The sequence below is a fragment of the Poecile atricapillus genome, chromosome 14 (genome assembly GCF_030490865.1).
Source record: "Poecile atricapillus isolate bPoeAtr1 chromosome 14, bPoeAtr1.hap1, whole genome shotgun sequence".
Classification (NCBI taxonomy): Eukaryota; Metazoa; Chordata; class Aves; order Passeriformes; family Paridae; genus Poecile; species Poecile atricapillus.
The window spans coordinates 9863302-9993382 of record NC_081262.1 but is presented as its reverse complement, the minus strand read 5'-3'; the positions used below and the strand labels follow the sequence as shown (position 1 = coordinate 9993382).

The window sequence follows — 130081 nt, the reverse complement described above, 5'->3', positions numbered from 1 at the left end:
GAGGGTCCAGCGGAGGCCATGAAGGCGATGAGGGGTCTGGAGCGTCTCTCTTAGGAGAGACTGCGAGGGCTGGGCCTTGGTAGTCTGGAGAAGACTGAGAGGGATCTAATCAATACATATAAATATCTCAAAGGTGGGTGCCAAGAGGGTCACAGAATCATGGAATCACAGAATGGTTTGGGTGGACAGGGGTGCCACTCTCTGGACCAGGGTCCTTAGGATCCCATTCAGCCTGACCTGGAACACTTCCAGGCATGGAGCAGCAACAGCTTCTCTGGGCCTGTGCCAGGATGGTGCCAGACTCTTCCGTGGTGCCCAGTGACAGGACAAGGAGCAATGGCCATAAACTGAAACACAACAAGTTTCACCTCAACACGAGGAAGAACTTTTTTACATTGAGTGTTGTAGAACACTGTGACAGACTCCTCAGATTCTCCCTCCCTGGAGACATTCCAAACACACCTGGACATGTTCCTGTGTCACTACTCCAGGTGACCCTGCCTTGGCAGGAGGGTTGGACTGGGTGATCTCCAGCTGTCCCTTCCAACACTAACAATTCCGGGATTCTGTGTAAACTTCCAAGAAAAAGAAAAAAAGCAATAATTTCTTCAATAATCATGCATGCTGCCTCTTCAGCGTCCTTTATCCCTAAAACAGGACATGATGAGCAAAGGTTAGGTGGGCAGTTTAAAAGAGGCCCTTTCCAATAACTTTCCAATGTTCTCTGTAAAAAAACCCAACAATCCAAACAGTAGCAAAGAAAAATAGGAATAGCTGCTCAGGAATAGGATTTCCAGTAGCTGTAGAAAATGGGTAACAGCTTATTCCAGGTAAACAGTCGTGCTTTGCTGGGCAGCTCATTTCTTCAAAATCTCTTTGTTTACATTGTTTCACACCCTGTTTGAGGAAATAGTATAATGTTACAGAATGATACACTGAAAAGTTTCCACAGCAGAAGGTTATGGATTGTTCGAAATTTATGAAAAGGATCCATCCTAACTAAAATATTTTAATTTTTCTGTTTAAAATGTGGTAGAAACATTGAACTCTTTAAAGAGTTTGCATAATCCTGAGAAAAGAGAACTGATTAGTACCTACTATTGAGTTTTTTAGTAAGTACCCACAGTGTGACAAAATCAAATTTACTTATTTTCAGAGATTACAAATCAAAGCCTGTCCTTTTACAGCACTGTGTTTACAAGCACAGCAGTACAACTCCTTGACAAGCTCCATGGTATCTTGTGTCAATTCCTAAGAGAAGAGGTTGTATGTTGCATTTGAAAAGTTTTATAGATCTGAACTCTAATAGAATAAATATTTTAAACAGATATTGAATAATTTTTGGCATCAAATAATGTTTGATGAAACCACCAGTGAGTTGCCTACTTGAGGGTACATCTTAAAAACCCAAATATAGTACTTGGAGAATCTGTACTGAAAATGACAGCATTTGGCAGAACTCCCCAAATCTGTGGTTCCAACTGCAACAGGAGGGGAGAAAGTGAAAATTCATAACTATAACATCAGCACCTGCAGTGCTGAGGCACGTCTATCACTACACACATGTGTGAGGTCTGAAAACAGACATGACTCGGAGTGGCTGGACCAGCTTGTTTGACACAGACTTGATTGAAATGTGTACATTTAATACGTCAGATCTCTGAAAGGGTGAATACTGAAATAAAAGTAGCTATTAAAAACCAGATGCATATGTGGAATCTATTTAACAGATACATTAAAAGCAGAGAGCTGACATCCATTCTCTCAACCCCCTTTCTCAGTTCATGCAGCATATATTCAGAACTTGTTTGTGATCTAAGTTGTTTTCTGACATCTGATTTAATGTTGCAACATGTCAGGCCCCAGTTAAAGATGGCCTAAGGCAGTTTCAGCTTGTGCATCAAACTAATGGGATTTTAACTATAGCAATGGCTATTCTTTGATAAGTCAATACAGTTCACTTCCATATGCAATGGTTAAAAATTATTGAGGAAAGCTGTACCAGAAAATATTCCCCTGCTGTATCTGTGTCAGATTAGCATTTTCCACTGTTTTCATATTTCTCTTACAGGAATTTACTTTTGGCTTCTCTCCTTTTCTCTTTGTCCCTCAAAGAGAAGTTTACAGATATTAAGAGATATGCTGTTAAGTATTTCTAAGGCTAATTATACCAGCTAAAACATTAGAAGATAATTGCTATGCTGTTGCCAGCAAAACAAGAAATACATCAATCACAATTCCTCCAGTTAATACTTCAATGTTCAGTCACTTGGGCTGTGAGCTCTGAACATGCCTGTGTTCCTGCATCATGTGAGGGCAAGAAAATCCTCTCATTAATCCGGATTGGAAAAGCAGACTGATGCTGAACAGAAAGGGGCAGGAAGAGACAGATGGACATTGGCTGCTTTCTACTCATTTCGGAAAAAATATAATACATTTTGTGGCTATCTATTTTTGGACACAAATAAAGAACCAGATGTGAATTTTGATAAAAATATCCTATGGTGCAAAACTCTTACATGTCCTCATGCCAGGCAAGGTCCACTGGGGTCTTTGAGGTAGTCTCATAATTTCTCTAAGGACTGAGTAGATAGATAAGGAAAGATGGTCTGATTATGGATCACAGTCTTAACTAAAATATGGAATTATGGATACCTGGATAGTACACAGGTCTGTTTTGCTCTCTGATAAGTTTGTTGTATATCTGCACTTTTAACAGCATGCTGTATAACTATGCACAAAATACCCTTTCTGAGGAGCAATTCCAAATGTTCTGGGGTACCAATAAAAGAAATTTAACTTACACTGGACCTTTGGTTTATTCTTTGCAGAACTGTCATTTCTATCTAGTTTACCTCCTGCCTTACTGGAAAAGTAAGTCAGATTCCTTCCCTCCAACAGCACTGGAGTAAACAGTCCCCAAGGCTGTCCCACATCATATGGCACAGATGAGAATATTTTACTAATCAGGACTATAAGGTTCTTAGCTTTCCTTATCCCATGCCTAAAGATCTTGCTTTAAAAAAAAAAAAAAAAGAAGTCAAAAACAAAACCCAAAACACACAACAGAAAACCCCACAAACTTATCTAAAATATGCAAACATTTTTACTGAATTAAAGAGACCCTATTGCTTTATGTACCAGCCTAGAATATCAACCTTTTTTGAGAAAAGAAGAAAAAAAAGACAAAGAGATAATTTGAAATTTGATTTTTACTTCTAAGGAGGACAATATATGACAGGGAAACGAGGTACTGCAGTTTGACGGCTGTTCCTCAGCTGCCATGGGGAAACTGGCAGTGTCCCACTGGGAAGCAGTGTGTGGTATCTATAACCACAACACAGCATGAGCCAAAACACCAGCACTGCACTGTGGCCAGTTACCTGCTCAGGTGACACATTCCAGGTGACTGCTGAGTCCTTGCTTCTTTCTGAGCCTCATTTGAGTGAGTGAGGCCTCTCCCTTAGCCCCAAGAGTGTTTGGCTGGCACACCTTCAACAATATCTCACATCTGCTCCAAGGTGGAAGCCAGTGGGACTCTGATAAGATCCCAGCCTAGTATGATGGGGCTGCAATTGGTGTCACTGGAAAGTAAATGAGGGGGTGATGATCCCTAGGCACAGCAGTGATAAGCTAAATCTGCCATAATGCAGTATGTAATTGCCTCTGGTATATTTGAGCAGATTATACAGAGGCATAAAGGGCTTCTTAAAATTAAGGAAGGATGCCTTTTTTGTTGTTTTAACAGTATCTTTAGAGGCTCACACTGAGGAGCTGGTTAGCTCTGATGTGACAGATTGAGATCACTGGGAGTCAAACTGTACAAAACCTGACAACAGCCATAATACCAGCTTTAACAGGGACACTTTTCAGACACTGTGGAGGGGTAGCTGTTTTCTGTCTTTTGGGGATTTAGAGACACCACAGATGTGGCATTTATCTCAGTACCAGGTCACAGGGATATTTCCTCTCCTGCTGATCCAGAATCAGTAGCCCTTTTTTCTAAACACAATTCTGAACATAAAGGTATCAGGCACTGAAATAATAAGCCAACAATAATATTTCTTACCATCTGTTAACTCCTGCAGGATCTTACATTCAATCACAGGAATGAAATGAAATGCCTCCTCTCACACACTGCTGGACAGGGTCACCTGTCACAGGGCTCAGAGTACTCAGAGGAGCCAGGCCTACACCAGAGTTGTGACTGTCAGCAGTTGGATGGTTGGATGTTCATCCCACAGGATGTATGGCACTGCCCAGAAACCATCAGAGCAGTCACAAGTGGAGAGGAGAGCTGCAGTTCTCACCATAAGCAGATAAAATTATTATCATGATATATATTCAATAGCAGGTTTATGCACAATCCTATTTTTTTTTTCTTTCTCAAAGATCTAAAAGAACTAAAAAGAATATAGGAGAAATTAAGCTTGGTTTAAACAAATGTTACCCACATGTACAAACAGGAACATTTCTTTAAGAATCCAATCTTTATACCACATTTCTCTGTAGTATATTCTTCCCCAAAATCCTGATCCTGCAAAAAGAGAGGCACTGTGAGACATCTTTCCCATGAATTCCAGTGAAAGGGATCACATGCATGTTGTATGCAATACACATCTGCAGAGGGGACAGATGCCTGCACTGAGGGGTTCTGTGGTTTGTTTCACAGAAGTGAAGGGTACATGTTTTCCTCTGGCAGTGTGCAGGATTGTGAATGGATGGCAGGTCACACACACAGATTACATACCGTCCATATTTCTGCTCTCCATGCCTTTCTCCCCTTTCCATCTATTCTTCCCACAGAAATTCAGTTTCAACAGTTTTGATGGAGGTGTCTCATGAATCCCAGATTTTGTAGAATGGGCTTTTCCATCAGTGACCTTTACAAGAGGTACACTGTCACGACTAGCATTGCTTTTATACAATACTTGCCATACAAAATGCTCACACCATCTCATGAAGCAAACAGGATTTGGAATCTCACTGTGAAATCAGTACAACATTAAGTCAGTGCTCCACATTTACCCCTCTTACACTACTCTCGTAAGAAATAGATAAGCCCTTGACCAAATGTAAATGCAATGCCAAAGTTCTTAACATAATTATTAATTTAATAAAATATATAAATAATCAAGCAGTTGAGCTATTTAAAAGCACTTGTGTTTGAACAAAATTACAGCACAGATGGCACAAAACAAAGAGCTCACTCCTGCTCCAATTAAAAGCTAAACTCTGACTCACATAATTGCAAACGGAATCACTCCCAGGTATATTGACAGAAGATGATCACTTTCAACTCATATAGATTTTTGGAGGGCTTGGTAGAGCTAAGTCACGTATCTGACCTAAGCAGCTGAACTGGAAATGCTGACTGTCTTCTTGACGTGAAAACACTCTCCTGCATCTTCAGAAGTGCACAAAGAATTCAAGTCAGGCAATTTCTAGAAATCAAAAAACCTTTTAGTACTTTCACATCTGAGTGAGGCAGAACTTTCTAGTATGAAAACACTGATAAATCTTTATAATGCATTTGAACCACTGAAGCATTTCTTGGTTTTAGTGGACACTTGCATGTATTTCCTGGGATTAATAAAACAAACTTCTTTCTATTTAAATATATGTCTCAATCTCCTGTTCACATGCAGAACAGGAAACACAGCTGGAGAAGTTGGAATCTTACCATGAGGATTAGAGAAAAAAGTGCCAGGCAGTTTGCAGAAATCATAATTCTTTACTTATAAAATGCATAGAATTAAAGCATGTAGTATTATCTATAACATCATGTCACACTTGCCAGGGTTAGTTATAGGCAAAGGCAGTTCCCAAAGCAGCAGATTGCTGAAGGGGGAAGAGGAAAAGGAGGGGGTGAGAAAACAGCTCTCATTGCCTACTTTGCCAATAACAGAGCCCTGAGCATCAAGTTAGCCCCTGCTGCTGCAGGAATTACAGACTGTATGGGACTGTGGTGGGAACTCCCAACTGCAGCAAGAGCTCACATTCACCTTGCCCCAGCAGTAGCTGGGCTCTTCCCTCCAGTTCTCCCTCCCTCCCACTTCTATTGCTTCCCCACCTAAGAAAAATTTCAATTCTACTTTCAGGGCTGAGAAGCCAGATATAATGTTCATCATAAAGACATACAAAGTACAGTTTGAAGGGCATTTACTACAGTACAGCCCTGAATGAAAAAGCTAAACTTTTCAGTCCATGCATTGCCTTTTTTAGTCTAGAAAAAAATAAGACTTTTGCAATGGCAAAATGGAAAACTGTGCTATTTTTTTGTGGTCTAAAATCATGTTGATCAACATCAGAATGTATGTTCACAGGCAGAGTGTTTTTAATATATCTTTTTTCCCCATTGTTTAAAATATTGAGGTGTGGCATGAGAGGCTAATATTAAAGACTTAAGTCATATGCTGATAAAACACAGGAAAAAATCTGTGGTTTATAATTATGAGAAATTCCTTATTCTAGGTCTTGTGGAAAATACTGGACTGATAGTCCTAGCAGTGCATAGGCACAGTGAACAGTTTCCCCTCAGGATTCCCAGGTGTACACTTCAACCCCATCTAGAGTGAAAGGACTGTCTCTTGATGAACATAAGCAGGTTTCCATGGTGCACTTTGTCACATGAAATACTCAAAGTATTGCCAATGCCCTCAGTGTCAACAGTTTGGTACTGAGTACAAACAGCCATGGGGAAACTACGTTTTGTAGAGGTGCTTAAATTCTAAGAGCCTGTTATCACTTCTTGTCTGAGCGGGATTTAAACCAGCAGCCCGGAGATGAAGCTATTTTATTGCAACAGCAGTAACTTTTAGTGCAGTTTCTACTACACCACACAAAAGGATAGTGCCTCTCCAGGGAATGTACACTTGAAGTAAAAGAAAACCCAACAAAAGGACACAACAGTGTGACCAAATTAGCCCATGTAAAAAGCACTGGGTAACAGACATCAGCCTCCAAATAACAGTCCCCTGCTACCTGTCCCCCCTATAATTCAAGTTCCTACCTAACACACAATTCTATATTTCAGTGATTTTCCCATGAGACAGATAAGCCATTTCCAGTTTTTAAACTTGAAGTATTTGCAGGGATACTGTGTAACTTGTTAATGGTAAAGCTATGGAAAGGAGATAGTTCTCATCGTGATGGCAGATGGAGACCTTGCTTGTAAGAATTTAACCACTCTGTGCTTAGAAATCTCAGAGCCTCTTGATTCTACTGTTCATGCTGAGCTGATGCTCTTTTATCTCTAGCATCACAGGTGTAAGCTCCAGGACACTGAAAATCAAAGCAAAGAAAAATTTTAAGTCTTTTGACATGCCTTGCTTTGCAATCTTAAAGACTAAGTAGAATAATTATGCATTTAGTTTGCCTAATTGGTATCTAAATGTCAAGCCTACCAGTGCTCTTCTTAAATATTAGTCTGTCAAAATGTTTAAATCCAATGAAAGTTAATGGCAATACTCTACTAAATAGAAGTGTTTGTAAAATAAAATCTTATAAATAACCTGGAACAAGCAAAACACAGAGTAAAACCAAGAACATGCTCCAAATAGCAATGCAGTAATTGATTGGAGTTTTAAATATAACTTTGTTATGTTTGGCTTTACAATCAAGATAAGATAAAGTGTTCTCCCCTTGATTAGTTTCAGACAGAGCCTAACCAAGGTACAAGACACCTTTGTAATACACAAAAATTATTCAATAATTGTTTGTGTTCAAAGCAGGAAGAGGGTCCTGCAGTCCTCTGTTACAGGTGATCTGTGCTTCTGTTGTGAAGTTACCTCTAACTGAAAATATAACTTACCTCAAACTCAAACTTTGAGGGTTCAGAAGAGCAGGTGCAGTGTAAACACAGCACACAGCCAGATGCCAAAGCCACTCAAACAAGGAGCACCTGGAAAGCAGAAGGCTTTATTTCTCAGAGTCACGCTACAGCTCAGGCCTAGAAGTCTTATCTACACCTCCCCAAAGAGGTGCAGCAAATTCCAACAGCTGAATCCTAGTCACATTCAGGTCTCAAGAGATGTCACTTCCAGTTTAACATACACAGCTCCAAAGAAAAGCATTTCATAGGGAGATGGGAACAATGGACAAGAAGCTCAAGAACTCAGGTGATCCTTACCCAGAAAACTCCTCCCTTTGGCAGACCTCCAGAAGGAACAGGTCATACCTGAGAGGGCTAAGACCACTTCCCAGGGACTTCTGGAAAGGTCTGGTCTAATTCTAGCAAGAACATCATAGCAATTTAGTTCCCCTTATTCCTATTTCAGCACTTCAGCTTCCCTCTCCTCCAACAACTAGCATCTCACTGATGTCCCTGGAAGCAACAATATTTGCTGTCTGATAGGGATAAGTTCTCAACATTGTCTCGACTATGTGCAAACTCTCTCATCATAACACATCCATTGACATCACCAGTGTGACTTCCATATTTCAGTATAAACTGAAATACGAAAAAGATTAAACAACTGAAGTATAAGCTTTAATTCCAAACAGGATGGGAATGGCAGGAAAAACTATTCAGTGGTCCTGCAGTCTGGATGATGATAATCCACCCCAGTACTTCCTCCTTTCCCAGCTCTGCAAACAACGTTCTGGTGCACATAAAGGCTCTGACCTGAAGGTCCAGAGATGGAGATCCCCACCTTAAATTTAGGCAAAGAATATGGGATAGAAGGAGAGGGAAAAGCTCGCTGTTTCAGACTATCTTTTACACAAGTTAGTGCTTAGCACAGTGTAATGCTACTAGACAGCTGCTAATACCATCTGACTGTCTTCCTCCATTACCTTGTGTTGTGGGTAAATCAAACATCCTCCTGGCTGTTTGTCTTGGTCAGGCATGTGATTTGAGGCATGACTGTAGAAGTTGATTAGTAAATTCACTATAACCCACCCTCAGAATAGAGGCCTGATCCTGATGCATGCTGTGAGACCTCACACCCCACTGGTGTGTGCCCTTCCCCTAGGCAGGAGCAGGGAGGACTCCACTCACCGCTGGGAGCTGGGGTTTGCCCCTCCTGGGGAGATCCTACAGTGCTCTGTGTCCCTGGGCTGCTGGTCCTGGCTCCATCCAGTGCCAGCCCCAGGCTCTGGAGCTGTGATGCATCCAGACGCTCCCGCTGAGATCCTGTAACCATGGCGGCGTTCTCAGGGCCCAGGTTTGCTATTTGTTCTGGGGACAAAGCCTGGGAGAAACAAAAGACAGAAAAATTGGTTTAGGCTGTCAATTATAGAAAGCAGGTAAGGAATTAGAAGTCAGCACTGCCTTGCATTTGGAATGAGGGACAGTAGATATCAACACTGTGTTGCTATAAAAGAACTCAATAGAGCTTAAAAGAATCCTCTGTATTCATTTACTTCCCTGACCACTCATCTATCTGTCACCTTTCTCTTTGATGCTGGGAGCTGACAGCTTGAGAAGCTGTCACTTCAAAATATTGTTGGAGTTAAATTTTCCAGACGTTTATTTTCTGATTTGTTCAAAGACTGATGGTGTTGTGCAACCTCTTGTGTTTTAATTTATTTCCTCTTATATCTGTTCCCAAGCAACCTCATTTGGACTTACATTTGACCTTTGATTATAGTTAGCAGTAGAGCAATGAGATTAAAAGACCCCATGCTTTAATCTTATTATTCAATTTTCTCTTTTAGATTGAAAATCTTCCCAGTTTGTTCAATTAAGTTTAAAAATTAAACATGGCAATCATAATCCTACAGTAATTATCTTATATCACATAGCAATTAACCAGTTTGTAAAGCCTGCATTATTGGGCAGGCTGGATTGCTTTAGTTCTAGTTAACATTCTGCAGTCACAAGCATTTTAACCCTCCTACACAACAAGCTTTTTTTCTTGTAATAATTCTGCATCCAGGTTCTAGTTTGGAAAGACAAAATTCCCCTTGCAAGTAGGTCAGATGATGGAGCAAACCCTTGCCCATTTTTCATTGTCTACCAAATGGTGTGCTGGTTTAAACTGAGGAAACTCACAGAAATGCCTACAGGTTCAGACGTTTTGAATTGAGCATCTTCTTAACTCACTTGAAGTACATAACACTGTGTAACTTTTCATAAATCAAAATCTGAATAATTTATACAGCTGCAAAATGAGGCCATGAAAAACCCATGTAAAACCAAAATCTTATTTGAATCTTTCAAATACAGAAAACTCTTCCAAAGAGGTACCCTGCTTTTTGTTAAACGCCTTTTGTATCATTACTACTCTTACTAACAAATATACTGTTTGATGGAAATTCTACAAGATGATATAGAGCTGTTTTGCAAAGAAATAGTTTCTGTAAGGACATTTCATGCTTATCTGAACTGTCAGTGGTACGGTGCACAAACAGCTAGTACTCAAGGAGTTTTTCTTTTTTATGGGAGCTGACACAGTTAACTCTCTGTTTAGCTCATCTGTCCATTGCTTGCCTGAACATCTGAAAGAGACCAGTCCAGGCAGAATATTAATCTTGTCACTAAGTCAAAGAAAGTCAGGGGCAATGATCTCAGGATCCCTGTTCTAATTTCTGGTCCACATTCAGTACTGCTGTAATTAGATGTAATTCCTTTCAGATCAGTGTCTGCCTGCACAATCTGTTTTTCAGAGCTAACTCAGGAGAACGGTGCCAGATTTTAGGTTAATAAAACAGCTCTTGCACAATCAGCAGAGAAATCTGTAGCTATTACAGCAAGTGTTAATAAACAGAGACAAAAATTCAGATCTGAATAAAACTTTGGAAAATACAGTGTGCATTCCCTGTTTTGTGATACTTGTTTTTTCTTTGGGATGCATTCTGAAGGATGAATAAAGCTTGTCTAGCATATTTCATGGGCATCACAAATACAGATGATACAGCTGAAAGTTAATGTTCCAGACCCTTGATGGTCTCTCACTTAACAGACCACAGAAAATTTTTTGCCCAAACCCAAAACCTATAAATCAGTACCGTTTATTTATACTAGAGTAAAAACAATAGAAATTTAGTAACTTCTTCAGTAATCAAGCTCTTACTTGGAAAATTTCAGGAGGTATATGTCTTACTGCTGATGGCTGGAAATATGGCATCAAGCTTTCATCAAAAGCTTTTAATTCATCCTCATTCAAACCACCTAAAAAACCCACATAATAGAAACAAAACTCGGTTAATGTTCTTTTTATTAAATTTATTTTTAAGGTAATATAATCTTTAAGCATTTATAAAAAATACATGATAAGTGGTTTATTCTAGGGTGTTATATAAAGAGATGCTGTTTCTTTCTATGATTTGTTTCTTTCATTATAATTCAGCATTACAAATCATCTGACCTTAGCCATTAACATGGAATGTACTCTTCCTGAATTGCCTTATCTTGGAAAAGAGAATTATAAAAACCTATAAAATCATAAGCAATGTTATCAGAGAATGCTCATTGACAGTCTCTTCTGATCCATGGTTAGCGAGCACAATCCTGCAGTGGGAGTGACTTTTCCACAACTTCGGTGGTTACGGTCGGGAATCATTGCCACAGGCACTGGGGATGCTAAAAATTATGAGAGTTCAATGTGCAGTTAAATGATAACAGGGAAAGCAATCCAGGAACAAAACTGGGAGTGACCTCTGGCTCAGGAGATCTCCGAGGCCACAGGAGCACTCTGGAGAAGTATCACTCCAGGCCAATCCTTGTGCCCTTGTGCTCTTCCCTTGGCAGCCCATTCTTTCCAGGCAGGATGCTTGGGCAGCCAGAGCACAGCTCCTCCCAGTACAGCCTGGTTCACAAAGAGTGACTGGAATCCTGCTTGGTTTTGCCCTCCTTGATTCACCCTTTCCAGCTCAGAGGACCCAAGTAACTTCAGACTGTGCTTCCCAAGGTCAGTTGGATCAGATTTACAGAACCTTACAGAGAATACCACAACTTTTCTTAGTGCTTCTGAAATTGCTGGATGTCTGTCCCCACAGGTGAGCCCCCTCTGGAAGAAATGTCTTTTGCCAGTCTAGAAAAATCCCTAGCTAGGTGAAACTGTCTCTTAATAGCAATGCTTCACAACCATCACCATCTGAAGGTAGTTTTGTTACCTGCTATAGTACCAATTTCCTGTAAAACGGAGCCATTCCAGCTGGTAGCAGCACCAAACACGGATTCTGTCATCTTCTTAAACTGCCTCAGAACAGGGGTGCTACAAAACAGCAGGCCAATTCTTGCAATTGCAGCACTGCAAAAGGCAACAAGGTCATCATTACAGGCTGCAATTACATGCAGTACTAAATAGGCCTGAAATATACTTAGCCTGCTATAAGAAGACTGTAAAACCCACTTTCAATTTAAAATATATGTATACAAATAGCATACAAACATTTCAGGTTTTGAGCAAAAACCTGCATTTCTCAATGTAATACTTAAATGGTGGGATATAAATGGCAGAGGAAGACTAAAAGAACATGTTTTAAACTGCTGCACACCTTTTTTCTAAAAGCATTTAAAATGTAAAAAGGTGCCCTTTAGGCTCTGAAAATTTTGATGGAACAAAAATGGCACAATAAATTTTATCAATAGAGTTACTAATAAATATTTCATTAGATATAAAACGCAGTACCTGAATTCAGAAGTCCTAATGGATGTGATTTCTGTGGAGTTCAAAGCACAGAGAACAGCTCCTAATCCAACTAAATCAAAACTTTTTAGTGTGCTGATGGTCTGTCCAGAGTCGTCTAGAAAACCTTCCAAAATAGTTCTTGCCTACAAAAGCAGTAAGATAGTATGCATGAACAGGGTAAATATAATTGAAGGGTTTGTTACTAGATGCTTAAAATCTTAACAGAAGCTATGGAGCATAAATATATATCCTGAGCCTCCCCAGTGTATGGCCATGGCCTTCAGGAGGAGCACTGTCACCACCTACGTGTCACACTAAAACAGGGCACTGTTACACAACCACTTGCTAAACGCAAACGGTGTGAAAACACTGTACTTCTTCTGCCAGGTCACAAGGAAAGCCTTTACAAGAAGAAATGGTGCTGGATTGCTTCACAGAATCAGTTAAATTGCTACAAGAAAACATAAAATACCAAAGGGGATCAATACGTGATTTTTATTATTTTTAATGCTCAGGATGACTTGTCTTATTTAAGTGCCATATAAGAGTGGTGACCTGTGTTTAGGATTAATTTTCAGATATGAATGGGATATTGGTACCAAAGTGCCTTTGCAAGCTAAAGTAATTTAGGATGGTTCTCATTTTAAATTAACCCTTTAAAAACTTTGAGTCCATCTTAAGCCTTAAGACATCCTCCAAAGCCAGTGAAAGAAACAACCCAAGCCATCTTCCAAGATTTCCTAATCTATCCACAATGTTGACTTTCAAATAACTAGCTTAACTAGCTGCCTAAGTTTTAGACAACTGAAATTCAGCAGAATTAATCTCTTTTAACTAACTAATCTTATTGACAGCAGGAAACCTCAAAAGCGAACCAGTCCTGTATAAATCCTCCCAAGTGCTTCCTTCTTATGGCACCCTTCAGAACATGAATCTATTAAACAAATCTGTGATATTCTGCCAGAACTGCCACCATGTCAGCATCTGTGCAGCCACAGAGTGTGGCAAGCCCTGATGGTATGGGCCACAAAGTCAGAAATATGCTGCCAGTTGCATATATAAATGTAAGTTTTAATCTCTTACTATGAAAGTCCCATTGACATAACTAGAAGTGATTCAAGGAAAGGAACATGAGAGGAGTGTATTTGCTAATAAAGGACTTCTAGGGCAATGGATCTTAATTGTGGCATGCTACCTACTCTGTGATTGTCCTTATCTAGGAAGGACTAATACTCCTAGCAGTAGTGTCTATTCCAGGGACAGTGTGAGGACACCTGCTGATCTCTTTCCACTGCTTAGTGGGCAAGTGCTAAAGAACACACTCATCTCCATCCCAATTAACAGTGATTGATGCTGTCTTGGCCACTTCCCCAGGGAAGCCCCATCCAGGCAGACACCAGTGCTGACCTGCCTGGCCACTTTCACTGGGGTCACAGCTGCACAAAAGCAGCAGGGAGTAGTGTGGATCTCTGGATCTGTTTTCTAGGCAATTCCAGGACTTGAGTCCCCAAGGCCATGAATCCAGAGCCTTTTGCCAGGAGTACATTCAGTAACTCACTCACCTGGGTAAGAGTCCATTCTGTTTGCTGACTAAGAACAGAAACGGTGTCGATGGAGCGCAGGTCCAGCTCTATGATTTCCTGCTCAGTGAGAGCCAGAGCAATGCGGCCCAGGGAGATGATTTGGTAACTCCTCCAGTCTGGCAGCAACCCCCAAACCTTTGGACAAGAGCCATTAATATCTGTTAGATCATTATGACTCTTCCTCTATATACACCATTCTCAAACCCCTTGGTTTTATAGTCCTAAAACCCGAATATTCGTCTTTGCACACAAAAGGCAGACCTTAGGAATTGTGAAGGTTTTTGAGGTTCTACACCAATAATGATTAGTTAATCTAAAAATGCTGCAATTTTTACAACTTGGACTTGTTGATGAGTCAGAATAGGAACTGCTGGAAACGTGGCTGTAGGAGCAAAACCACTAAGAACAATAAAAATGGGAATCTGTGCCTAGGTCCACACTGTTATACTGCCAAGAAAGCAGCACCTGCACTACCCAGGCTTCTACCCAGCTGAAATCACTCCAGGGGACTGACTTTAAGTTGCTTTTGTGACCAGTCACCCTGGCTCAGTCACTGACAAGGAAAGACAGAGAATCAAGTAATACAGACAAAGAACCAGTTCCTAAAGTTCTGATTACTAGATTGTGTTCCTACAATGTTAAAATAAAATTAATTTTAAAGTGTTTTTACAGATACAGTTAAATTTTTAAAGTGTTGTGAGAAACCCAAAGAAATAAGCTGGGGCTCTTCTAAACCAGTACCAATGTATTTAAAATTCCCTGCTTTTTACTTTATTTGTAATAAAGTTATAGTGATTGAAAAGCTGTCACTGAGCAGCACAAAATAAATTTTTTTATCAGGAAAAGTTCTGCCTGAGTAAAGAATAATAAAAGTCCATCAAGAGCTGAATTTTCAGAGGCCAGAACTATCAATTACGTTTAGTTGACAGTAGTAGAAGACTGTAGACAGTGGGCAGTATCTGCCCGGATGTGGTCAATTGCCTTTACAGAAAAAGACACTGGGTTTTGGCCGGAGGAAGTGACTGGAACAAGACAGACACACATTAAAAAAAATGCTCACTTTAAAGCTCTCATGTACTTCAGCAACTCTGCTTTGCGTCAGTGAGTACACGACAGATTTCTAGTATAACATTGTGCTGCTAATTCCACCTAGAAAATTAAAACTAAAAGCCCAGGGCTGGGCTACTCTCTGAGTCAGAAAAATATTTACTCCATTTCAGGACAGCTACCATTTAAGTTTTGTTCAAGAAGTTAGAAAGGACAAAGCTAATGGGGACTTGCTGAAGAGCATGTCTGCAGTTGCCTACTAAATAAGTGTTTTTCACTGTCAGATAGACATGGAGCTGTACAATCTCCAGAAAATATAAAAGTAGAGCTCAGGAATCTGGATCTCTAAAATTAAATACTCCTTACATAGAGCTGCAGGCTCTCTGCTGTTCATACCAACATGCATATCCAACACAGAGCAGTCCTGGAACTGCCAGGGTGCTTTTCCCAGTGATGACCCTCGGGTTAAGGATTTGTTTAAGAGATGCATTGCTGGACTTGTACCTCCCAACTGAGTTTCCACCAGACTTTTTATGTTGGTTTTACAATGTCATAAATGGTCTAAGTCTGGGAAACTTCAATCCTTTCTAAAGAAAATAGATAGTAAAAAGCATTAGCATAATTTTAAAGCTTTTAATTCTCTAGCTTAAGAGATACATTAAACACATGCAGGCAAAAATGCCAAGTGTCTGTTTCCTGATCTAGGCCACAAACTACAGAATTTGAAGTACTTCATAAACAGTATTATCTGACAGTGCTGGGTAAAATCTCAGGCAGAATGATATAAATAACACAACACATGAAACTGAAACACTCCTTTGTCCTCATTTACCTAGAAACTACAGATCCATGCAGCTGTCACTGCTGCAGAGATGGGAGACCTTCCACTTACAAGTGAGCTAAGCTTCTTACTTTCATTAAGACACAATCTGATAACTAGACTTTTTGAATTAGTTTGGAACAATGAGTAGTTCAGGCTTAATGAACCTTTAATCAAAGATGTTAATAACATAACAGCATCTATGCACATAATTTCAAAGAGCTTTGCCTGTCCTGTCTCATTTCTCATGCTCAGAGTAACACCACATTGCATTTTGAAATTAATATATAGGAAGTCTGGTTTTGTCTAGCAGAAATCTGTACAAACACTCATAGACAGTATATACTGCTTTTCAGTGCACTACAGATCTGTGTGTCTTTGAATATAGCCAGAAATGTGAAAGTATCAACCTTGTTGGCAGTTTCCCTACAACTGGTATCACTCTATAAGTACACCAATATGTTGCACTGCTGTAAAGAATAGTAATTTCCACTACGTAAGGGGAGCATTGTTTTTATTTTCTTCTAGGACTACATTTTTTCCCCTTTTCCTACCCACCTGTGCCCCTGCTGACAGAGGGAAGCTGGCTTGGGAAGAATACTTTTGCTGCACTTATCTTCCTGCAACAAGGCAGCAGAGACACAACTGCAGAGAGTCACCATCTGTTTTCTGAAATCTGGGCAGTGCCACTTCTCTTCAAGCACCTGCAGTTCCACTGTTTTAAAAGCTGAGCTTCACTGCTAAAAATTGCACAGTTGGCCTTATTTACCCAAAATCCATGGTCAGCTCTACTAATGGCTGCAGCTGCTGGTTTAAGGAGATGCTGGGCAGGCCCACATTGCCCCCTGCTCCTGCTTTCCTCCAGTGGTCACAGCCCTCAGGTCTCTGAGCCTCTTGCACTCTGTACTACTTGCAGTCAACTACAACTTGTAGATGTTTCCCAACCTCATTCTGTCAGAATGATCTGATAGAACCTAAAAAGGACTTTTACATGTTGGATCATTTTGACAGAAGGGGATTACAGAGTAACCATGCAGAGATGAAAGCAGAGGACAGATAACCTCCAGCAGATGCTGTTGACAGGAGGCTGAACCCAGGCTGGGGCCAGTACCCTCTTCACCTTCGAGTTTTCTGCAACCAAAACAATTTGTCTTACTGCACTGTAAGGCTTTTTTTCCTTGCTGAACCAAAAGTATGTTTGGGAATTAGTCTGTTCCCTGGCAGTGCAGGCAATCACAAAGCAGCAAGAGGAGGTCACCCCCAGGGAGAAGTGAAATGGCAACAACAGGGATGGAGCAAAGTCTGACTTCTCTGCCAGCCCACACTGGCTCAGGCAGGGCTGCTCAGAGCTCTGTTAATGCCCCAGACCCAGCCAGAGTGCTGAGCTGCCCCCAGCACAGTCCTCTGTCTGACTGTACTTCTGGTAAAGACAAAATGTAGGTGGGTTTTTTCCTCCCTAAAATTTCCCACTGATGGGTGTGTCCCTGCCTCTGAGAAGGTGGAAGAAGGAACTTTATTCAGTCAATAACTGCCTTTCAGTCCGTTTGGGTTTACCCCACTGTAAGCTATATTTAACATCCATGTAGACAATTTAACATGCCAAGCTTAATTCTCAGCAGGGCAATCAACAGCCCCTAGTACTGCTTGCTGATTTTTCATTTATGAAAGAAAAGTAAGAAGCAAGCAGAAAAGCAATTCAAAAGCTAAAACACTTAATTATTTCAGCTGCCAATAACTCAGAACTACTTGCCTGTTGACTCTAACGCAAGGGCAATAGTCTTCTATCACCACCTCACATTATATTTCCAATAAACCATAGATATTCTCATGACAGTAGTGATATTGACATAGCACAGTTATTTTAGAACTGCATAGTTCAATAACACCAAATCAAATTACAGATTTAATTTTCCTTCACAGACAGGATAGTTACCTGCTTGGCTTTTTCCTTCAAGGCAGTCAGCTGGGAGCTGTTAAAACCTGAGACAGCCCCAAGAAGCTCCACATTTTTGTCAAAAGTCCCTGGGTCCATGCATTTCAGTTCCTGAACTGACCAAAAGACATTTGCTTCTCCTAATTTAATTATTTCATTTGAAGAAGGGGCTCTGGATCTCAGGCAATCTGAAAAAGGTCAAATAGCAAGAGTTTTCATTAAATAGATGACAAAATAAATCAAAGCAATATTGATATTTAAGAGAGCAACAGACTATGAAAATTAACTGCTGCTGCTATGATATTGATAAATTAATTATTTTGTAATTGAAGAATTTAAAAAACATTTATATTACTAATGTTCTGGATATAAAACTAGAATTTGCCTAATTTGCAAGACATTGGTTATATTTTTTGTACTCCAAAAGCAGTGCACGCTGGACAACAGCAGACATGCATTTCAGAACAATTACAATGCAGGATGCCACAATAAAAGTAAAATATGGATGTGTGCAATACGAACTACCAGTATCTTGCAAGTTTCTTTCAAGTCTAATTCTCTGAAGCCATCAAAACCCAGGCAAGGGCTTGCTCTGAGGTAAAGACACCATTTGCTAGGAACCTTGATTCAACAGGAGTGAAATGCAAATGTTTGGGATGACCCTGGTGGAAGTTCACCAAGAAGAGTTTCAGCTGAATAAACATCACATTCAAACAGTGAATCCAACTCAACAGGAATGTAACAGACCTGAGAGGTCCTTGCACTCTGAAATGCCTGATAGAGATATATCTTGTAAGACTTGTCTGACATTTAAACAAGATGAAGACAGAAGCTGGATGTGTCAGAGAAGCACCGTGCTTGTTCGTTATGTCAAGCCTGTTGTTAAAATGTCAGGATCTAGAGAGGGCTGTTCACTTACACAGCACTGTTTGGACAGACAAACTGCCTTTAGAAAATCTTATTTACAGTCAGGCTCTGGGCCTATGCATTATAAACCAGACAGTTTCCATTGTGTGTTTTAACAAATCCTAGTCTTTGTTGGCATAATCTACCTCTGATGTTGATGGAAAGCAGAAATAAGAATACTAATGTGGTTGTTTACTGCTCCCTCTCCTGTCACTAATTTAGGAAAACCTTATTAAATAATTATCTAAACCAAATAATCCCTACATGTCTTTGGATATGGTCATTACCAGTAAAAAGCATGAATTTCACAGATGCTGTGCCTCAGCTAAGCTCCTCCAGATAAATAAATTAAAGTGAGGATGTACAAAGTAGATTTGTACATTGAAAGGAGGCAGAGGATGGATTTATTTGCATCAAAGGAAGCTGCAGTTGTGGGTAGAACACTGAAAAGATTGAATCTGTTGAGCAAATGAAAATGCTGTTCAGCTTCCACTGTACCAGCTGATCTTCTGCTCTCCCTTTACCTCCCTCTTGTGTAGCTGCATTGTTTCCCTTTCCCCTGCTGCAGAAGGTCAGCTTTTCTCATGTAAATGCTCCTCATCCAGACACAGTGCAGCTCCCTTCCCCAAGCCATGAAAACCTAAGACTTTGTGTCCTTGAAAAAAACCACTGATTTTATAATTTTTAACACACCAGATACACTGATGAAATTAAAGAGGGAAATACTAATTAGATATTTGGCCTGACACCACTTTCCTCTTCCTTTTGCTATACATTTAGTTTGACAAAAACCATATATTTACATTATAATATCTCAGTGCTTGTGGTGAAAAATTAAATTTTCTCCAGCACTGCCACTGCTGTCTGGTAGCATCTCAGACACAGTTCCCAAGGTTTGTTTTTCATGTTCCATCTTGCCTTAAGCACCTTAAAACCTTTGTTTTTAATTTTGATATAGATATAGAAGCAAGAACTCTGTAATTGGTAATTGGTACTGTTATTAACATTAGTTCACAACTGGTCTGTGAGAAACACAACATAGCATTGGTGACATGAAATGCATCGATGTTATTCTGCATCAATGTTATTCATCAATGTAATTTTCATAATACCAAATTTTTTTGTGTGATTTACAAATCAGTAATTAAACTTCATTCCTTACTGTGTGAGCTGTATGGAGCAGATAAAATTATGTCTGGTAACATAAGTTCAATACCAGGAGCATTTCCTGGAGTAGCACAAAAAATCCTTCAACTTCTCATCTCCCAGATTCCCTCCAGCTCAGCTTGTGCACCCCAAGTGAAGACTGAGGAGCCTCCATAGCCTTGGAGCCAAGTTATCCTTTGACAAAGACTATGAGCTTTGCTGGCAGGTTTGCACTGGCCTTTCATTGCAGATGAGAGAGCTCTGCACCTGCACTGGACATGAGCTGGGCTGATTAGAGAAGTCTCTGGGATTCATGCAGATCCAGAGGCTTAAAAAAGAACACATAAGGACACAGGCAGACTGAAATACCTGCTGCTGAACCTTTAGTCCTGTGGTCCATGTCTAAAGAAATATGGCTTATGATCTGCTGATCTACTTGTTGAAGAAAGAGTGAATTTCACGCATATAGGTTAACTGACACCCTGCTATTTCACCAGCTCAGTCCTGCTTTTTTTAGAGCCTGATGATCATGTAATCACTCCTCTGATCAACTGAGGTCATGTTTTGTTTCAGGCTATGAAAAAACTCAACCCGTAGAACTCCCTGCACCTCTCTCTGCCTATGAATACAGCATTGTAAGAGGCAAAATCATTCCCAGAGACACACAGTCATCATACAGAGTTCCTGCTACACAAGCAGATGGATTTCCATGGTGGCCCAGAGGTTGCGGAGAGCTTGGAACCTCTATTCTGTTAGACAGAGAACCAAGGAGGAGATTTTCAAAGACAAAGGCAGACAATATCAAACTCCTTGAATATGTTTGGGTCTAAATTCCCATTGGTGCTTTTCAAAACTTCCCCCACAGCAGGATTGTTTTCCATGGCACAGGATGGCACAGCTTAAAAATTCTGCCTGGGTGAATTTCAGATAAGAGAAAGAATAGTTGTTATTATAATAATAGAATATAGTCAGAGTATCTATCTTATATAAAGAAAATGATGCATTTGTCACCAGATATTCTAATAGATTAGTTTGGTTACTAATTAAAATACCTTTTAGACAATTACAAACTCTGTCCATTTGGACAGAAAAAATGCAGTGCCACCACTGTCAGATTTAAGAACAGATCAGTCACCATATGCTCATGTCTGGCAAAGGATTAACTATGTGCAATCTTTTGGCACAACAGTAACTTGTCACCTTCACAGGTTTTTAATTCAAGGGGTTTCAATTAGATTACAAAGTAAAAAAAAAAAAAAAAAATTAACAACCCCTCTAATTCAAATCATTCATCTTTTTCCTTTGTGCACTCAGAAAGATCCCAGGAAATGCTTAATTATGCAATCCTGTAATTAAAGTGTTTCAGCAACTAGTGCATTATACAACTCTGATGAGCAACAGAATGAAGATTCTCACTGTTTTTTGCTGAAAGTCTCAATACTTCACTTTTTTTGTTTGGTTCTCAGAATGCATACGATGACAAAGTGAGACAAAATCTGTTTGAATTGCACCATCTCAGCCCCAAATGGCAGCACTTTGCAGAGGCCCCGGTACAATACTGACCAGCTCTGCTGAGAGACGAGTGGATGCTGCCAGTGCTGTTGGAGACTGACTCGAACACAGCTGATAGAAGCTCTTCAGCTGAAGAAACTGGTCCAATTGTCTTTGCTATTTGTAAAATTATATCTGGGAACTTCAAAGGGAAAGAAAAAATAAATAAGGCTTCTCTTCCTTTTAAAACCAATCAATTTGTGAAGAAACACTTGTGCAGACTTTAGCAAAGCAGGGGTTAGTAACAGTTCGGTCTCGTCTCATTGTCCAGATGTTTCAGAAAGAGTAATTGGCTGCTACTGAAAGGGTCATCAGCACATATTTGAGGGGGAAAAAATGAGGAACAAAGCAAATTCTGAGTGATTTTCCCTCCTGTATGCCCTCTCAGCTTCTGGCAACACCTGAGCACTGCCTGATTGGCATCTGTGTCCAGCCCCTCCTGGAGCAATGAGTTCCACCATTTCAGGCTTCATTTCTCTTATTTTAAATTTGCCAGATAAGTATATGAATTGAGGATAGGGACCCAATTAAATGATGAGAAATAACTTTGACCTGTTTGCCCTCTTTAGGCTTTTCTGACCTCTTTCCTCCACCCTGCTAGACACCTTCCTTTCCTTTGAAGAGTCCTATTCTATCTGGTCAATTATAAGCACTATCTTCAGTGGAAAAGCTACTGACTGTGTTCACATATTTCTGCTGAAGATTGAATCCCTCATTTCAGTATAGTTTACTCCTAAGCATAAAATAATTAAGATTATATGAACTAAAGAGGGCAAGGATACTACAAAGTGCAATGCTGAGGCCATCAGTTATTGGTACTTGTGCTACACTGGCCTCAGGGCAAAGGGCCACATGAGTAAATGCTAATTGGATCAGTATTATCCCACTAATAACAGGATAAGAAACACAACTTTTATGGTTGGAAGGCAGGAGGATAGAGTAAAGAGCACTGCAAGGTGTAAAGTACCAAAAAGGAGTCTGCATCACTATAAATGCCCCTTTTTTCCTATGTGACAATGTACAATTGTCATTGTACACATGCAAGTAATTGTTTATGGTAACATTACTCAAGAAGAAATCTCTCTGATGGAATCAAGAATATGTGAAACATTAACACAGGGTTCCTTGACAAAAGAATTATTTACCTAGTTCAGCATTCAGATTACAAAATTTAGACTGCATTATGACATTCATAAATCCAAGTTCTAAAATATCTGTTACAAATTTAAAGTTTTTAATAAAAGCATACCTTTTCAGCAAGGACATTTAATTCCTCTTTTGACAGCAGAGCTATGAATGGTCCAACATCTAATGTTGTTTCTGCTGTCCAGTTGTTTGAGGAGCTGAAAAATATTTGAAAAAAGAATGTTACAATAATAATACTAAAACTTCAGTGTTTTTATGATACTTTATCATACAGAAAACACAGACAGTTCTATACCAATGTGATGATTCATTGTTATAAACATCAGATTGCATTTTCTCATCTCTCTGGACATGGGGCATTAGTGGAATTCACAATATAATCTGAAAAACCCTTCAAATATGGTGGTGATGGAGCTCTCCTTCAATAGTCAAGTGTTCTTAGCATTACAGTCTTTGAACAGGGAGAAATAATTCTTTCTTTGAAAGAAAATTTACCATTTTCCGTCAGTTCATATTGCAATAGTAGTCTGCAAAATGGTTATCAAAAGAGAAGTAGAAACATCATCCAAATCTGACAAATGTTAGTCAACCCATTTGGTGGGAGACTTAATAAAGCACTTAGATCTAAGTTATTTTCAGCCTGACAGAGCCTACAGAAGAGGATAGTAACAAATTTGTTACTAGCTCATGTTCCTACAAACAACTTTATTTGCTTTGTTGCTCCACTATGAGGATGTTTAAATATCTTCAAAATTAAATGATATAAAATAAAGTTAAATCTTATTTAGCACAGTGTGCCAAGATTCAATAACATTAATCTGTACCAAGATCAATGCAGGGGTACAATCTGCTGGAAAATACAGCTATTCTATCACAGAAAAATGCTGACTAGCAGGAAGCTGAACAGCATCTAACGTGATTAGGTAGATTAAGTCATGGACTTTGGGGTGAAGGGGTGGTTAGAAACTGCACATCCAGTCTCCCTTTTCAAATGCAAGATTCTTCTAAGGGAATATGCAAGAGAGAAACAGTATATTCTTGCCAGATAGAGGATGGCTTTGTTCTTTACATGACTGATAACCAGTGAGGTTCCATTCACCCTCCTATTCTGAGTCCTTAGTGACACCCAAAATGCCGCCTAGTCTGCTGCTTTAGATGCTCAAACTTTATATCCCTCTGCTTCTTCTCTACTCTCTCCTATTGCCACAGGTGCCTGCAGTCTTCTTTACTTGTCTTCTCATACCAGCACACCAAGTATCCCACTTCTATTTTCCCAGTCTTTGCATTCTTGCACCATTCTCTGCTTGTAACCCCTTTCTCTTGCCAGGCCAGTGAGTCTATTTGCCTGCCCTCCCAAACATTACACTTTCTCTCCTTTTCTTCTGGGACTTAACTCATGCAGGGTGCCCCTGGGGTTGTATTTTGTTCCACAGTTATCACATTACACACAAAAATAGAAATGTCATTCTAGTGGAAAAGACCCCAAGCTTGGGCAGTGACAGAAGGTGCTTTGTGCTGTTTCCACTGCAGTTCATCTGGGCAAAGTAAATGCTTGGTGTTTGCATGGCCTAACCATCAGCATGACCAAGGTGGTGTATCCAATACCTTACCCATATAACTGAAGGAGTTTGTATTTAATTTCAGTCTTCTGCTCATGGCTGAGCTGTTGGCAAAGTTTGAATTGATGCAGGGCTGCTGCCATTGCCTTCAGGAACATTCTGTCATGTAGAAAGGCTGGAGGTAAGTGGCAGATTAGATTTCCAAGGAGGTCAACATCATATTCATCAGCAATGGAGCTGTTCTGAAACAAGAAGCATTTGCCCTGTTGGCAGAGCTAACCTTGGCTCTTACCCTGTACCATTCAGCTGCATCACAACTCATTTAAGCTCTAAGGAACAAAGACACAACAGTTTGCACTGGCAACTTAATCTACAATTTCTGCTGAGACTGCCTTACATTTTGTTTTACCAATCCAACTGGTGATATTTCATAAGCACTCCTCAGAGCTTTCAGTATTCTTTATTCCATACTGAATCACACATAAAGAATGTGACCACCCAGCACCTGCATAGCTGGGGCAGTTCTGTCTGGCAGCACAGCCCTCACCCGGCCCCTTGCAGCAGAGGGGCCCCAAACTCTTGCTGTTAGAAGGCTGAGCTCTGAGGGGTTTCTCAAGCAGCTGCCAAAACACTGGGGATTATACAGCTGGTACTGTGTGTAAGGACAGGAATAGCCACAGCTACATCAAAGAACTAGTTTCCCCTAAAAACTGGGGAGTGCTGCAGCTTCCAGACAGTAGAAGTCACAAAATCCTCCTGGTACCACCACCTCTCCCATGAAGCTCTCTGTGCCACAATAGCTCTGCTTGGACTGGCACTTGGAGCCAGGGGAGCAGCTCCAGGTGCAAACTGGTCAGCTCCAGGCTCTCCTGGCCAGCAATTACATTTTATGAGAACACTTTGTAACATGCATGGAGCCAAAGAAAATTGCTAAGCAAGCTATAAAAAGGTTTCCTTAAGGAACAAACAATAAAATTGATACAGCACATAAACCCCTAAAAGAATACTGATGGATGGGTGAAGAACTCATGTAGGTGGTGACTCTCTCCCCTCCATGGTGTCTCCTCCTCTGCTGACCCCTCTCAGCCATACCCACCAAGCACTCCTGTACTTTTTGCAGAACAGCATCCCTTTTGTGATGGCTTGGGTTCAGAAGGTCCATTCCAGTCTTCCCCAGACGTTCAAGGAAAGGGACACACAAAGGGCCTGTAACGTACTCCAGGTACTCAGAACTGCAGAAAGAATTCAAAAGGTCTCAGAATGCAAACCTGACCTTCATGCACCCACAACCATACCCATGAAATCTGTGATGACAGAAATATTTAGAGACAAGGCTGGACTTGAAAAATCATAAACCAGGCCAAAGAAATTGCAATTAACCCTTGCCTTACTTCAACACCCATCTTCTTCCAGTCCATCAGGACTTGAACTGAACTTCAAAAAATGGCTAACAATTATAAATAGATTCAAGTGGATGAAAGTGCTCTGAGATGCTTTAACACCACATGAAACAAGACTGTCTACAGGTCAGCTTTTCCCTTTCTCTGTTTTACTAGGAATAATTCTCAGATGAATGAAGATGTGGTGGGTGGCCTAAGGACCACAAGTAGTCTTCGAATAGGTTTCCCTTTTATCAAAATCCAAAAATCCTGCCAAATTAAACAAAATTATGCTCCTCTCCACACAGAATGGCAGACAACCTTTGCAAACAAAGCCACAGCCCACATCTGCACAGCCCAGGCTTGCCAGGCTCTGTAGGCAACAGCACCAGTAAATACTGATAGCCCTGAACAAGCAACATAAAATTGTTGCCAAATAATTGAGTGCTGCAGTTTGTAGGTAGCCTTGCATTAAAGTCTTTCTATTATTGTTTTGTAGTTGTTAAACAAAGTAAAGCCTTTACAAATGGAATACTTTTCTTACTTTTTTCAGTTAAGAAATATTCCACAAAAAGAAGGGTTCTCAGTCTCTTAGGCACACAGAAAGAAAGAGAGAAAGGGCAGAAGAAACAGAAAGTGAGAAAGAGATAAGGAATGAAAGGAAGGAATTAACAGGTTTTACAATTCAGGAGTTCTCATCAATACACAAGTTGTTTTTTTTTTCCAAAGGAGAAAAGCTGTCACTGATAAGTTTTGCTAACTTACACAAATGTCTTGAAACACACTGGAATGTTTCTAACCATACAGAGCAATATGCTTCAGCAGTACCCAGTGGTTTTGTCTTCTATATCCACTCTCAAAAAGACCCCTAAACAAATAAGCAAACCTAAACCAAATAAACCTACCTAGGGGGAAAAAATCCACAGTGGTGACAAAAATGTGCTGTACTAAAAGGTACAAAGTATAACCAACTTTCACTTGAGACATACTTTGCCTACATTCAGTGACCACTTTGATAAATTACCATATATTTGAATCATCAGTTTTTTCAGGACTGTGGAGATTATTTGAAAAGTGCTCAGAAGGTAAGATGGACTAAGACGTAACTCACGGAAGGGCCAGTAAGAGGAAGGGAGGAATGGATGCATTGGAGACTTTCCAATATTTCCAGGCCAAACAATTAACCTAAAAGCAACAAAAATTTAGGATCTTAAACCCTTTTATCTGGCTTTTATTTACCTTTCTTTTTGTAGACGTCAGAGACGAAATATTCTATATTTGGGAACATGAGAAGATTTGTATGCTTCTGAAACTTCAATGTATTTCCAAACAGATTACTCATGAATTAACAAGTGAGAAGGACTGTAGGAATTTCTTGCATTTGTAAGTGACAAATGAAATTGTCAAAATGAAGTATGATAACAGACAAATTCACACATAAAAGATTTAAATAAAATATGCTAACAGACAAGTTGAGACATACAGGATTCTGAAAAAAAAAAACCCAAAAAGCCAAAGAAGAAATAGAAGGAACCAAGTCCTAATCTATCTAATTTGGATATTGTGTAGTAGGTTTATGTACATAAAATATTTTTTAAATTTTTTGTTTTGTTTTACCTGATATGGAGAAAGCAGATGAAGATTCATTTCAAAGAATTTAAAATTGTTTAAAAATATGTCTGTGTCCATCATTTCAATGAGTTGACAAGTTAGTCCTTTCACAAGCTGTCCTGTGCTGATAGGAAAGGCAAATTTTAATCTTTTGAATATTTAAGCAGGATCTAGTCCTTACTCCCCACAATCCCATCCTAAGACACAGTTTCTTCACCTCTCCTATTTCTTGTAATTAAAAGGCTCTTGAAAGTAAAAATGCTAACAAATTGAAAAATATCAACTAAGCCTTAAAACACCCAAACCTCTGCAATGCTTCGATCCTGATTTTGGTTTTGAATACCCTTTTTAATAAGGAAGGTGAATTATCCTGTGGTATCCAAGAATGAATAAACGTAAGGTAATACTTAGTAACCACATATTGTTTACCTCAAAGTTGCTCTCATCAAAAAAATAGTCTTAAGCCCCATTTCAAAAGAGATATAGTGCATACCTTAGAAGATCAACAGGATAGTTTTCCTTGGACACTATTTCATACAGATACAAAGCCTGAAAAGAAACCCACCATAATTAAAGGTAATTTTAGTGAATCCAGTTTTAAGAGACAGTAACTACTGCATGGTTTTTGTACTCTGAGCTCTTCCATGTACTCTAAAGCTACTTTTATGGTCCAGCTTAAGCAACCAAAAGGTTTGGCATCCAGTTTGGCTGAATTTTTTCTTCACAAGACAAGACATCACTGACTGGCATTATGGGATGATGTTAAACCTGTACAAGGCTCACATGCACTGTAAAACTTAGGTCTGAAGGGAGCTCTGGAGATCATCTGATCCAACCTTTCATCTCTCAGGACCAAGTCAAAGACTTTACATGGAAATGTCTAATATCCAATACTGGAAAGAGAAAATTTACATGGCTGAAACCTGTGGGTTTAAATTCAGCATATTAATGCTTCCTTTTCCATAGCATTGTCTCATAGTGCTGCCTGGGTTCTAAATGCCCTTTGGTGTTTATGTTGAGATATAATTGGGGCAGTTCCTTCCTTTTACCTGTGTTCCTTGAACACAAATATATTACACCACTTTTCCAATTCTCCCATCACACTAAATTGCAGTGGAATGGAAACTGCATAACAATTTTTACCTGGCTGCTTCTTAGTTCTTTTTCTTTCAGCATTAAAGAATTAAATCCAGTTTGCTTCCATAAACCAGAAAGAGAAACTTCTTTAAAGAAAGATCCTTGTATATCTTTGACTGATGAAGAAAAATCTACAGATGCAGCTACCTAAAAAGAGGAATACAGAGATACATGGCATTTCTGAAGTGATGCTTAGATTTATAGGAATTTGCCCTTCTATCTACTCTGTGTAATATTTCTCTTAAGAGGATAAAGGAAAAACACAACAGTATTAAGAACACAACAGAAATAAGCAAGAGGAGAGCCTTCAAAATACACTTGGTGATCAGAAAAAAAGCAGTGCAACCATTAACCATTGAGCTAAAGGACACATCTTGGTTTAATTCATGCTCTACAGCTCTGGTTACTGTGCTCTTGTACAGACAGAACCTGCCACACACTGGAGTTTGTAATCACCTTCCTGAGGATGCCCTGCTGCTGTGCAGGAGATAAGTCAGACAAGTACTGGGACGTTGTGCCTCGAATAATCTGAGCCAGCTCCCTGGGGCTCATGCTGTGGAGTGACCGGGTGCCAATTCCTGTCACCAAGGCGCCCATTTGGCTAACGTTATAAAATGATAAAACCTGCAGGGAGAGCAGCACAAGCAAAGAGGAAGTTTTCTTGAGAACAGCAGATACATCTAAAAGCAAAAATCAGTAAATAAAGCAAAACTATTCTTGTTAAATACTTAACACATTTATTGTCTGGGAATGCATTTTCCATGTCTGCCCACAGAACAAATGCCTGAAGTTTCTCAGAAGTTCCTTTTCCTGAAACTTCAACCAGGACCTGATTCCTTGCATTACAATATATTTGAGTATACATCCTGGTATCTCTGATCATGCAAATTCTGCTTAGACCAGTGAAACAGACAAAATAATATATACAAATTCCAAATCCAAATAGCCATTCTGTAACTAGAAAATTTCTTTGGGATGTACAATCTTGGATGCTTTCATTTCATTTAAACACATTTTTCAGGCCACTAACTAAGCAGAATTCTTGCACTAAACTTTTCAAAATCTACAGTTATTATTGAGAAGAAGCCATTTCACTTTCAAAAGCAGAAAGTAGGAAAGCTGTTATCAGAGGTACCTTTTCATAAGAGAGATATTTACTGGATAAAATCATAACTTGGCTTTTTGCCCACCCAGAGACTTGGTTTAATGTTGCAACAGCATTATGCACTGCTTCAGGTGACAGAGATTCCAGCTGACTTGAAGTTAGTCCAACCACAGCATCTGACAGAGATCCAAGGGTATCATTCAATGTCTGGTTTTGCATGGCAATGTTCAGGAGTTGAGATTTGAGCTAAATCAAACAAAAAGAGCAGATCAGAAGTAAAAATCTGCCAAGAACCAATTTCCATTACCACCCAAAACATTAACTGGAATCTCTGGAATAGGCATTGGCAAATATTCACACACTTCATAAGATTTCAAAAATAGAACCACAGTTGTGAAAGGAATATGGAACAGGAATATGAAACAGAATGAGAATAGAATGAGCACTCAAAATGGGTTTCTATTCTTTGCATTCTCAAGAACTATTTTCCCTTATTTCTTAAGTCCAAATAATTTTTCACTCATTTCTTTCCTTATTTAAGAAGAACACCCTTCCTCCTCTGTTTACAGGATTATGTTAGGCAAGAAGAACAAGTGTTGTACACACCTCATGAACCTCAGCCTGGAAACCTCTCAGCTGATTGCATTTAATCATTTGATGAAGTAGAGCCCGGGCCACAACTGCATCCATCTGTTCCAGGTCATCATAAAAGCAAACCAACAAACCCAGCCTACAGAACAGAAATACATTAGCTCCCTTCTGACATAAAAGGTGTCACTGTTGGGAAATGGAAACACAGCTTGGTACTCTCTCCTTATGATCACAGCTTTAACCATTTCTGTTTGTCATGAGTGCTTCAAACTGCAGTCTTTAAAACTCAGCCTGTAACAGGGGTATGAGAACATGCACTGGCCTTTGTATTCAGCTGAATTCTGTCTGGATTGTGCTTGAGAATTTACCTGTTCTGGTTCCATTTGTCCATGGCTGGATTGTCCCAGTTAATGACTCCACTTCCCTTGACAGGATAATCTTGAAAATGATGGAGGGCTATTACTAAGTCTCTAGAAGTGTCTTGCTGGGTTCTTATCTGGTTTGATTGGATGTTTTGAACTCTAAGTCCTGCTTAGATTTTACATGCAATACAACTCATTTGTGTTTCAGAGCAGCAGCTGGGGCACAACATGGCCTCTTTATCATTTTAGGATTAAACAAAGCCTGCTATATTTCACATCAAACACAGGACTGGCCAGTGGATGGAGACCTGTCCAGTTCAACACTGGTTAGGAGAAACCACACCGAGGCTCAGTTGTGCCAGCACAACTTGCAGTCTGCAAGGCAGGGTTTTGAACTGAGATAATTTTCCTTCATAGTTCCCATGCTGTAATATTTAAGTCAACATGTCCATTAACCTCTGTAAAGTGCAACCACAGCCATAATTTTTGGAGAGGAGGAGTCACACCACCATAGGGAAGTGCCTGCTGTAGGTGTCCTTCTGGCTTACACCTTGTGCTTATTTACTACCTTGACCTGCAGCCTTGCAAAGAAAGAGCTCTGAATTGTGCATCACTGTGTCTGGACTTTGAATTTTATAGTGATGGGGATGAACTGGTTTGTAGGAAGCTACTTTGTTTGAGTCAATTCTGTGTCCCTGTAAACTCTCAGCTTTTGCTTTTATAATTTACTCAGAATAAGAACCTCAAAGATATGGCCAAAGACTGGATTTCCTGCTACAGTCCCTGTTTTTCCACAATTCAGTGAGACAGGCACAGGCAGAGTCTGAGAAGTAATGTCCAGATGTGAATCAAATCAACAGTGGACAATGCTGCAGCACAACCAGAAACTCAGTCAAATTCTGTAGCACATGAAGGCTTTTAGTTCCTCTACTCCCTCAACAACAACCTGCCAGTGATACAACAAAACACTGCTTCAGCAACACACCAATTCAAGTGAATTCATCAAACCAACATACAAATCAAAGAAACATCTATAAGAGCATTTTTATAACAAATAATTATATTCTGATGCATTATTGCATAGCCACCAAAAGCTCTTCATCTCCTTTGGGATTAGCAGAAATGAGTAACTACTTCTTAAAAGTAAAAGCACATTTAAATCAACTGTATAGTTAAAATGAGTAACATAAATTAAGTGTGTTGTAAAAATGGAATATATTAAGGATTATGGAGCATGACATTTCTCTCATCTGTGAGAATACGGCAGCTCTTGTGAGTGACAAAATCATTTTTAAGATTTCTGACATTGAAATTTAGAGCGTGGGCATAACTCTTCTCTCGCTTACTCCTCCGACAATGAGCAATGCTTCATGGAAGTCAGCAAGCTGCACTGCAGTAAAGACAGGAGCTCTGAAGCCATAAAGCATATTCTCCATTAGTTTAAAACTCCAAGGTATCCCCCGAGGAGACTACAAATCATTTCAGACAGTATTGTCTAGGGACTAAATACATCCATTGATATGACAATGTAAATGTAAATGTGGAGTGCAGAGCTTTCTCATGCTTGCTGCAGTTTATTTTGATTTTTTATTATTGTTAAAGTTAGTTCAGTGCAGGTTTGACAGCCCTGAAAATTCAGTTTCCTGCTTACACATTTAATATTCAAACATTTAAGCATGGCTTATCTCTACCCTGCAGAACAAAGAGGACAGTAGGGCAGGCTTTACACCACTTTGTGGCTTCAGTGGTGACACTCATGTCAGTTAAAACCCACTTGCAGTCCTGGCTGGCAGGAGTTGAGATTTCTTCCTTCAGTCCTAACTGTAACATGATTTCCATGAAACACCTCCATGTTCTGTGATTCAAGCAGCCAAGACAACTCATGTCCTGCTGTCCCAGATTATTTTATTGCTCTACAATGCAATGGAGCTCTGTCTGGGTCCCCCAGATACTTCTGCAGACTTCCTACAAATGCTGCAGGCATCTCCTCACTGAGGAGCAGGAGACAAAGCATTAGCTAATTAGGCACACCTCCAAAAATTCATAAAGTAGCAATTCTTCACTGTTGCTAAACAAGGCTGGATTTCAGCCTAGATTTTTCTGCTGGAACAAAAAAGCTGTGCCACACTATCAATTTCTATTTCCTCCTTAGCTGTTCCATCCATACACAGCCATAACAGAAAAAGCAAAGCAGCCTTGCCTGTAGATAGTTGAAGTGTTCCTCATATCAAATCCTGATGAGTTTATCCTTTCCAGGAGGGCCTGTGCAAGCTCTGGTGTGATATCATACACTGTGTCCAACTGCTTTGTTGCATTGTCGTAGCTAATGAACAGTCTGATCTGACCAGCACAAACAAAACCATGCATCAGCACTGTGAGACAATGAATCCTATAAAGTGTGTTTCTGACACTCAAAATTAATTGAGCCTTTTCATGTTATAGAGAAAGGAAGAAGATTTGGATAAATCAGTATTTCCAAGTGAGTGATTCTCTGCCAAAATGTCATATAATTTGAGGGTCTTCTATCATTGATTCCCCTCAGTAGGAGCCACAGAAGTCTAATACTGATAAATAATTACATATTAACAACAGGCATTTTAAAAATAAAAATATAGACCTTTATAAAGAATACATTTATATTTCCCTGCTATATTTTCTCTTTAATTAATAAAATATATAAAGTTATTTTTCATGTTTAGGTGTACATTTGTGTTCATATTTTTTGTAGCTGACATTACTTGGCAATAACATATCCAACCACACTTTGTTACTTACTTCATTGAGACTAATTTTCAATATTTCTTCTAATGGGAGATGGATCATGTATCTTCCCAAAATCCATAAGCTTTCAGCAGTGACCCAAGAAGTTGATTCATTGAACTCTGTTTTGGGGAAATAAATACTCACTATAATGTTAAGAAAGTAATTCCTTTTCAAATATATTTTACCTAGTATATTGTTATTAGTAAATAATAAAAAATCTGCAAATCAGAAAAATCCTTAGCAGAGGGAGTCAGATTCCATTCATTTGCTACATTTTAGCACCACACTTTTATGAGTCCATAAATTTTTTAATTAAAATGAAATAGTGTTTCAAGTGTGTCAAATTTTTTCATATAAAAACAATAAATGTTTTATGTTGCCAAAATAGAGACTGGATAAATTTTGGGACAAGAAAAATTTACCCAAAAGTATTAAATATGGAGCAGTGTTTTTAAAATTCACTTTTCCTAACCAGTTGCATTATTTAAGAACATCAGGGAGGCATGATACTTTATATATCTTATATATTAGTATTGATGATACCACTTACTTCAGCAATATGCAATAGAAATAATGGAGAAAATGAAAAACTGCTCAAATACCTACATGGAAATAGGCTGACAAAACCACAAAATACCACATAACAGTTAAAAAATGGCATTCATTTAGTAACAATCTCCCAAGGATTGAAAATGAAATAAGGATCCAAATATCCCTGAGAAAAAACATATTTATGGACTTCATGTGTACCCTGAGCCACAAAGACTGTTTTCTCCAGAGTATTGTCATTTGGATGGCTCAGTGTGTGACACTTCTGAACACATTCCTGTGTGCAGTGCCGATACAACTCTGCTAAAATAAAATCATCAGTGCACTTTGATGAGTTTCCAGTGCTGGAAAAAAAACAGCTTGCATCTATCAGAAGCTGAAGGACTCCATTAAGTGATTTTTTTGAAAATATAGATCTAAGCTTCTTAACTGAGACAAGATGATGATCCCAGCAGACCTGTCAGGCCTGTGTTTTTTAAAGTGATATTATCTCCCATTACCCAGAATATTATGAGAGTTGAAAGACGGGCCAAGAGAGCTAAAGACAAACCAGCAGCATTTAAGGATGTTGACTGTGGTTTTTAACAGAACAGATTCGCAGTTACCAGCCATGGCAGCTGTGATCCCCGAAAACTGCTCCCTATCCCAGGTGGTCCCAGTGCTATCCACATATAAAGTGAATAAACCACCCTCCTGCAGGACTGTTCCTGCACTCTGCTGTGGTCTGGGGAGTGCAGATAAACATGAGGGAGCTTTCCTGCCCAGGACTAATGGTTCACACTGCCACAACCAGTTGGGAATCAGCCCACACTTGTTGCCCTGGGGGTGGATTCACATCTGTGCTGCTTTTGGCATGTGAAGCAGCAGCCAGGGAGGAAAAAGGTGCAAAGCAACTCCCAGTCCCTCCCAAACTGGGTGATCTTCCATGAATCGAGGGTTTACTAATGCTTCAGACACAACCCAAGATGATGCTGAGGGATTTTCCCAGGACTGCTGAGTAACACCAAGCAAATTCTCTATCTTTGCTTCCCCAGTAATGCACTGGCACTAACATCACCTCACAGCAGCAGCATGAACCTCCTCTCTACAACTTACTGGTTTACTCTGATATTTTCAAATGGCAGGAGACCCAGGAGGCAAGTTTAGCTCCACTGAAGCATGTGGGCATTTAACCTTTGATTTCTAGGGAAATAGGAAAAACACACACATCTGTAAGCCTAAAATGCTCCCAGGACAGCTGTGCTGGGATGTTCAGTGAAATCCAGGCACTGGCTCAGATGGTTCAGTGCCCTGCACAGCCCCCTTGTGGAGCCCATCCTGCCTGTCCCAGCTATGGAACACATGTTTCAGGCACATTAACCAGGCAAACAGATGTGGGAAAATGCATCCAATTAGGATTACTTAACTTTGGTTTTATCTTGTCCCTTTGCTGATCGAGTTGGTGCCATGTGCTTTTGCAAAATCCTGCATTTCTTTTGTGTTTTTAAACAGTGCAGAGGATAATGTATCCTGAGCCAGAGCTGTTTTTCTCCTCTGAAAAGGAGTTCAGAAAAGAACAACATGCCTTGGCAGAACACCTGGCCACTGTATCCTATTTCAGACTTAGTACAGAGAGAAAAGACTGCAGTAGTAGAAAAAGACACTGTGTATATACACTTTCCTCTGGGCAGAGCAGAGGAAGAGTCATTGGACTTGATGATCCTGGGGATCTTTTCCAGCCTTAACAATAGCGTGATACTACTCTCTAAGTTCAAGCATCTTTGGAGAACTATTTGTCATCAGTAACAAACACATTATATTTACAGTGTTCTGCAGAAAAAAGCATTCCAGACAGCTACTCTTACACAGACCTGTGTTAACTGGGGAAACAATTTGATTCAATGGACAGGCCTTTTGCTGAGTGCTTTTCTCTTATGATAAGCAAGAGGAAAACACTTTGTAACATACCACTCATGTTGTAAGATTTCTGTAGAATCTGCTTCATCCAGCCATAGAGAGCTCTCTGAGTGCTTGCTGAAGTTCTGTCATAGAGGTCCTTGAATAATGATGATCTAAGTGATACATGGGCATGTTAGTTCACTAATGAGTTAACTATTCATTTTTTTAATGACACATAGACAAATTATTTTATAAGCAGAAAGCTGTATCTGGAAAACAGACTGAGACAGTATAGGAACCTCTTTTTAAATAGTCAGCAAATCTAATGTAGTATTAATTGTGTCTGAAAAATAAATGGCTTACAAGTTTCTGAAAGCATCCTCTAGCAGAAGGTTTGGGAGATTCCCAATGACATCAGGTTGGAGATAGTTCACTGCTGACACACGCAGAATCTGACTCAGGATATCCACACAGTCCAGGGCACTCAGAGCCAGGAAGCATTTATCCAGTGTGACAAGAAACAAGGTCCTATTTACTCCTGGGCTTTGAAAAATTCTCTCTCTAGTCATGCCCCAATCAAGAATAATATTTCCAATTTCCTGCAAGCAATAAAGTGTTAAATTAACATCTTTGATTAATTCAATATATTGGTCATTTTGAGGTCTGGCAGAGAGCACTCTACAAAGAATATGATGTTGTTCTCATGAAAAAGAGCTGCAAACTACTGGTTGTTTGTATTACTTCAGGTAATTCCTTTGTGGCATTGGGTAGAGACCAGCCTGAATTTTTACAAAATCAGAATGAAACCCAGAAAGATATTTCAAATGGCTGATTAACAAAATTACTAATTTCACCTTCTTTAGACATCTTGGCTCTCTTTCCAGCCACCGAAAAGAAGATACTCCCTGAAAGTAACTGGCCCTACCTACCTTGGGTGTTACTGTAGGAGGGTGAACTCTTCTCTGGAAATGAGTTTCTCTCTACTGATTACAGTGAAAATCCAAATTACTAACTTGGACTTGCAGAAACAACCCTTACTGCTCTTTAGACAGTAAGAGTTAAATGAACTAAGTCTAACTTAAGAGGAGAGGGAGTCCTGAATCCAGTTCAAGCCAGGTAAGTAACTGCAGGGCCTGCACTGTGAGTCCCCTAGTCTGTCCCTTTCCATTTATATAAACCACTGACAGCAGCTCTTCTTTTTCACAAGTGGAAACTCACAATATGCTCCTTTTTGCTGTTGAAGAGGTACTTCATTGCAGTCTGGAACTGCTGCTGATCAAGGTGTTGCATTTCAGACAGTAGCTGCCTGGGCTGATATAAAAGGTTCTTCAGGTAACTTTTTATGGACACCTGAAATATAGAAAAATGTTAATATACATAAAACTCATACTACTGTACTTTTACTCCCTGAAAATCTGTGCTCAAGGAGAACTAAGTGCTTAGCTCTGTATTGTCTGTGCTGCCAATGATGAAAATAACTATTCTCCACACAAACTGAAAACAAAAATAATCTAAATGCATTCTGAAAGACAGTAATTTTCAAATCCTATTCTTGGTTTCATGAAGAATTCCTCTCAAGAGAGCTTTTTAACAAAGATGCCTCAGTTTCTCACTTCATAAAACAAGAGTAATAAAGCTTTTCTGCTTCACACAGCAGAGATGTGAAAATGATACTTTTAAGAGCTAAAAAAAGCCTAAAAAATAAAAACAGTTACCATGTGCATATTGTTTCTAAAAAGGAAGGAAATGGGCAATTAGATGGGAGGAGAAGTCTCTAACAGGTCATACACCAATAATTTTCTCTCTTGCATCAAGCTGCATTACCAGTTAACAATCTCAAGCCTGTTTTGAAAAATGGAAAGGCAATCATAAACATTGGAATAGAAATAAATGTAAGGCTCATTAGCAGCAGACTGGAGTAAAATCCCTTCTATTTCCTGACAGAATTATTTCAGAATTGGTTTGGAATTTGAGTTGCTATTTTTCTTTGCTCTCTTTGCTTAACTTGCATTGCCACCACCAAGTATTAACATAGTTCCTTTATGCCTCCGGGTTCAGCCTGCTGAGAGCCTCAGGCTACCAATAAACCTGACAAAGGGAAGGGGCAGTGGCAGGAAAATGTAGGTGAGCATGAGCAGTAACAGCGACACAGAGCTCGGAACAGGGTTCAAGTACTGTGCAGCTTCTGGGAATGCCTGAGGCTCAGGGATGGCACAGTTGACACTTCCCTGTTTCAGTGAGTGCAGGGACGAGGGAGGGGCTCAGGTTTGATTAGCTGGGTACAGCTCCACTTAAAGCAGCTCATCACTAATCCTCAGCAGCAGGAGGAACAACAACTCCTTCCTGCAACAACTCCACATCGATAATTTACAAAAACAGCACTGAGAGGAGCTTTAAAAGGTGGAGGAATTTTGTAGGATGCTCTGGAGCCTCTCATTCCATAAGGAGCAGTGTGAACTACAGCCAGTCAAAATCTGAGAGAAACTCATCATTTTTTGGGGAAACAGCATTTATATACACTCAACTCAGAAACAATGAGCACAAAAAATCCTAATTCTTGCTTTCCACCAGAGGAAAAGCAAAAAAGATTGTTACCATTATTTCTGCCTTGCATACTCCAGCAATCTTCGGGGGAAAAGACAACCCATTCCTATTTCACTGCTACACTGTAGATGTGTTAATTACCTCTATCATTGACCACCTAGCTTTGGCTACAGAGATAGGTTGAGTTTTTTTAATTCCTTTTCAAATAAAAATTTTCATTCATCTTAATTGTCACAAACCTGGAGGCTGCTAACAGTAAACATAATTTCCTGGGCATGAAAATATGCAATGACTTTTGTAAGCAGATCTGCTGTCCAGACATTAGAGCTGTAACAGAGAACAGGACCAAAAATGCCAATAAAATAAATATAACAAGTTAAATAGCAGATTAAAAGAGTAAAAAAGAGAAAGGGAAACAGTGATACTAACACTACAATGACAAAAGTATTCTGTTTTTTGCCTAGCCAGAGTAATAGCTGATCTATTTAATGCAATGAAAATACATGGTTCAATGGGGAATGGAATTAATTAATTTTTTCCATCTAATTCCACAGCTATCCACAATAAACTCAACTTTCCAAGGTATTGCCATTAGTACCATCTCCAAGGCATATGCTTTCTGGCACCCCATTATGCCTGTTCTGATCTGCTTGCAGGAAGTACAGGGAGTAAATGCTGCCTTCCCTTCAGCAGAGCCATTAATTTCACTGTGTCCTCCTTACACAGACACTGATTTTCTCAAAATATGTAGGAGTGGAATGGCGTTTGAGGCTTATACTGTTCTTTCAGATTTGGACAAAATTAGCAAATAATTCAAAAGCCACCAGGAATTGGAGGATGGGGGACAGAGTGGGACTGAAAGAAGGAGGTGGACAGAAAGCTGGAACTGCATCTAATTTCCTTAAGAAGGCATTTGGACACACGTGAGCGAAGTTAATTATCAAAACTTCTGAAAACTGTAGCAAATATTCAGCCTTATTCTATATTTTTTTTTTCCTTTTTTATGACAAACACGTTTTTCCCTGTTAATAGGAAATACTCCTCCCAGGAGACCTAAATCCAAGTAATCATATGCGCAAATTTCATTCTATCCACAATGTTCCAGTTTCTGTGGAAATGAAACAGATCATATCTGACATGCAAGATAATATTGAAAAATCAAGATGGGGAGAGTAATACATTACCTTTGAAAATAAAGTATATCTAGGAGGGCTGCACATAAAAATGGAACGTAAAAAGTTATGGTGAGATACTGAGTTTTAATTCATTTTAGAAGTGTAAGTGGGAACAACTGTGTACGTTACCATTCAGATATTTCCCAGCTATTACTTCCTCCTAAGGAAAAATTACAAATATATGCAATAAATTATTATTTTTAGATTATAATATAGAATGTTAGTAGAGAGATCAAATAAAAATACTAACCACAGCTCTGTGTAACAATGGAGGCAGATCTGTAAAAGATTATCCTGTTATTAGAAGTTAATTTAATGTTTTATCATTCAATTGTGTTACACAAAAATACATTGATTGTATGTAGTGATTATATATACATATATAATTTATTTGCAAACATTTAATGCAGTTTTGATTAAATTTCTTTACAAAAAAACAGTGGGGGGGAAAAAGGTTATTCAATAATAATCAGTCTTGGTGAAATTCTTTGCTGGCATAGCTCTATGAAGCCAAGAGACCAGAGACCATGGTCCCAGTTACTAAACAACACCTAATTTATTACACACAGCTTTTTCCATGCCACAAAATACACCCCTCAGACAGGAGTTCTGGTCTTACCTTCAGAGTTCTGACTGTAAGTAATCTCAGCATGATTCATTGATATCAACAAGAAACACATCTTCAAAAGTCTGGACATTTCTTCTGGTGTTTTTTAGAATAAAAAGATACTTGGATTGAAAAGGCAAATAGGAAGAACAGAGTCAAAAGGCAATATTCACCACAAACTTTCAGAGCTATAAATCAGAGACAGCCTACGCTACGGAGTACAGATAGAGATCAGAACAATCCAAAGCTTCTTGTTCCCAAATTCTTAATTTAGATCTTTTTCTAGGATAGAGATACAATTTATGCTAACACAAGTCCACCAAGAGTGCATGTGCACTCTCTGTATCTCCAGCTATATCTCCCTAAAGCAAGTGGGTCATTTAATTTTCTTCCTTATAGCACCATTTATTTACCAAGTTACACTGCACCTTAATATGACTTCAATGCAGTTTTGTTAAAATAGGCAAAAAAATCCTTTTAAAATCAGATAAAAAAGAAGATAAATTGAATGAAAAAGGAAATTATAAAGAAGCTTCAAACAAACCCTAAGCTTCTCCTAGCTGGTTAAGCTGCCTGCAGTATCATTGCAGACTTGGTCTGGGACGCTCCATTTGCAGATCTCTGAACTCAGGGGTGGAACAGCCTGGCCCTGGTCCCATGTCCCTGCAGGGTGCTCCAGACAGTGAGGGGGAAGGAGTGCTCCCCTTCCCTGCTGCCACACTTGGAAAAAAGGGAGAAAACATCCTTACACTCTTCTGAAGGAAAGTCATACATTTGGGAAATAGACCATGTCACTCCACCTGGACGTATCAAAGCCGAGGTCTGTGTACTCACAAGAAGTGTCCCATCAATGTTTCACCATCACCTTGGACACAGATTGTGTGGAAAGAGATGTTTTGGTAGCTCTTGCTATCCCTGCTGCCCTATGCTATGCAGCATAAAGACCACTGAAAGATAAATTGTCTGGAAGGGCAGTAATGGTATACCCAGAGCTTTTCACTAGGCTGTCACTAATTGCCACCAGAAAAAATTGTCTCACAGTTGTCCAAAACAAAAATTAATGTGTTGCTTTTGGTCTAGTTCTTGGAGGACAAGGATACACACAGAAGTAGTGCAACAGGGTGGAAAGGAAGCAAAGACTGGGCAGGTTTCACTCACATAGGAGTTTCTGCAGCCATGTCCCCCCTGCAGCTCTGAGGGCCATCAGCTGCTTCAATCCACACTGCAGAGAGGATTTTCTGTCTCTGCACTCTCAGCTTGGCCCTTTGCTCATCCTGAGTGACACCACCCCCACAGGTAAAACAACTAATTAATCTGAGACATTAGATGATGTCTTGATCCACAGATTGCAGGTTCTTACACTGGGATTAGCCCCTGATTTACCAAATGCCACAGAGGGTCCCATTGGCCAAATTGTCTCTGACCATAAAGCGACTTTTTTAGGTTTTGTCTCCCTTTCCCTCATTTCAAAGGTTTATTTGCAAGACGCTGAATTTCTGCATTTCTTTTTGTTGCTGAATTCTGTGCTTACTCTCTCTTTCTTCCCCCCAAAGTTCTCTGTCACAGCTTGAGTTACAGATCTGAATATTTGATAAATGACACCTTTCTTGGACTGTTTAATCTCAAGTACCAAGGTACTCTTTTATGAAAATATCTTTCAACAAGCCTCCAGCCTTCAGTTTATTGCAAACACTTAACTCCAGTCTTGTAACAGAAGTGACTACAACTGACAGATGATGAAAAATTTAAACATTAGACTTTAAGAAGCTATTACCTCTGTCCTGCTCTTACACACACTGAAACCCCTTTGAGCTACTCTTTTGGGAGCACCACAGTAAATGTCTCTCATTCAGATGTATCTGGTTTCTTAGACAATGAACTTACTTGTGTTTGTTTCTACCTGTGCCCTAAAAATTTTGCAGTAAGGTTTGATTACTCTGCATAGGTTAAATGATGCTTCCAATGTCAATCCCGATTTGTTTTTTCCAATTCATTCACTTTGATCAGGGAATGTATTTTAATTAAAGCATGCAAATGTAATATACAAGGAGATTAAATGGTAAGGAAAGTGCTTTTTCATCCTGACTAACTCAAGCGACAATCAGCAGGTGCACAAAAAGGTCCGCTGTGAAACAGCCCTGCTAGGCAAGACAATCTGTGGGGTGAAGTAGTTCATTTCTTGAGTGAAACAGATCGGTTTGCAGTTCACAGCAACTTCCAGACAGTCCCAATCACGCTGTGGGGATCTCCTGCAGATCCCATCCAGCAATTCCCCAGAGCCCGTTCCCTGCATATGCTGTGATGAGGTCTCTGACGAGTCACCCTTGCAGGACGCCCCGCTCATGAGAAGCTCCCAGACCGCCTTCTCCTCTCACTCCCAGAACAGCCACCCTTCCACGTACAGAAATCCTAGACATTTTATCACTCACTCCAAGCAGCCGCTGCCTTATCTGAAGCTCGATAACCAGAAGGCTGACCTTACAATCACAACTCTCGCTGATAAGCCCTTGCACTGCCGGTGCCCACCTTCCCCTTCACACCCAGGCTCTGAGAAGAAGCACCACATGCAGTGGGGGAAGCCGCAAGGGGTGCGGGCTGGAAAGGGACAGCGAACAGGAGAAGAGGAGGAGAGCCAGGACCCCGGAGCGCTTTACCTGCCTCTGCCGTGTGCGCCTCCTGCCCTGCGCTGCAGGAGCTGGGCGGCTCCGGGCAGGGAACCTGGGCCAGGCCCAGCACCGCCCTGCAGCCTCAGGCGCCAGCCCGGCAGCAGCCGGCCCTCAGCGCGGGCGGGAAGGGCTCCTCCGCCGGGGGCTCGGCGCTCCCACAGCGGACAGGAGCGGACACTTCTGTCCCGAGATGAAGAGAGCTCAACGAGCTGTGCAGGGGAAACAGGGCTGGGGCGGCCCTGCTCCCCCATCTCCCCAGCCCAAGGAGGGGCAGGTGGCCCTGGGTTCCTCAGAGTATGAACTGACAATACCTGGCACCACCCGGCAAAAGAGGGCTGGGGTTTTGAGGGATGAAGGCTGTTCCAACTTTGCTTTGAAAGTTTCTGGCTAAATCGTGTGCTTGCACAGCATCGTTTTCCTGAAATGCAACACACCCAGTCCTCCCTGACAGAACAGAACAGTTTAGTCACTCTCCAGGGCAAAACACTGGACATTAGTGAAAGCACTGAGATGCAGCTTGGATGGACACTGTCACCCACAGCAGGACAGGGCAGGATTCCCATGCCTATAATGAATTTAGACATTAGAATTGCAACACTTGTTCCCTTAGATGGCATCTTAGAGTATTTGGGGCAATTTAATGAACTATTGGACTCCAGAGTTTATGTGGGCTGTGAGCAGCATTGACTGCACACAAATGCTCTCTCAGGGCCTGCAGGGAGGAAGAAGTCCTTTCCCTCCCAAGGAAGTCTGGCTTTAGAAATACAGGTGTAGGTACAGTCCTAGGGGTTATCTGTCTATTTAACAGGACTAACCAGGTGTCTGACCCTCCTGAATTTAGGCTTTGTACAAAGATTTTCTTCATTATTCATCATGTTTTAATTCCTCATCTCAAATGTGAAGATACTTGGTTAAATAGAGTGAACAAAGTAGAAAATCATAAGAAAGAAAAAAACCCCTCCTATTATTTACATTGTACCTTCTGTTCCCAAACCTCTCAAAGCCATTACAAACTGAGATCCTCAGTGACAGGACTAAAAGATGAGAGACAAGAAATGCAGTCTCTTGTGTGATTTTTAACATGTGGGATTAAAACACTTAAGTACCTTTGAAGAAGTTTGTTTTACTACATATTTGCTACCTTAACCTAAATTCTTTGCACATTAAAAAACATTTTCCCACTTCTAGATGAGTACAAAACCAAGGCAGCAGAAGATAGATTAATGGATTCACTCCAGAGCATACATAGCCCATTTTCCCAACAGACAAATGTGATTGCACTATGTGCCAAAATGCAACAGCACATCTTGAAATGAGAGTAACAGAGTCTAAATTACTGTTGAAAAGTAATTTGAAATTTCAGCAGTCGAATCCCTTGTCCCATATTACAGAATACTATTCCACAAAGATGACTGACAACAAAAAGCTAATAAATTGGCAGGAGAAATCATTAACCATCAGGCAAAGTGAGTTTGAGGTAAACCTAAAATGACATGTTAAGCATCCCACCTGACATAAAATCACCAATAATTATAAAAACCACAAAAAAGCCCACAACAGACAACTTTTTTAGACTTCAAGCAACAGAAGTCAGTTCTTACTTCACTTACCTGAGGTTTCTCTGCTCTCTCACACTTGCAATCCAAGCACTGCATGACATACACCTGCCAGGTTGGTACTATTTATGATGTCTCTTGTTGTCCTAAAGGAAAGTTATATCCCAACTGCCAGAAATTATCCACTTAAACAGTTTTTAAAACAAGACATGTTAAAATAAATAGCATTTATTTAGTGCTTCTGAAGAAAGGAAAATGTGTCAAGCTAGCTAAACTCTCAAGCCCCTACAGCTTGATCCTCAGAGGCAGTTTGACTCAGCAAATTTGCAAGAAATCACCTGCACCTTTTTAAAGCTGAAAATATTTGGCAACAACTTCCTTAGAGTTTGTTTTTAAAGCCATCAGTTTAAAGTGCAGTTTTGACAAGTTCTACTGTAACCCATTTAACTGGAAAATGGCAAATGCAAAAGCAATGAGGATTTATGAGGCTTTGACAGGGAAGAACATGAAGGAAACCCAACTAAAAGTGATACATTTTTTGTGCACTGCTATCCCATTAAACAGTAATTAAATGCTGTTTAAATAAATGCAAGGTTGTGCTGCTACTGAAAGCTTGATTCTCAATACAAAAGCAGTTACTGCAGACAAGCATGGCTATGGTTACAAAATGAACACAAAAGTTAATGCAAAAATCATCTCAAAAAAGTTTATTAGCATGATTAAAAACGTGAAGAATGACAGTAAGAGAAAAAGTAACTTAGCATGGAAGATAATCCATTTCAACAGTTTTATTCAACAAGGCTTGAACTGAATGGATAACTTTATTGCCAGACTTTGCTTGATTTCTTTCACAACAGTTCACACTGTATCAGTTTCACCATTATAAAGACTATTGCTTTTGTTTGGATATGATCCCTGTTGCAGGTAAGTATAAAAAAATATCCCCCATTGCTGCTGGATTGCAGAATGCAATGTTGGTTTAAGAGCTGGTAAAAAAGAAATACTCAGCTGAGGAGTCCATTTAAAAAACAACATTTTTTTTCTCCCCCCCCGCTAATCACACTACAAAGAAATACATTAGTATTTTGGCCTTTAAATTTCTTACATGATATTTATTTAGCATGGCAATCCCAAAATTCCCTCCCTTTAAGTAACCATAAATCAAAACCCTCTTTCAGAGGCTGCTTCTTGGGTTAGATTGTGGAGCTTTACTTCACACAGGCTTACACGGGCTTGAGGACGAAGACAGCATCATCCAGCACGTAGTAGTCATTGTACATGTCACCTTCACAGAGGTAGGGCAGTCTGGTGAAAGCCTCGATGGCAAAACCAGCTTTACTGAAAACTTCTGGCAGGCTGTTCACCTGTTCTTCCCAAGTGTGCCCTTTGATTTCCAAAACTTCTGAGGGCTTTTCCCACTTGCCACCTACTGAGAAAACAGAACAGCTTTGTTTCAGTTATAAAGAAAACTTTGTGTGTTGCATTTTCTTACAGAAAGCATAATTACACTCATTATGCTCATTCCACTCCACACAGGAGGTTGCCATGCCACTTTTAGACCTGTTGCAAGATGAGTTCAAGTTTATCCCTGCTCTTCAAAAGCAGCTTCTTTAAGGTTATATTTTGTTACATTTTTAACTAGAAGTGCCAAGACTGGCTAAAAGGTAACTGCCATTAGTGAGGCTGGTGTCCAGCAGACAGGCACAGAGGAAACTACAGTAATCGGAGTCAGCAAGCTGAAAATTATGGTTTGCTGTGAAGCTTTCACCATCAGATCACCACTACAATAAATGGCTACTTTGTGCCTGCAGTGGCCACCTACCAGCTGATCTGCTAATGGCTGCTTAGAGTCATAAAATTAAGAAGCTGATTAAATAGCATGCTGGAAAATGTCTTGTTATTTGTTATATCCAATGAAATAATCTGAAGGACTATAGGTACAACTCTCAGGAGTACAAAATTTAAAGTTCTTCACTCATTTTCCAAATAATGTCATCCACAACAAACAAAAGCTTTCTGGTTTGGTCTGTACCTTTAACCAGTTTGCTAAACACAGGAGTAAACACCCTTCTAAACAGGAAGTTCTACATCTTGTGATTACAACAGTTCCTCAAATCCAAACATCTCCCAAGTTCCTCTTCCTTTAAGAAGATTCACTTCCACAGAGATACAAGAAATGGCATCTTTCAACAAATTAAAAAATGTGCTAATGCTGGTATTTGACTGGATCCTGTATGGTGCTGGTAAGACTTAAAAAAATTTCTTACATTTTTTTTATTTAACAGCAGTTAAACAAGACTGAGAATTTTATGGCTAAGATTTGCAACACAGCTACAAAATAAAAGCAATGAAAACTTTTGCTGAAAATCAAGTTAATTTCTGCTATCGTCATTTAACTTCTAAAGTACACAACTACTAGCAAATGCTTTTTTCTTCCAAAAGTCTGAAACATTGCTGTAACCTGTGATTTCTGGGTCAAATCCTGCTGCACTACCCTACTGGGAACAGTCCAGCAGCAGCCTGATTTCAGAGCAACTGTGTTTTTTTGGGAGGAGGGCTTGGGAAGTTCAGCAGGCAGCACCTATGTGACCCGAGGCCATGGAGTTCTGCTCTGCAAGGACACCAGAGCCTGTGGATAAGGTGGAAAAGAGAAGGGGATCAGCTGCAGAAGCACAAGCTACTGCCTTTCACCACACAGGGTGCAAGTACACCCACAACTTACAATCTTCAGATTGCTGTAGCTGCTGTGGAATGGACCGTGATATGGACCTGACACAGAATCAGTTTCACTTTATTCCTGTAAAAGTCACAGGCACTGAATCGGATTTGATTTAGTGAGAAAAACGGTGAAGGGACAATGCTAATTTGTGACATAATTTTTCACCATGGACAGGTTTACAAATTGTGTATCAGCAGTACACTAAGAGATTTCGGTTTATTTATCTTCTAGTTTGTTATTTTTTGGCAAGCAGAAAAGGATGTTATTTATGTTATACCTTTACTCTCTCTTTACTGCAATAACCTCAATGCCATAGTTTAAATAACTATTTATTTGAATGAAATTAAATATCCTAAAACAGAATTCACGTAGATTTCAACAAGGACTTTAAACAAATCTTCCAGACTAGTCATATTAAACCACATGTTTTAGCTCCTTAATTAGAATGCTCTTCTCTGATTAACCTTCCTGTTTTCTCTGCACACATTTTAAAATGTCAGAACTAACAAGCATTATTATTCTTAGAAAACCAGAATCAATATATGTGATAAAAGTATCTAGGAATTATTGTGAATTCTAATCAATGTTATAAAGTTGCTAAATTATAAATGTCTCGATTTATGACATTTCCACTGCCTGCCTTCAGCTTGTCTGGCTTGACTTAGACCAGGAACAGTGGAGGAGACAGAAAGCCCTGCAGAACTGCTCCACTGAGCAACTGCACTTATGTCACAAAACGCCCACCCCCACTGGCCAGTACCCCCAAAACATGCAGGGCTAAATCTCGGGCTAGGAGCTGCACAGAGTATTCTTCTGGTCTTCTCCAGTGCCAAAGGAAACATTCACATTGCTTCAGACCTATCAATCTTCTCTATTTTGTCCAAAAATAGAAAGGCAACCACATTTCCCTGTAGACAAAAAGTGTTAAATGAGCACATGTGCAAACTGTAGGAACTATCTAAAAAATTCACTGAAAACAACCTTAATTATTTCAAGTTTCAAACACAGCTGATTTCTTCCTTTCCTCCCACCTTTCCTTGAATGAACCCAAAGTAATTTTTTTTTTTCTTTTTAGACTGTACCTGGCTTTTTAGCTGTCCCTCACATCACCAATTGTTCCTTCCCAACAGGTGTTGCAAGCCACTGCCGAGTCACTGTAACACAGCCCAGGTTTCAGCAAGCTGACTCCTCCATGAACAATGTGTCCCTAACATGCACTTTCTCTGCTTCTGGATGCCCCTCGTCTCCACCTGAAATTCTGTGGTTTCGCTTTTTAACTAATTCACATCAAGATTTGTGTACTCCTGGATGCACAGATCATCAGAAGTATAAAGTACATTCATCAGAAAATAACATCTTACTTGAGATAAAAGATCTGACTGTAGATGACAGCGCTGTTTATATCTGTGGAATAGCATTCTCAGACTCAGATTCATCCCTTTCTAAACAAGCAGGAGATGGAACAGTACTAACAGTAACAGGTCAGTTGTTCATTCCTTCTTAATGAAGCATCTTAGAAGAAATAAATTATATTTTCTAAATAGTCTCTTTATACTTTCAAGAATGACATTTAAGATGGAAATACCAACAAACCTTTTAGGAGTAGTATGGCTATATTAAGATGTTATTAGTAAAACCAGAGGGATTCCACAAATAAGCATCTCAATCCTTGCTAATTAGGCTGGTCTGTCATATGATGATGACTCTAGAATTATACAAAAGAAAGAAATTTTGCACTTGTGCTGTCTAACCACACTCTACATCCTCTTACATGAAGACTTTTGTGGCTGTCAGAAAGGAAGTATCAACAAAAAAAAAGAGAAGTAGAGAAACCAACATTTAGTACAAGTATGTGCAAGAGAGTGCAGAGCCCCAGACCTGGGGATTCACTTCTGCCAGCCTGAGAAATATGTTCCAAACCTTTGTATCACTTGCCTTTGAGTTAGGAAAGTGATGAAACTTCAGTAATTACATTTCAGTTTCACATACTAAATCACAAAAAGAAAAATAACCCAGAAACACTCAGCTGGATTATTACTTTCTTTATATTCCTTCCTTCCTCTAATTCCATTTCTGAACAGAAGTCTATGAGCTTTATTCAGATATACCTTTACAGGAGCAGAAAACTGGATTCCATTCTCTCTCTATCCCTAAGGAAAAGTTTGTAATCAAAACTAACAGGTCTCCATTGCCCTTGCAAACATAGGAAGAAAAGGAAAATTATATCACTAAGGAATTTAGACTGAAATTAATCAGAAGAATTTTGATGGTATATGGCTTTTTAATTCCTCAGAGAAAGGGAGCTGGAATGCAGAGTCTTAAAAAAAATTATGTGAATCAGAACTGCCCTTTATTCTAACACTCATTTTTAATAAAGGATCAGGGAAGCAGCACAGTAATGGAAAACTCATCTCCATGATCATCGTCTCGTCCTTACTGTTCCTGTACAGCTCTGCTGTGCTCACTTCCTTTGCAGTCTACAAGGTAGGCTCAAAGTGATTCTTCTGGTTTTGTTAATTTTTAAATGGATGCAGTTTTAACATTTCCATAAGGAGAATAAAAAAACATTTCTAGATTTCATAATTATTATGGTTAAATTTTAAAGAGGAGATTGGTTGAAGTCCTTGTACTGCACATACACATCTGTGAACTCCTGTGTGGCACATACCTGGACTCTCAACAGCAAGCACATTTTCATTTTTCAGTAAAGTGTCTAGAATAAAAGGTATTCTGAAGTTAAAATTATCCTGAGAGTATAAACTTCCAGTAAAAGTAAAAGAATTTAAATTCACATCAAAGTATTTATGAGTTGCAGTAAAGTTACTGCAACCTGACTTCGCTTGTCTACTGATTCTCTTCATATACATGAGAAACCTTGGTAAAATTTAAAAATATCAGAGACTTGGAAGAAGTTTTATGCTTACAGAAACAAACCCATTAAAATGCACATGGTTAAAAGTTATGTAATTACTGCTGTTTTTTTTTAAATCTGGAACAAAATTTTTGTTTAGATAAAACCAAACAGAGCTACAAAAGGAATCTTTACATGACAAGAGAGTTAGGACTTCACAGTCTTTCCTGTGCTCACAGCAAAAACACTTGCAGTATCTACTACCAGAAGCTGAAAAAGACTTCATACATGTGAAAACCTCTCTGATTTTTCCAATGGTATAAGCTGATCTAGTGAAACACTTACCTACAAACTGACACTGCAAAACGGCAACAATTTTAACTACTTTGCTAACTTCTCATCTTATATTTTAATTGCTTTTTCATTTATCTTCTCTCCCTCCAGTTAAAGCCAAAGTTGCTAAAGAAAAGTGGGAAAGACCAAACAACAGAGAACTCTGTATGTTACCATGTTATTTGCTTTGTCTGTAATTCAGAGCTTCTTCTTCTTGTCTTTTTAAAGTATATTTAGCATCAATTTTGTGATTAATTGATGACTCCATTAAGGAGAGATTCTGAGCTGCTAAGGCTTTACTTTAGATTTGTACAAAACTACTTATCAATTTATATTTAACTAATTTTAACAAATCAGGTAATTTAACACATTGGATGCATGGTAAAGTTAATCTCTGTAAAGGCTATCTCTAACACACTGATTCCTTTAGGTTTAAAGTAAATTTTGTTCAAACTTATTACAATAACAGGTTTTGCTATTAATTAACAACCTCCACCACTACATATCCTTGTATAAAAATCAGAAGCCATGCATTTAAAGATCTGTTAAAGGTGCATATGTTAAGTAATGCAATAATAATAACAACGTAATTTAAAACCCTTCTGCTCGCCAAACCACGTTATTTTTAAAATACTACTTAGTAAATTCCCAAAGCCATAGCCAGATATAAAATCTAAATTAGGAAAGGTAGAAAAAGATGTTTCCTTCCAACTCAAAATGTTGCACTGAACCAAAGTGTTTTAAATAATTTTCAGAAAATAAGTAGCAGCCGAAAAGTTTTCCAAGCAATTGCTCAAGAACTTCAAAAGCAGAGATATGCTCAACACTACCAACAGCCTGTGAGTATCCATTCCTAAATTTATGGGGAAAAAGAGAAACCAAAAGATTTTAGGAGTTTATTGTACCTATTTCCTTTAAAGTTGCTAGAGATGTAAAAAAAATATTCTGAGTAACAGTCAAAGACATTATAAAGCATTCTAAATGGCCAGATGCATAGAATTACATATATATATATATTTATGCATGTGTGTATACACACTCACACACCCCTTTTTAAATATATGTATGTACATTTAAAATTAAAACTGACATAAATTTGTATTTTACCAAGAAGAGGTCTGGTTCTGTATTTTTTGGTAAAATTCCTGGAGCTATTAAGAGGTTATGTTTGAAAAGTACTGCTTTTTCAGTTCCTCTTGCTCCATTAACCCGGACTAGAGGACAGAAACATAATGAAACTATTATAAAAGTTCTGTAATATATTTAAAGGTATTTCCCTTCCTCCAGCACACAGAGCGTAAACTAAATATTCAACATCACTGGGTAAAGCCACCCAACTTATTTCATCATTCCAAATTTATGCCATTAAGTTTTATATGACAATAATTTTACATGTGCCATGTAAATTATTTAAAAAACAAACCCAACAAAAGCACATTAAAAAAAAACCAACCAAAACACAAATCCAGACCACACAATCACGTATATTTGCAAGTGAAATATTAGAAATCACATATATTTGCAAGTGAAGAAAATCACTTCAAAATGCTTCTGAAATCCTGCTTCTCTTGAGAAACAATGTCAGTTCTTTCCTATTCTGAGCACAGAGATCATTCAGAAATGCCAAGTGGAACAAATGACACACAGAACAAAGTCAAGCACTTCTCCTATAAACATTTTACTTCATTTATTTCCATACAGCTCCAATCATTTTCTTCTGTAATTACCCCTTTAAAGCTTTCAAGTCCCTGCTGACATGACCTGGTCCTTGGTTTGGCCATCAGATATGAAAATATGGGCTATGTTTTCCTGCCCCTGTGCTCCCTGGAGATTAGAAAAAGCCAACAGGATAAGAAACATGTTCTGAAGCCTGTAGATAACACATGGACAAAACCAACTGGATAAGAGGGGAGAAAAGATTTTACTGAAAGACAAAAGGGATGGAGTTTGCCTCAAAAACTAATTCTGCCTTTCTTTAAAAAAAAAAAAAATCACCTCAGTAATGAAACACTTCTTTCCCTAGGATGATTTGGAAGATGACACTGTTTATCAGAACAGATGAGCATGTGCAGCACTTTGGATTTGTTCAAAAGTTCTCCTGCAAGCAAAGGAGAAGGTGAGGAAGTTAAGCTTCTTCATACTTCCTTTGCTTAAAAGAGAGAGGAGACAACCTTGCAGGGCAGTGTTCTTTGGGAGTAGTTTCCAAACAGATCACCAGAACCAAGTGCATTGTACCTTACATCTGTGTTCCATATTCCATTTCCAAGAACTCTGGGAAAAGACTTTATCTTTGTAAGACAACTGCTGATGCATCATAAAAGTTTCCTTTTTTAGTTTAGATTTAATTCTGTCTTTTTTTTTTCTCTTTACATAAACTTTTATGTATTCCTTTTACATGAACTGAGCAATTGTGAAAGTTGTTTGATAATTGACAGCAACATAAAATAAACTTGTTTCATGGGTGAAATTTTGGATTTGCTCATGTTAATGGGATAGTTATTGATGTAACATTTACAGACCCACAGTAAATAAGCCTTAGAACAATTTAAACAGAGCAAAACCTGTGTATTAGACAGGCAAACAGAAAAAACTGACAATTTAAACACATGCATTACCCTGGCAAAGCTCATTTGGGATGAGGGCATCTTCCAAACCTATTTAGGAAAGTAATTGCCATTGTGAAAACATTGCTTCTCCAATACTAAATTCACCTGCTAGGCTGATAACTCCCATCTCCCAGTCCCACCATCCCAAATCAGGAATACCTGGAGCACCATGTTTTGCCTTTACAAGCCTATTCAACATGGACGCGAGCACAAAAAAGAACTACACTATGCAGTACAAGGCAGTATACTTTTTTTTTTAAAGTACGTTTTTCGGCAGTTACTATCTAGCCAATCTGCAAAATCAGCACTTTTCCAAGGTATCTGCTGGTATCAGGCATTTTCCATTCTAAAGAACAGCTGCATCTTTTATTACAATTTTAATAAAGCAAGGCTTTGTTTAAAAAATGAAGTGGCATTTCTCACTTCGGCAAGATGAGAACTGACAAAGTAAGGATCCATCTCACACACTACTGTGTTTCCAGCTCAATTAATAGTATTTCAGGAGGACACAATAAACACCTTTGCCTTCTTATCCCTGTCAATCCATTACAAGGATATTAACATGTTCAACAAGGAAATTTCACACTCTCAGGCTCCCAGTATTCACTAGTACTCTGAAGTATGGCATGACATTTTTATTTCAGAGAAACTTACACCAGTCCAGTCATGTATTATCCAATAATGACTTTTTCTGTCTGTATTAGGAAATACAAAGGATTCTTATATGATTCTATGAGACACCTATTAAAAACAAAGTTGTGGTAATACCTGTTCTTAGTGACTGGTCTAATACCTGATGATTCAGGTGTTGGGCTCTCTTGCCAAATTTAGACACCTGCAGTAACTGCATTCCTGGATGTTCTGCATGTTGAAATAAAACTGAAAAGCCCCAGAGAGAATTTATGATTGAGCTCCTCTGGACTCTAGGTGTCACTGTCATTCCACAAACAGTGAGTACAGGTCTGTATTTTAATTCCTCCTCCACCTTGCTTTGTTCTCTTAGAGCAGGTTTTATGTTATTCACATAGACAGCTTCCACCATTACCATCCCATTATACCGCATGTAATCACCCAAATAGCTCATTTTGATTAAAATAATTTCTCCACTTCTATCTATGGATCTATCACTGCATCAAACACCTTACCTGCCCCAACGCTATTCCATTTGTTCTCCCTCTACAAAATTAAAAAGTTTCACAACATGGGTCCAAGCTGGTTTTAATGAGCTGCTACAAGAAGTTATTTGAGCTGTGGAATGCTCTCCTCTTTGAATGTACCAAGTATAATTTTGTTATATATAAAACATATGTACATATCTATTTTTAAAATACATCATCATATAGAACAGCTGAATGAAAATGAAGAAATTCTAAAATGGTTTTTGCATCATGAAGACATTCTGGCAGTTAATTGTTTTTTTAGCCCACAGTTTAACTGATCTTTAGAGGGAAATATGTAACTTTTGTGTGTGCTAACTTGCACTGTTAACAGTTTATATAGGTCCACATCCATAATAGTGGCAAACAGACAAACTGAGCATGTTTTTAAGTTCCAAACATATTAAGGGAGCAAACCTGCCTTCAGCAAAGTGACTCATCTGCCAAGTCACCATCACGAATAAAATTATGACATTGGTTTACAATCATCTTACAATCGCTTTTCAACTTCCAGCAAGTAGGAATGACTGTTCAACAATCACAGAACAGGTTAATTGTCTCCTGGGATTTATAAATTTAATTCTCTATTCTCCTCCCAGCATATGGTAGGAGATTAATGATGAAGGATATAAGCAGGCTTAGAATAGTTTGTTCCTTAACTTATCCTCCCCTGTTGAGCCAGGGAGTTGTACATGGTCTATTATGGACTACCCAAAAAAAAAATGCAGGAAAGTAGATGTGAGGGCAATAGTGATTGCCAAACACAATGGCACAGAATTTTGAAGAAACACAAAAAAAGCATTTCTCATTTTTTGGTTCTAGTATTCCAGTGAAAGACTAGAAAGACACTGCTAATATTTGGAATTTTAAAGGATTTCTACAAGGGGAAGCCATATTGTTCCACATTATAGGAACAATAAGTTGTAACCAAATATGCTTGAAATACTTAACAGATGCCTAAGTCAAACACCAAATCTAATTTAAGGCACCACTTTTCAAAATAGTTACAAAATTACAAGCTCAAATACTGTATTTTAAGTAATTCTTCATCTAATGGCATTATTTCTTATACTTATTTTTTTCATTTCTCCCATCAAAATACCACCAGCATGTAAAAAGAGAAAACCAGATTCATACATTTGATGCATTTGTGATTGCCAGAACGTGATTAGCTCTGCATTTTTCTGGGCCTTTCTACAGACAAGTCTTAACACTCAAGGAGAACCAAAACAATGACTGATGAACAACAGCCTCCTGGAATTCAAACCACCTTCAGGGTGCTTTAGCCTGAATCCACAATCACAGGCATGTAAAAATGTTTCTAGTCTCTTTAGAAGTTGTCATAAAGATGGATTAATCCAAAAATCTCTTCTATATTTCCTTAAAATCCAAGTTCGGCATTGAATTTTATTTTTTTATTCCCTTTACTGGTACAATGTAAATTAATACAATATTAATAGTGGTTGATACTTTGTATTCATAGGGGTCTATTTTTACTTTGAGACCTCATGCTGGAAAGTGAAAGTTATCTTCCAATGAATTTTTAGGTGGGATTCATTTGGAACACTTGAAACGACTTGAACAGCTCTATTCAGTGTTAAGACAACTTGTCACTAGAGACAGCTCGGGTCACCTCTAGGTAAAAGGCCTTAAGCAGGGACCAGTTTTCCCAAGTTGCTCCAACATAGCTGAAATGTGGTAACTTGCAAAACAGGATCTGTGACTTCAATATTTGAGCTTTTTGTTGGTGCCAACAATGTATTCTGTGGAGTTAACAAAACAGCTTACATCATGTGGCCTATTTACCTATGATTTCATACTTCTGAACATGCCCTCTACCAGTTATTTGTAAAAACTCAAATACAAACATGTCATTTATTAAACATTTAATTAGATCCTACTCTAGTTTACCTGCCTAAACAGCTGTTAATGTGTGCACTTACCATTTTCCACATAGGGGTGAAATGGCAGAACCAGTGCTAGGATGACTCTGCCTCTGGTCGGCTCCAGTACACTTCTAATATCTTTTAATACAGTCAGTGGTTGATCACAGCGATCCAGCAAATTCAAACAGCTGATAACATCATACTGAAATCCTGTGTTTTGCCATTCATTTACACCAAGCACCCTGTGAAAAGAAGAGAAAGAGATACAGTCTTTTAAATAAAAACAAGCTGATTTCAGATAGAACTACTGAAGACAAAAATTCCCTGTGGATGTGTTGGTAGTACAGGTAAGGTCAACCATTTAGAGAAGAGACAGACACAATCCCTTCTGGTCTTTTGGAAAGAAAACTAAATCAATGATCAGCATGGCTACATGTCCAGCCCTATGAACCTTGATAAACATCAGGTAATAAAGGAGACAAAAACAACACTGGTAAGAGGAATCATCACATGTGTTTGTTTTCCTGGTTTTGTACAGGCTAACCTTTTCCATACAAGCAAACAATAAAGGAATTGACTGAAAATACTGAACATTCATTAAATTACATTACTTTGCTGTAATGTCTGATATAAAGGATGTAGGAGTTATTCAGTCAATACCTGTATTTCTTCTTCTGAAGCTGCCATATCATAGTTTCAGACAATTCAGTGGCATAGATTTCTTCAAAGTGAGGACTCATAACTTTAGTGACTTCTCCATCTCCAGCCCCTAAATCGAGAAGTCTGTGGGATTTCCATTCAGGATTTATTTTAAGCAGTCTTTGAAATTGTTCTGGGGAAAACACAAACATTGAGCCCCTTCCCAGCAGCCTAAAATGTAAAAACAAGAAATGACCAATTTTGTACAAACTTTAACAGGACAGGCAGTGAAGAAATTTAGAACGTGCTTTGGCAGGAACCAGTTGCACATAATAGTAGACAAGCTCACTGCTCAGATAAATTTTAAATCCAGTTCAACTTGCCTTGCACTTGTGAGAGATCAAACAGAGCCACATGCAGTTACAGTGGTTAAGACTCCAGAAGGAATTTGATTGGGTAAGGGAGAGCTCATGAGGTGCAGCTCAAGAAAATAACTGCATTAAAAAAATAAATTAAAAAAAAAAAAAAAAGCGGAAGAGAAAGAGTAGGAAAGATAAAGACTGAACCTTATTTGTCATTATCTGCAGATTTGAATCTCTGCCACCTACCTTAAAAAAAACAAAAACAAGATGAAATAACAGAGGAAATAAAATGGTTGCAGACACAGAAGTATGCACAATGAATGAGGAATAGGATGTGGAACGAGGAGGGAAGACAGGGAACAGATTTAAAGAAAGCATGGGGGTAACGCTGCTGGAGGGGCAAAAGAGTCTTTTTTTAGTTCTGTGTTACAATGGCTTTTGCTGCTATCTGCTGATCCTGCATTCAACATGAAAAGCTGTGGAATAGAAAATAGACAACTCATTAAGGAATTGGGTAGAGGTGACAGTTGGATTCCTTATGGATCAAGTCAATGCCATACCCACCCATAACTGTTTGAAGACTACACAGTGACATGTTTCAGCTGTCATAGAAGAATTCAATGATGAAACAGAAGAACAGGCAGAGGAAGAAGAACTGGTCAGTAATAGACTGCAGGTAGATAAATACTATTCTTTAAACTCCTGTTGATAGCATGTTAAACTTAAAGACAATGAACGGGAAAAAAAACAAAACAGGAAAAAAGGTAAACAGAGATAAAAAGACTCAAAGAATAAAAAATGTGAAAAGGAGCTGGCCTAGGAAACACTGACTACTAAAACCCAAAGAAACAAAAAGGACAGAGTATAGAAAGTCATACAGAAGAAACTAAGCAGGATATCAAATGTATAAAAATAAACAGACTACATCCAATTTAAGTAGAGCCCCCTTGCAGCAGACATGTGTCAGTCCACACTGTATAATTGGCTCATAGCTATTATTCCTAACAGTATTATGAGGTGTTATTCAAAGCCCTGAAGAGCCTTTGAAAAAAAAATGGAAGAGAAAGGAAGAAGAGACCAAAGGAACCTTTATATAAAGCTACACATAACTAAGAACACCACAGGGAAGCTCATAAAGTCATCTGGGTAAAAATAAGGAAAAGGACTATTTTTCCAGCCCCAGTAGACAGCTCCTATCTTGTATCAGACTGTGGGAGAAGTATGTAGCAGCTGCAGAGGTGGGGATACTGGAGAAATTGGCTAAATGTAACAAAATGCATTTTTCATAAGGTCAAAGCTGAAAAGCTGTTAAAGGTGTCCAAATCGGGTAAGGTGAGCAAAAAAAAGCACTGCCTTGTTTGAAAAAAACACTAAAGCACCTATAAACAGCCAAACTCCCCTACAATAAGATAAGAATAGAAGAATGCTGTTTTATCAGCTTATGTTTTCCTGCTTTGCTGATGGTTCATCAGTCAAACATGCTCCATAAGAAGTTATCTGTTCCAGTGCAGTTTACACACAAATTGAGGTAGAATCGTTTTACAGAATAAGAGAAAGGACAACATTCCATATTAGTGTTGCCAGACACAACACTTGGCCAGCTTTGTACTGTTTAGAAATGCGTCAGAATTTGCCAAGGGCAGGCAAACACTCTGAAGAGTTTTAGGTACAATTCAGAACTGTCTGGATACAGCCACCAACCCGAACAATCACAACAGTAACTGATAAAAATGTGGCAGTAGGGAAAGGGCAAGGTGGGACAGGGGAAGAAAGCTGAGGGAAGAGACACAAAGAGACACTCTCTTAGAAGAAAATTAATACAAATAATTGTTATAAAATGCAATTAGAATCCTCTGACTGTCTTTTATTAATTGCAATTACCTCCTCTGTCCCTCCATACTGGAAATGGTGCTCACCAGTTAAGAGGGCTGGGCATGATGAACACAGGAGGGCATTTCACATCTGACAGAGCAGCAAAGGGAAATTACACATTTTGAAAAGCTGGCAGATCAAGGGGTAGTGCTGAACACTTGAAAACTCTAAATACAAACTGTATTTAGCTTACCCAAGATTGACTTTTTACTTACCCATTGATAGATGTTCTAGACATAAAAAGGCTAAAAATAGAGGACACAAAAGAGTGATAGAGCTGGATAAACAGCCAGCCTGATTTCTCAATGCTGTTGTTTAAGAAGATCTGTGTTCCTTGGTCAAGGTAACTCTGGACAAAAATGGGTTGAAGGGATTCAGACAACTGTTCAGTGTTGCAGACATACCACTAGAGAAAGAGATAAAGGATCATTTAAAAAGTTCAGCAATGTAAACCCAGAAGTAGTCAAAATTAATAGATAAAATTTACAACCAATTTCCATAAATATGAAAATTTAGCTTTTCCTACAGTCCTTCCAACAAACTTCAGGGTTAAATTAACTTAGAATTGTACCAAAATGAGAACTGATTACTTGCTAAGAAATAATGCTTTTATTTTTTGTCTTAATTATTACCCTGTACTTGGAAGTTATTTGTAAGCTTAATTCCCAAGAAAGCCAACATAAGTCCTCTATGCAAAAATTATATTTAAAAAATGTAAATTTCTTTCTAATGAAGAACATCACTTATTTTTCACTCTCCTACACTTACATGGAGTTAGTGTCAGTCCCTTCTCATAAAATGCCATTGTGTCTGTTTTCTACCATTAAGAATTATTCTCTACAGCCAACACCCTCTTATCTCCCCCTTAAATCTTGCAATAATGTTCCTTAATCTGGCTGCATGTGCTCATTGTGCAGATGGGGAGCTTTAAGTATCCTGAAGTGAGATGTGGAGTTTTAGCAGAACCTTGTGGAAGGACAGAAACTGTCAGCTGGGGTAACCCCCCAAAGATTTAACACACTTGTGCTCAGATCCTGATCCCATCACATTTGTTTGCCCTGTTGGGAGAGGAACTCAAGGCAGGTTTACACAGCATTCAGCACAGTGTAACTTTCAGTCATCACTGTGACAGGACTCTCATTGCAGTGTGCAGCTTCCCAGCAGCAGCGCCAACAAGCAGAGGGGAGCACACAGTGCACCAGGGCCCTTATGCCAGATTCAAGAGCAGGGGCTCCATCAAACACTGGCCCAAAGCAGCAAGGGAAGACCCTTCAGTTGAGCAGCAAATGTGCCTGCTTAGGTTTGAAAACCACTTGCACAATGGGTGCATTTCTGGCAGAATCGGGCTATTGACTGTACTTTCAAACACACTTGTGGATAGACATGTGAGTGATCCTTTCCTCTGAAACACGGATTCTGAGCCTGGCACAGGGATCTCCGGGACTGCTGATTCACCAGTTTAGGTCTCTTCTCACTGCAGCTCAGCCCTTGTTAAATAAATCAGCATAGACCATGATTGCCAAAAGGAATCCTTAGTGGCTCCTGAAAAACCACTAAAGCAGCAGCTTGTGTACTTTGTCCACTCATTCAGAAGCCAATTCCAAGAGCGTGACAGAAGCAAATGATCCCAAGGAGCTGAGGAGCAGGCTGGGATGTGTCAGGTTCACCCACAAGGCTGTGCCTCACTCCACTGAACAGGTTTGGAGTGGTTCAGATGGTTTGCCTTTTGCAATGTCTCGCCAGTTTCAATCCGGTAGAAAACATTTTCAAAGCCTTGGGAAACAGAGGCTTTGTTCCATAAGCAGCATGACTACACCCGAGCTCATACACCTTGGGGTTCTGCACTGAACTTTCACCTGCAGTTCCACTGAAAAACAACAGTCCTACAATTCTTGTCTTTAAAACTTCTAGATATTGATGTAACTACTGACAGAAGGATGATGGTGACAACTAACAGAAGCTTGTTTCCAAAAATTAGGTGTTGTTGACAGATCTCCAACTTATTATTCTCAATATGGTTTAGTGGGTATGGTGGTATTTGGTCCAACATTGGACTTAATGATCTTGGAGCTCTTTTTCAGCCTTCATGATTCAATGATTCTATGATCTCTCATGGTTAATCTTGCCTATAAGGTTATTGACAACTACCTATATAACACTGGTGAATAACAGAGTTCTAACACATTATAAGAGAAAAAAAAAAAAAAAAAGAACCCACCAAAAAATCCCCAATCTAAATTTCAAATGAAAAAAAATGGTGAAAACCAGCTTAATTCCAGAACTACTTCCTCAGAACATAAACTGCTTTAATTTACCTCCATGTACAACATATGAAAGGCCACTAGTTACATGGCAGTGTCAATCTCATATATTTTCAGATTGTTGTGCTAAGACCTTTGTTATAACAAAAATTATAAACATTGCAACTCTTGCCTAATATTAGTAAAAGGATGAAAAACCTCTTTTAGATAATTTACATAAAACTAGTTAAGTCAGTAAAACTGCAAAGTCAAAGTACCAGGGGTCTGAACATGCAACCCTTGCTTACCCCACAAACTCAATAACCATAAATCTTACTAAATGTACTAAATAATCAATACGTACATTCAAAATCTAGATCAAATAAAATAGAGATGGAGATTATCCACTGCAGACCATCTACCTGTGAATGACACAGGCACCTCCAAAACACATTCCCCTGACTTTTCTTTCTACTACAGCTTTCAACAACACAAAAGACTTTCAGATTTTCTTTGTTCACCAGGAGGAAGTTCCTCCTGTTCACCTGAATTCTGCTTCTCTTTCTACCTATGATCTGAATGATCCCAACAGCAGACTACAAGCAGTAAATTCCAGGGATACATCCACCCATCAAGATTCTGGATGCCAGCACCCATCCAGAGTAATAAGAAGGCTGCAGTAATGGATCAGCAGGAAGAATTATGGTCTTCCTTTGTACAGCAGTCCTCAAGTGTTTATACTACATCTTCTTCGTTAGCTTGGTTCTGCATATTTAACCCAGATTAAGCTGCCAGCTTTCTTCTGCACTAAGAGTTCTTTATTAGCTCTTCTAACTCCTGTCAGATTTCCAGCAGCATTTCGTCAAAACATAGTGCGGATCTGAACACATTCCAAATGAAATCTGTAACATAACCATTGCATTGCAAGGGCATGGCCCCTAACTTCTCCACAAGGTAGCGACCCATGTGTCCACACTGCCCAAACATAGCACCAACCTTTTATCGCAGTCGGATCACATTGCAACAACTCAGTCCTAGTCTCTTGCCACCTCCTACTGCTCCAAGGCCTCTGTGGGAGTCTCAGTTTCCCACTTTTTTTTGTTTTCCTCTACACGCCACCGGTACTAATTACAAACATCTCTGTGATTACAAACCCACCCCCGTCACCACCACCTGCAAACTTCACTGGAGCGCTCTCACAGGGCTCACCGGACACATGGGGGGTGTGCATTGAAAAAACCGGGGTGCACACCCAGAGCCCGGGGTGCACACCCAGAGCCCGGGGTGCACCTCTGGCCCCGCCCCGCCCCGCCCCGGGTGCCGGGACAGGCGCTGCCCCCCGCCGCTACCGCCGGGCTCGCCCCGACCCCCCGGCGGCGCCCCCCGAGCCGCAGCCCCGGCAGCGCTCCGCGCTCCGCACGGCAACTTTCTCACCGCAGGACAGAGCGCTTCCCTCTCTTTGTCTGCGCTGCCCGGCCCGGTGCCCCCTCAGCCCGCACCGGGCTTCCCGCTCCTCTCGCCGCTCCCCCCGGCGGACCCCCCGCCCTGCCCGGCGGAGCTCCCCGGGGGCGGGGGTCCCTGTGCCGCCCCCGCCGCCCAGCCCGGCACGATGAGGGAAGGGAAGGGAGGGGCGGGCAGCACGGCCGCCGCCGGGGCTGTACCTGGTGGTTCTCCCTGGCGCCCGGGGCTGGCTGGCGGTGGCTGCCCATCATATTCACGTAGAGGGACCTGGATAAAGGGCTCCGCAGGTACCGCGCCGGGCCAGCCCACATCGTCCTCCTCAGCACCCACAAGAACAGGGTGTAGCAGCCCAGCCAGCACAACCACAGTCTCATGGGGAAGGGGCGCGATCAGCCCCGCGCGCCGCCGCCGCCCCCCCGCTCCATGGCAGCGGCGGCTCCGCTCGGGGCCCGCGCACACGCTCCGGGCGGAACGCGCCGCCGCGGCAGCGGGGCCCGCCCGGACGCCTTCGCTGCGACACGCCGGGGCCTGGCGCGCACCCGCTCCCTCCCTCTCCCTCGGAACGGCCGGGCGGGGCCGCGCTGCCTTCGAACCGGAGCGGGGCCGGGCAGGGCCCCTCGGCCGGGCTCCTCCTTCGTCCCCGCCCCGGGCACCGCCGGCAGCGGCGGGAGGGCGGCGGCCGCCTCGGCGGCGCTGGAGCACGGGCTCGGTGCCTCCCTATCAGCCCCACGCCGGGCTGAGGGCCGCGGGGCGAACAATTGCTGGTAAAGAACGGGGCCTCTCCTCATCAGACTTGATGGCTGAGTCCAGCCCCTTCATCTCCTGGTGAGGGTGGCACTGGGATCCTGGCTTTTACCTGGAACCTCCTCTGATCAAGCACTGATCACATCCAACCTTGCTTATCTTGGGAAATCAGAGCAACAACAGAATATTGCCAGAGGATTTTTGTGTTCGGTTCATTTTCACTGATGCTTAACTCCCTTGAGGAAAGTTTTTGACTTGAGAGCTTTAGACAGTTTTCCACCGAAGATTGTTTTTTGTGGTTTTTGTTGGTGGTGGTTTGGTTTTGTTTGTTTTGTTTGTTTTGGTTTGGGGTTTTTTTATTTTTTGGGGGTTTTTGTTTTTATTTTGGGTTTCTTTGTTTTTGTTTTGTTTGTTTTTTCTCTCTAAAAGCTAGATGGGCTAGAATGCCTTTTTGGTCTATTTTTATTTGGTTTGGGATTAAGAATCTCCTTTCCATGCCTGTTCTTATTTGTAGAGACAGACTAGTTTATTTTTTTCCCTCCAGGAATAAAACAACTTTATAATCAAAATCCAAAATGACAAAAGATAAATTTGCTGCTTTTAAAACAGACATCTGCTCACAATACTATAAATCAGTAAATAAAATTGCTTCAGGTTACTTACATGTTGTTCACAAAGAAACATATCTTGGGTTTATCACATAAAAAATACAGATAATTGATTGCATATAAGAAATTTGCTAGCTTTTGTCTTTGCATCATTAGCATACAACCTAGATGTGTTTTAATGGAATTTTTCAAAATTCCTACCCAGTGTTATATTTGTCATTAATATTCTGATGCAGTAATTGTATATTCAGCATATTTTTCTCTTGACAAGCCATAAAAAACTCACTATTCATGCATATTTAGGTAATTATTTTGATATATAGTCATTTGCACATAAACTGGTGGAGTTGTAACAATTGCTGGACAATCTCAGCAAACCATTTGTGGTGTAAGTAACCTTTTCATTCAATTAGTGTGCTGGGAAAGGATTCCCAGAAAAAATGCAATAACTTTTTTTTTCTGCTCCACTATTTGGAGAGCGTTTTCCTTTGTCTTGTTGGGAAATTTCTACAATCAGTTGAATCCCTGGAGCCGAAAAGGTCCCAAATACACCCACAAGGTTTAACACAGCCCTTGTTGCTTTGTGGTGACCCAAGGAGCCTGGCTTTTGGAGTAGGCTCGGTGGCAGGGCTGGCTTCGTGTAGTCTATGATGTAAATCCTCAATTTTCCCAATAAAATGCAGTGCTAAAACAACTTTCCCTTCTATTATTTAAACATTAGCAAGAAAGGGATTACCAGAAAGAGGTCTTTAAGGTAAACACAGATCTGAAATCCTCTCCCCCAAAGGTAACCCAGGAAACCCAGTTGTGGGTCTGTCCTGACCTTCAGGACAACTCCCCCCAGTCTCAGTTGTATGTTCCTTTACCAAACCAGCTGGATTTTTTTTTGCCTGCATATACTACTGAGCCTTTTCCCCCAGCTGGCTTAATTATACAAGGAAGTGTCTGGAAGTACTTGTGGAGATGTGGCTTATCTGAAGTGTTCCTTCCCCTTCCTGCTTGTCTTTCCTGACAGCAGCCATTAGGCTGTAGAACTGTATTCAAATGTAAACATTCCTACCAGCCATGTCAACATGGATTTCTGAGTGGTTCCAAAATCAGGGCAGCAGGAGACTGGGAAAGTCGTTTTGTACAAGACCAGAAGAAGGTGGGCTTGTAAGCTCCAGAAAACATCATTTTTCCACACTTAAAATTAAATATGCTTTGTTGTCATTTATTCGATATTTTCACTCTATCACTGACCATATATTATATTATTACTATATTAGACTAACATTCTTTAGTGTCTATTGAGCAATATCCTTTTAAGTCTAGCAGACATTTCTGCCTATTGATTTTCAATAAATAAAATTCATTCAGTGTATTAAGTCCCATATTCTCAGAATTTATAGAGAAACTCTAAGAATGGATTCAAGCATCACATTTCTCCTCCTCTGAGCTTACCACAGCATTTCATATTTTATACTACACACACACTTATAGCCTCTATCAGTTATGAGACTATTTTAGACACTTAAATTATCAAGATTAAATTGAGGCATTTTTCCAGCAGTGGGAGTTCAAGCTCAGATACTGTTGGCTAATAAGGAGAGAAAGCAGGGAAACCAGCTGTTGCAAGACACTGAACTTTTGCCTTTGATCATCCTTTACTTGATTCACAGCCAAAACCAATCATGTAGGTTTAGCAGAAGATAACAAAGTTTAGTGGGTGACAGAGAAATGGAGAATAAGCAATGTCAGTCACAGCACAGTGCCGATCTTCTATTCCTGTAGGAAGACCACCACCCAAATTTAAAACACTCTTTCAGTCCTCTTTGGGATTGACTACTGGTGCTCTAAAAGACATTTCTCCTGCCCTTATAGCAAGGAAAATAGGACAGACAAGTGGGAGAATAGTGCATAATAAATTTTGAAAATTATCAACATTTTACATATTAAATAATTTGAATTACATTTCTCAGGGTTTTTTTTTCTAAATCAGTTTATTCCACAGTTAATGTCTCCTGTCTTCAGGCTGTCTTGCTTAGAAATCTTTGATTATTTACTCTTCCTGTAGGAATTCTAAAGATGTAGCAGATTGTAGAGCCTATTTAAACAGTGCATTGAGTCGTATCACTCCTTACTCCTTTCTTATTTCAGTAAATTAATGGTAATTTTACCAGACATTTTCCAGAAAAAATAATTCTGATGATTTTGAAGATTTCTTGATGTAATTTTGCCTCTTAAAACCACTTATTAGATTTCCTGTTGTACAGCACAATACTGTTCCAGTTGTACACTATATTCTAGTAACTTAATATTAGAAATAGCTAATAGAGTCACCTAACAAATCCTATTTGTGGTACAATAACATTATTTTATTGTATATGTTAAAATATATATTCTATGAGGATAGGATGAACATGGGAAATTTAGGAAATACAGAAATAGTAAAGAAAAAAGAGACTATTTTACATTATTATGTTATTACCATTTTAAAGGAACTGTCAGGGAGAAGACTGTTTCATATAATGAATCAAAGATTATATTAACTTAAATTCCTTCAACTTCTGCTCCTGTCTTTCAGACACAAAATAAATACATATAATGCAGGAAATCTTTTCAAATTCAAAACCTAAACACACAGGCTGTATCTGCTCTGGTATCTCTATTTACCTATCCACAGAGTATTTACACAAGTGATGCTGTATGTGCACATAATGCTGTCAGCATGCACAATGCAAATGGGCAACAGTGTCTCTGACAAGACAGATAAAAACCAGATAAGGCAACTTCAAACTTCACCACACTTCTGGCTTCTTACATTTTAACATAAATCTTCACATTCCTATCAAAGGATTCATTTAGATTTCTAAATATTTAATGATGATCTCCTCCTTTTTCATTCACCACCTTGAAAGTGCTTCACACTTCAAAAAATGAAAGGAAATTATGTTATTTCTGCTCTGCAAATGTAAAAGCCAAGGCACAAATGAATGTTTTTTTCAACTCTGGTATTTCAGATCTCAAACTTCTTCATTAAATTATGCTGGTGTCCATCACAATGCAGAGTCATTTCTTACACTCCTGTCTTTTCCAAGTTACCAGTCACAGTAAGTGTAGATCCTTGAAAATCAGCCGGCTCAGCCTTTTAAAACTGGGATCCACACAATGCTCTTATTCTTTCAAGTAGCACTCCCTAAGAAAGGTGTTATTAAAACTGTGTTTGCCCAGGCAAAACAAAATACAAAAATGCAGTGATTGTATTATGCTAAAGGTATTTATCACTGCACAATTACACCGTGGATATACTGGCGAAAGAATAATATTGATTAAATGGGAGTACTGTAAACACACTCATGTGTCTTATCATTACAACATATGAAATGAAGAGGACTCAATGTTTCTGAAATTTTGTCAAAAACCCTTTATTTTATAAAAAATCACAGGATTAATTTAAAATCTAAACTAGTAAGAATTAATCAGAAATAAACTAACTTCTACTTGATGATTCATAAATTAACTTGTCACACACCAAACGAGTTTGCCAATGTAACACCACTGAACAGGTAGAGCTTGGTTTAGTAACTGTGTGTGATTACATTTGTCCAAGAGCTGAACCCTACATCCACAGACTAATGCTGTCCTTGCCACCCTGACATTCTGTATGAAGCACTAACTGTAGGATACCTTCAAAATTATTTTCCCAGTTAAAGCCAGAAAACTGCACTGACCTTCCACCAAGCAGAGATTTGGAAAGCCAGTGAGGACTTACAGAGATTTTTCCATATTGAGCATACTGAACAGCATCTGAATCCTTTTCTTCTTTAGCCTTACACAGACTTTTACAGGGTAGTTAATTACTCTTGGCTCTTCCCATGGTAGCTGTCAGATTTGTCTTGATACTGGCCAGCTAGACACCATCTAAATTTTTCTCTTCATCTTCCTGCCATCCATGAGGGATGTCTACTGGGATCTTCCAGATTAATTTCAGAGATCTGCCATTTTATCAGTATGGCAAAATTAATCCACTAGTAACCTTCAGAAAATACAGTTCCCTTGAATTCCAGGTGCTGGGTTGGGATCCCTTTCCCTGATCTGCCATATCCTTTCTTCAAATGAGTTAACAGGAATCATTACGTACCAGAAATTACTTTAAATAAAGTAATTAAGGATAAAACCCATTAACAGAAAGCAAATGAACTAGGAAAAGCTTGTGTAGGTTCAGCATTAAGGCTGAATGGGACTCATAGAGACTGAAAACACAGCTTTACTGAAACAGCTCAAACTGTGTTTCAACTTGCAATTTTGCTTTCTCACATGAAAAATTTACTGAACTCTTGTGGTTCAGCAGGAGATACACTGACCACTGGTTCCATATTTACTGTGGAGCTGCCAGGTGGCTGTTCTGGATGGAAAAGGGAGTCCAGGTCAGGATCTGTAGGACTGCAATGCAGAGGGGAACCAGACAGACCAGGTAGAACATGGCATCATGGAGATCTAAAAATGACCTGCTGAAACAAGTGAGAACACAGCTTTCAATATAAAGATTAACTTCCATGGTCACTAAACAAGTTATTTTTAAAACATTCCCATTATAAACACATAGACATACTACTGTACAGTCAATTCTAAATAAAAGAAATAGAAATACCTTTTCTATTTCCTAATTCTACATACTGATATGTATTATATATTGTTTTCTCTAGCTGGGAGGAATTCAGACAATTAGCACACAAAGAGTTAATTTTAATACAACCTAAGAAATCCTGTTCACTACTTTCCTGATTATGTAATATAGAAATCAATTTAAGCAAATTTCATCCAATTATAGAACAGAGCATCCAAAAAGCTTTAGTAAGACTGAAAATTTTGGAAGAGAAAATAGAAAATGGAAGCAAACATTTGAACATGAAATTAATTTATTTGAGTTGAAATCTGTGCTACTAACTATCCACATAGTGTGTTGTTTTAGTTGCTGAGTGCTAGATAGAAGTAATGATAATTGCACAAAACTCAGGTGTTGTTTCAAGGGCTGTTTGAAATATCGAGCCTTATTTAATTTGGTTTTAAAATAAATGATTACAGGATAATATAAGCCATAGAAAGAATGCATGTCAAATTAACACTAGTTTTCATTTTTTCTAATGAATGCATGGCATTTCCTCATCTAAAACTTCTCTAATGAAAAATAAATAAAAGCATCAGCAAATATGAATGAAGAAAGAAAATACAGGAATTAAATGAGCTCCCTTTTATGAGCAGTATGGTTTCTGACAGCTCAAAGCATGCATTTTGGCATTCATCTAGTAGCTGGAATCATTATCTACTTGCATTCTGTTAATTACGGGATTCTAATTACTTAAATATCAGGAAAGTCAACTCAAGCTGAGAAACAGCCCCTAAGTGAACTTTCTCTCCATGAGGCAGTTTATGTTCCTTTCTAATTTTTTTCCTTAGCATTCAGGGATAAGAGACTCACAGAACAGCTATGGACATGGTCCAAAAAACCTGAAATGTGTGAAAAATATCCCAAACCCTGAGCAGGTTTTTGAATAAAACCTAAGAGCTCTGAATCATGAAAGAATCAACTCGTGTTTCACTCGGTTTAACAGAAAAAATGTTTGCAACCTCCAACAAAGCCCAGATTCTGCCCTTAGTAGAGACACAGGCTCATAAAGGAGCAGAGTTTATCTCAAGTCATGTACACACTAATGCTACATAAGAAAACAAAAGCCCGCAGGCTCACAAGTAAATCACTTAATCACTCGGGCAATTGCATTTATGACTGGAAGTGTTCACTAGCAGGCCACTGGTCCATAGCCAATGTTTATTGGCAGTGACAACAATTTACCATTTGGAGTTGTTTACTGGCCTGTATCCAACTGCATTTCCAGTGCACCTACTGGGGAAGGAGCCCACATCATGCACAGCTCTGGCACAACTGCCCCCAGGGACTGCAGAAGCAGAGCCAGCAGGGAGGCCACAGACACATCACTTTACCACCTAACACTGAGAACAGGACTCAGACACAGTTAACAGGATGTTGGGGCTTGCATTTGTCCTGTTCTGTACTCTAAAAAGGATTGCAGTTTTCACTGCTAACCTTATTCCATCTTTAAACAAAGAACACCTGCAAAATCACTCACACTGTGCAATCCTGATTTGGTTTCACTGGAACAATGCTGATTTAAGAATATTACCTATTGTACTGTAAAACCCCAAGTTATTGCAGGAATTATGAAAAAATATCTATAATACACAAAACAAGGAATGGGAAAATATTTCATTAAGGGACTGGGATATATCAAGAGCGGATCTTGGATTTTAGCTCAATTACAGCTGAACAAGTAACTTCAGAAATTTCCATATCTACCTTTTTTTTTGCACCCACAGAATAAAACATACAATGTTTCCCTAAACAGCCGTAAAATCACTCTGAAAAGAATGTCAGGTAATTCAGTAATTCAATATGAAAGCATTAACAGTTTAAAGTGTCTTCAATAAATGGTGAAGAGTTGCTGCCAAATAACTTCATTGTGAAGAATGAATTTGAAAAGCACTCTCAAGAGAAGCTGGTGGTAGTTGCAGTGGCTCTCCAGAAGAGGGAGGTTTTAAACTAGCCGTCTTTTCCACAGCAAAGAAAAAAAAAAAATCAAGCCAAACTAAAAAAAAACCAATCCCAAACAAGAACAAAAAACATCTCAAGCCATACAGGGTACATATTGCTATGATGATGGAAGAAAGGAAAAATCAGAACACTCCATTCAAAGTATTGCTCAAATTTTAAGGATATTAAAAAACCCTTTTCCATGACAAAGTGCTTAACTTCTGCAGAGTGACCACATTTCCTAAGGATGTGGCACAATGTATGAGCAGATGGGAAGGATCACCTTTGCCCTGCTGGCAGCACTTTGTGTAATGCAGCCCCAGGTACCATTCCAGCCCATTTCCCCAGCCTGTCGAGATCCCCCCGATGACAGCATGACCCTCTGTGCACCTGCCACAGCCCCAGCTTTGTGTCATCCCCAAACTTCCTGAGGGTCCATCCTGCCCCATCATCCTGGTCATCAGGAATGCAGCGCAGGCAGGCAATATCCACTGCCCTCCCCTGTCCACCAGGTGAGTCATTTAACTGTAGCAGTTTATCAGTTGGTCAAGCATCACTTCCCTTTGGTGGAGCCATGCTGGCTATTACTGATGATTTTATTATCCTTACTGTGCCTGGAGGTTTCCAGGATTAGCTGCTCCATCATTGTTGCTACAGTTTAACTCTCAGTTCAAGAAAAAGTAATAATTATTAGTAAAATAAATTACTGAAAATCATTCAGAATGCAGCAAATAGTGCATAGACTGCATATTCTGCTTTGTCCCAGTACACAACATTTCTTGGAACTCTTCAGACATATTTTCAGGGCCCAAACATTTTGTTAATGCAGAATAAGGGTCCTCTGTACTATCTCCACAATTCACTGCTACTACACCTAATAAACCAAATGATTTCCAAAACACTTATTAGATATTGCTGGCTTTGGACAAGGAGGAAGAACAGAGCTGAGATTGTATTGGCATGGGCCATAATGCTTCATTTTTTATAATTCACATATGTGAAATGCCTTTTTTCCCCAAAACCAGTTTGAGCATATTTTAAACAATCTCTTGTATTTAATTTCTGTTTGTCTTCAAACAACTTTGTCCTGGGGCTAGTGTATTTTAACTGTTTGCCTATGGCTGGAATATGAGATCAGTCAATAGGTTTTCAATATATATATAAGTAATCATAGCTCAGTCAGTGGTCTGAGTACATTGCCAAGGGCAAACTGACTCCCTAGAAACAACTTTGAGTTTTCTGGTCATTATGGGTTGTATATCAACCCTGTACTCCATTTGCAAGCAAAAGAAAACCCATTCACACACTGCGTATACAGAAAACACGGGCAAACTGCTTAATATTTAAGAAATTATTTTTGAAAGGATGGGCAAGAGAAATACATAATCTATTTCAGGTGTTCTGATTCACTAGTCTCAGCTTTGTATGTTTCATGCTGTTCCTGGCCCAAGTGAAATAAATAAAATTTCAGCATGACTCAAGTGAAAACACAGGTTTTATAGATTGAGCATTCCAAGTATTTCAACTCTATATAATAAATTTATTGTTGCTATAGTCCAGGGTCTATTTACCAGGCAAAAAAGATTTATGTCTACTGTGATCTAAAATCCATCCACAAAGGGATCATTTCTCTGATTGAAAGGGATCAGAACTGCAGTTTTTATGTTTCAAATCTGAATTTCTCTGAATCATCAAGATTAATATATTCCGCTCTCTCATATCCACATCCAGTTCAACCTATCACTCTTTTGCAAAAATCACTCATCATATTTGACATTATAATGAGGTTCATGTCCTCTTCACATCATCTCACTGGCTATCTACAGAATGCATTAAAATAAGCTGCTCTCACACATAGCCTCAAACTTAAGCTGCCGTTGCTTCTGTCTGGATGCATTTCTGAAGACCACCTGTTGTTCTTTTATGTCATGCTTGTCCTCACCCATTTTTTTAGAAAATTCCTCAAATACAGAATGTTCTCCTAACCTTAGGGGACACATAACCAGACCTCTCTCCCTCGGGAGCTGTTTCCACAAAAGCTCATATAAAATTGTGTACGTCTGTTTCTTTAGGTTTTTACTAAAAATTTAGGAGAGCTATGTAGTTCTCAGGATATTTATATTGTTTCCTCAAGTAAATCCTAATCAGGACCGATTTTTCCATTTAGCCCCGACTTCAGTTACTCCTTATGCTGCCACTTCCTCCTGATGGTCATAAATACAGCCAGTGACCCTTTCAGTGTGGTTATTCCCTGTTAATTTATTTTTATAAAAGCCCACACATGTCCAGCTAACCAGCAACCACAGCTTTATGCTGTATTAAGGTCTCCAGGGACTACAATGAAACCATTTGCATTAAAATGGTAGGGAGCATCAGAGCCAAAATGATACATTCCTACTTGGGGCAAATTCCCTCCCTCCAATGATTATACTGCTTTCTCTCAAATAAAAAACGGATTTTTGCTTTTAAAAGATATCCTGATGCATATTGTTCAATAAATGATTTACTCTTTTAAAAACATTTGTACTTCCACACAGACTAAAACAACTGATAAGTATTTTTAAAGTATTTATGTTTCGGAAGTGCAGTTGATGCAAACTAATTGCTGATCAATTTGCTTTTTAGATTACAGGAGTATTTAATGTTATTTTCTAAGATTTAAAGTATCTCTTTTGAACTCACCTTATATCAGGATGACCAGGTACATTATTCAGGTTATAATATCCATAATGATTTAATATTGTAACCACAACCATTGGAGCCAAAGATTGGGCAGGCTTGGTAAATAAAGCATTGGTACCAAAAACCATAGAGGAAAGTGGTAACCTAAAATATTTGGGGAAAAAAACAAACTAATGCACAACACAAACTTATTAGTATATTAATTTCAATCGTGATTTTAAAAAGCTTGGAATCCTGTTAATATGCAAATACTAAATATCCTGATCCTTAGATTTATCTAGTTCACACATGATAGCAAACAGATCTACTCTCATAATGAAATTTAAATTTATTTGGAAATTAAGGGTTACAAACCACTGCAGGGTGTGTATATGTGCATATATTTATATAAATATATATATATATACACACATATATACATAGACACAGCTTTGCCCCAATTCTGAAGTGACTCGTACTTAAATTCAACTTTGTGCACTTTGAGTAATTACTGAAGTTAAATTACATGCATGGAGAATTAATTACAACTGAAGATTTTGCATGCATAGGCCAGAAAGTGAGGCAGATTTTTCCTCATGAAAGCAACAGGTCTTCCCTTTGAGGGGCAAGTTCTTTAACAGGACTCAATCTACACTTACATAACAATTGATCGAACCAACAAGAAGTTGTGTGTACTTTGATAAAAATCCAAAAGATCAATAAGTTGCAATATGCTATTCTGCAGCAGGTTTTAGCACTTTTATATCAGGGAAATAAAGGAACCAGGTTAGACTTTGTAATCTGCACTTTACCTAGCATAGGCAAAGCTTTCTTAACACCTTTTCCATCTTGAAAATGCCTTCAGAAAATTCCATACATGATTATAGATGTATCTGGTTACAAAGTCATTCAATTGAAGCTAACAAAAATAAAGCCACTAAAATTGATAAGACTTGGTTTATATTATAGTATAAGAAAAAAGAGAAATAACTTAATTATCTGTTTAAATTACTCTGCTGAAGTAACTGCAGGAAACTTTACTCAGGTTCTGATCTTCACTTAGTTGTTCTCACAAAAAGGATTTCTCTATCAAGGATCCCAGATAATTTACTGTCTTTACTTTGACACAACTTATTATCAAAGAGTAACAAGGCAAACACCATATTTAAAAAAAAACAAACAGTAATGACTGACTTACCTCCTCTTGTGCTTTATTAAATCTGCATCAACAATATCTGCCAAAGGCAAATTGAACAAGCTAAATGAAGCTTGCACAATTACCCTAAAGAAAAACAAAATATTGAAGATGTTCATAGTTCTTATATTCACTTTATAATGAAATTGTAACTGACATTCTAACACAAACACTGATATTCTGCAAAATACAAAAACCACAAAGCTGGCATGTTCTTTAAAACATGGTGATCTGTCTGAAAGCATTACTAGATCTGTTCTTAGTTGAGAATTAGAAATCAATATGCAAACCTGAAAGTGGGGGGTTTTCTTTTTTTTGCTGGACATTGTTGTAAAAGATTGTGAATACTCTGACAATAAATTTACATTATCAGTAAATGTAATTTAAAATTATCAGGAGAAAAGAAACACCTCAGAAAAAGGGAAATCTGAAAACTTGCTCTTGAAATCTGGAAAAGACATGACCATGTGGAAGGTAAACTTCTAGGTGGAAGAATTAGAATAAAAAGAATAGTTTACATGCATTCCTATATATGTATTTACAGTGTATACAGATGTATATAGATATGCATTTAAACATACACACACACAAAGCTGATTCTTAACAAACAGCCAAATGAAACAATGAAATAAAATATTACAATTTCTGTGTCTTATTAAATTTTGGGTGTGATGAGCTTTAACTAACAAGGTACTTTAACAACCAGGACTTTAAACATACAGTGTTTAGGTACCTCAGATTTTTTTCTTGGAGAAATCAAAACACATCTTCATCATTTAAAACATGCAGATAACGAAATTCAATTTATTGTTCACACAATTCAGTGTTAGAGTAGCCCATGACTGCAATACTGAAAATAAGAATGAAAACAGGATGGGGAGGGAAAGACGAAGAAAAGGAGGGCAAGAAAGAACATGTAGAGAGACAACAACGAAAGAGAACATGAAGAAAAAAAACCAAACTGCTATAACAATATTCTGATACAAACAGCTCTTTATCTTGAAATAAGGTTTTCCATGTATCATTATACACTTATGTGAAAATACTACTGCTTGGCACCTTACTACTGAGCACCAGTGGAAATGGGACTCCGTGCTGGCTACCCAACAAACACCTGAGTTACCCATATTTGCCTGCAGTGCAGCACACAAGTGGACCTGCAATACAGGGTGAGGTCTGAGCCTTCCCAGCAAACAGTCCCTGGGGAGCTCCTCTGCTGAGCTCTTCCATGGCTGTGGAAAACATGAGATTCTCCTTCCCTTGCATCTCAGCTTAAAGTGACTGGAGGCATGTGCCTGCAAACCATAATTGCTGCTTGCATTTTAGGCTTTTTTATTTCAAGCAGAATAAAAGCTAAAACAATAAAATGAAAGCTGGAAGAAAAAAAAAATAGCTGTAACTGGAATTTCAACTTTTCTGAAAAGTGAAACAGAAAGAAAACCATGAAAGCAGAGGCAGAATCTTCATGGAAATAAAAGCAAGTGTCTGCTCTGTTAGAAGTATTTCAGCTGTGTCTATGAACAGGGGAATGGATTTACTTACATGTTTGTTGTAACATAGAATGCCAGCAGATAATAGTGTTCTTGCCCTAGGAGACACATGACAGCAGCAGCTACTCCTTCATAGTAAAAGGAAAACAAGATGATTCTGTAATAACCAAACTTCTTCAATGAAGTATGACTGAGAAGAACAAGGCACTAAAAAGATAATATATACATATTTAGGATAAAAAGATACAGTACAGTGTCTCAGCACTAGGAGAGCTATAAAACACAGACTTGACATAATTAATACCCTTTAAAGGAAAAAAAAACAACGACCCTTTCTAAGAAGTTCAACAAAATAAAAAAATAGAAACTGAACAAAGACAACTCTCTACTGGCTCATTCTATGCTACCTCTTCTAGGTACAGTCTCCTTTCACTCAAAAACTAGCCACTGAGAACTGCTATATCCTGCAGGAAACACTCTTCCCACAATGCCTATTATTTAATGCTCACGATCTTTACTTTTGATATCCCTTAAAGTATTAGCTTTGCAGTATAACTGTAAATCAAACATCTCACCATTTAACTGCTGACAAGAAGTATTTTCAGTAATTGCTTTTTCATTAACATTACTATTTTCATTGGCATTTATAGAAATCAAGCATGATTTTTAAGCTGGCAAAGCAAGCTCACCAGGACAGCCTTAACTAAACAAGTTAGAAGCTTTACTAGCAAGCAGAGAAAGGCAGAGGCCAGTGCTTGTGCATGGCTGAGCTTTAATTTTGCCAATCTTGGCAAGGAGTAGATTCTGAGAATCTAGAGACTGGCTAACTCAGGAAAATGATATTAAGTGCTGATTATAGTATGAACAAAATTTAAGTTCTTTTACATTGTTCCTCACTTTTCACTTTCAACAGGACATGCTGTAATGAATTATGTTCTTTTTATTATATGGGCCTTTGTCATCTACATGTACATGGTCCTCCTCTCTGTCACAAATATACAAACTGTATAAAGATCCACATTTTCTCCTTTCTTCTGTGTTACAGAGATGAACTGTATAATATTCAGATGAAGAAGAGGAAAGAATTTTCCTTGTACAATTGTTCCCAAACTGAATTGCTTTAACATAACAAATAAAACCAGGATGCTACGGTCAGAAAAAGATTACCATGGCAAATGCTATTGTAAAAAAGCTCAAGATTTCTACTTGATCAGGAGGTAAAACAAATCTAGAAAGTCAGTATAAGAAAAACATCTTGTTGTAACAAATTTAAAACATACTCCTCCCCCTGGTTGTTTTCAGGGATTTTTGCTGCAAAGTGCCTCCACTAGAAATACTAAGGGATCTTGTAATGCCTGCTATTGTAAACACCATGTTCCTGTCTCACTGTAATTGCAAAATAACCCTGTCTCAGGAAGTACTTATGACTTAGAAAATTCTTCACTTCTTGCATGTCTCTAAGACTGTTTGTAAGGAAAATACTAACAATGATGCAAATTCATAGTTGTTTGTCTATGTTACAGCAACATTTTCCTTGTGGGCAGGTTGTATTCCTCACATCCACTACTAGAAGGAACCTAAGTCAGAAGCTGAATTCTAGTTTGAAGCAGAGTTCATAAAAAGGAGCTTTATTTTACAAGGGTTGGGTGTTTTTCCAGCAAGGGAAGTTCAGGACATTGCCATCAGAGAATTCTCTTATTGTATCTTGAGCTCAAAGAGACAAAACCTGAGAAAAATAAGGTCACAGTAAACCCTCTACGGTTCAGTGACCTTCTAGACAAAGAGTCTCTGGGGAGCAGAGAGAGACGCATTTTCTGAAAGATTGTTCTTTTCACACTGTCACACTGATTTTACCAATAAAAGTGATTGCTATATATTAAGTGTAAAATTATTTAAGCTTTCCTAACTTCTGTAGCTTCTGATTTATTTCTGAAGTTCATTATCTAACTGTCTGAGGTACAGGAGAAAACCCCAAAACTATTAAACCTGTGATAAGGACAAAAGCTGAAATTGTAGACAGGAGTTATGGAGCAGAAGGTATGCTCAGGATCTGTATGTTTTATATGCAAAAACCAAAAGGGGAACTGAAATTGAGCTCTGAATTCCAGTTGCACTTTCATTTATCTTTTTATATATATTACTTATCAGAACCCACTATAATGAATGTAACAGCCTGATTTTAAAAAATTCTGAACACCATCAACACCTATGATGAATATTCATATTTTGAGTATCCTGACTTTCAGCATCCAACAAGTAAACACAGAGAACGTTTTTAAAGACCTAGAGAAAGAAGTTAGAAGGCAATGAACAGAGGAATTTTTTATTTACTGCAGACAAGTATGGTAACATTCTGTGGGACATACTTTTGCTGCTTTTCTTGTTCTCAAGCATTACTCTTTTGGGTTCTCTTTCTCTTCTCAGTTCATCACTCCTCCCCTCATCCCTGACTGGGCTCTTAAAAGTATGTCTCTCTTCCCCATGAATACTGCTGACCAAGAGACCAAACAACAAAATAAATGGGAATGTATTATTCTCCAAAAGCAGCTATTTAGTGTTTTGTTTGGTTTCCATGACTGAGATACCACATATTTTAACAATGCTTTTCAAACTCTATAATTTTTTCTGGTATTTTGCGCAGTTTATTTCAGAAACCTCCTGAAGAAGAGCTTAGTCTTTCATTTGTAATACACAGTATTAGAAAACAAAACAAAACAAAAAATAATTCAGAATTCTGTAGATTTTGCTTTTAGGAACGTTTGGTCTTGGCCACGTTTTTCATTCCTTTATGCTTAGGTATTGTAAGCACTGGAGGATACAAAACATTCATTCCCTGCCTACTCATGTCTCACACTGTTTTAAACAGATATTCTACCAGCCTGTCTGACTGCTCTCTCTACCTCTTACACTTGATCAGCCTACACAGAGGTACTTCCTTCTTCTAGAGCACTGGGGAGTGAGATTTAGTACTCATTTTGGCCACTGTCTTCTGCCAAATACAGCATTTTTTCAAGTGTTAAATGGATACTGTGAACTACTAAAACACCAGGTTTTCATATTTAGAAATAAAGAAGTATGACCGCCTACCTGAGGACAAATAAAACCTGCTCCATACATGATACTTCTTACTGAGGAAGAAAGGACATCCTTAGGAATAAGATTATCCGCAAAGATCATCATAAAATTGTTGTAAAAGGCTAGGTGGAAGACTTGGAAGAAGTTCATTGTTACAAAACATAGAAAGTTCTTCTCTGTCATGATCTGTTTGGTCAATGAAACTACTGAGGTCAAGGAGAAAGTTCCACCACTGTTTCCCAGATTACCATCCTCTGTATGAATTTCTCTCTGCTCGTATTGACTTGTGCTGTATTTACCTGTGCAACACATACAAGCTGTCGCTAGCACTGCTATCAAAACAGCAAAAGCCTGAAAATAAGCAAAGTTTTCCATATTATCCGATATGAGCCCACAAAAGAGAACACTTGTGGACCCAATTAACGTTGCCACTTGGTTGTACTTGATGAGCTGGAGCCTGCTCTCGTGCCTGGTGGAGCTCTCGGCGAAGAGCGCGCACTGCGCCAGGAGCACAAAGGTCAGCAGGCCGTCGAAGGCGCACAGCGCGACGATGAGGTGGAGGCCGCTCAGCCAGTCCCCCTCCTCATAGTGCCTCCAGGGGAACCACGGCAGCAGGAAGGCCAAGCCGTACAAAGGGGCTCCGTACAAAATCGAGAACTGGCGCCTTGCGCAGCACTTCAGCCTGGAGTTGTCTTGAATGTATCCGAAAAGGGGATCATTGATGGCATTCCAGATCATAAACACAACCTGCCACAAACAAGGGAATTTGTCGCTACTGTCATTCTTTTGCAGAAGTTACACAAACACAACATATTTATTTAAAATAAACCTCTATTCAGATAAGAAATAAATACATAGAAAAGCTACTCAGGTCAAAAGAGACTCTAAAACAGACTCTTATCAGTAGTCATAGGTCATTAGAAATGCTGAAAAAATAAGATTAATAAGTGGGTAGGTGACCAACTACATGTGAAATAAACTGTCTCTAAGACTCTACTCTTTCAAAACCTTTTATATCTGGGCTTTCATCCTGAAAAGCTCAGATATTATTCTCACAGCAAGTTAATTCAAAAGATGAGCTGGCCCATTACTTTCAGGAGACCATTTACAACAAGAGTTACTCACGTGGATAATGACTTGCAGGATAAATGCAGTATTTAAGTACTTAAACAGTTCATAGGAAAGCACTAATGTCAAACTTATCTACAGAGCTAAGGCGCAAGATCAGTTTAGAAAATTACTTCAAGCTATCAAACGTAAAAATCTTTTCAGCAATTAAGTCTGGAGATTTTTACTCTGTAGACTGTAAACGATGTGCTTTATGTGTAAGTTCCATATGGATTATGGATTAACTAAAGTCAAAGATAATTTACTGTTAATTAATTGCAATGATTCCAAAATTAATCTGTCATTAAAAGAATCACTTGTTTGTTGCATAGCACAACATGGTAATCAAAATATTCCATTGTACAGTACCTGTGCTATATGAAATGCGCTTTCTGAAATTTTGTATCGGTTTAGGAAAAGCTTAACATAGTAGAAATTAAAAATGCTGTTCATCATTCCAGCACCTAAGGTAGTCATGGAATATGCCAGCGCATTAGTATGAATTCCCCAAAGAATCTTCATCTTCCAGGAGTACAGCTCTCTTCTTCCTCAAGTTACAAAAGAGAATTACAAAAATAATTATGTATTCCAATGTTATGAATGTCAAACGCAGCATGTACATAGGGGAATACTTCTTTCAAAACAAATACCAAATTTTACCCTACTATTTTAAAGTACTAATTGTTAAAAAACCATGGAAGCAATATTTTCACCTAATAAACAATAAAACAATTTAAACACCTTTAAGTTAATATTTTCATGATATGAAGACTGCATGTAAATAAAAGATAGCAAGTAGCACACAGCGTTTTATGTATGCCCAAACAACAGAGATTCAGCCCAAGAATACAGATTTCTTTAATCTATCAATCAGATATTCAGCCAACTATTTTTAAGATGCTGATCTTCTCCATAAATTACTTTAGCATGTTTGGTGTAAACCATGCCATGAAAAGAGCCAGCTCCAGGGAACCTCTATCTTTTAAAGCTGCTTAATAGCTACCTAAAAGAAGCCCTTGACCATACTTGATTCTATAAGCCCAATACATAATTACTCCCAGGAATTTGTTTTTAACTGGGGCTTTATTTCAGCCTTACTATGAAGAGCTTTACGTCAATAGTTCACACTTTGCTCCTCTGCATATTAACAATTTTACTCTAAATGCAATTTTCACATATCCATCAAAATACCTGGTTTGAATATCTGCTTGATCAGCAGCTCTATAAGCAGCTCCCTGAACTCCTCATAAAAATAACCATGGAAGAAACAGGAAATGAAAGCCAAGGCTGTTTCCAGCCTTCCTGTGGTTTACAAGGCGGCTGAAAAGCGGCTGCTGTGCAGGAAGGGAGGAACTTCCCAATCACCAGGCAAGGACCATGCAAAAACCACAAATCAGGTAGGGACTAGGGAAGATGGAACAGGCAGTTTTTTTATCCCCCAACACAGAAAATGAACTCCTGAAGAGCAAATAAAGTATGGATGCACATTTGCATGTATATGTAAGATGCTGTGATATGAAACATGATGCAAAGAATAGGTAATCTCACTCTATAGCTAAGAAAAAAAATCAAGCTGACAAACAACTGGAAGCCTAGGATTAATTTTAATAAAGCCAATTTATTTCTAAGAATATGGCTGATTTTTTAAATATTTCAGAATGACCGTGATGTATACCTTTAAACTTATTTTTCTACATCTGTAAAGACAATACCATTTTCAGGGGACAAAATTTTGCATTTTTGTAGCAAGTTTGGTTTCACAATCTTTTACTGAGAAACCTAAAATTAAGGAAAATTTTATTGAAAAGATGTACAGTTGAAATGTTTATTTTTAAAAGTAAGTTTGATATGAATATGAAAGTCATTACAGTGAGTATGTTATTGGTAAGAGTAACATCTGCTTTTTCAAGCCTTCACAAATATACTTAATGAAATGATTTATATAGTGGATATTAGGGCTTTTGGAAAAGTAGACATTTTACCTCTATTTCTACCTGGAGCACCCTGCACAGGTCTTCAAAATGGAGAACTTTCCTTCAAATTCCATAAGCACCAAGAATAGAAGTGCTTCACACTAACATTACTAGCAGTCATTTCTAAATTGTTTGACTCGATTCCTTTTGACACAAATGAAAAATGGTCCCCTCAGTTTCAGAAAATTTGAAGGATATTTGAAATTTCTTCAACAAAAATCTTCTAACAATGCACAAACTGGCCTCTAGTACCATGACTAATTATAATATGCAGGATCTGACACAACTCTACCCTAATTGGTACATCTGGTCCTGCACCTTGTTTATGAAATAGGTTCAATTAGAAGTTGAGGTACCACACTTCCTTCCCCAGATGTTCCCTTTAATAGCACTACAATGAAATCATGCCTGAGCATCCCCTCCCTCTTCATAATAGCCAGCTTTTATATTGAGCAGGTTAAAGCACAGGGGCACATTTTGTGACTCACAGAAGGCAAATCGGTTTCAGAAATTTCTGCTGGTTACAACTGTGTTAATACTCAGGCCGAAAGAACAGGCTGTTCGGGCCAGTGAGATGCAGTGTGACATTACCTGCGTTTCTCCAGCGCAGGATGACAATTGCTAAAAGAAATTAGAGCAAGAATCTAAAGAAAAAAGTGGATTCCGATAGAGAATAGCAAACGTTGCCTGAGGCGCACTAGCTGCCATCCTGCTCTGCCGTTCTGGTCCCAAACCGCTGTGCAATGCTCACAGCCCTGACAGACTGGTTGGACACACGGACCTTCCTCATCCTTCGGACGTGACTGGCACCACATTACGACGGAAGCCAGAATAAACGCGCTGCTAGTCCCGAGGGGTAGCGCTGAGGGGAAACGCTCAGGGGGTGCTCACAGAGCCACGGGGCTGTGGCAGCGGCCGGAGCCCACTCTGCAAGCGCCGTGGGGCCGCGCACCTGCCAGCCGGGGCTCGGGCAGCTCGCAGGACTGCACCTTTGGAAGGGCTCGTCTATTAAGAATGGGGAAGTTACGCTCGTTTTTCTCAGCAGGTTCCCCGGGCAGGAAACACGGCTCCCTTCGCTTTGTGCAGAGAAGAGCCGAGAGCGAGCGGCAGCCGCTCGAGCGAGATATGGGGATGGAGCCAGTCCCTTTCGGACTGCAGGCTCCCCACTCCGCCCTCCCCTCCCGCACTCCGGCGGACAGGCGGCCCCGCACCTGGCCGGGTTCCTTCTCGTGGGCTCTTCCCTCAGCGCTCCCAATGCGGGGCAACTACGAGCCCCGGCTTTCCCTAAACCTAGTCGCACTGTCCCAGTCCGGGCTGTGTCAGCCCTGCTCCGCCGCAGCCGACATCCCTCAGCAGCCGATCCCCGCCATCAATGCCCCCGAGCACCGACGACCACCGCCCCTTCCAGAGGCACCGACCCACCTCTTCTGACGGGAGGCTGCGCACCGCGGGGCGGGGCGGGGCGCGGCCGCCCTGGGCCCGCCCTCTCTTCGCTGTCATTGGCCGCTTGATATGAATTCGCCTTATGACTGGTTTATCCTCCTTTCGATCTGTGCGGCGGGCGGCTCCTCATTGGCTGCCCGCCGGCGAGGCGAGGCGAGGGTGCTGTGTTTGAATCGCGGGAGGCGGGGGGCGGGCGGCGGCAGCAGCTGCCACGTTGCCGCCGGCGCAGCCCGGCCAGAAGGGGGAGAGGTTCGGCAAAGTCCGGAACCGCTCGGCAATGGCCGAAGGCGGCTGCTGAGGCGGGGAGCGGCTGCCGGCTCGCTCTGCCCCGCTCGGCGCAGGGGGATCGTGGGGTGGGCGCCGCCGGCTCAGCCGCCTTAGAGGGGAAGGGGCGCGATGCTGGCCGACAGCCTGGTGGAGGAGTTCGAAATCCGCGAGGATGAGCCCTGGTACGACCAGCAGGACCTGCAGCAAGGTGAGCCGGGGCGGCGGCGGGGGGCGTGTGAGAGGGTGTGTGGCGAGCCGGGTGTGTGAGGGAAGGCGCCGTGGGGAACCGCCGCGAGGGCGAGGGCAAGAGCCGCGTTGAGCGGGGCGTGTGAGGCAAGGGGCTGTGGGGATCCGCCGTGCGCGGGGTGTGTGAGGGCAGGGGCTGCGGCGAGGAGGGCGTGTGAGGGAAGGGGCCGCGTTGGGCGGCGAGGAGGCAGCGGCGGTGCGGGGCTGCGAGGGGCGGCGGGCGGGGCGGCGGAAAGGGCGCTCGGGGGTCGGGGGCGGCGGCGGCGGCGGGCGCGCGGTCGTGCCGGGCTCGGAGCCCGGGATCCCCGCACGGCCGCGCTTCCCGCCGCCGCGGAATCGCTGTCACCGGTAACGACTGCGGCCGTCTTTGTCTGAGGGAAGGAGGTGCGGCAACCGAGCTGAATGGTGCCGGGGTCCCTCTCCGCCCGGAGCGGGGGAAGCGACTCTGCGAAAAGTTGCACCTTGCATGGAAGGTGAAGGGAGAGGGCTGGAAGCATCGGGATAGGATGCGCTATTGCGCCCTGTTGAGTTCTTTGTAAGGGTTTCCAGTCGATGAAGTTGTAGTCGTAGCAGTGTTCAATTAGTTTGTAGGTTCCTTATTAATAGCTCTTTAGTTTTTCTTATTAAAAAATCATATAACTCCACTGTGCTTCAGAAATATACATGTATAGCTTCTGTATGTAATTCCATCAGTAGCTCTTAAAACACCACATGCAAGAGGTAAATGCTGTTCATTTCACAAATGAGAAAGGAGACACAGAAATACAAGTATATTAGCATGAAAAATCTTCTAACAGGCATGATACGGAAAGAATGTGCAATTTCCTTAAGAGCTTAGTGGCATTTATGACTGGTATTTACTTAAGTTACTTAGTTCTACTTTTTGTTCTTAATCCCGAGTTTGTTTTGAAAGGCCATCTCAAAGCTGTGAACTGGCTTCCTGCAAACCTGCTCCAGTCTTACACGTTTTGCTTTCATATTGAAATACACTAATTCTTGGGATTGGTGGGTGCTTCTATACTATAAACCATAGAGAAAGCTAAGCAGTATTCACAATGAGAACAGGCATCTGACAGCAGAAACTCTTTTTGAGATGGGACCAGGTCTCTCTAATTGTATGCTATATAAAATAGCTGACTGTTTGAAAGCTGTATTTAGGTACTCTTCACCCAAAATTGACGTTTTCCTGGATCTAGGGTACAAACAAATCAGTTTAAATAAGATCCTGAAACTACAGTTTGCTGTCAAAGGGAAGAGAGTGAAAAATTTGAAGACATGATTCAGTAATGTTTTTATTATGTCAGTGTTTATGGAATAGAAGACCTACAAAGAGACTTCAACAAGTATAACAACTGACTTCTTGTCTTCTTGATGTTTCTCTACATTCACCTTTTAATCAAAATTAGTGAAATAATCACCAATTGACTCTGCTGTTAGCTTTTAAGAAGCAGTGTTCCATTCTAGAGGTTAGTGCATTTTGGAGGTTTGGTTAATGTACTCTCAACATGTGGACAATCTTTTTTTGGGGGTTCTCTTTACAAGCCTAAATGGAAGCCACAAATAGACTTGCCAAAAGGAAATGGAGGAAAATAAAGCAATGGAGAAGTTGAAATGCAAAGAGGAAATTCCTTTCAGGAACGTTTTAAATAAGTTGTGCTGTACTTTATTTCTGGACTCTGAAGCATACTACTCCTCCTGCTGCTAAGACACACGGATGTGTGTAAACAGGGTAGTAAGAGCGCTTATCTAGGTCTCGTGAAACTCTTCAGAACCCAAACAATCAGTGCATGTTTAAAAACTGATGAGTATGATTATGAGAACCTAGCTTGTAAAACATTAGAAAGCATCCTGAAACAAGCTTGAAGTCCTTGTCAGTCAGTCTTTGAAACTTAAAATTAGGGAAGGGGTTTCAGAAAACCTTGACAGTCTTCGTATGTACCAAAGATTTTTTTCCTTGATAGTGGAGATGGGCTTTTCTGGCATACTGCTCATGCATCGAGTGCTCATGGAATTCTTGTGAGGATGGGAACAGCCATCCTTCTGCAGTGTTTTGCTGAAGTATACTAACCTTTAAAAATTTTTTTTTTATATGGACAGCTCTTTTTGCATCTTGCTGTTCCTCACTTTTACAGGACAGAGGATGTTCTGAATACAGAATAGGAAATAGGAAGCTAAGTAGAAAAAAACCTGTTTTACAGTTAAATAAACACACTAGGCTTACTTATACATATCACACAATTAGTGCCTTTTGCTGTTTAAAAGAATAGACTTAATTTTAGATTGAAAATTTTCTGAATAATTTTGTTAGGTGGGTTATGAAAAAGTAGAAGAGAAGGATTTTGATGCTGTTTTTATCTTTTTTTCAATGATGGTAATGCAGTCAGAAGAGACTGTGAACCACTGGTAAGTGAGGGCCGTTCTACATCAGAAGACATCTTTGAAGTCTTATTTTGGAGATTTATGATGGAGCCGTTAAACACCAGTACAACTAATCAGATTTACTAAAACGAAGATCTTTAGATCTGTACATACGCATTTTGCATTATTAAAAACCTCTCTGCTTCCATCTTTATGGTGAAAAGGGAAAAGGCATGTCTGTCAGAATTTAGCTGTTGCTTTACATAAATTTACAACAGAAAATGCAGTTTTGCTTCTACTGTTCTACTGTAACTCTCTCCAGAGAAATGTAAATTAATACTTTCCATTTTGTATCTGGAAAACATACATGTCACATCTCTCTTGTAAAATTTGCTCTTTATAGAGCTTCCAGGTACTTGACAATGAAGAAAAATGGATGCAAAAAAATTTCTGAATTTTAGAAGAGAGGAAATTCTTTCTGTACTTGCTTTCTCTAGAGTTAAGGTTTTATTGTATGTTTCTGAGCACTCCCACTTGTATTCTCCCCCTCAGAAACAAATTGCCTTAATTATAAAAGTGTTTCTCCCATAGAAACCCATTTGTGCTTCTGCCAATCTAACAAACAGAATGAGTGTGAAGTATGACATGAATTCTATTATTCACCTTGTATTCCAAGTACTGTGTGGTATGTGCTGTTTGATTAGTAGATGAGGGGGCATTTAAGAATGAAGCTATAAACTCCTAAATGTACTTAAACATGAAAACAAACTTTCACTTTGGGAAGGGAAATGGTAGTAATTCCATTATGCGTTATGTCTTTAGCATAATCCTAAATCCTCTCTAAAGCTCTTATTCTACTCTATTAAAATAATAGACTATTTAGTCTTTGCCTTGAATGATGCTAGTATTGTTTTAAAGATGGTGTCTCCAAGTAAAGATCTGTGCAGTACAAGAACTTGTGAAGCAGGACTCCATTTTCTATAGGATAATGAATTCATTGAATTTGAAGACTACAGTATTCTTGTAATGAGATAGAACAAACAGCTTGGTGTTTGACTGGGAGTTACTCTGTCCATGGGTAAACAATGTGCAATCTGTTTACCAAATGGGAAAAATTTAAGCAGGATGCCTTAAGGTTTTCTTATCCAAATACTTTAAATCCTGCTTCATTAAGTGTGGTGCTAGAGTGAAAAAGTGATGTGAGGATAAACTCCTAAGTATAGACCAATATGCCTTGTGCCTTCTAATTGTACATCTTTTGAAACTGAAGAACTCTCATGCAGTGGGATTTCTTTTAAATAATTTTTATGGCATTTATGCTAAGAATCTGACCTTAAGGTAGGAAACAATGCATTGTGGCTATAAAGAATGTGTAAAGAATAGCAAGCTGTTGTTTTGCCAGAATTGGACATCTACAGCTTCATAGACAAATGTTTGTACTGACTTGTCCTTGTTAGTCTGAATTTGGTCTTTGGCGTATGTGTGGAGATGGAGTAATCATTTTGGACAGACTGCCAAACTGAAGGTTAGCACAAAACAATCTTGGAGCAGTACTGTATGTATTACAGTTCCTAGCTGATAAGATAACTGAGAGGGGGCAGGAAAGAGGTAGCATAATATGTTGAAAAAGGGCATTGCAATCAAATGAAAAAGGAATTAATGTGTTTTCTTCTCTGGCTGTAACAACTGATGATGCAGTACATGTCTCCTGTTTATTAATTTAAGGCTTCTTGAGGTGACTCGAAGTTTTTCTTGACTTTTCTTCTCTTTCTGATTAATAATACAAGTTCTGTGTGAGAACTAACTAGGTGATATTGCATGCGTGCAGGTCATGAGTCATGTGATGGGAAGGAGGTGAAAAATAAGAGATTTCTAGTAATCTCTTGAATCCTTGACATGTTGTACCCTCTACAGAGTAACTACTATTTTAGCACTAATACCAAGATTTATTACTTTGGCACATTATGTTAACTTTTAAATTACACTTGTCTTTCAACGTAATAATAAAGAATATCTAGCAATTCTGATGCTGTTGAGCAAATATCAAGCTTCCCTCTAGAACAGAGGTGAGTGTTCAGATGACTTATTTCTTAATTTGCAACAACTACACCCTGGAGGTGATTGAAGATGACTGAGTGAAATTGAGATTAAATGCCTGAGAATAAATGACATTTAAAGTGATGTTTTGGAGCATATGAAACAGTTCTTGTCACCTGGGTTTATGAGCTTGAAAAGCAGAATAGCTGCAAGTCTCCATCAATTTTATGTCTTTTGATGTTACTGTTTCACCATAAAAAGCATCTGAAACTTTCACTTTGATCCTGAGTGACTCTACCTCTGGTAGAGGGGTAATGGGGAGGAACAGTCAAGTCAATAAAGAGTTCATCCGCTTTGGCCTGGGTCTAGACTGATCAACATTTACAGGGTCTGCTATGCTTATTCTTCTGGGTGCTGTAAAGAGGGTGAAGCCCAAGAGACCTTGGGCACAGCTGGTGCAGACTGGGCACTGTGTGGGAGGTGAATGTGGTGGGGTGTGTCAGAAGGGCCACAGAGGAACTGAGGAAGCTTCATGACATTAGAGTGTCTCTGGGTCACAGGGCTGACTTAGACTTGCCTTAGAGATGGTAGATGAATATTCTGCTTAGGTAAAAGCTAACTTCCATGTTGGGTACTGGAGATAACTTGGAGCAGTTATAACACCAATAAGAAAATACCTCAAGTATTTGATAACGGGCTTTAGTTTGGATTACATCATTGTTTCTCTCACTTACACGCAAACATGATTTCTTTGTTTAGATCTTCACCTTGCTGCTGAGCTTGGGAAGACTCTACTGGACCGTAACACTGAACTAGAAGAATCCTTACAGCAAATGTATGCAACAAATCAAGAGCAATTGCAGGAGATAGAGGTAAAATATCTAAAGGATCCCCGTGTGAAAGCATGTAGACCTGCAGCATACAGTGTTTAAGTTAAGATCTGAATTTCTTGACATCTAATGGAAAATACTGAACAAATTTTCATCACTTCTGCTAATTTGGGAATTTGAGAACTGGTATAGATGGCTCATACTTAGAACTGTTTCCCTGATGACCAGAAGCTTTGTGCCACTAAATGTTGGATTTGGTTTGTTTAATGACAAATGACTGGTATTTTTCGGTTTTTACAGAAAAGATACTTCAGTTATTTTTATTGCTAAACTTTGCTGATCTTGCAGGTGAAATAACAGTAAATTATATAAATAATAAATAAATACAATAGATACATGAATAATTTAAAATATTACATGAGAATGATTGCAACACTGAAATTTAAATGCTGATAAGTGCAGAAGTGAGATTTAAGTAAAATATGAAGATATGTACTTCCAGTACACTGTGCTGTGATAAAAGGAGCTAAAGTCTATTTCAGTGTAAAAGACACCCTGCAAGGACAAAAAAAAAAAGCCCAAAAACAAACCAACCAAACAACAAAAACCATAAAAAAAAATCCCACTGAAGTAGTATCTAAATATAGGATATAGTGGATATATTGTTCCATATTTTCCAGGCAAAAAAACTGAAAACATGACCATACTTTCAAAACCACTCTTCATTAGGTAATAGAGTGAAAAAACCTGGCTATTTCTGGCAATTTCTCTTTTTTTTAATATTGCCTGTATTCTTGCAGACCTAGCATTTGTCAGCATAATGAGATTTTTTTCAGCTATTAGAGGGCAATGCATGGTCTCTAATAATTAAATTATTAAATATTCAGGACTTTGCTGACTGACAACATACTGAAAATGTAGTCAGCATTTCAGTTTGGTTCTGGTGTGAATCACAGGGAACAGGCTGTGACTGGTATGTACCAGATTTTTACAAAATCTGAGTTCCTTTGTGCTAGCAGTACTGCAGTTAGAGATGTGCATCTTGTACAGCTGCAACTTCAGACTGAAAATGCTCACTGTTGTAGGGGCAACAAGTAACTGAAAGAATCCTAACCTTAATAATTACAGAATTATAGTTATCTTTGAAGTAGTCAACACAAATGCAGCATTTTTAGTAAGTGGTGAGCAATTTCTGAGTGCAGGTTTGATTTGTGGGCGTGTTTTTAGAAGTTACTTTTGTTTTATACCTCATCTCTTGGCTCTTTCTTCTATTACATGCTAACTGTAATCCTTGCTATCCTGTTCATGCTGAGATACAATGGTTGGAATGGCTGACACTTATATTATTGCCACAGCATTAGAAGATGTATTTACTTATGCAGAGACTGAAAATACCTCATTGCCATGAACAGTTTTTAAAAAAGATCAATTCTTAAGGTGTAGAGAGGAAAAACACTTCAAAGGTGCTATACAAATACTGTATAAGAGGTATTTGTATGGACAACCATATTTAAGAAAGTATTTAGCAGAGTTACAATACACCTTTTGAAATAACACACCAGAACTTTGTGATAGGCAACTAACCTGGCTGATCAACTGTAGCTACTTAATAAGCAGCTGTATTTTAACATCATCTAGAAATGTGGAAAATATATTACTGCTAAGCTACATTGATTTACAGAAATAGTCTAGTGCTGTTAAGAATGCAATATCCTATTGGTTTAAGCCAGTTTATTTGCTTAAGCTGTTCTGGTGGTTCAATGTTTATAGGCAACATAAGAGAGCTTCAGCTCCAGAAGTGTCACAAATGTCCTTCCAGCAGTGATCTATAGTTGGTGTGTTGCAGGGTCAAGTACATGTGTGGTCAGCCAAACTCAGATATGACAGATTAATTTTTTCTCTAGTGTCTTGGTTTACCAAGACTTTGCCAATACTACTATTTGAAGGCTTTATCTGGTACCCCTTCAATCTCGTTCCTCCTCTCCATCAAGGAGGGTAGGAGATGTGTATTGGATTGTCCTATTAGCTCCTTCCAAGAGGAGAGGGAGAGAGTGGGAGAAAGTTTATGTGGTGCTTCTGACTTATAAATAGTGCCTGCACTTTTTCTTTGCCCAGATTGTTGAGCTAAAGGCTGTATTTGTATCTGCTGTAGCAACATGCTGTCTTCTCAGTCCTGTTTCCTGTCTCAATCTTTTCTCTTTCCCCAGTGCCATTTAAAAATGTAATAGCAGCACAAAATTTTTCTTCCTCCAAAGAAGTTTCTTTTGCATCTGGATTTCTGGCAGAAAAGGGAAAATGAACCCCTTGTTCAAATACCCAGAGAAATCCTCCAGTTGAGGAACTGAATAAATCAGCATACTGGCATGAGGAATTGTTACAGGAATTCACTGAAACAAATGGGAATAAAATTTGCATATGCAAGGTTTAAAGCAGTTCAGTCTATTATTTTCATACCAACATTTCTGTCTCTTGTGGGATCACAGGATACCCAGTTGCACAGAATGCATGTGCAAATGGCATAATCAGTCTCTATGCTTCATTTTTCCCAATTTTCAAGTGCTTGCCTTTGTAACCTACATGTGATCTTTCAGCTATTCCTGTAGCTACTCTGCTGAATTTCTGTGCTAGCTTTTTCAGTGCAGTATATCCATGTAAATCTTTGGGAGTTTTTTCCTATTAATTTGGATCTCACAGGTAGCAAAGTCTAAAACTGGCTGAGAAATCATTCTGAAATATGGCACTGCCTTGTCTGCACTGTAAGGGAAAGGTCAAAGGCTGTGGTGTGCTTAAGATTACATCTTGTATATTAAATACTAATATTAAACATTTTACAGCTTTGGATCATTATATCTGACCTTTGTGCTGACACGTGTGCCACTAACTAATCACTGTAGATGTAATAAAGGTTGCATGGAAACAGCAACTTTATTTCTGCCTGAATCTCTTCTCAGCACTCAGATGTTGGAAATCCTAACAGTATCCAATTTCTGTGAGCCAGAATGCAAGGTGCTGCTTCATGTTAGATGCTTGGTTGTAGGGGACATAGATGTGAACTTCTATTTATTACATCATGGTGGTCTGGTTATACCAGGCCAACTGGGTACCAGCCCTGAAGATACTGGAGATGGAAGGTGGAGGAAATGGTGCTTCACCCCTTCCACTCATCTCAAGTGTCTGCAAAAGCCCATTGTAATAAGTGGCAACATCTCTTCAGGCACCAAATCCTTGGCTCCTGTGCTTAGCCACACTTGTATTGCAGAAGAAAGTCTGAGGATCTCCAGCTCCTTCCTTCAACTCTAACCAATAGGGAAAGTTAATCTGAAATGGGTCACATTGAGATTCCACTGCTAATCTATGTTCTATTTTTGTGTAAATCCTGTGTCATGTGTGCACAGGCTACAAAAAGGATCTAGCCAACAGCTATCATGTTGATCTCCTAGAAGTCTGTATGGAGCAGTTACTAGTCCTAGATTAACTTATTATCTGTTCTTAGATTGCCTAAAATGTAAACCCACCAATCTTTTAATGAGGTAAAAGGTTAAGTAGAATATTAGAAGTTTTGAGTATGTAACAGGCCTATGTAAAGAGATGTAATTCTGCCTAGGGGTTTGCTGGATGTTCCTACTTGAAGCTTAGTTTTAAGAAAGTAATGTGTAGCAATACAGATTATTGTAAAATACAAATTCTGTATAATAAAAAAATATTTCAAAATATTAGGGGATTAGACTCAAATAGAAAAGAAGTGTCTCATGTAAATGCTCATGTCCTGTATGGGAGAATATAAGACTTTTTTTTTTAAGAATTGTAGGTGATTGTGGACTGCTTAGTCCAAGAATTCCAAGCTTTCTGACATTATTCAGGAAACTAAACAGTCTATGTAGTTAATTATAAAACCCAAGAGGATTGAGAATACTTCATGTGAGTAGCCCACGTACTGTCTTTAGAGTGACCACAACCTAAATTCTGCCTTGCTGAACCCAATGCTGCTTCAGACTGGAAGAACTTAGGCTTAGTTGAAAATACATTTAATTATGGATGGTGCTATCCAGTATTTCAGTTTCAATGCTGAGAAAGTTGTTGGTTCAACACAGTTAAGAAACTTCTGTTGGAGCACACTGCAGCCTTTAGGACACAGCAGACAGGTAAGGGGTGTGTTGGTGCCTGAAGGCTCTATCAGTGCTGACTGCAGCACAGCCCCATGCAGAAGTTGGCACAGATAAGGACAGCTGGCACCATCAAACCCAGCTCCTCCAGGTAAAAGGGCTGCTTTATCAGCCTGGGGTGACCTCCACGACAAAGGCAAACTGCCTAGTGAGTTACTGATAGTGTCTCTTCTGCTTACCAAAGCAAACCTGGGAATTTGTGTTTGGAAAACTCAGGAGTTTCTCTCTGAATGTGAACAAAACACAGCTTAGGAGCTGTAGCTTGTGTTTCAGGAGTAAACCAGTAACAGCAGAACTGTCTTGCAGTACCTCACAAAGCAAGTGGAGCTCTTGCGGCAGATGAATGACCAGCATGCAAAAGTCTATGAACAGCTGGATGTGACAGCAAGAGAACTGGAGGACACTAATCAAAAACTGGTTGCAGAGAGTAGAGCTTCACAACAAAAGATAATAAGGTAATAAACTTTTACAAATTCCCTCCGTCAGCTGTCAATATCAATAAGAGCGGTCCAGGTGTATTTGTGTAGTTACTGGGTGTCTGTCTCTGTCTAGTGGTGTTCTACAATACTGGCAAATTGAAAGGTTAGTTTTATTTAAAGGTCTTTCCACCTTTTAGCTTGACAGAGACTATTGAAAGTCTACAAACACACATAGATGACCTGCAGCGACAAGTGGAAGAACTGAAAAAGCCTGGACGAGGCCGGATGAACCAGGAGAGATCTGAGCAGCCAAGATCAATGCACAGTTTCTCATGTTTGAAGGAGCTGTATGACCTCCGCCAGTAAGACTTTTTACCTTACATAGTAAAGAACACTGAAACTATTTTAAGCAAAACTTTAAAATCTAAGACATGATCACAGATACCAGACAAGCTGGGAGAAGAGAATACCTGATGTTCACAACTAGCAAAGTATCTCTGCTGTGTGGTACTGTCATTACTTATGGCCTGCTTCTAGACCACACCAGTATTAGTGCTCCACTTTCTCCCCAGAGCCAGCCATTTCAAATGGTAGCCTAGAAAACTTACAACAATTTGCACCCCAGTGTTATCAGTCAGATAAAAGCAAGCAGATAATCTGAAAAACAAACTTACTAAATGCAAAATATTTCCTGTAACTTACTCTGTCCTCGGATATCCGTGGATATTTCTGTAGTTTTTTCAAATTTAAGCTGGTTCAAGTGACACCTACGCTGGGAAAACGGTGCCTGGGGTGCTGGGCTGCCTTTTAAATACAGAGCCATATGACCCAGCTGAACTGCCATAGTGGGGCCATCAGGACAATCACCTGGTAAAAGCTCAGACTAACTGCAAGCCTAGAGGGCAATTTTGTAATGAAGCACCTCCACAGACAGAACAGGTTGTTGTGTCTACATGGAGGTAATACTCTAGAATAAATGATAAATCGAAAAAGAAGTTATTTCTACACAATTCAAAGGACAGGTGGATCCTTGAAAGCCAAAGGCTTGTGAAAATACCAGCCTCCAGCATTGCTTTGTCAATTATGACACTTGTTTCTACATCAATAGTGACAAAAGTTGCAAGAGTGGAGTGCTGTAGAAGAAATTAATGTCAGAAAGTACTGCATGGTACAGGGAGGCAATTTGTATCTAAAATTATAATTTAAACTGGTATTATTCAATCAGCTTGTCTGTAACATGGAACTGTTGACAAGCTGCCATTCTCCCTAAGCTGTGAGCTTGGTTCAATGGCATGTAAGTCCTTACAAACTCTGTTCTGATTACTAAATGGTCTGATTGGTTCATGCAATGGCCCCTGTTAGTGCTCTGAAGTGTGTTAGCACACAGTTTAAATATGCCATTAGTTACCCAGGACAGGAAAACTTTAGGTGTGGTCAGCTGTACTTCTGTTTTTGATAATCCTTATTTTGTTTCTGCAGGTATTTTGTTTATGATCACGTCTTTGCAGAAAAGATTACTTCGATGGATAGTCAGCTAAGTCCTCTAGAAGAAGAAAATGAGAAGTTGAAGAAGGCAGTGACAGTTCTGCAAGCCCAGCTGAACCTAGAGAAAGAGAAGAGGGTAACTATGGAAGAGGAATACAGTCTGATGGTGAAAGAAAACTGTGACCTGGAGCGGAGGCTGGTTGATACAGACTTGTATAGGGCTCGTGCGGAGGAGCTGGAAGCAGAAGTAGCTGAAATGCGACAGATACTTCAGTCTGAGAATGCGCTCCATAATGCAGAGAAATTGGTTCCAGAATCCTTTTTCATTTCATTCAAGGAATCTCTGGACAGGGAGCTTGGTCAGAGCCTGGGAGATGATGGACTTCTGACAGTATCGGAGCTTGAGAAGAAGGCACTGAAACGGAGCAGCAGTGAAAGCCTCCTGAGCAGTGCTGCTGGGGCAGACATTCTCAGGGGCCATGAAGAAACGTGTATTAGGAGAGCTGAAGCTGTGAAGCAGCGAGGAATCTCTGTACTCAATGAAGTTGATGCTCAGTACAATGCTCTGAAAGTGAAGTATGAGGAACTTTTGAAGAAGTGTCAAATGGATGAAGATTCTTTGAAACACAAGGCTGTACAAACACTGAAGCAGTATTCCAAAGACCTAAATGTGGGGAACACCCAGTATGATCTTTCAGCTAGCAATCACGAATTCACAATTGCTGAGCTAAGTGACTCTTCCACAAATGCTCCCCCTGAATATAAAGCACTATTCAAGGAGATTTTTAGCTGTATCAGAAAAACAAAAGAAGAAATAGATGAACACAGAGCGAAGTACAAGACTCTCTCATCTCAGCCGTAACCTTATCTGTAGTCAAGAACACACTTCATATGAATGTCAGAAGACCCCTTAATCTGATGTGTTTCTTGAACACTCAAAATGAATGTTTTGGATTGGCTGGTAGCTCTGTAGTTAACAAGCTAGTTAGTTATCAGCTAGATTCCCTGTTCCTGTGTAGCAGTAGATTTAATGTTTAGCACTGTCACACAAACTAGTGGTTGTAAAACAAACAAACATCATAGCTTAATCCTACACTACTACTTCATACTGCACTTCAGCTCTTGCCAGAGCAGTGACTGACACTTCTTTCCTTAGTCCACTTCAGAAATAAGAGAGCTAAGAACTCTGAATTTCTCACAAGAACCAAATTAAAGCTTTCCTTTGGTTCACAGGGATGATCTAGCCCTGTGACTACAATGATGTAGGAAATGAACAAAAGCAAAGTCCCAGGGCAGCATCTCCTCAGCTCCAGGAGGGGCACGGTCCAGCTGATCTTGCTTTGGCAGGGTGGTGGAAAGCTGTGCTTGCTTTAAGCCAATACCACGTTTTCACAATCACTAAGCTCTCCCACAGATTAATATAAATGTCTTCCTACTAAGAAAGGATTTGATGTAAAGTTTGTGTGGCTTTTTAGAGACAGTTTCCTTTGTAGGGCACTTTGTCTTAAGGCAAGATACTGTGAATTGACTATGTGTTATTTGGGACCTACAGGTCTCCGGTGGAATGTCTGCAAAGTACATTTTAATGTGTATTTGGTAAGTTAGAGAGTTGTTATTTAGCTATTTAACTTTAGAAGTAGCATTGACATAGTGGAGTAGCTTTTAATGTTGCATACCACAAACTCAAAGTGCTTGAGGAGACAGGCGAGGTAAAACCTTTTATTGTTTTGTCTGTTGCTTCCAGTGTTGGCCTCTCTGGACCTATTCCATGCTGCCTGGGGGGTGGGAGGACGGACACAACACCGCCAGCACATATCCTACTGAAAATGGGACCACACTCTTGTTTGCCCTCTCCTTTTCCACTCCCTAATAATAATTCATACAGTATTTAATTTCTGAAAAACAACATGGAGGTTGTTCTTTAGAATGCAGAGAAATTAAGAGGAAGAAAAAAGGCACAATGAAAGGTGACATCCTTCTCCTTGTAAAGGGTCTCCTAGCTTAATGTGGCCAGCAATTCTTGGGAAGCAGCTTCCTGCAGAGTTGCTGTGAGGTACCAAACCTTTGACCCAGAATGTTGAGTTTCTCAGCTTCAGTCCAGCTGCTGCTGCTGCAGCTCTGCTGCCTTATGCTGTTCTCTGTTCAGCTTGTCCTTCAGGTGCAGTATTAAGACTTCGCGTTGTGGGAGTTTCTCTAAAACATGTATTGCAGTCTGAAAATTATTTAAAAATGGGAATCTGAATCTTCTGAATATTTTTCTAAGCAAATAAATAATCCAGTCAAGCTACATGCGTAAGTAGTAATTACATCCATCTGTGCCAATCAGGAAACTGAACTTGGTGCAGATGGCACCTGCATTATCTAGTCTTGCCATCTTTCCTACAGAGCTCAGATGCAGTTCCCATGAAATTTGTATTTTAGAAAAGTTGCACTACGTAGAAAAGAACAGGTCTATCTAGGACAGAAATCCAGATGGAAGTAAGTACTACTGTTTTTCCTCATTGTTGTGGTATCTGTCAGCGCTGTTCAAAAATGAGGTGAGGGTGGGGAAAGCAGAAAAGCTGCTCTGCCATAAGGTTACTGTCCTGTCACTGGCACCTGCACCCATCTCAGCCCAGTTCAGAGACTGGAAAGCAGTAACCTGAGAAAGGCACCAAGTGGTTCAGTACCAGTGTTCCTTACCACGTTAGGGATGGGGCAAACCACACCCACTGGGCAGAAGACATGCAAAAGCAGTTCCAGATTTTTGGTTAAATAGGTGATCTTCAGTGGTTTACTACTTTTGGCTAATTTAGAGCACTTAGATGGAAATAATTTCTATGCTTTAAAAATACCAAAAATTAAATTTCCTCAGAACTTCTTCGTTCTTCTGTACTGTACTTCCCCCTTGGCTACCTGTGCCATTGCTGAGTTTTGGCTGTCCTGCAGCACTTACCTGTACAGGCTATGCAACAAATCCCTCCAGGCTGGGTTTTTGTTAGAGCTTCTCATGGAACATGGCTTTTCCAGAGAGCTTTCCAGCCACAGCCACTGGGTCAGTGCCAGCCAGGCATAAAACACATCCCTGTTTTATTGATGCAGTTAATAAATGACACTAACCTATTAAATAAGGTAGAGTTTTAGCAGTTAAGAAATAGCCATTTTCCACCAAAATGTGAAATGCCATAAGCACGGTAACAATATTCTTAGCCAATCTTATCTGGATTAACTACCTTAATCTTCTTATTTTGGTCAACAACTCAACTCAGCCTTTTCTGAGCATAAGCAGATGAAATCAATAGAATCCCCTTGAGCTTCTCATGTGATGGAAGCTGCAGCAGAGAACAGGAGCAGCAGTGACCATGCTGTGCAGTGCCCACAGCAGATACTCCTGCAGGTAAGGCCAGTTCAAGATGAGCCACCAGGGCTGGGTCCCTGTCCCTGCTGCTGCACAGCCCCAGGGAGCTCAGGGACTGCACTGCACTTTGCTCTCTGCCTCTGTCCTTCCTCCCCATGCCTTCAGGATGTAAAAAGAGCAGGTGCAGCTTCTGTTTCTTCTTGGACAAATACAAGGTGGGGTAGAATTGACCTTTGAGATAAAATTTTATTTAAAAATTACACAAAATAGAGGTTTTACATGGTTACCGTGTGGTAACTACAGCTGGATGCCTTCCAGAGGGTGCCCTCAGCTACTTACCTTGCTCTGTCACATACAGTAATGCACAAAGTCCCTCAAACCAACCCCACACCAGCAGAAGAAATCCAGTGGTTGTTCCCCATGTTTCAGATGTAGGTACTTCTCCAAATAACTCATTTCACAGACAACAGGTGAGAACAATGGTTATGTAGTACAGAGTTCACAGACAGTGATTTTGTTCCCCCCTCCCAGGTCTGACATTCCCATGAACATGACTACCTGCTCTCTCTGAAGAGGGCTGCAAGGGCTATGACAATGCTCACACTGAAGTATGAGCATCCAGGGATTTAACAAAAACTGGGATGTTTGTAAACAAATTTAATTTATTGGCATTACTTACAAAATAAAGTTTTAGACCATGATTTTCCATCATGTCTGTGTCACTATATGGTTTTATTTTTTCATAACGAAACAGAAGGAGAATTGCAATACATTAGAAATCCCAGATAATCAAGCTGTAGACAGGGTCCCATGGTGCCTTCCCGGCGGCTCCTGTGCCTCGGAGGCCATGCGAACTCTGGGTGTTGGGATGTCAGTGGCTGCCCGCGATGCCCACGTGCCCCAGAGCAGCTCAGATCCCGGCCTGGCTGCCAAGGCCGCGGCATTGCTCCGGCTGTGCTGCCTGCTGTGGGTTCCTCTTGCGTCCCCGAGATCGCCTGACACCGCTGCCACCGCTGTCAGGACTGCACCGTCCCCTTAAGATACCACATTCCACCGTAGCTGACACAGCAGTCCTGGGGAGACAGGGAAAGGCTCTGTTGGGCTGCTCAGGCCCTGGAAGGGGCTGCCCAGGGGCATGGTGGAGGCACCATCCCTACAGGCATTTACAGGGTGTCTGGATCTGGTGCTGGGTGATGTTTCGTGGTTACAGTGCTACTGCTGCATTGAGGGTTGGACTGGGTGATCTCAAAGGTCTCTTCCAACACTGAAGATTCTATGATTCTAAAGTTCATAAAGCCATGGGAACAACGGGCTGGCTCTGGGATAATAAGCATGATCGGTAACAAGCCCTTCTCCAGTGCAAGGAGAGAGCATGAACCCAGGGCACAGGGCATCCCCACCCTGAAGGACAGATGGCTTCAATGGAGGGGACACCGGGGGCAAAGGCTGAAAGCCACAAACGATGCCAAGGTAGTGAGGAATAGCTGTGGCTCCTGGGGGAGAACTTGGGGCTCATGCAGAAGGCAGATGAGGAAGGCAAGGATGTGTGAGGGCTGGAGGGGTAAAGAGGGGCTGAAGCTCAGGGGAAGAGACTGGGGGGGGGAGCAGTGGGACAGAGCAGGAGAGTGAGGGCAGTCACTGGATCTGAAGCCTTTTAAGAAAACCTTTATGATAATCAAGTCTCAAACCTCAGAGCCCTGTTGTGACCACACATATGCTATGCTTACAGCAGGAGAGCACCTCAGCAAAGGAGCGCAGGAATTGGGTTGTCTTGGGGCTCATTTCCTTGTTTCTATTAGGTGAGCACAAAGTCTCAAGTTCTGAGCTAATGGCTTCCCTTTCTTTTGCTCCGACCTCCCTCTTAGGTAATTCAACACAGGCTAAAGTATTACTGCAGAACTGAGGCTGTGGAGCTTAAATGTATCTTTGTTTCTGAAGTTTTGGGGCTCATCCGTAACAAAAACAAACCCAGAGGTTAGAAAGAGGGTTTGCAGACTGATCTGCAAATGCAAAAATACAAACCCTATGAGTCTGTTCCTCTGTGTATAAAAATGAGCACAGGCAGATGGGGAAATAGAAGTCAACAAATCCAATTTCACTCGAAGTGGAATCCAATCTCTTGTGGCTTAAAGAAGTCAGAGAATCTTCCCATTTCATTAAATCAGACTTCTAAATTTTATTTCAGAAACAAAGGTAATTTCCCCTACTCCTGTGACAAATGTATTCAAGGCAATAAAGCCTGCCACAACACAAAGCTGGCCACCCAGTGACTTAGTGACTTACATAAAAACAATGCCTGATGACTTAGGGGCAAGTATTTTTTCTAGAAATAGGTTATCTGTTAAATAGCAACAGCATCATGAAAAACTAATGCCAGTACATTGTCTAGATGTTCCAGGAGAGCTGATACTTGAGCTCATGCTGACAAATCCCCCAGCACAGGGAGCCAAAGGAAATACTGTCTAGCAGGCAGAAATGTCTGAGCTTACTTTACTGGTAAGTCGACCAGGTTCTTTCAAGCAAGACCAGTTTGTTTATTATCACAGCAACAGATCTGTAGTTCTTCAAAGATGCTATTATTCATTTGCAGATCACAATGTAATAAAGTACTTAAGCACTTGTCTTATTGAAGTGGGTGACAGTGAGCAAAGGCCCAGCCACAATGATTAAAGTATTACATTAGTTGGCAACTTTCGGCTTGGCCATCCTGCATCTCTTTTAAAGCCATGGCTTGTGTGGTCTGTACTTTATACCTTAAACTCCTTGAGCAAGTAAATGATGCCTCTTCAAAGAGAGATGAAAGGATTCAAATAAACATTCACAATGAGATGTGTAAACTCCTCTGCCTGCTGGTTTTGGCCAGGGTTTTGCTCTGTGCAAAGCTGCATATCTTGCTAGAGAATAAAATGTACTTCCTTCTGAACATGTGGCACTTGTGCTCTTCAGCATTAACCAGCAGCAGACAGTCGGTAACTCAGAGCACTGGATAGAACCCTTTCACCTCCTTAATGTTTAATTCTGCATTATTTAAAAATAACTCAAGTATCACATTTACTACACTCTATTCTCTGCTGCTCCAAGATGATGGAGAGATTTGTTGCAATAATACAAAATAATGTGTGAGCCATTACTCCTTGGGGGGAAAGAAGATAGAATGAGACAAGTGCATTTTTAAGAAAAAAACAAACACAGGCTTTGTCCATATTCCATCAACTGTTCTATCATCCTTACCATTTATCAGTTCAAGGTAAAATATAATCCTTTGCTCAAATCAAGCATTAAAACTCATGTATTAATTCAACCATCATCAACCCAAAGTAAACAGCAGCTTACCTTTAACACTCTATCCACCTCCTGCTTGTTTAGATCCTCCCCACACTCCTGACTCAGCTGGTTCTGGATGACATTCCTGCGCACTCGGTAGTTCTTCGAAAAGATTTCGAGCAAAACTTGGCGATGCTTTAAAAGCAAATGTATCGTAAGTACACAGAGAACAATCATTCCTATCTTTGTATCAAAACTGCACGTGCCTTAGTCTGTACAAAACATTCCCTGAACTACATTAGAGGAGTCTTGCTTCATAATCCTGAAACCATCCCATATATTCCCGCTCTCCAGCAGTGCCTTATCCTCCTCTACAGGGCTCTACAGGGGTCTCTCCAGACCCTGTGGCCACACGTGCACCTTTCCTGTCCTGGAGCACCCCCAAAGGTACAAAAACACACTGAAGAAGGTGTTGCAATGTATTCCTCTTAAATGCTTCCATGGGAGTTCACTTCAGGCAAGAGGTTGGCTGGTGCTTGCCTCCTTCCTATAAAAATGTATTCAGTCTACGGAGCTAGGAACTGCACTGCCCATCCACAGGTCTTTAGACATCTTCCCTTTCACCTCGTTTACTATGACAGCAGTTAGAACTCAGCAGATGCTCACATGTGAGGTAAACATTTCCTAATCTTAAGTATAAACAGATACACCTGCTAATCTCTGGTTAATGTTGCATTACCATCAAAAGGAAAAAAAACCTTGGACTGGATCGTGGTCTGAGGCCTGCACTGGAGAATCCTTTCTTTTCACAGGTTCAGAAATAGCCACTGAGCTGGTTACTGACATGATTACCAATATGTTATGAGCTTGTTTTCAGCTGGAAACAGGTTGGTGTTGAAAACACCAATAGAGAAAAACTATCTGCTGTACCACTTCCAGAAACATGGATGCAAACAATGCCAAATGCTCAATAAAAATATAGTGGGGAATGTCAATTATTTTATCTTTACCTGATCATAAGTGTCACCAGCTTCCCAAAGTGCATAGACCTTTAGTTCATCTGGTGAGGCAGCAGTCTGTGGAGGAAACTGAGAACAAGAGGCTGTTAAAAATAACCAGCTATTTAATGAGTTCTGCTTAATGATTCCATGATACTGTATCCCTGGACACCCATTACTGAATCAAAACCCTGGCTGCCATGGAATAATAACTGCTGAAACAAGTCAACTGTTGTCCCAGCCCACATTGGAAGGGGTGCCTTGGCTCTGGCAGCCCTGCATTTGCTCAGCACCTTCTCACAGCCCCACTGACATGGTCTGTGTCACACCTGTGACCCAGGGAATGGGATGAGCACCATGGCACCCTGAGGTGTCTCCATGTGCCCAGGTTTGACTGATGGCTCTGGTCAGGGTGGCACAACAGGGCACTGGTTCCACATCTGTCACACACCAACCACAGCTGGGCTTTCAAGGGAACTGCTGGATACTGGAATCCCATGAACTGTGCATGGGGACAACTTCCCACTGGTGGAGCGACGACCACCACATACCAGAACAATCCCAGGGCTTGGACTTTGATGGTATGCCATGGCAAGGTATCTGTAGATTTTTCCTGTCAGCAGTGTTTACTTTTAGACCATCCAGAACAGTACTCAGCTGAGAGCACCAAGTGTACTGCAGGGTCCTTCTGGAGGTTTTTACCTTTACAGTGGCAGGTTTAACAGATTCAGACTCCATCCTGCAGTTATCTGCTTTACTAATCCCAAATCAGCATTACTGAAAAGCAGGTGCTTCTGCTGTATTGCCATCTGTTTTGGGGCAGACTACAGGACTCCAGAAGACCAAACACCGACAGATAGTGAACCAGATATTTGCTCAATGCAGGCTCCAAAAGCGACATTGGTTTTGCCTGTTTTGTTTTTTCCCTGTGTGCCAAGCTAGAGAAACATTCATTTTTCTGAGACAGAAGCCTCATGCCCCTGCATATAGGAAGGAGCACAACCGCCTCCCCCCCCTAAGAAAATAAAATACCTTAACATTTCCCCTTGGAGCAGTGACTAATGAGCACTGCTGGAATATGCCTTCACTCCTGACATGTCTCTTCCTGTCTGTCACTAACAATTTATTCCTTGCTAACCGCCCAGCTGACCTAAATCAATCATCTATGAAAAGCTAACAAGCCAGTCCCAATTGTTCCAGCATCCCTCAATCCTGGCTGCTGGTACAAACCAAACCTTTCTTCCCAGCCTCCCTCACACCAGCCAGAAGACTTGTGCATCGCAGAGTGAAAAGATCAGCATTTCCTTTCATGTTCTGCCTCTGATCTTATTGCAAAGGGGAAGGGTTTTGTCCAGTGGGAGCTGCCTAGTGGGTTTAGCTGCTTTGACTTTCAGGTTAGTCCAAATGGCTGGAATATAACAGGGTTTTACACTTGGTTTAGAGCCAGGATTCAGGTTGACTAGGCTCACAGCACCTGACATAATTCTCCTCCCATAAGGACACTTGCTTTTGAGGAATAATCTCTCTTGTAGGTTTTCAGCAGAGATAAAATCAAATACTCCAGCTTCCTTCCACACAACAGCTGTAGCAGGAATGGCAAAGTGCAGCAGGGCCCTGGGAACACCCAGGCACAACCTGCTGGGCTTGACAAAGTGAGCCAGCACAGCCCCAGAGTGCAAACTCCTCCTGCCTCAGCCACAGGGCTGAAAAACAGCTGTGTTTATCCAGCCATTCTGTGAGTAAACGGCTTCCAAACAAACACAATACTTAGTTGGGAAGAAAACTGCACAGAATCTCCTCCTCCCAGCCAGTCTTCCTCTGCAAACTGCTGCAAACACTGCTGCCAAGTGCTCCCTGCTTGCTTGCTCCTGTCATACAGCCTGGCCACGAAGTGGGAAATGCCATCAGGGATTCTTCAGACACACACAGCCCAAACAGCTTCACTGCCTTGCCATCTGCTGTCCCTTTGCTGGTTTATGTCACCTTGATCTCCCCAGCCTCACCGTGATACAGCTCTCTGCTACCTTAAAATCCTTTTTAAAATATTTGTCCTGTGCCCCTTCCTGCTCTAAATCCCTGGAGCAAGTGCAGGGCTCCTGGGAGATGAACTCGCTGCTGCCCCAGGTCCCAGGGCTGCCACGTTCAAATGGAACCTCTCAGGGAGGAGCCCTCAGCTCTGGGAAGTGCCTCATTCAAGCAGAGCCACTGCCAGGCGGCCTCACATTATAGCTAAACCAGATGGAAGGGGCTGAGTGTGCCAGAAAAAAACTTATCAGCTGGAGTAAGCCTAAAGGTAAACTGTTGATCTCACCTCTCAGGGGGCCTGGCACTGGTACCAGCCTGCAGGGCTCTCTGTGAGCACAGGGCTGCATTCCCCTCTGTCAGCCCAGCCAGGCAGGACGCACACAACAGTTACATCATTTCCTGAGGCCTCAAAAATATCCTCCCGTTTTGGGCAGAACCTTGCCACTCCACGGTCCATGGGAAGGGAGCCACGGCAGGAGCCAGTCACCCCCGGTCTGCAGGAAATGGGTGTAGATCCTCAGGAGCCAGAGTCCTGCACAGACACTTCCCATGGGGTGGGAGAGCAGCTCAGCCTGCACGGCTCGAGGCACAGGCACCGAGTCCTGCCTGCCCAGGGCTCCTCTCCTCTGTCTGTCCCCTCCTCACCCTCTCCCATGGCACCAGCCCAGGATTTGCTCTTTCCTGACCTGTGCTTTTCCCTCCTGCTTGATGAGGCTATGAAGCACAGCAAGCACAGCACCCTGCAGGTATCCCCACGGCCTCAGCTGCAGCTGGAGTGGCCTCTCCTGGCTCCCCACAAACACTCTTTATCTCATACCCTGGGTGCTGTTGGTCAGCTCTGTAATAGATCCTGCATTCCCCTGGTAAGGTTTCAATTGCCATTTTCAGCCACATGTTTCCTGTAATAGGTAAGTACTCAAGCAAAGACTGTCTTCACCCCCACAGAACATCATTTTAATTACCTCAGATCATTGATTTTTATCACCAAAGCACTTCCAATTACAGAAAACTAATGAGTAACTATGAAATCCCACACTGAACAACCCTCCAGGCCTTCCCCAAGCTCAGGCGCCCTTGTTGGGTTCTGATAAAATTGGCCAGGGGAACAATCAAGAAACACCAAAGTGTCTGAGCCCATGGAAAGAGTAAACCCAGCCCCAGCACCTTTGTCATCTGCACAGAGCATCAGGGGAAGCTCAGGGGCAGTGATTTATATTCCTGACAGCAGTACAGGCTCATACACAAGAGCTCAAGTATTGCAGAAAATTCTGAGTCAGCAGAACTAAAACCTGCAACAGCCTCCTCAAGAGACATTCCAGGGAGCACTTCTGCACCTCTGCAGGTCTCCTGTGACAGGGTTTTCCACACAGAAGGAAGTTCAGCAGGAATTTATTTTACTTTTTGAAAAGAGAAACTATCTCACTTTCATTTCTTGTGTACATTCCTGAAATCCCCAAATTTCCAAAGTACACAAGCCCCAGTCCCAAATAACAGAGCAGGAACAACTTCAGCTGTTTACCATCAGCATGGCAGAGGCACACATTACACCAGGTGCAGGGGAGAGCCTGGCCAGCACTGAGACAGCTCCAGGCAAGCACCACCCCAGGAGTTGGAAACTGCCAGGAGAGAAAGCACCACAATTGCTGCTCTCCCTAGTGACATTTCCAGGCTGTTACTCAGTTCCCAGGTGCCACAACGTGTACTTTGCACACGACTGAACACGTTCCTGCTGCCCCCCAGCAGCTCCCAAGCTCCAGGCTCTCCCAGCCCTCCAGCTTCCTGCTCTTTTGAGCAGTTCAGATGTTCCTTCTCCTCTCTCCCCAAAGGCATCTGCTCCCAAGCTCCTTCTGGTTGTAACCCAATCAGCAGTGCCAGATGTCTTGTAAAATTAATTTCCTTTTAGGCTCTTTCCCATGATGCCAAATTCCCTTTGCTCTCCTAAGCAATCCACTGTCTCACAGCCCTGCTCTGTCTCACGCAATCACACACATCATTTCCATACAGACAAAGAAACAGGCACCTCTGCACAGTCTAGGAGGAAACAGAGTGGCCAAGGGAACCTGCTGCAGGTGGGCTTTGTCACTTCCCAGAGGCTCTGCTGGGTGTGCCCTGCTGCTCCCAGGCAGTCAATGTCACCTTTCCTCTCCCAGCTGGGTCTCTGTCCCTGAGGGAAGAAGCTTGTGCAATTCCAGGAAAGCTGCTGGGAATCTGGGACTGCTTTAGATCATGTTAACAGGAGCAAGTTGGGACAGCAAATTACTGTGGCCCAACACCTTGGATGTGGAAACTGAGCCCCAAGGACAACAAGGCAGAGAGGGCAGAGTGCAGAGCCTACCAGAAGCAGGACCCCAGACATAATTCCAGCAGCTTCAACATGTCCAATATTGGACAGTTTCTCTGAGCACATCTATCCCTCTGGTCCACCAGCACAGAGCACAAATATTTCACAGGTCAGATGTTTAACTCCCCACCACCACAGCCCTCCCCCAAAGCACACCAAGGGAAAACCGTACTTACAGGCACCAAAATCTGTTTGCAGCCAGTGTCCAACACCATGTCCTGTAACATTTTGTCTGAAATGCCACTGAACAAGGTATGTCCTGGAGGCAGACTGGCTAAGTGAAGGTTAAATAACCGTTTAAGCTCACTCAGGGTGAGTACAAATTGTTTCTTAAATGTTGACGACACAAAGGCCTTCAGTTCCTGGGCGACCCTGTCGATGCAGCCCCCGGGCAGGTGGCCATTCACAGGCTCTGTGGAGCCCTGGGCTGGGTGCAGGCCATTGACCAGGCCGTTGTTCAGGCCCTCGTGGGCTGAGGTATCCATGGGCTCCTCCACACTCACAGGCTCCTCTTTAATGCGGATATTTGGAACATCCGTCTTGGCAGAGGCGTCGTTTGATTTCATCTCTGCCTTCTGCTTCTGGAACTCCTTCTCCAGCTGCCCATAGTTCTGCTTGACTTTTGCTTTAGCCATGTTGACCCTTTGCTCCCCAGAAACCAGCAACGGATGAGCTGGTAAGAAACAAAAGATACCATAAATCTCAGCAGGGCTCATAGTGAAATAAAACCAGGAAACATCTTCTGCTTATGAAATCTAAGGCATAAACCCAGTCTGTTGATTAAATTTTACATTCGTTTTGGGGGGGGTTTGCTGGTTTTTTGAGGGCAGTGTGTGTTTGCTTTTCTAAAGCCAAATGCTTGGGGAAAGGTGTTCCAGTCAAGGAATCTGAAGCAAAGTGTTGTTCAATCACCAGGGCCTTTTCCACAGTTCAGGAAACCAGGATACAGACTGCTTACACATCTCTGCTTGTGACCCAAAAAGTTCTTTGTCCAACAACTCTTCTTTTTGTCTTTTAGGTTCCCTAGTGGGTGGTGGGGCCTGATGCAGCCCCTGCCAGAGGCAGCACCAGGATGTCACCAGGTACAGGGGAGTGTGGAAGGGTTAACAGTGAACCTGAACCCCTTGCAGCATGAGAGGCTGAGACCCTCTGCTCAGTTATTACCCAGTAATGGGGAGAAAGGGACAGGAAGGACTTCTTTCCCATGGAATCCTGCACTTCTTGCCCTCTCCACACCCATACATCCAAAGGTGAAAGGAAGGGGTGTGTTGGCAGCAGAGGAATCCAGCCCTTGCCAAAGCAAGGATTGCAGTGTCTGAGGCAAAGGCATGCCCAGCTGTTACCTTCTCTGCTGTTAGGCTCACTAATCCTCTCCAAATAACCCAACACCTAATCCTTCCGAGCACATCAGACACAGGGTCTTGAAATGGATTCATATGCTCCTTTGTCAGTTCTGCTTACACTCCTCAACTGCACTGGAGCCAAATGTCCAGTTAAAAAACTCTGGAATCTCAGGTTTTCACAATCTTTTAGGATTTTGGAGCAGCTACTTTAATAATCTCACTGGCACCCATAGTGGAGAAGGATGTCAAAAACAGCTTCACACCTCCTTACAGCCTCTGCCATTACATTCTCCAGTAATTGCTTGGCCCTCAACCACACCAGAGAGCCCAGTGCAAATCAGGGAAATAAAAAATCACTTCATTCACATTAAGTTGCAGTAACATTAAATTGAGAGGTGAGAATTATTTGTGCACTGGCTGTCTGTCCTCCCTTCAGGAGCTGGTTACACCCCACAAGCTGCCTTAAATGAGCAAGTGGATAAGAGAACCAGCTGATTTTACAGCATCAAACAGTGAGTCCCCAGGGCCACAAACTCCTCCTGGCTCTGCTACAAGGATGCCACAGTAGGTGGTGTCACCTCAACTTCAGTGACATTAGTACAGTACATTTTAGATCTGTTTTAAATATTCCAAAGGAAACAGTAAGAGAGAAAAGACATTAAACAAGACCAGTCTCCATTCAAAACCAGAGAGAAACTCCAAAACATCACTCAGGAATATGGATGGGTGGATGAATACCTGCAAGTGCTTCAACATGACCCAAGCAGAATTCCATTTACCTGATTGTGCCTCTTGTTTCTTTGGTGTCAAGTGCTCCTTTAAGAGATTATAGACCTTTTCTAATCTGAAAGATAAAGACAGAGTATTCCAGGACAGTTTCAGTTGTTATATCTGCATGCAGCCATGCCAGCTTTAGCCATTAGCTAGAACATTCCATCTCTCCAGGGAGCCAAGAACCAGGAATGACTTGAGTGATGCAGTAACCCCCCCACCACATCACTGCCTGGGCACTGTGAGGGAGAAACTTGGAGGCAATACAGATCAGATCATCTATCAGCGTCTACAGAACCTTTGTACTAAACAGTTCTTTGCTTTTAGCTTATTCCCCAAAATACAGTCAACTATTTACTTGGCCTGAATGCCCATCCACAGCATCTGTTGCCTCTGAACGATATCTGGATGCTTCTTAACAAAATCTTCATCGTAAGGGAGCATGAACTCCCAACCTTTGTTTATTCTTGCCACAGACATGTGCTCTAGGAAGTCTTTCACATCTTCTGGGCAAAGCTAAAAGAAAAAGAATAAACAACATGGAAGTCAGTTTATATAGGACAGATACAGCAATGAACATTATGCATGAGACAGGAGAGCTGGGCTGATTTGGTGTATATGGAGCACCTCTGTGGGCACACACCCAGCTAAGTCAGAGATACTCATCCTGCTCTGCAGCACTAACACTTTCACACACTGCTAAAAGCCCAGGACTTCAGAGAGCAGTGGTGATTAATCACCCCAGAGTCAAATAGCTCACGGCATATTTTGCAAAGAAAAGGGAGTTTCCAAACTGAGATGAAAAGGCTCTATGGGGAAGAGAAGCATATTCTACAATGTTAATCTCATTTCAGAGCTGCAGGCCAGACATGCTGCACCTACACATGCCCAGCTTTTATGCAGCACTGGTTCTTACATTCCAAAAATAGATGTTCTGTGCATAAACTGACTCATATTTTATCATTTTAGTGCATTTTAAAGAATTTGGGTTTTGTCATTTTGACTTAATGTTTCTCATTCATTTGCCACTTTTAACAGAATATTCAGTTGCTTGAGTTGCTTTGAAGCTTTTACTCAATATTGTAACTGGCAAATGCCAACAGAAGAGTTGCTCTTAAGACACCCAAAGCAGAGCAGCTACTGTGGGCTGTGTAAGCATCTTAAGTCAGCTCAATTGAAACTGTGCCCAGCTTTCTACTGAAACACAAGAGAGGACACGATGCATTCCAGTGGCTCAGCTACAAGGCCAGTCTTGGAGTTGTGGAAACTTGTGAGAGCTGCTCAGAATGTTTTTCTTTAGACAGAGTATTATCTATACCTTCCAAATGGAGAGCAAAGCAGGCACTATGAGAGGAAAGGCTTGCAGCAGCATCCATTACCTACACCCACGCAATGCCCAGCAACATTTGGCCAACTTATCACCACCTTTGGATTTAGGAAGAAAAGGAATCCACTCACTTTTGTAACTGCTGCTACTTCCTTTCTCACAACCCAGCGGTCCTGTGTGAACTTCCACATCTAGGAAGGGAACAAAAGAGGAAAACCTAATAACTGCATGTAGCTGTGGTTTTACTGAAGCTGTAGCAATGACCCTGTTCAATGATGTTACCACAAAAATAGAACCCCTGTTCCTTTCAAGAATGTAGAAGTAAGTGATTCCCAGACAGCTGGAGGAAAAGCATTTTCTGGCTCCTTCTGTCCTCAAACAGCCATGAACACAGGACCAAAAGCTTTGAGATTCCATGATGTGCCTTGGCAAACCTATGACTACAAAAGTGATGAGGAATCTCTTGAACTCAAACTGCATTAAGTCTCAAAAAAACCCAAAAAACAAAAACAAAAAACAAAAACAAAAAAAAAAAATCAAAATCACTGCAGTGATGCTGAGATCCCAGAAATCACACCTGAGGCTCAGCTTCTCACATACCTCATCAACAGCCTAGAGACACTCTCCATGCACTCCTACACAGGGGTCTCTGGAGGCTGGTGACTGCTACCCTTCAGCAGCACAGAGCCCCTACAAAGTGCCTGTTCCCTTCTTCCACCCCCATCACAGTCACTTACAGTGATGCCAAGATGTGCTGTCATCACACACTTGTCCCCAGGTAGGGGACAGCCAGGTGCTCTGCACAGCAGCTCCTGAGGTCCAAATCCTGAGAGGCAGCTGCTGAGGGCAGGCTGACAGGACTTGGGCAGAACCCTGCTTGAACACGACCTTTCATTTCTTCCTGTCTCCATCTAAATAAGCTACAGCCTCCTTTAGTCTGTGTGTATTAATAATGTTGTTAAGAATCCAAAATCTCATTACTGACAATTTCTTCCTGCCCTATGACGTTGTCAATGCCTCCTTCTCTTCCGTTCAGCTTCACTCTGCCCACAAAAACACAAACCCAATCCACTCACTTTAGGGCACAGGGCATTTCTATTTTAAAGCCCAAGAAGTCCATAAATGTTTTTTGAACTTATTAATTACTTTACACAAATATATCCAGGGAAATAAAGCCCACATTTTAAGCTAGAACACATTTTCTCCACAGATGCAATATAGCATTACATACTATTTCTGAGTCTTAGAACCAGATATTTCTCTTTGTCTGAAAGCCAGAAATATGGATTCTTTCTAACATTTTAACTTCTTCCTTCTTGTGGTATTAATCAGCAAATTATTTGCCTTTAAGATCAACACAGATGCATTTCTCATGGAAGGTATATTTGACATAATTCAAATGAAAATAATGTATCTTTTCATCTTAAATATTAAAATTGTATCCCTTACTTTATTGAGCATAATAATTCCAGTCCCTGAACCTTATACATGACGTGTCACCTAATCTGCTGTGTCCTAAACACTTATGTCACTGGGTCACACCTGAATCCAGGTCTCCATATGGCAGTGTCTTGGGCAGACATCAAGAGACAAGGAAAAGTCAGTTTCAATTACCATCAGTTTGATCTTACAGTATTACTGTAATACTCTTAAAGTCCCTTGCACAGTATTCTACTGTTTAGACCTAAACTTCATGAACAAACTCTGCAAGAACAGTCAGGTCTAACTGAAACAAATGAGAGCCGTGCACTCATCAGATTTGCTCTGGTGGGGCAGGAGCCATAAACTGATTATGAACTTAGAAACCACTTAGGAACTTAATTCTTTCTATGGCTAGTGAAAATAAACACAATGCAGAGGTTGTTCCTTTTTGCTGTGCTTATGTGTGTGTTTACAAGACCTGTATTCATTTCAACGTCCATGTGCAGCCTCTGCTCACAAAAGGTGGCTGGGAACAAAGTCCTCTCACTGATTAGCAGCCCTAGGGAATAAAGTCCTTTTTAAAGATCAACACTGCATGCTCAGGGAGCACAAGTCTTACCCACACTGCCCTCCTGAGCCCTCAGTCCTGAGCCCATGAAAATAGAGCTGGAGAAACAAGCACTTCATTATCCAGACCTGGCTGCTCTGCAAGCCCCACATTGTGGGGGCAATGTGATAGTGCTCTACAGCATGTGTTAGAAAGGGAAGAATGCTGCTAATGACAGATGATCTGAACCTGCCAGACACAATGTGAGCCTACACCAACACTCCCACGGCAGACTTGAAACAACACCTTCAGGATTAAAGCACAAACAACTTCCTTGGAGGAAGCACCTCACTGCAGTAGAGCAGAAGAGTTTTGCAATGCTGTGGTGTCCTGGGCAAGCTTCACCTGTGCTTTCCTTTAAAAGCAACAGACACTTTTATACTTACAACAAAATCTCTCCCTCTACAGAGCACTTCTGCAGGAACTCCACTATGGGGACTGGAAGTATCTTTCGGGTAGAGAACATCACTGTTAATTAAAAAGGAAGAGAAATTAGTTACTAGGTACTGCAGAAAAATGGCATTAGTGAAGATTAACATAACAAACATGCCCTCCCTGTTCTGCAGTTAAATTATACCTTTATCCAAAGCGTGCTTTTCATTAAAGGCATTAAAATTGGTGTAATTACACCACTGCAATTACACTAGGACAGAAAGGCTCAGACCAGCAAAGCACAGCCTTGTGGCAAGCAGGTGTGTGCAACACAGCTACAAGCTCTGCTTTGTTCTTGCAAAGCCTACCCTCCCTTGGATCAGTGTAAACAAGACCACAATGATCCTAAGAAGTGCTTAGGCTAACCTGATATGCAGCCTTGAAGGCAGCATTTAGGCAAAATGCTGATGTACAGGCAAGAGAGTTTTTTATTGCCTTCCCAGCAATCAAGAGTTTAACAGAAGAATATTACAAAATTTCATACTCGAACCAACAGCCTCAAGACCAACATTACTCTGTGACCTTGTTTGCTTGCAGGGCCAGCTGATGACATGTGTTACCAGGCTCTCCAAAGCCCCACAGAAACTCAGGTTCATGATCTTGATCCTACCAAGGCCAAAGAAATGGGTCCCCACTCTGTTCAAAGCTCTGATGTGTGTTGCTCTGTGCCCAAGCACCCCATCCACTACAGATCCACACATCCTTCCCAGATTGGTAGCAAAGAATCAGTTATAACCTAAGAACAATCTGAATGCTAATATACTGTCTTTTAACTTGCTCCCAGCTTCCTCCTGTAACAGCTGGAGGGACAGCAGGGTTGCTGTAAAAGCTGGTCACATTGCTAACACAGGCCTGTACCACAATAGCTGAAACATCCTGCTGGCACACTTGGACTGGCAGCTGATACCATTCATCTTAACACAGCTATTCCACAGACTGTAAATCTCTGCATGCAGGGCTCCACCCAGATGAAAAAAAAAATCATACTGCATTTTAGACTTCAATTCCCAATAGGATGCTCTAACCTAATACACAGGAAGATGATACAAACTCCAATTAATGTGGTTCACTCAGCACCCCCACGCTTGATTTATGGAGTAATGCCTTCTAAAGGGTAGTTTTCAGCTGACTGCAACATCCACTGATGAACAGCAACAAGACTGCACAGAGATCCTTACAGGACCAAATTTTGCTAAGAAATACTATAGCTGACATTGGTTTAATTTTCTGTGTTTCTACTTGATGCTAATCTCTGCAAGGATTCAGAACAGCTCTCTCACAAAAGAACGTGAGCGCAGACATCAAAAACCTGTCATAACTCAGATGCAAACACAGATTACATCACTGCTCAGCCATAATCCCACTTGGGACCGGTACTAAGGCATTATCCTTTCACAGCAGCCCTTGGAGATGGAATAGCTGATTGCACCGAGACGCAGACAACCCGAAGCCAAAGGTTTGCAGAGCTGGGAGCTGGGGTGTTTTGGGCCGGGAGGGCGGGCACACGGAGCCCACGGTGCCGGGGCTGTCCTGGAGCGGTACCGGGCTGTCCCGGAGCAGTGCTGGTGCCGGGGCTGTCCCAGAGCGGTACCGGGCTGTCCCGGAGCGGTACCGGGGCTGTCCCAGAGCGGTACCGGGGCTGTCCCGGAGCGGTACCGGGGCTGTCCCGGAGCGGTACCGGGCTGTCCCGGAGCGGTGCCGGGCTGTCCCGGAGCGGTGCCGGGCTGTCCCGGAGCGGTGCCGGGCTGTCCCGGAGCGGTACCGGGCTGTCCCGGAGCGGTACCGGGGCTGTCCCGGAGCGGTACCGGGCTGTCCCGGAGCGGTGCCGGTACCGGGGCGGTGCCGGGCTGTCCCGGAGCGGTACCGGGCTGTCCCGGAGCGGTACCGGGCTGTCCCGGAGCGGTGCCGGTACCGGGGCGGTGCCGGTGCCGGGGACAAAGGCGGGCCGTACCTCTTCACCACCCAGTTTCCCTGGACCAGCAGCGCCACCTGCTGCACGCAGCGCAGCACGGCCGTGGGGTCGGTGCCCGAGCCCAGCAGACTGAGCAGGTTGGCGAACGGCATCACCTTCACTGCAAGGCAAACACAGCGTCACAGAGGCCACTCGCACACCCAGGAACGGGGATTCAGGCTGTGCGCGGGCAAAGGGTTATCTCGGGGAAAGAAAGAAAGCAAGCCTTAGTTTTAGTCGGTTTTACACTCCTGTGCTGTAGGCATCATCTGTTCTGAAAGTGTCTGCCAGTGTTGCAGCAGAATCGATTGGCTGAATGGTCACTAATTAAGGTATTAATAAAATAATAATTAAAAAGAAAACGACCTATACCTTTGGCAATGTCTGTAAGCAGAGAGACCTGACAAGGCAGGACAGTCCTGAGCCAAAATCCTCAGGATTTGCTCTTATCAAAGAGTAATCTTGAAGAGACAAAATAAAATTCCTACGTGACACTCATGAAGTGTGTATTGTTACAAACTTCCCAGAAAATGCCAAAGTACAGGCTGTATGTGCTCAAACTCCACATTTCAGGAGATACATGCTGAAATAAGTGTATCCAGAAAGCTATAATCAAATTAGAAATTTTTCTAAGAGTAAACTGATGGCAAGTGTATCAGCAGTCAGATCAGCTGTCACTGCTCTTTTTAGGGAAAGGCTTGGGATTTAGATTCTTCAGGGAATCAGAGAGCCAAACATTCTGTCTGATAGGGTGACAGAACTAGTGATACTGGGGAAGGCATCTTATCTGAGGCAACCAGAAGTCACAAAGTGAAGTGCAAATGTATTACAAAAGCTACAAACCGTTCTTCATCAGGATCTTGATCTGATCAGCAAGGGGTAAAGTTCTCAGCTGGGCCATAGAAAGCACATTGCTTGGAGCCATTGGTTTGTTACTGCAGATAAACAAACAGATTTTCAGCCCATGAAAAAGAGAATCCAGCTAATGTGGACTTTGCATTATGTACAAACACTTACTTCTCTTCCTCTACGCTTGGAGGCATCAGCATCATTAAATATTCACTAGAAGAAAACAAAACACATTCTTTAAAATGCTTGTCTTGGGACTTGGAAGATTTAAGTACAGTAATTTCTCAGAGTAAACCTGCTTGTGTTAATCTACAAAACAAACATCAGCCTGAAAAGAGCTCTCCCTTCCACTCCCATCTCCTCAGAACTAGTAAAAGCTACTGACATTCATCTGCCCAAAGACAGAGTATGCAGTCAATCCCAGCTCGGATCTGTACAAGGAAATACATAAAACACAGGTGCTCTATCAGCCATCAGCAAAACCCCACAAACAGAGAATCAGGCCAGCAAAAAGCAAAATTTCTGTCCCACCTATGCAATTACCAGTGTCTGTGAGAAAGAATTAGATCCAAAAGACTCTTCAGAACACTTACCACTGATTTACTGATGTTAAGTGTTAAGAAAAACATACCCACACCATTAACCAAAGCCAGACTCTTCCACTTCACTATCACTTGGGCCATGGCTGTCCCAGACAACAGGGAAGCACTGACTGCATTATGGGAGGCTTCTGTAGAGTTGCAGTCACGAAGAAACAGACACATCTTTCAACTAGTTTCAGTCCCCACAAATCACAAAGGGAAGTTTTATAAGATTTTCTAACAATGGAAGTTATTGGCTTCAGAGTATTAATTTATATTAACCAGAAGAAGCTTTTGTTTTGATTTTTCTCGGCAGTATTCACAGTCCAAATAATGTAGGGTTGTGATAACATACAAGAAGCTACAATCCTGAGTAAAAACAAGAGGTTTTAATCTCAAGGGTATAGGGAAACAAAGAAAACAACCTCAATAAGATGAAAGCTAGTTTGTTTCTGTATTTTTTAAACAATTCAACTTTTACCATGAATAAGATTTTCAAAGAGCAGATTTTTAAAGAATATACCTGCTTATTACTCTGAAAACAATCCAAACTAAATTAATGCAATTTTTGTAGGAAACCAATATAACATTACCTGGGAGATTTAATTAATTCAGTGTTTTCAGCAAGGCCATGACCTTGACTAAATAAATACTGGCGCTCGTGTTCAGAACGGCTATCCTGGAGATAGGGAAAAAACAAGAGTCATTATCACATACTGAAAACATACAAAATCCCAGAGCTGGATTTCTCATTCCAAACTATGACCACCTTGTCATCATTACACCACTCAAGTGTTTCACCTCACTGATGTTCTGCTTTCACTTCCTTGTATGATGCCGATGTGATCTGGGAACATTTCCCTTGCTGTGCCTTTGAAACCTCCAGACAGACGTGCACCAGTCAGCCAAATAGGATTTCTCACACCTGACTGAATGGGTTTCCCAAATCTTTCACAAAGTCCAGTTTATAGTCCAAGACCAAAGCTGTTACATTCAGAACCACCCGCCTGCCCCCCTATATTTTTCTCCAGCTCTCAGTTTTGAAGTGTGGAGACCCCAAAGCATTATCCAGCAGAGGAGATACAGAGCACTGCAGGGTCTGTTCCAGCCTACAGACCTCCTCTTCTTCATTATCTTTTGATGATTCCCTGATTCCCATGGGTCCAGATTTAAAAACAATTTTGGACTTGGCTTAACCTTCAGGCCCAGGCAGCCTCCTCAGGAGCCAGCACACACCTACCTTCAAGCCATAATAATGCAGATGAACCCAGTGCTCTTCTGCTTGTCTCTTCTGCAAGAACTCATAGGACTGAACACGTCGCTGCCGAGCTTGTTCGGTCTCAGGGCGGGAGAATCGGACCTAGAAGATTCGGGCATCATTCAACACAGCCCTAAAACCCTTGGAAAAAACCCACCTGAATTATTGATTTGGTGTACCAGCAACAAGCTAGGGGCCCTAGCTACACTGAATCACCCCTTGCTCTCAGTGCCATCTTCATGCCTGTGCAACAAGGTGAGTCCACTTGGCCTCCCCCACCCAAGCCCAGGTCAGTAGCTGAGGTTTGCTGTCCTTTCACTTCACTCTCAATTGTCAAGCTTTCTTGTGAACTGTTGCCTGAACCAGCATAAAAAGGAAAATGTGGACCTACAGTAATTTGTTTAACATCATCTTCAGCTTCATCCTGGGATGAATCACCACCTGCCAGAAGACACAAAAATAAACACACCTGTGCAGTGAAAGAGCCAAAGCCAGTCTGGGGGCCCATGCAGGAAGAAAGCACACTGAGAACTCCAAATGCACGGGTTCAACCCCAGCCTGTCAAACTATGCCACATATGACAGCAGCACACTGCTCCTGTGATAGGACACCCTGTTCCCATGACCCTTCCAGTGGCAGTGGTGACACAGTCCCCACCTCTACCTTTGTCACTACCTAACACCTCCCATCCCTCTGAGAAATGGCCTAATAATGACTGTGTTATTAGAATAAACACTTTCAAAAGAGAATGACTCTTATCAGCCACATTATAGAGAGAGCTTGTATCTCACCTCCCCTAAGAAAACACAACTGTGGAGAATTTACCTTCATTAGCAGCTTCTCTTTCTCTGTGTTTTGCATCAGCCTTGTCCAAGTAGGTGAAGCTTGGCCTCAGCTGAAGAATTCCATGTAGTGGAGTCAAGTGAAGTTCACCTGAAAAAAAGAATTAATGTTGGTTAAAATTGATTTTTTCCACTGCACAAGGACACAACTTTTCATTATCTCCCTGTCTCTGTAAAGCCACAGCTTCAATTGAGCATAAATATTTAATACAGCAAAACGTAGAAAGGGACTGAAGTGAAAAATTCATCCAGTGCTCAGGATTTCAAGGGAATATGAAAAATCAAGACCTGTTTCTGTTATTTTGCCTTTTGTGTTGAAATCAGATCTTGTAGAGAGCCACATTCTGGCACTGGCCTGAACCATAGTCCAGAAGACACCTAGTAAAATAGTCATCACTGAAAACAATCTGCATATTGTCATCTCAAATGACCATCAGACCAAAACTGTAATGGCCTGGGCAGTCAAGAGAGGTACAAAACGCTGAACAGGAAAACAAGACAGAAAAAATGAGATTGAGAAAACAATATAAATTATAATGATGATTTCATGCTACAAGTGTGTATTATTTCAGGCCACCATGAACTGTTAAGATTCTGAAGGCATCTACAAACCCAGGGTGTTCTTACATGATATTTACAATTTTGCTAGACCTACTCAAGGACTCTTGGGACATTGATAAGGGAAAATTCTCCTTTCTTTAAAGGCCCATCAGTCAATTAAAACCTATGCCGGAAAAAAAAAATATAAAAGAAGTCTTATCTTAACACTGAAATGAGTATGTTTCACTGATGTGAGGGTTAAGAAAAAGAAACTTACCTTTTTTATAAACAGCAGCTGCATAGCGGGAAACATTACTGGCAGCTTGGGAAGAGCAGAAAGTTTGCTTGTCCATCAGCTTCCTGCAGACAGAGGAGGACAGTGAGATCGTATTCCACAGGAAACATGGCATGCAGGTACCAAAAGTCTGAAAGTATCAGTTCTCAAAATGGACTCTCAACAACTGCACCAGACAAATATCCATCACTTCTGTCTGCAAATCTGAATTCATGATGCACCCCAAAAAATGTAGGTTACCCTCAAGAATAGTTGCTAAAGAAGAGTGTCCAAAGCAGCCTCTGTAACTGTACAGCCACTGGCAGACACACAGATACCTGTGCTCAGCCCAAAAAGGAAAGGAAGGCAAAGAGGACACCTACGAGGAATAGGTGCTTGTTTCATCTGTACATGTGCCATCCACGTTGAGAGCGATCTGCTCTCCCTTGCTGCGACAGTAGTTAGGATTCAAAGTATCAATGGCCATTTCGAGTTCAACCTAAAGAATATCAGGCAAAGACAGTTAATTACCATGGCACAACCCCAAACATATAAATTAAAATATAACCCCACACTTTTAAACATTTCCACAGGTTTAAAGACACTTTAAGTACATAAGCAGCATCATCCAAATGCACAGGGCAAATCACACACAGAGTTGAACAGCACATAGATGGGTTTGGTACAGTGAGGTAATTTAAACTACAAGCTGGAAATACATAAACTCCCATGTACATGAATGGGATCAGAAAAAGCAGAGTTCTTTAGGCAGCCCTGAAATACACATTCACTTTGCTGGATTCCTTCCATGACACTATCAGTCTAATTTACTTATCAGTACAGATCAGGTGCACAAGCAACCTCCTTCAAGCCTCCCCATCACCTAGGAACCATTCAGAGTGTCTCATAAGATGGATTTCCTTCTAGTTCAGCTACCAAGAATACAAAGTACCTCTGTCCTCTTCAGAGGCAAAGGCCTCAATTCTGCAAATTCAAGACTGCAGCACTTAGCACTGACTTCAGTGACTCCTGACTTTCACTTGTCAGAGCACTGTGACAAGCTCCAAATCTTTAGTTTTAAGAACTATTCCCCCCCACTTCAACTTTAAATTTCAGACAAATGTCCAAAAATAAGCATTCTCCTGCATAATATTTCTATTTATATACTATGACAATACAGCACATAGTCTTCTTCAGGGTGTGTCAAAGCCCTGAAAGACCAACATAAATTTGTGTGTCCCAGCTACCGTCTTATTTTTAGTTTCCCTTTATGTTATTCATAAACTGAATTAGTTTCAAGTCCCTGGATGAGACAGCATATTTACAAAGGTTTGCACATGGCTTACAGTGCAAGTGTTTGCTGAATTTAATAAAAGACTTCATGAACACAACATGCATTCTAACTCCAAAGTTCACCAAAGCACTTCCCTTAACCATTTCCCAGAAGCAAATTTTACTAACACAGACATCTACTGCTGCAATTTTTAAGTAAGACATTGTAAAATAATAGCCAGAGTTCTGGGATACATTTGCAAGCAAGTGTAATGACTCTGGCTTCGGCTACACTTTACCTGTACTGCCCCAGTGATTTCAAAAGGACACCTGATTCATTGACAGGCAAGAGAGAAATCAAGGCTTGCACTGAAGACAGAGGATGGTTCCAAGGCTCAATCCTTCTTCAACACTTCCCTGAATACTGTAAAAACCTTTTAATTCAAACTCTTCTCACATAAGCATCCACAGATTCAATTACCATTAGTAACTACGTTTCCCTAAGTGATTCTGTTTACTATTAAGTCACTTTCTCACCATGATTTATAAACTACTTTTATTCTAAACTCTACCTTAAAGACACAATAAAATAATCTTCATATACCTTCAAGCACAGGTATCTGGTCCTGCAAGTAGCTGCATGGTTAGAACAGCTCAACAACACAGTGTGCTTTTGTTAGGTAAAAAACTTTTACAGACTGGACTCAATGATGACCAACCTTTTGCTGCTTTGGTTTTATCTTCGCTGATAAATGTGTAACATCATCGTAGGTCATGGAAGCTGGGCGAATGGGATACTGAAAAACAGGTCATTTCATACACCCCTCTTCTTTTAAAGATCAAAGAATTTCACAGAAATTAACTCAATTTCCTCTGTCCCCTCACATGCAGATCCACTTGCCAGATCTCAAAGACATCAAGAAAAGACATTAATTGACTGATTTGTGAGTCATCAGGGGATTTGGGAGCATGACCCAGAAAGTCTGTTGTTTTCCTCCCAGCCCTCTGCTTTTGTCACTTCACTACCCCATTCTTGCCCCTCACACACCACAATAACCTGTAACACAGGAAAATTGTCCCACACATTAGTCCAGCAGAAAAAGAAACCCTTATCTCTAAGCATTGACTCTCTGTAGAATTATAAGAAGTAAAATATCTGTGGGTTTATACAAGTAAATGTTAGCCTAGAAAGTTCAGGCCACGTGTTGCTGACCAAGAGAGCAGACCCAGGTTTAGCCACACAGGTCTCTCTTCTGAGCCCTCTGGGATGCTGAGAGGACAGTGTGGTATCCCAGTGAAATCCCCCAGCCACAGCAGCATCCTAGTAAGGCTGCCACGTCTCCAGCATACCCACAGGCCCCATCACCAACCAGCTTCACTCCTGCCTCCAAACTGAGACCCAAACAGGCTCTCTATATCCAAGACTTTGGCAGATTGAAGGATTGAGTTACCCTTTTTGCATTTATTTTAAACCAACTATCACTGCATAAAAGTTAACTGAAATACCTGAAACAGATAGAGCTTCTCCAGTAGACTTCTGGCCAGGAATACGTCAATCTAAAAAGCAAAACAAGAAACTTTCATCAGATGCCAGCTGTAATAAAAGTATAACCCTTAGAGCTCAAATACTGACATTAGCTTTTCATTATGAACTCTAATATAAAACAGATTCATGACTCTCCTGTCAAAAGTTTCATCTCTGCTGATTTTGACACGTTGGCCTTTTTAAAAACCAAACCTAAAAATCCCATTACAAAGAGGCAGCAGACAGTGGCTCTATCTGTGTTTTTCCTCTCTAAGGAAACTTGGCAAACAAATGTGAAAAAGGAACATTTTTCCTCCAAGGATCTGAAGCAAATCTGTTATCACAATTATAGAAAGAGGAGGAAGTTCTCAGTTTGGCAGCACGACTGAAAGGTAAGTTGGTTACTGGTATTTTGGCATAAAATCTTTCTAAGTTAGACAAGAGACGCCCACATCCTCAAGCTGGTTCAACACTTGCATTTGGCCATCAAAACTGAAAATGCACAGATGTTTCATGAATAAGACATATGGAAGCTGCCATTTCAGATACACTCCTGACAATTGTCACTCCTTTTCTCATGGCTTTTCACCTTCTATGGACTTGCCCTTCCTTGTGCTTCTGGTGTGTAAACTCAGATATCAAGTGACAAAGACACTATGGCTACCTCTTGAACACAGCAGTCCTTTAAAGTAACCCAGACTCAGAACACAACTCCTTACTTCAGCAGAAGCCATGAACACTGTAGATTCATGTTTAACAGATATTAACTCCTCAAAGTCATTCCCAGAGACAAGCAATGGAGTTCACTGGAAGCACACAATGGTAGAAGCAAATTCCCCACTTTCTCTTCTGCTATGGACAGATTACAAAGGGTGAAACACCTGAGCTGCATCTGCCAACACAGACAAGGCTATTCTGACAAAACAGATACCATGAGCCACATACTTGGCCCACACAACATAACTCTTTGTACAGCACCAGCCATTGTGGTGCTGTACAAAGCACAACCACCACTGACAACCTCTGATGCTGCTGATGCATTGTTTCAGCAATGTAGGAACACTGGGAACTGTAGTAATAAAAATAATAAAAAATTCTCATGTACAATCACTGTTGCCACAATGCACTTTTACCTCTTGTATAATTGGATCATCTTCCTCATTTGCCATGCTAGGATAAAACAAAGCTTTTTCTTGGCTTATTCCTTGGCACAACCTGAAAGAAAACAGGAATGTCATATGAATGATTTCATCTGTGTCACATACCACATGCAGCCTAGAGCATTGTTCAAGTTAACTTGGTTCCTTTCAGTGATAATCTGTTTAGTCTGCATTTTGAAGGAATGTATGTGTTTGCATGAACAGCTCCCTGATACTCAACAATTTGGACTGAAGGCCACAAAATTATTGAGACCAGCAAATGTCTCAAAACAGGTAAACCGCTGTAATTTCTGCGGAAGCTGCTGCAGTTATTAAGAAAGCCCTGAACCAGCGTCCTAGGGAGGGAAAGACAGCCTTTTGCACTTGCATAAAATGTATCTTTTTTACACTGTGTAACAGTAACACACAGGTAGCAGCTATTTTCCAGCCAAAACTGGCCCTGCAGGGTCACTGCTTTGGATATTTCAGTCTGGGAATACCCTGACTTTGATTTCATCTCCCTGACAAGGTGCAGCCTTGTCTCCTGACCTGCCACTCTTCAGACTGTGCTGCTAAATGAGAGCTCCAGAACACTGCTCAGCCTTTCCTGGAGCCCTCTGAAACCAGCAGAACAGCAGATTCTTCCTCATAACTACACCAACTCCAATATAAATAAGACTGATATTAACTGAGGACTGGATACTCTGGAACAAAAGTTCATTATGTTCAATCCCGTGCTGGAGTCAGTGTCGTGCCTGGTTCAGACCGCTGAATAAAAAATGATCTCTCAGCTAAAGCAACAATAGTTTTTCCCTGCTGAAATCAAACAAAAGGATTTACAAATTATTTGGGATGCCACTGCAACAATGTTAAGACACTGTTAACTAGCTAATACTGGCAGAGATAGGCATAAAAAAATAAGACCTCTCACAAACTGACCAAGGAAAATCTTAGTAACAAAGTTGATCAGGGAAAAAAACAAGATATGTGTTCAGGAACCTCCCTCATTGTCCTTACTCCTTGAGGACAACTTGCTTCTTTGCTGGACCTCCTATGGAGGAAGAGAAAGACAAACAAGCAGCATGCAGGATCAGCTGGAACCAAGCAGCTGGGAAAGAAGGAACCCAGCATCCATGTTACATCTAGAACAATGGCATTTTTTTCAAATACTCAAGCTATCACACAATTTAGGCAGCTCAGTATATTTCAGCTGACATATAGGCTTCTCAAATATCACATTAATGCACACACAGTTACCTAAGAAACCTTTCAGAGAGGCTAGACATTCTGGATACAAGTGTTATTAACATCCATTCAGGCTTACAGTGTTTCTGCCATTCCACCTAGAAATATAATTCTGCACTTGTCACTTACAGACTCTCTGCTACCAAAAAAGTAGCAGTAGCCCTCCCAGTACTGAGCTGGCATCTTCCATTTCTTTATTCACCAGCATATCCCATGGTCTTTGTACCATACATATGTATTTGAAAATTTATGACTTAGTATTTCAGATTCCTATCTGAAATAATTTTGTAGAAATGTAGAACACCTTCATAGCAAAAAGCCAGTACCTTAACCACAGGCTGAGCTGTGAGCAAAACCCTGAGTATGTGATATCTGACTGATATCAGTGTCTTCTGTCAGGCACCCAGCTCCTCCCAGAAATACACACAAGTATGTTTTAAAGAAATGAGGTTTGTCAGTTCCATTTTTGCTTTCCCCGCTCATGTCCCTGGGTGGCCCAACCTGACAGCTCTGCAGACATGGAACAACTGCAGTCTGCACTCAGCACACAGCTGATGGTGGGAGGATGCCCAAGATGTGTCAGGACATGTAGTAACACCCTAAAAGTGGGACACTTGGGTCCAAACCTTCCTTCCTCATACCCCTGAGAACCAGGAACCACCCTTCCCTTCCTGACAGCCTGCACGCCAAGTATCTCCCAGGCTTGCTCTCTCTCTGCTGAGAAAATTATTACATTTTTGAGAAAAGAAATTAAGATTTCCTGGGCTAAGGAGGTACAGAAAACTTAGCCTGAAGAACTTGGTCTCTGGTCTCTCACTGAACACTGCTTATGTAATTATACACAAAATCTCTTCGTGAATCCACCTGTCACTACTCAGGGGAACTGCTCTATTACAGAAACCACATTTTTTTCCTAGTCCTGTAAAGACAAAGCATGACTGGACATCCATTTACTGGAAAGTGAGACTGACACATCTATAAATAGGAAGCAGTGTATCCCAGCACAAGTTATAGTACTCATGCAACTGGAAGAAATCCTCTGAATCAGAATGAAGGCATGCAGACACAATCCTATGTCTGATACATATACATACATAGAGTGGTGTTAATTTCCACATTTCTCATATACATATATTTATGATACCACAAGAGTTACAGAATGGAATCAAACATTAAGAGACGGCAAACATGGTCAGCAGGTTCAAACTTCTTTTGGTAGAACCATTTTCTTTTAAGAGGGACAGACCTTCCTTTAAGGTGCAAGTCAAAGTATAATGTGAGTTATTAGTGTGAGTTATTAGCTCGCAGGAGGGCAAGAGATATAAATCTTCTCATTTCTCCTGCAAAGTGACTAATGCAAGGGCCAATCCATGAAACTGCTCATTAGCTGCCCATAACACCACCAATGTAGAACCAATGAAGAAAAATGTTGTGGTTAAAGAACTGTAAAAATCAGTGATGAAGCAAATGCCTGCATCTCACTCTGAGCTTAGAAGAGCATTTGAGTGCTAGAGATTTAATTTTATTTTACTACCAAAGACTTAAATGCAACAGTAAGAAGGTAAATTACAAACCTGCACATCATTTGACACACAGATTTTTAGTCAGGCCTGCAAGAAATGCTCCAGTATTTCATTTTTACCTAAATTTGTCACTAATAATGGACCCCCAAAGTGCTAACACCAAAACCTGAAATATTCTTCATATAATCATGCACTGCCAAGGAAAGGCCAAGAATTCCTGCTGGATCAGTGCCTAAAAGTATAAGTGCTGAAACAGCACCATGGGAAAAGTGCCATCTCCTGAATCACGACCACAACTAACTCTGGCACCCCGGCTCCTCTAGAAGGGACTCTGAGCAATCCTCTCACTCAGGGTGGCTCATGGCACACAGTAAAATGGAAGCTGCAAAAAGAAGCTGAAGCACCTTCCATGCATTTATGGTAATTATCATTGTGACCCCATTACTTGCTTAATTTTCTCCTCGTCTGCAAGCAGCTTTGCACAGTCATCTTCTGGCAGTGAACCCAAGAGGGCTCCTTTGCACCAGGACCTCTCTCTGGAGGCGATGTCACTGAAACAAACCTTTGGGGTTTAACAGACTATGCATGAAGCATAAACCCTTCTTTACCACCTCAACATGTGTGCAGCGCAGGACGTGTCAGGCCTGTGCTGCCAGGGGCAGGGGTCACTCCGGCCGGGGGCGGGGGTCACTCCCGCCGCTCTGACACTCCCGGGCCGGGTCGCGGTGCCCGTCCGGAGCTCCCTGCGGGCAGCGCTCCCCGCCGGACGCGGCTCCGTGCTCCGGGTGCCCGCCTCCCCTGACACAGCAGCCTGGCAGCGCAGGAGTGCGGGGAAAGGGGCCCCGCCGAAAGGCCACAGTGAGCCACCCAACCCGCCCTGACCGCGGGGACCAAGCGAATCCCCCCGGGCGGGACGGCTGGGCTGGGCTGGAGCCCCGCAGAGCCGGTCCAAGGCAGTGGCAGCAGCTGCACATCGGAGCGGGTGCGCTGAGCCCTTCCCGGGCGGAAGGCGCGGGGCTGCGGGCCCCGGGAGGACCGGCGGAGCCGCCGCTCGCAGACCCAGGAGGACCGGCGGAGCCGCCGCTCGCAGCCCCGGGAGGACCGGCGGAGCCGCCGCTCGCAGCCCCGGGAGGACCGGCCGGCGTCCCCCGGTGCTGCTGCGGGAGCCGAGGGGCCGCGGCTGCGGCCGGACCCCGCCCGCCCCTCCAAGCGCGCCGGCCCGTGCCGGGTCCTGTCAGGGCGCTGCGGCCCCGCTGCCCCCGCGGTACCGAGTGCTCGCAGGCTCGGCTCCGCCGTCCTCCCCGGAAAGCAGAGCCCACCCCAGCCCAGGCCGCGCTCCTTCCCCGCCAACACCCGCAGCGCCCCCGGCGCCGGGGCGGCCCCGGGAGGCGGAAAAGCAGCGCGGCCCCGCGTACCTGTGCGCGGCCGGGCGGGCGGCGGCGCTCCCCCGCTCCCCGTGTCGGTGGCGGCGGGGCAGCGGTCAGGCAGCCGCCATGTTGGTGGCCCCCGGGCCGGCACGTGGGGACCCGGCACCTCCTCCTACCCACAATGCTCTCCCGGCCGCCGCCGCCGCCAGGGGGCGATGGTGCCGACCCGCGGCGCAAAAAAACTCTGCTGGCAGCGGTGGGATTCGAACCCACGCCCCCGAAGAGACTGGAGCCTTAATCCAGCGCCTTAGACCGCTCGGCCACGCTACCGCCCTGCTGTCTGTTTTTCTCCGGCATCACTTTTACTTCAGACCAGCTTTTTTCCCCTCTTTCCCACCTCTTTCCATCCCCAGCAAGCGCTCTGCCCACACCCCTTCTACCCGAAAAATAAATGCGGTGGGTCCTTTTCAGCCCGTTTCCAAGCAGCGGCACTCGGAGGGACGGACGAGAGGGAGTAGCTGTGCCCGAGCCCTCCGCGCCGCGCCCGCTGCCACGTGGATGCCACGGAGCAGCACAGTCTGCGCGGTACGCGTGGCATCGCCGAAGCACCCCCTCTGAAAGCTTAAAAAAAGTTCTGAAATTCTAATTTTCCATTGCAAACCCACAGCTCACTGAATTTGCGAAGTCAAAATTCAGCAGTTTATGACTGGGGGGCTGTTCTTTTGCTGATAGTACAGGGACCAGCACGGCAGTACTCAGTACACTTCTGCAAAGGGGTGGTAGCACACCTCAGCTGCTGGTGCTCCATAAACGTGCCCCTGGGAGTCTCTGGCCGCATTTTGCCTGAAAGTCTGGTGAGTTTTCTTAAAGAATTAACGTTATTTTCACCACTTAATTACAACTGAAAGGTTGTATTTGGACAAAAATTCCAGCTTCTCTAGGATATGGCCGCAAAGCTTTAATGCAGCTTGATTTAATTCTGTTCTTGTGGCAGTTCATTTAAACAGAATAGAGAAAATAAACCTGCTGGAGCCCTGCTGACAGCATCTTTCAACCCTTTTCCCTGGCACCTCCCACAGCCTGGCCGTTCAACACAAGGCGGTGCCAGCTCTTTCCAGGGAGCTGCTGAACATGGAATCATGGTTTGGTTGGGGTTGGAAGTGTGTAAAAATCGTCTGATAGTCCAACCCCCTGCAGTGAGCAGGGACATCTTTAACCAGATCAGGTAGCTCAGTGCCCTGTCCAACCTGACCTTGAATGTTTATAGGGATAAGGCATCCACCACCTCAGGGCAACCTGTGCTAGCGTTTCACCACTGATTGCGAGAAGCTGCAGCATTGCACAGTATTGCTAAAAATTTCATTCACTGCCTACAAGTACTAAGGAATAACAGCACACACATGTGAACATGAATAAACTCCTCTAGTGCTGCTGTAGTTTTCACACCCTCAGTTCAGTGCCTTTTGAGGATGTGGGGTTTTTTAAGAATAGAGGGAGCCGACCGCAGAGCAGTAGGACAGGCTCAGGAAGCAGAGAAGATAGGCAGACCTGAATTGGCTTCACACAGCAAATCACCTGTAACCTGCTCAAGCAGAAAAGTTCAGGGGAAGAGGGGGAAGAGTCAGTTTTATCAGTCTCCAAGTGTGTGTGTACAGGAGGCTGCATGGAACACTCAATACAATCTGTTCCTCACTGCACGGGCTGCTCAGTCCCACAGGTCCTTTTGCCCAGGCAGCGCAAGGTACCAACACCCTCCTGAAAAGTGCTTTGCTGCCCTGTCAAAGCTGAGCTCAGCCTCTGTCCCTGAAATGTTTCTGTGCCTGGCCAAAGAGACGTTTCTCCTGAGCACTGATGGAAGCCTGTGTACTCAAGATTATTCACATCAGCCATGTGTGACACAGACAGGGGGTAAGAGCACAGACCCGTCCCTCTGAGCTGGCAGTTTGGTCACCAGTTTTTTAATTTCACCTGTGCAACATCAGTTACAATGACAGGACCTTTTCAAAATTAAAAAATAATTAATGTAGAGGAGAACTCAAACTATAACACAAGCTACCAGCTTGTTACATTGTTTTCGTAGCACAGAACAGCCAGAGAATAGCAAGGACCCAACACTTGTACCAAACACTCCCAGACTAAGGGCCAGGCCCAACAGTTACAAAGCCCTGAGCTGTTCCCACACAGGAGTCAGGTCCATCAGCACGAGCAACTGAGAGATATCCCTGTACTTAAACCTGAAAATACCCTGACTCACCCCTGGCAGCACTGCCCTGCATCCATCCTGAGAGGTTCAAATTAAATTCTACCTGTCCAAATTCAGATGAGAAGTCCTGATTTGAGTCATCGTAACTACACCTGGCTCTGTCAGCACTCATTCTACTCTGACTGAAATTACATCTGTGGAGAAGAGAGTGAGATTCAAATTAGTCCCACAAGACCAGTAATTAAGAAACAGGCAATATACTTATTTACACTTTATAAGCTATAAGAGTTTGCTGTCTCCATGGTTTCTGAAGAATGCTATTCTTACACTGTTACACTTGCCAAACACTCCATCTCTGTGACAGCAGCTATATCTAAAAACTACACAGGCTATAAAGGTAGAGCCGTGCCATTTTTCACCATTTTTCATCTTAGTGATTCTACAGCGCAAAGGCCCAGATGGTGCTTTTTTGTTAGGAAATTCTGCTATTTCACAGTGCCTTTGCTAGAGGATAATTTCACATTGTTTAAACTACACAGGTGTAAGAAGTTCCATCTATCTAAATAAAGCCATAAAAAAGCAACATGAGTTCCCTTCTAACAGTTTGAAAGGGTCTGTATCGAACAGATTATTCTGG

General features: G+C 41.1%; 6 protein-coding genes and 1 non-coding gene across 9 annotated transcripts; 2 read left to right on the top strand and 5 right to left on the bottom strand.

Annotated features, from left to right (window-relative positions):
* Positions 1–8904: 8904 nt before the first annotated feature.
* Positions 8905–40061, bottom strand: OTOA (otoancorin). Its single transcript, XM_058849809.1, is given in 28 exon segments — positions 8905–8966; positions 8969–9194; positions 11019–11116; positions 12061–12197; positions 12579–12721; positions 14141–14296; positions 17962–18149; positions 21577–21706; positions 22814–22907; positions 24321–24511; positions 25366–25501; positions 26760–26833; positions 27266–27383; positions 27753–27808; positions 28403–28543; positions 28853–29020; positions 29532–29747; positions 30108–30231; positions 32655–32794; positions 33230–33336; positions 35714–35817; positions 36008–36243; positions 36863–36994; positions 38428–38515; positions 39373–39400; positions 39493–39523; positions 39614–39642; positions 39983–40061. Coding segments are annotated over 28 exon segments (3432 nt in total).
* A 4823-nt stretch (positions 40062–44884) lies between these two features.
* Positions 44885–62894, bottom strand: METTL9 (methyltransferase 9, His-X-His N1(pi)-histidine). Of its 2 annotated transcripts, none has more exons than XM_058850094.1 (5): positions 62519–62894; positions 58833–59023; positions 56405–56614; positions 55802–55986; positions 44885–45621 (listed from the first exon to the last, which is right to left on the bottom strand). In XM_058850094.1, exons 1-5 carry the CDS (start codon positions 62690–62692, stop codon positions 45416–45418), a joined length of 966 nt encoding a protein of 321 aa, XP_058706077.1. In that variant the 5' UTR covers positions 62693–62894; the 3' UTR covers positions 44885–45415. The 2 variants fall into 2 exon arrangements, with proteins under 2 accessions (XP_058706077.1, XP_058706078.1); XM_058850095.1 differs by having other exon boundaries at positions 44885–45618; positions 62519–62876.
* IGSF6 (immunoglobulin superfamily member 6) lies at positions 45697–52578 on the top strand. The gene is made up of 6 exons (XM_058850096.1): positions 45697–46435; positions 48042–48392; positions 49289–49395; positions 50207–50260; positions 50851–50934; positions 52119–52578. Exons 1-6 carry the CDS (start codon positions 46369–46371, stop codon positions 52155–52157), a joined length of 702 nt encoding a protein of 233 aa, XP_058706079.1. The 5' UTR covers positions 45697–46368; the 3' UTR covers positions 52158–52578.
* Positions 62895–67056: 4162 nt separating the features above from the next.
* LOC131584714 (transmembrane protein 180-like) lies at positions 67057–83195 on the bottom strand. Of its 2 annotated transcripts, XM_058850090.1 has the most exons (7): positions 83183–83195; positions 80157–80335; positions 78693–79427; positions 75658–75812; positions 74119–74202; positions 72942–73085; positions 67057–68163 (listed from the first exon to the last, which is right to left on the bottom strand). In XM_058850090.1, the coding sequence occupies exons 2-7, from the start codon at positions 80307–80309 to the stop codon at positions 68031–68033; spliced, it is 1404 nt and encodes a 467-aa protein (XP_058706073.1). In that variant the 5' UTR covers positions 80310–80335; positions 83183–83195; the 3' UTR covers positions 67057–68030. The 2 variants fall into 2 exon arrangements, with proteins under 2 accessions (XP_058706073.1, XP_058706074.1); XM_058850091.1 differs by lacking the exon at positions 83183–83195 and having other exon boundaries at positions 67057–68160; positions 80157–80394.
* Positions 83196–83428: 233 nt separating this feature from the next.
* On the top strand, positions 83429–99056 carry CDR2 (cerebellar degeneration related protein 2). Its single transcript, XM_058850092.1, has 5 exons — positions 83429–83678; positions 88871–88983; positions 93411–93559; positions 93721–93885; positions 95003–99056. Exons 1-5 carry the CDS (start codon positions 83600–83602, stop codon positions 95868–95870), a joined length of 1374 nt encoding a protein of 457 aa, XP_058706075.1. The 5' UTR covers positions 83429–83599; the 3' UTR covers positions 95871–99056.
* On the bottom strand, positions 99029–127414 carry POLR3E (RNA polymerase III subunit E). The gene is made up of 21 exons (XM_058850088.1): positions 127290–127414; positions 123101–123182; positions 121949–121999; positions 121162–121239; positions 119554–119669; positions 119174–119256; positions 118340–118447; positions 117906–117955; positions 117497–117616; positions 116850–116935; positions 115844–115888; positions 115670–115761; positions 114827–114947; positions 112830–112911; positions 110546–110605; positions 109446–109603; positions 109096–109160; positions 107150–107646; positions 102620–102697; positions 101679–101804; positions 99029–99418 (listed from the first exon to the last, which is right to left on the bottom strand). Exons 2-21 carry the CDS (start codon positions 123134–123136, stop codon positions 99362–99364), a joined length of 2109 nt encoding a protein of 702 aa, XP_058706071.1. The 5' UTR covers positions 123137–123182; positions 127290–127414; the 3' UTR covers positions 99029–99361.
* Positions 127415–127489: 75 nt separating this feature from the next.
* On the bottom strand, positions 127490–127571 carry TRNAL-AAG (transfer RNA leucine (anticodon AAG)). The gene has a single exon. It is a non-coding gene; the product is annotated as a tRNA-Leu (tRNA).
* Positions 127572–130081: the final 2510 nt, after the last annotated feature.

What these genes read in the sequence shown, in the direction of transcription:
- IGSF6 (XM_058850096.1), top strand. Translation starts at nt 46,369, where the DNA reads ATGGCATCTTTCAACAAATTAAAAAATGTGCTAATGCTGGTATTTGAC. An exon ending in CTGGATCCTGTATGGTGCTG is followed by an intron (nt 46,436 to 48,041) that starts GTAAGACTTAAA and finishes CCTTCCCAACAG; the next exon opens with GTGTTGCAAGCCACTGCCGA. An exon ending in CTTCCTTTGCAGTCTACAAG is followed by an intron (nt 49,396 to 50,206) that starts GTAGGCTCAAAG and finishes CTCTCCCTCCAG; the next exon opens with TTAAAGCCAAAGTTGCTAAA.
- CDR2 (XM_058850092.1), top strand. Translation starts at nt 83,600, where the DNA reads ATGCTGGCCGACAGCCTGGTGGAGGAGTTCGAAATCCGCGAGGATGAG. An exon ending in CCAGCAGGACCTGCAGCAAG is followed by an intron (nt 83,679 to 88,870) that starts GTGAGCCGGGGC and finishes TTCTTTGTTTAG; the next exon opens with ATCTTCACCTTGCTGCTGAG. An exon ending in AGCAATTGCAGGAGATAGAG is followed by an intron (nt 88,984 to 93,410) that starts GTAAAATATCTA and finishes ACTGTCTTGCAG; the next exon opens with TACCTCACAAAGCAAGTGGA.
- LOC131584714 (XM_058850090.1), bottom strand. Translation starts at nt 80,309, where the DNA reads ATGAAGATTCTTTGGGGAATTCATACTAATGCGCTGGCATATTCCATG. An exon ending in TTCTATGTTACAACAAACAT is followed by an intron (nt 74,203 to 75,657) that starts GTAAGTAAATCC and finishes GTTTTTCTTTAG; the next exon opens with GGTAATTGTGCAAGCTTCAT. An exon ending in TTAATAAAGCACAAGAGGAG is followed by an intron (nt 73,086 to 74,118) that starts GTAAGTCAGTCA and finishes CAAATATTTTAG; the next exon opens with GTTACCACTTTCCTCTATGG.
- POLR3E (XM_058850088.1), bottom strand. Translation starts at nt 123,136, where the DNA reads ATGGCAAATGAGGAAGATGATCCAATTATACAAGAG. An exon ending in GAAACAAGCACCTATTCCTC is followed by an intron (nt 119,257 to 119,553) that starts GTAGGTGTCCTC and finishes CTCTGTCTGCAG; the next exon opens with GAAGCTGATGGACAAGCAAA. An exon ending in CTGGTGACACTTATGATCAG is followed by an intron (nt 101,805 to 102,619) that starts GTAAAGATAAAA and finishes TTGCTTTTAAAG; the next exon opens with CATCGCCAAGTTTTGCTCGA.
- METTL9 (XM_058850094.1), bottom strand. Translation starts at nt 62,692, where the DNA reads ATGAGACTGTGGTTGTGCTGGCTGGGCTGCTACACCCTGTTCTTGTGG. An exon ending in TCTAGAACATCTATCAATGG is followed by an intron (nt 56,615 to 58,832) that starts GTAAGTAAAAAG and finishes TTTACATTTTAG; the next exon opens with GCTGCTGGGAAGGGGCTCAA. An exon ending in CTTCAGAAGAAGAAATACAG is followed by an intron (nt 55,987 to 56,404) that starts GTATTGACTGAA and finishes TTCTTTTCACAG; the next exon opens with GGTGCTTGGTGTAAATGAAT.